Source organism: Chelonia mydas, chromosome 3 (assembly GCF_015237465.2).
Source record: "Chelonia mydas isolate rCheMyd1 chromosome 3, rCheMyd1.pri.v2, whole genome shotgun sequence".
Taxonomy (NCBI): Eukaryota; Metazoa; Chordata; order Testudines; family Cheloniidae; genus Chelonia; species Chelonia mydas.
Genome location: NC_057851.1, coordinates 201,913,560 through 202,053,175, shown reverse-complemented (window position 1 = coordinate 202,053,175; position 139,616 = coordinate 201,913,560). Strand labels below are relative to the sequence as shown.

Genomic DNA, 139,616 nt, shown 5'->3' with positions numbered 1-139,616 from the left:
GCCAACAGATCTCCCAATACAGAAAGTTGAATTGTGCATTTATCCACAAGAGGGTAGCAAACAACAGATTTTCAAAGCACCTCTGTGCCTGCTACTGTTCTTTTTGTGTTTAGAAGAAAGGTCATGCAGGGTGTTGTCAGTTTTGTCAGCTATGGAAATGTTTGTGTCTAGTTTAGATACAGATTGTACAGCAGAGGTGTATGGAGCTTTTGTGTTGTGCTTGATGGAGGAGCATGTATTATTCTCTGGACTTTCCGGCTAGCCTAGTATATTTATCATGTACAACCCTCAGTCTCATGTGCTAATATTTGTACAGGTGCTTGGGAGCCTAGCTATAGCTACGCGTTTTTGAAAATCTTAGCCGGAAGCATTTATCTTCAGACACCCAACACCACCCCTACGGCGAATGATAGGATGAGCAATGTGGCAGTGGCAAAAATCTTATTCCTCAAAAGGGAAGAAAAGGAGGAGTGTGTAAGTTGGGCCCCCTCGCTCTCAGTCTATCTAACAGCAAATAAAATGATCAAGACTGGTCTCTTCATCACCCTGACATTCAGGTTCCCAGAACCATTTCTCAGATCAATATGTCCTTATCTTGAAAACTTCACTATATAATTGTTGTTAAGAAGCCAAATAAACCTTCACTTTGAAATCCACAGGATTCTAAAATAATATGAAGGATGTAGCTTTAACACCTTAAAAGCAACAGAGTTAAGATTTGAGGTAAACTTCATCCTTAAACCACTTGTTTGTGCCTATGTCACTTTCAGAGTTATTTTATTCAAATAATGCTTTATAGGTAAGATTTTGGAGGCAGAGGAAAAATGCTTGGAATCTAAATGGGAATGGCAAGTTGTTAGCATTTGGCTTGGCACTTTGCTTCTCGGATCGAAGTGAAATACCGTTACTTTACTATCAGTTGCTATGATCCCATGAAATTAAAACTAAGACTCTGCCACTTCCAAGATGTTTGCTCTCTCCACTTATGTCCACTCGCTTCTTGATAGCAAACCTTGACAAAGATGAATCTCCTCCAATAGGAAGCGGTGCGATATGTTTTGGCTTTGCATTTGAATGTAGGCCTGGCTGATAGTGCAGGAAATCCAGCCAACACGTTCTCAGCCTACGATAAACAAAGTAGCAGTGTATTACTATTGCCTTACTTTTAGGATAACTTAAGGCAGTATTTTTTTTAAAGAACCATGAAGCCTATGCTGTGATTTGTAGGAAGCATCTATCTGCAGCTGGGGCTCTTCTGGATGTTTTTATGACAAATTACTCTCAGATTACCCTTTAATGCAGTCAGGTTTGCCTGTTGTCTAAGCTTTCTGTGTCATATGGAAAGCCTTCAGACTTGATGTAAAACATCTGGTTAACAAGTCAGCTGCACCAAGTTGCACTGTGAGGTAGATCAGCCGGAGAAACCTTTTTGTAGCTGGTGGAAATGCAAACATTAACTTCAGTGTTTTTCTCTTTCTTAGTTCAGTTTTCTCATATGAATTGAGCTAAAGCCAGCTGTGCCTCATCCAGCCAAAAATGTCTGCCAGGCAGAGTATATTTGCCATACTGGTTACTCAGCACATACTGTCTCAATCATAACACAACTTCATATACCCACTGAGTAAGAAAAAGTAAAAATACTGAGAAAGACCCCAGTCCTGCCAAGACTTACAAACATGCTTAACTTGACGCACTGCGAATAGTCGTCTTGTTGTAAGTGTTGATGTCAATGGGACTGCTCACGTTGCATGATGTTAAGCACACACAGGATCCAGGTCTAAGTCTTTTAGCTGGTGCCAACTTGAGAACCCCAAATGCTGATCCTGTATTTGTTATACACAGATCATGTAGAGCAGATAGTGGCAGGACAAGCTTCCACACACTGCTGCACCATCCTCACCTGGTAGGGACTGCCTCTGGGGGTATGTCTTCACTGACAATTAACCTGGGCTTTTCCCCAGCTTTTAGCCCAATCCTTTCTGGCTCACGCCTACCCGCCCTTCTGTCCTTACAGAAAAACCTTTGACGTGAGTTTGGAGGTGCTTTAACTCTGGGCTAGCTTACCCAGCTGGGGATGTGGGTTAGAGCCCCGGCTCCATTTAAAATTAGACGGGAACCCAACTGCTTTGCAGTAAGGACACAGACTAAATCACTGAAGTGCTGATAGTCCTCCAGTGCCTTCCCACAGTTCCCCCCAAGGATAGACAAGTTCTCCTGCAATTGACTGGGAAATAATCCTAGGGTGTCTCAGCCTAAGGAACCATTGGCTATGCCCCCAAACACACATGGGCCAGGGCAGAAATGGTGAGGACAGAGTAACACCAGTTGGGCTTTGTAGTGGAGATGTTCACACCCCCTCTAGGCTAACCTTGGTGCTCAGACCTGAGTGCCAGTCACCAGGGTTAACTGTGAAGTGAAAGCATAGCCTAGGAGTGAGAGGGGAATTCAGGCTTTCATGCCACTTTAATAATCATACTAATAATAAATCATACTTTGCCTTTATATCTTAAAGCATTTTTCAAAGGTGCACAGGTAGCAGATAGGTTTCAAAATGGTTTTGTTAGTGGGGAGTCACCATCAAGTGGGGCTGTTTAAAGTGGGTCCCACAGGCATTGGTTATTGGTGACCTAGTAGAAAATACACATGCATTGCTAATGAACTTTACAGCCTTGCAGGTCACAAAGATTGAATACAATGGTAAATAATGATGAGAACAGGCCTGTTTTGTGCCTGTGATGCAAAGTTAGGGGGATCAGATATCCCGATTTTATAGGGACAGTCCCGATTTGGGGGGCTTTTTCTTATATAGGCACCTATTACCCCTCACCCCAGTCCTGATTTTTAACACTTGCTGTCTGGTCACCCTATGCAAAGTTCATTGGAAAAATTGGGCAATTTTATATGCTACAATATTTGGACAAAACAGCATGTTAAAGTCAGCCCATCTTTTAGGTGTAACTTCTTGTTTTGAGCACTAGTGTTTTATGAGCAACTGTGCTTGTCTTGTTGGTTTCCAAGGAGAATCCAAGGTGATGTTTTGAAGCCCTGAGGGCTTGATCCAAAGCCTAATCATATCAATGGAAAAACTCTCATTGACTTCCGTAGGCTTTGAATCAGGTCCTAAAAGGACTGGGTCCAGGTCAGTTGAGAGATTGACCCACACCTCATTCCTTACTCCTTGGGTTAAAGTGAGCAGAGAAGCCCAAGCTTGAGCTCTGGTGAGTTGTGCAGGCAGGGCCTTTTCCATGAGGCCCTGACCATGGGATGGGCCAGAGCCTGGAGAGGTTAACCTTCCACACGCATCCAGAGGCTAACACTTTCCTCAGGCATGGGTGCAGGGATGGGAGATAGTTGGATGGGGAAGTTCTTAATGGCAATATAATGGAGTGAAAGGGTAGAAGAAAATTCTAATTGGTGGTCAGCAGTGAATTGTAGCAGTTTAGAGTAACTGTGCATTATTGTGGCCTATTATTCACTGTGGAGGCGGGGGGCAATTTTAGCATCTATGTTTTAAAACTTTGGCCCAGTGTGTGGATTATGTATTTGCTAATTATCTGGTTTGCCTAGAGTGGAGTTAAATTTAACTAATTGGTTTTGTGTATTTGGCTGTAACCTAATGCTGTGGTGTGTGTGTGTGTGTGTTTGTGTTTGTGTTTGTGTGTGTGATGACTGCACTGAAGGACCCAATCAGGGGTCAGGGCCCTGTTGTGCTAAGCCCTGTACAAATACAGAACACAAAGACAGCCCCTGCCACAGATACAGTCTAGGTATGAAAGAGAGACAACAGGTGGGTTGGGGGAGCACACGGTAATAGTCAGGTGATCGTGAACAGTTAAGTGGTAAGCAGGGGTCATGTGAGTTTGTTGTTCTTTAAAAACAATAAATATGGTTCTTGGGGAAGCAAGAGTGACTTGTGGGTAAAATCAACTGCATACTGCATGTCCCAGTATGTGTGGGGCTTGATAGAATTGCTACTTTTTGGGAACAGAACAACAGAGAGGCCATTCTTTTTGTCTCATATTTATGTCTTTTTGTTAAATCATTTTAAAATAAATTGGCAGAGAATAAAATTTCCATCTCTCTGTGTGAGCTGAATCCACATTGGTGAAGATATCTAGGTATCCCCAGAGTCGCCCTTTAGAGATAACTTATCTCGGGGCCTCCACCACCTACACAGTGAGGAGAGATTTCCTGGTGCGTAGGTGTCTCTTTTTTTCACAAAGCCAAAGTTTACACATTTTTTAGTAGTTTGCTGTAACACTGTGTCTGTATAGTGGTACACTGTGATAAGTAGGGTATAGTTGAACTCATTTGTATTATCATGTATAACTCATTTGTAGCTTTGCCACTAGTGAAAAATTTACACATCCCAAAGTCTTGCTAGCCAATCAACTCTTTCTTCCTCACCCTAATGGATTCCATATGTATGAATTATTTAGAGATCAGCAATAATACAAAATGCCCATTCTAAAAGCTGTATGCACCCTAACAATTTATTAGACTCACAACAACATAGCAATGCGCACTTATCAGCACTGAATTCTTCTATACAGGTAACACATTAACACAGACAACAGCAGCATTACATAATCATATAGAGATAACAAATAAATTCACCCAGCCTGCAGCCTGAAACCAGTGACAAATTAATTGAACCCCTCAGTAAATCAAAGCAACAGAGAAACTCTTATCACGCTCCACCCCATGCGGAACATATAGTCCCTTCCCCTAAAACCATATCAAATAGATAGTGCCGTGCCTGGAAATTCATCAAATTCAGGCTATTTCAGACCAAAGGTGGCAGCAAGCCCCAGAGTCCTGGAGCCCTCACAGAGACCTTCTATCCCTTCTCTTTGATAAGAAAGGGGATCTAGCCCACATCCCTCTGCTGACCATAGCTCTGGCCCAGAGAAACAGGTGATCCTGCAGGTACGCCCATCCCAGGCCATTTAGGGATTTCTAGGTCATAACCAACACCGTAAACGCCACCTGGAGACCAATAAGCCAGCGCAGATCCTAGAGTCTAACAGTGGCTCTGTGTGTGTGTGTGTGTGTGTGTGTGTTTGTGTTTTAAAATCACCCCTAAGTTGTGGCACGCTGATACCAAAGACAGACACCCACCTCAATCAGAGAGGCTGGGGGCATGGATCAGCATTCATATCACACTCCCCATCAGTACCGGCCTGGGCCGGGGAAGCTAGTGATCCAACCAGCGGACCAAATTCAGTGAAGAATCCTGGTCCCGTGCCACCTGAGGCACGTTGTGCGTATGCTAAGAAGAATCAGAAAGGCAGATACTACCTCCGTCTTTACCTCTGCTGTACACCTATGGGTCTGGTTCCCATTTACACAGTTCTGGCAATGTAAAGGGAGCCTCAGAATGGGTGTAAATGGAATTTACTTCCAGAGCAGTGGGTAAGACTCAGGCCCACCTGTGTAAATACATGTACATATAAATTTGCACACACATTTTACATAGAAATAACCCCCAGAGGGCTCAGTAAGGAGATTTTCTAAATTTTTTGCTAATATAATAGTGACAGTTAAAATTCTATCAGGGAGACAGTGGTCTGCAGAATCAATATCAACTGTCTAAATCATTTTATTAAGGAGAGGTAGCGTACGCTTTCTAAGAGTTTTGGGGTTTGTGGCACCTGTTCCAGCATGTTAATCAACCTCTGGTGTCAGCTAGATAATGGGTGATGTCATCTGCAGGTGTCTGTGCTTTGTGGTGGAGGCCTGCAGCTGAACATGTATTTCACAAGGTGCTGTTAGCCACATCTGTACTCAACTGTGAAGAGGATATTAACCAGAAAGTTTAGGTGGAGGGTGTTTTTAACGAGAACATCCAAAAGCAGCAAGTAGACATTTTAAACATGTGTGCTTTTCCTATGATTTCAGCTGACTTTGTTTGGTTATGGAGTATAGTAAAAGCACTGTTGCATCAGACTGCTGCTGTGGGAAGTGTGTACATACACACACACACACACACACACACATGTTTAGTTTTCTCAGTTTCTAAAGCACTCCCATCTTTAAACTTGTCAGAAAAATGCCCTCCTTTCAGATAACAATCTCCTTTCTTTTTTTTACACTCGTATTTGCTCCTGCGATATCCTTAAGGCATTTCAGATGATTCATGAAGATTTGTATATTTCTTTATACCCTTGCATGTTAAAAGGTACAGTATTTGTCTTAAACTGTGTTGCTCTGCTGCACTACAATAAAGGTCAAGTTTCAAAAGTGAATCAGTTAAAACCTCCTGTTTAAGACGTGTGGCTTAAACTGATTTTATCTGCTCAGATAGACTCAAGTGAAATGTTGGTGTTGTCAGAATGGGTTTGAGAAGCTGAACCCTTTTTCCAGACCTGAATTTAGGTAGCTAAGAATGAGATCTACATAAGGGTGATTTTTAAGGGGGGTGTTTTTCAAGTGTTGTGAGTTTATAAAACTTTGTGTCTGGGGCTGGATCTGTGCCAGCACTCTGACAGGCGGGATGAGGACCAGTCACCATCCAGGATTTTCCCACTTTGCAGTGCTTCTCTAGTTCAATACTGCCTTGGTCAGAGTAACACACAAGGCCCCTGGCCACGACAGGCTAATGGGGGGCAATTGCTCAGCAGTGCTTCCCTAAGAGGCTGTAAGTGTTGCTGCTTCCCTGAGAGACGGCTTCACTGCTTCAGTGGAGCAAGACAGTAGGTGAGGCGATTTCTAGAGCCATGGCCAGCAAAGCCAGCCGGTCCCTTCAGCTCCCCTGCTGGGGAGAGCAGCTCACCCTCAGTGGCAGAGGCTCTTCCCAAAGCAGCAGCAGCAGAGCAAGGCAGGGTCTGTAGCAGCCTCTGGGGTTGAGAGGCAAAACCAGCCAGCCCAGCTGGTGTGAAGGGGAGAGAAGCGCATGGGTGGGGATCAGGCTCTTCCCAAGTCTGGCTGCGAGGAATAGGTCCCTCCATGCTCCCAGGAGCCAAGGCATTGAATGAGCCCCTCTGTGGCTTAAGAAGGGGATCACTGGGTCTGTCCCAGCTGCTAAATCTAAGCAGGAGTCACCTCCCAGAAGTCATCTAAACGGCCTTGCAGGGGCTTCCATGCTTTTTCTGCTGCTTGGGGTGAATGCAAATGCTTTTCTTCACACAGAGCATTGTTCTTCTGTGCAGTCTCACTGTGAGTGTGGAACACTCTGTTGGGCTGGTCATGCCCAGCTGGGCTCACAGAGGTGAAGAGTTTTGGGGGACCCTACCTCTCCCTAGCTAAGTCCAGTGACAGTATTCTCTGCCTGTGTGCCTAGCGTTATACTGTCAGAGCCTCTGGGAGGCATACGGCTTTCCAGTCCTGGCAGGCAGATGGTCTTTATGTCTTGTTTCTCTAGCTGTTCTTCCCCTCCATGGCAGATCCAGCCGGAGGAGTGATTTGGAGAGGACGCTGCTGCAGCCCCACTGCATGGCAGTCTCCTTTGATGGTTAAGGACTGTGGTCAGCAGCGCCAGAGAGGCTGCCGTATACTAGCAAGTGGACTGGGTGGGCCAGCTCCTCTGCAGAGGCTGTGCCTTGGCTGGGCGGAGGAGAGGTATCTATGGTCACCAAAGAAAGACAGGACAGCACTGGAGCCATGGATCAAGCTAAGGAATGCTCCTTGCACCCGTGAGCTGGCCAATGCAGTTAAGCATCCCTGACCTCTCTGCTAGTCTGCCAGATGGGGGGCGAAGGGGGACGTGTATGTCTCAAACACCTATTTGTCCACAACCCTAGGATTCTAGAGGGCAGCACTGTGCCTTCAGCTCCATCTGCTTTCTTGGCAGCACTGTGATGAGGCTTGCTGGAGAGAGCATCCCTTGTCATTACATTGAAAGTCTATGACTGCTGTGTGCTCTCCATCAAGGGAATCCAGTGGCCACTCTGTGATGAGCTAGAACTTTCAACTCCAGAGTCATCAGCTCGAATCATCCAAGCAGCATCTCCTGGCTCTCCAATAGCAGAGACTGGGGTCCTGTAAAATCTGGAAGTGTCGAGCGGTTGAACCTTTTGGCAAAATGGGTAAATCGTGCAGCCAGTTTCACAGAGGCATAATTGCATTATATGGTAGCTCCTGTGTATTGTATGGGACTTGGGTTTGATTTTCAAGTTTATGTATTTCCAAACTGAGTGCATTCCAAAAAACAAAGCAAAGGATTCCAGTATTTAAAAGCAGAATCTGGGCCAGACAGATAGACATACATTAATTTCCTGACACACCCTTGATTTCTGGTAAAAATTTAACTGGCTGTCAGACCTTTCAGTTGTTATCTTTAATATAAAAGGTCACATATATATTTCCCCTAATATTCTATTGCAATGATAATATTATATTTCATTTGGGGAGAATTATTGGCAATAGACGTTGAGCCTGGAGTTTTTGAAATGCCTTATGTATGCATGTTGGTAGAAATCTTGCCAAATTTGAAGGCAGACACACACTTTAGAACATATGCAATGTCTTTGATATTTATCAAATGTTATATCTTGTGACAGATAACAGAGCTGAAGCCAAGACTTTGAGGTTTTAAAAGGAGGGAAACACTTGCTTTTTGTTAGTCAAAGTACAGATAGTATGGCTTTTTGTGGGTTGATTTAGCATAAAGGAAGTGTTGGTTGTGAGAATGTGTAGGTTGGTGCAATGAATTGTATATTACAATTAATTTTTAATAGTTTAATGGAACGTCAGTTTTGGGGTTACATGGGGGAAATCCTGGCCCCGTTGATTTAAATGGCAAACCTGCTATTGACTATAGTGGGATCAAGATTTCTCCCCGCATGTTTAGAATGGAACACCTCTGCAAGTGAGAGCTTGAGGGGAAGAATCACAAACACACTGTATGAGTTAGCCATGTAGAAGTTATTCTTTCCTGTAAAGGAAATGAACTTCTGTGGAGGCTCCTGCATATAGGTCCCCTCCATAACCAGGTGCTTTGTCTATGGAAATGAAGGAGATCGCATGCCAGATGATCCCACTGGAAGGGAAACTTGCAGATATGCAGAACTGGCATATGCCCTGGTGGAGAAGGTGCTGCTTCAGGGGCAAGTTGTGCCATACAGGCAAACCACCCAGTTCTTTAGGGCAATTGAATATTTAGTGGCTGTCAGTGAGATTCAGTGGCCACGGTCTGAGATACGATAGTATGTTGTCACAGGGTTTATTCGGGGGGTGGGGGGGACAATAGGTTGTGGAAGGTAATGGTTAAGTAGCTTTGTAAACTATATTCATCTGTTTCTTATCTAACTACTGATTGGATAATGATATAGATGGTTGTAATGAAATTTCCTCATATTGTACTCCCTTGGCAGACAGCTGACTTCTTGCCTGAAAAGTTTTGGTAAAGGAAGATAAATTTTCCCTGCATGCTATCCAGGTCATCTGACTTTAGTAACAGGCATAGTTATGCTAGACCAAGTTGCCAGTAGAAACTCAGCTTAAACAATGAACCATGCCTCAGTGAGGATGGCAAGAGATGACAAAAGGTTAGTGCTTCTACCACTGAGCTGCTTTCTTCATCCTCAGAAGCTAACTTAATATTCTGGGGGGTTTAGTGGGTCATAAATGAAGTATGAGTCAACGGTGTAACACTGTTGCAAAAAAAAGCAAACCTCATTCTGGGATGTATTAGCAGGAACGTTGTAAACAAAACAGGAGGAGTAATTCTTCCAGTTACTCAGCACTATGACCTCAACTGGAGTATTGTGTCCAGTTTCTGGGCACCATGCTTTGGGAAAGATGTGGACAAATTGGAGAAAGTCCAGAAGAGAGCAACAAAAATTATTAAAGGTCTAGAAAACCTGACATGTAAGGAAAGATTGGAAAAAAATGGTTTTGTTCAGTCTGGAGAAGAGAAGAGTGAGGGGGAACATGACAACAGTCTTCAAGTATGTAAGAGGTTGTTATAAAGAGGAGGGTGATAAATGGTTCTCCTTGACCACTGAGGACAGAACAAGAAGCAATAGGCTTCAATTGCAGCAAAGACAGCTTAGGTTGGACATTAAGAAAAATTTCCTAACTGTCAGGGTGGTTAAGCACTGGAACAAATTACCTCAGGAGGTTGTGGAATCTCCATTATTGGAGATTTTTTAAGAGCAGGTTAGACAAACACCTGTCAAGGATGGTCTAGATAATAGTCCTGCCTCAGTGCAGGGGACTGGACTCGGTGACCTCTCGAGGTCCCTTCCAGTCCTATTGGTCTGACTCTATGGTTCCTCCAAGGTAGACTGATACAGTCATGTCCTCAGACAGGAAGCATGCTACGTGCTCATCTTTTCAGGAGTTTATCTCCTTGGGAGAGAAACCCAGAAGAGGGTGGAGTGAGGGGAGAGAAGCATTCTGTGTTGTGCGTACATATGAGCCTTATTAGTGACTGGAGTTTGAGGGCCTTGTCACAGTCAGCGAACGTGACTTGTAGGTGGGGATTTTTGGTTTGAGCAGCAGTGCTCAGAATTGTTTTCTGTCCTCTGGTCCCTGTGGCAGGAGTTCTCAAACATTTTCACAGCATGGAAACTGAAGAGGGAAATCACAGAACATCCCTGCGGCAACAACAGGGTAGAGGAGTGGCTGCGTAATGGGCGCCCTGGTATGCAGCCCCTCACCTCTGTTTCCCACCTAAATTCCACACAGGGTTTTTCCAGTCCAATCACAACAGCTTTCATTGGTTAACTTAACGTTCAGAACTAAACACAAACATCTTCCCTCCAGCCTTCCACTGCTCACAGCCTCCACTCCCCGAATCTGGTCAGGCTACTCCCAGCCCTTCCTAGCTGGAACACCTACCCTGCTTGCAGGGTCTTCCCTGCAGGACCCTCTCTCACTCTCTGCAGTCTCACTACAGCCCCCTGCCTTTCCCCTTTCCTGAAGCCATCTTCTGCTCTTTATAGGATATTGTCCGATTCCCCTCAGGTGGGGCTCATTCTCTCATCAGGGTTGTAAACAGGAATTGCTTATATAGAAAGTAATATTGAGAAAGTAGTTAATGAATCTTCAGCTTCTTCTAGGTCTTGTCTACACTAAACTACACAGAGCCTGAAGACAAAGTATGGACCAGGCTGTGAATGCATACCAGGCCCTGCGCTCTTCTTCCAGAGAGAGGCTCAGGACACCTGCAGAGACCCAGTGCTTCCCTGGCCAGAAGAACTCCAGGACCTTCCTCTGGAGCTTGGCCAGGGTGCCTGGGGGTGAGTTTAAGGGTGTTGAACAGGTGCCTGGATATGGACAGAACCAGCTGGTTAACAACCAGCACCCTCCCCTGAAGGGAAAGGCACCGTGAAAGCCCCATCCTCCCCTTTTTTGGCAGCAGAGCAAGCACAGCCTGCCTGCATGGCAAGGGAACACCCTGCTCCCGGGGACTTGCGAGCCCAGAGAAATGGCGAGGTCTGGGCCGAGGGTGCCCCAGGACTTGCAGTAGAAATCCATGGTCAGCCTGTCGATGCTTGGAGATTTGTTAGTGGGCATCAGATGGAGGGCTTCCAAGCACTCAGCCAGAGTGAGAGGAACTCCAGCTGGTCCTGGTTGCTAGCACTGACCATCAGGAGTCCATCCCACAGGGCCTCACAAGCATTGGCATCAGTGGGATCTGGAGAGAAAAGGTCAGTGTAGAAAGCCCTCACCCTTTCTCACATGTGCTCCGGATCCGCAAGGGGGGTGCCATCCTCCACCAGGAAATAGGTGATATTTCTTTTGGCATTCCTCCTCTTCTCCACAGCCTATGAGAAGCAGGAGCCAGAATCCATCCCCTGAAGGAGTTGGATATGTGACCTAAGAAATGTGCCCCAGGCCAGATGGTTGTAAAGGGCCCAGAGCTCATCCCGCTTTTCCCGACACTTTCTGCAGAGGGATGGATTCTTGACACCTCTCCACCTCCATAACCTCCCACTCCAGCTGCTCCATAGCTGTGTCTTTCTGTCACAATCAGGACATGGGCAATTGGACCTAGTGATTGGAGCAGGAGTTGGGTGTCAGGCCCAGGGAGGTACCAGGAGAAGGGAGTCCAAGACAGGATAGGGCAACTGAGAGCCGGGTGTGAGGAGGCAGGCAGGGTCAGGTTACAAGGAGATTGGGGTTGGGTGCCAGGTTGCAGACAGCAATCGAATAGTGAAGATAAGGACAAACCAGCTGGGTCTGGAGCACAGACAAGCAGGCAGTCCGTGGTATGGCTCAGACAGCTCCCCATCATGGCTTCCTGGTTTATATACTGGTACTGACAGTAGGTCTGGGGATAACAGGGTCGCACCCCACCCAATGACGTCATGAGATGACTGAAATACACTGTCACCCCATGCTAGCCGCCAGCTGGCTTTAGCGTCAGGTCCATGTGAGTATCCTGCAGGAAAATCACAGAACAATTCCCCGTCCAAAGGTAGGAGAGGATCTGGCACCTGCAGTGACTCACTTTACAGCTGTGGATGTTCAATGAGGCAAAGAGGGTTCCCTTCGTTAGAGAGGAGGTTGAGGATCCTCACAGACGGTGGCATCCCCCGCATCAGCAATGCCATGCAACAGCCCCCCTCCACCCTGTATTTGAGTAGAGCACTAAGGAAGGTGCAAGCCCGCTGGCACTGCTTACGTTGCCCCTTGGCCCTCCCCAAGAAAGGCCTTCACAGAGTTGAGGATAAGATCATAATCCCACCACTGATCGGGAGCAAGCTGCACTTTTCTCCCAGAGCTGCGTACAGCCTCCAGGAACAAGCACAGCTCGGCCCGTGGCAAAGTGGGGCCAAAAAGCTGGCAAGCTCAATAGAGTCCATGGCCTCCCGGTCATGCTCATTCTCCCCCCATATACACGAAATGAAGTTTGGGATATATTTAGTGATTTTTGAGGAAAATAATCCTCTCCTACATCTTAGGGAGAGTCATTGATTAAGGTGGTGATGGGCCAACTCCAGCAACACAGGGTTTGATAAAGTTCTTTAATCCTCATCAACATAGGTTTTTACATTGAGTGTGGAACTGTGACTTTGTTATATAGGCAGGGCTGGTAGCAATGCCTCTGGTTATGGTTGCCTGACACTTCCTATGATTAAGAGCCTGTTTTCAATTGCATATAAAAGGTTTTACAAGATCTAGCTGAGGAGGTCACTGGATCATTGATGCTGATTTTCAGTAAATCTTGGAACACTGGGCATGTTCCAGAAGCCTGGAAGTAAACTGATGTGTCAACATTTAAAAAGGGTAAATGAGATGACCCAGGCAATCATTGATTTCAGGCAGGATCATGGAGCAGCTGAGATGATATGGGACTCCATAAAGAATTAAAGGCGCGTAACACAATTCATGCCAATCAACACGGGATTATGGAAAATAGACCCTGTCCAACTAACTTGATAGCTTTTTTTGGTGAGATTACAGATTTGGCTGATGAAGGTGAGAGTGTTGATGAAATACGTTTAGGGTTCTATCAGGCATTTGACTTGGTGGTACATGACATTTTAATTAAAAAACTAGAACAATTCAAAACTCACAGGGCACACATAAATGGATTAAAAACCGGGTAACTGACAGGCCTCAAAATGTAATTGTAAACAGGAAGTCATCATTGAGCTGGCGTGCTTCCAGTGGGGTCCTGCAGGGATGGGCTCTTGACACTACACTGTTTAAACATTGTTATCAAGGACCTGGAAGAAAACATGAAATCATTATAGATAAAGGTTGCAGATGACACACAACCTGGAGTGGTTGTTATCAAGGACCTGGAAGAAAACATGAAATCATTATAGATAAAGTTTGCAGATGACACACAACCTGGAGTGGTAAATAATGAAGAGAACAGGTCACTGATATCAAGCGATCCAGATTGCTCTGTAAGCTGGGCGCAGGCAAACAATATGCGTTCTAATACAGCTAAAGGTAAACATGTACATCTAGGAACAAAGGGTGTAGGTTGTGGCACTTTCATGGGGTGCCCAGAATGATGAGTCACCTTGTTACCCCCTGCCTCCAGCTAGAGGAAGATTTGCTTGTGCTTACCTGGATGTCAGTTTCCTGACACCACCAGTCTCTCAGTCACCCAAACTGTCTCTTCTGGGCTCTAGCCCTTATTTGCCTTGCAGGTTAACAGTCGGTGAAAGCCAGCCCCTCTGAAAGCATCCCCTGTCGTATCCAGCCCCTGCCCCTGAACACTCACAGAACATACTAGGTTTGCTGTCCCCAAGGGAACAGCATACACACCGCTTGACTCAGGATCAGGTCCTTTATAACATCTCATCACTGAAATATAGTGAAAATAATCCTATGTTTATTATCAAAGGCTGAGGTTTAAGACAGAGTGAATTCAGCTAATGGAAACTGAAATGGTTACATATGAAACAAAACTGTAACACATTTCTTAGGCCTTGTCTACACTACAGGGGGAGATCAATCTAAGTTACACAACTTCAACTACATGAATAACATAGCTGAAGTCAACATACTTATCGCTCGGTCCACACTACACTATGTCAACAAGAGATGCTCTCGCGTCGACTTCCCTTGTGCTTCTCGTTCAGGTGGAGTACAGGAGTCGAGGGGAGAGTGATTGGCGGTCAATTTAGTGGGTCTTCTGTAGACCACTAAACTGGTTAGTAGACCTCTAAATCGATTGCCGCATGTTGAACCCGCGGTAAGTGTAGACAAGGCTTTAGAGTCTAAACCAGTGATTCTCAAACTTTTGTACTGGTGACGCATTTCACTTAGCAATCCTCTAAATGCAACCCCCCCTTATAAATTAAAAACACTTTATTTATTTAACACCATTATAAATGCTGGAGGCAAAGCAGGGTTTGGGGTGGAGGCTGACAGCTCGCAACCCCCCACGTAATAAGCTTGTGACTCCCTGAGGGGTCCCAACCCCCAGTTTGAGAACCCCTGCTCTAAACTTAGCTTTAACTGGCTAACCTTCTGGTCTGAAGTAGTGTTTCACCTAAAGCAAATGCCCAGCGTCACCAACCCTGGCTGGGATCCACCTTCCATGAATGCAAAACGTGTTTTCCTTTTTGCTCCATTGGTGAAGGGTAACAAAATGTCTCCTTGCTTCTCCTTATATTCCCCAAACTCATTGTTTGTGTTCCCAGAGTCAGGGTGACCCCCATGGGTCCCTTCCTGGTGTGCTGGCTCCAGGTTGCTACACATCCTTGTGCTGACTCTGTGTTCAAAATGGGTCTTCCATAGTGTTGGTTTGCAATGCCTAATTTACATATAACCCAAGGCAGACAGGTGAATTGACATCCCTTTGTCTAGCAGAACCTGTTTGTTCACCCTGCCTGGGGCACAGATTTTAAAACATCTTTTCAGTACGTATACACAACTCCTTAAATATCTGTAGATACATCTCACAATGACTGAGGACCAGTATGACATAAGCTTTTATTAGATACCTCACTTGACCCTCTTTGGATAAATACAATGAAAGCATTGTGTTGAGTATAATGAGTTTGCTAGGCCTGTCAGAAAGGAGTTTGTGTTACAGAATAGTGAGCCCTTTACCAGTTGGCACTGAGGGGCTGTTAAGGTCACGTAGGGTGTTTTTACTGGACAGAGGACATGAGCCTGGGAAGCCTGGCTTGTGAAAACGATTTAGGGGTTGTGAACATGAGTTCCCAGAGTGATACTGTGGCCAAAATGTCTAATGCAATCCTAGGTTTCAGAAGCAGGCGAATCTCAAGTAGAAACAGAAGTTATTTTACCTATTTGGCACCTGTACGACCGTTGCTGGAATACTGCGTCCAGTTCTGGTGTCCACATAGTCAAGAAGAATGTTGAAACACTGGAGAGGATTCAGAGAAGAACCACAAGAATGACTAAAGGATTAGAAAACATGCCGTATAGCAATAGACACAAGGAGCTCAATTTAGCTTAACAAAGAGAAGGTTAAGGGGTGACTTGATCACAGTCTATAAGTACCTTCAGGGGAACATATATTTAACAATGGTCTCTCCAGTCTACCAGACAATGATATAAAACGATCCGATGGTTGGAAGTTGAAGCTAGATAAATTCAGACTGGAAATAAGGTGTAATTTTAAACCGTGAATGTAATTAACCGTTGGAACCCTTTGCCAAGAGTTGTGGTAGATTCTCCGTCTCTGGCAATTTTAAAATCAAGATTGGATATTTTTTTAAAAGATCTGTAGTTCAAACAGGAATTGCTCTGGGGCAGTTCTCTGGCCTGTGCTATGCAGGAGGTCAGGCTAGAAGATGACAGTGGTCCCTTCTGGCCTGGGAATCTATGAACCTGCGCCAAACTTGAACTGTTTAGGCTGAAATTTCCCATTTTGGGTGTCTGACGCAGGGTGAATTTTACTGAAAGTTTCAGCAAAAAAAAATGGCTCAGCCGTTTCTGAGAGTGAGGTTAAGGAAAATCCATTGTTTTGCCCACATTAAAAACCTCTGACAACAGTTTCACTGAGAAGCTCAAGCGCCTCCACACTTTGGAGCAGGGACTTGCAATTTGACGCTGGAGTCACTTGGGTGCCAGGGAGATATTTTTTGGCGTCTCATTGAAAATCTGCCCAAACTGAGCCAAATCATAAGCCTCTGAAAAATCTCCGTTGGCACATGCTCAGTTGAGAGATTTTAGTTTGGCAGCTAAATTCTCCAAAGAGTCCATCTGCATGGAGCATGCTCCAGCCCCTCCCAGTTCCTACGGGTGACCAGACCGTGTGCATGCCATCCTGACCGAGCAACTGAGCGTACGGCAGCCCAGGACTGCAGGGCATTAGCGGGACTTCCTCAGCTATTGCTGCTCCTGGCTGCCAGTGGCTGCAGCAGAGCTGGGCGTGGGAACTGAGAAAGGTCTCTGTGTTCTCCTGCTAGCACCAAGGTTGCAGGGAGGAGAGGGAGTGGCCTGACTGCAAAGCAGAGTGATGAGGAGTGGGGGTGCATGAGGGAGACAGGCTGTGGGGAAACGGGAGGGGACTAGGGGCAGAGAGAAGCTGGGGGGGGGGGGCGGGGCAGAAGTGTGCTAGCCACAGGCTGCTGGGGAGGGGATTCAGAGACAGGCTATGGAGATGGAATGAGGCTGGGGCGGATTGGGGGGGATAGGGACAGAACGGAGACCAAAAGGCCACTTGTGCCTGGGTTTTTGTTACCCAGCAAAAGGACTTTGCAACTAGAGTATGAGGCATCATCTACAAAGATGAAAGGCACCCTAAGAATCACAGGAGTTGCACCAATCTAGGAACTGCAACTATGAGAATTAGATACAGTCTGCAAGAACTTAGCTTAATTACAATTCCCTCCCTCCCCTCCCCCCCATGTAGCTCGTCCAATAGTTTTCGATCAGTTTTAACTCCAAGGCAGAGTCTGCAGGGTTAAGAACATGCCATTCCTTTGCTGGGGCGGAGGGGGGGAAGAACAGTGAGGCAGGAAAGGGCCTGTTGCTGTTTTTAGACTCTTAAACTAACAGGTTGATTACTTAGAATTTACTCATGTGGCTCAACAATGTGGAGGCTCCACTGTACGAGAGACTTTTAATCATAGACTCGTCGGACTGGAAGGGCCCTTGAGAGGTCGTCTAGTCCAGTCCCCTGCACTCAAGGCAGGACTAAGTATTATCTAGACCTTCCCTGACAGGTGTTTCTCTAATAATCCTCGCTTTAAGTGCGTAACTCAGCTCCGTCAGTGCCTTCAGAATGAACAAGCCTGACTTGTGTGGACATCGGCATGGGTCGTCTTGAGGCTTGCAGGATTTCTCCGCCACAACACCCATATCTTACTGAGGAGCCGAACAGGATTATCTGTCGTTGACCCTATGATGGGGTTAAAGTAGCCGGAGAGGCCGATTAGCCATAGGCTGCACTGCTGGGCAGTTAAGGGGCGATGATACGAATTGAGAATGACACTCACCCACGCAGGAGCTTCTGTAAAACCAAGGAGTGCGGCTAGAAGAGGTGGCAGTGAGATGAGCCTGCAGTCACACTCCCTGATCCAAGGGACAGCGCAGGAGACTGAAAAACGGCAGGGTCGGAGCAGTAAAGCCTGAGGGAACATAGACCTGGACTGGAACCTGCAGAAGAGGGTGGGCCCAGGTTCCCCGACCAGACACTGTGGGAGTGGTGCAGTCAGTGCAGTGGAGATGGAGACTGCCTAAGACTTTATGGAAAGAGACACTGATGGGGCCCCGGCACGGGAGGATAAATGTGTCTTGGCCGGAGGGCTAAGCCACGAAGGACACGAGCGAAAGAAGGGCTGCAGAGCGTGTGACGAGGCAACAGACAGTGATGAGCTAACTCGCCAGATGTGCCATGAGGAGGTGCTACCGAGTAGCAAGTAACAGACCCCGTTACAGGCCCCAATCTAAGACTTCAGCATTGCATAATGTCAGCATCGCATAATGACACCATCTGTGCCCACACAGTATGTGAGCAATGGCCCACAAATCCTGAGGAAGTTAGATTGATTCGGCCTGGCTATCTAGAACAGTTTTCCTTAGTGGAGGTACGCTTGTAAATACACACACATACACCACAACAGTGCTGGTTGGGACAACTGCCTGCTAGTCTGATGGCCGGGACACTGATCAGTCAATGCCTGTATGCCCTCTGGCACTGCTGGTATCATGATGACACACACATGAAACCCTTTCCTTAGAGCGCTAGGCATCTGCTTCCTTACCCCTGCAACATGGTCTCAAGGCTCCCCACTAATTGACAGTTTCTTATTCTCTCCTGCCACAAAACTTTCTGGAAGGCATATTCCCTGCAGGCCCTCTCCTGCCTCCTACCTGGTTCTGAGATTCTAATGAGAGCCATGTGGACACACAGAGCTGCCTGCCCTTAATGACACCTCCCTTACTGACTTAGAACACAGATCCTTATGCTCAATGTCACGTGCAGTCCCCTGTGACAGACTCAAGCCAGCATTCTTACCCTGGAAGAGAATTCACCCTGGTCAGAGAAACCAAGCTCACAGCTTTAATGGGACAACAGAAGGAAAAACGTTAGAAGTTGCAAGTGTGATGTAACAGTTGATCTAGTTGTTATGTAGTAGGCATGTGGTAAACCAAATAATGGCTGAGTTACATACATAAAATGGGTGTGTGTACGGGAGACGCTCATAAATTCAGACTGACCACAGATTTTAGCAAGCCGTCGCCTTTAACGTGTTTGTGTGTGTGAGACCAAGGACTTCTAGCGACAGCGCCTTCCTTTGCTAGTGTTACAGTGGTGTCCTTTATACACTTCTCTGAAGTTCCCTTCTAAAAGCTGGAGTTCTGTCCTCCCCATTCACTCAGCTCAGCCGTAATTTCCTTCCAGCCTCCCAGCCAAACCTGACTCTACAAACTGAACATGAAAAGGTCCATAAGTCTCTGTTCAGAGGGAAGAAAACCCTTAGAGAACAACCCGAGCTTGTTATATTTCATTTGACAAGAACTCAGGTAAGTCTGTGGCCAAAGGCAACACTTCTAATTGGCTGTTAGCACAAGAAATAGAGACGTAGGCCTCAGAGTATGATGGCCATGTCAAGGCTCACTCAGGCAAAGCTCTGGAGCAGCTGTGGTGGCCAGGCTCAGGTCAGTCCCAGCAGATGATGTGCAGAAAGCTGCAGAATGGAGTTCTTGACAAACTGCCGCCTGTGCATATTTCAGGGCCGTCCCCCAGGTGCCCAGCGCTTCCCTCCTTCCCTAGTCATTTTTAATTGATGACATGGTAGGTCCCAGAACTTCAGCTAACCATGACAGAAATGATCCACTCCCCCTTCTGCTGTCACCAGGGTCATGCTGATGTTATGGCTAACAGGAGAAGGCTGACATCCTAGAAGAGCTGTCTACAGACAGTTTGTGGTCAGTTTTCAGCACTAGGTTTTATTTTTCAGTTGGGTTGGGAACATACAAATTGCCAAACTGGAACAGACCCAAGATCCATCTAGCCCCGTATCCTGCCTCTGATAGTGACCAGAGCCAGGTGCTTCAGAGGAAGGTGTAAGAACCCTGCAGTAGTGGATGTAGATCATTTGCCCCTAGTAAGGTCTCATCCTGATCTCTAATAGCTGGAGATTGGCTTAACCCTGAAGCATGAGGTTTACTATCCCGTCCAGAATTTGTCATCATCCATTATAACTCTGGATATTCTTGTTTTCCATATAATCATCCAATCTCTTTTTGTATCTTGTTAAATTCTTGGCCCCAGTGACTTCCTGTGGCAGTAAGTTCCACAGTCTAATTACACGTTATGTGAAAAAGTGTTTCCTTTTATTGGGTTTGAATTTCTCACCTTGCAACGCCATTGAATGTCCCCTTGTTCTTGTGTAATGAGAAAGGGAAAACAGAAGTTTCTCATCTACCTTTTCTAGAGAATTCATTATGTTATACAGTTTTATCACATCCCCTCTTATTCATCTCTTTTCACAGGTAACAATCTTTTCAATCTCTCTCCATCTGAGAGTTTACTGGACCCCTAATCATTCTTGTCGCTCTTCTCTGAGCTCCCTCTGGTTCTGCAATATCCTTTTTGAGATGAGGTAATCAATGCTGCACACTTTATCCCAGTGAGGCTGCCGCATTGATTTATATAAGGTATTAGAATAATCTCTGTAGTATTCACCATCTCATTTCTTATGCATCCCAACATCTTGTTTGCTTTTTTGATTGTAGCTACACGTTGAACAGAACTCTTAATGGATCTGTCCATAATGACATGCAGGTCCCTTTCTGGAGTTGATACAGTTAACTTAGAACACTGTATGGTGTATGAGCGATTTACATTTTCCGCTGCAGTGCGCATTACTTCACATTTATCAACGTTGGATTTCATTTGCCACTATGTTGCCCATTCTCCTAGCTTCTTTAGGTCTTTTTGAAATTCCTCACAGTTCTCTCTGGTCCTGACTAACCTAAATAACTTTGTCTCATCTGCAAATTTTGATACCTCACTGCTCCCTCCCCTTTCCAGATCATTAATAAAAAAACATATCAAACAACATGGGACCTAGTGTGGTTCCTTGAGGCCCTGCTGTTCACCTTTTGCCATGATGTCAATTGACCATTTAATCCTACTCTTTGCTTTCTGTCTCCGAGCCAGGTTTGGACCCAGGACAATACTTTGCCTCCCACCCTATGTCTGCTTTGCTTCTTCAGTAGCCTCTTGTGCAGGACCTTTTCAAAGGCCTTTAGCAAGTCTAAACAAACTACAACATCACATTCTCCCTTATCCATTACTTCATTGACACATTCAAAGAACTTGGTGATTAGTGAGATGCAGTTTTCCTTTGCAGAATCCATGCTGGTTAGACCCTATCATATCACAATCTTCCAGGTGTGTTGTTCTAATTTTAATGATCATTTCAAGCACTTGCTAGGTATAGATGTAAGACTCACAGGTCTATAATTCCCTGGGTAACCCCTAGAGCCTTTTAAGAACCTAGGTGCAACATCTGTAGCATGCAATCATCCGGAACAGCGGCTGTTTCCAATAATTGTGCGTGTCTTTACTAACAACTGAGCTCCTTCATACTTCAGTTCCTTCAGAACACTTGGATGCGCCTTCTGGACCTGGTGACTTACTGCATTTTAGATAATCAGTTTCTTCCAGCATCTCTTCTCCTGTCACTTCAATCTCTCAGAGCACCTTGTCTGTATTACCAGGAAAGAACAGGTCTGGGTTAGGAAACTCAAACATCCTCTGCAGTGAAGACTGATGCACAGAAATCACTTAGCTTCTCAGCAAAGTCCTTTGCTCCCTTTAACCCCTGGTGATCCAGTGGACACAAGAATTCTTTTTCAGCTGTCCTGCTTCTGACATACCAAAGAATCTATTGTTTGTTTTTATACCCTTTAGCTAGCTAGCTGCACTTCAGACTCCATTTTGGCCCTTCTAAATTCCCACTGACTTGCTGCCTGCTGTTATTTAAACCCCTGTTTATTGGTTTCATTAGGGTCAGATTTCCAAATATTGAAGGATTTCTGTTTGGCTCAGTAGACTCTTGAACTTTGTCATTTAGCTCTATTGGTTTACTCATTGCCTTCCTGGTTCCCGTTTTGTTAAGTGGTACACATGTCTTCTGAGAGTCTATTGTTTTATCAAGAAGCATCCAAGTCACTTCTAATAATACCTAGCTCTGACATAACAGTTTTTATCAGTAGATCTCAAAATGTCTTACAAAGGACATCAGTATCCTTATCCCCATTTCACAGATGGGAGCACTGAGGCACAGGGAGAGTGACTTTCTTACTCTAGGTGTTTAGCTTCCTTTACTTTAACTTTGGGCCTTTTTTATTAAATCTCTTATTTTATTTAACTCTCCTTTTCTAATGTTTAGTGTCACTGTGTCACTTTTTGGTACCCTACCTGATTTTTGGATGTTGAACCTAATTATACTGAGGTCACTATTACTTACTGGCTCAACTACTGTCACTTCTTGAATTAGTGCCTGTGCACTTCCAAAGACTCAAACCTTGTTGACAGTAGAACTTACTTACATCGCCATGGGGTGTGAATATCCCATCCCCCTGAGCGAAGTAAGTTACACTGACCTAAGCGCCGGTGTACACAACAGTATGTTGGCAGGAGCGCTTCTCTCCCTGACATACCTACCACCTCTCATGGGAGGTGGAGTAATTAAGCAGACAGGAAAACTCTCTCCCATCGGCTTCGAGCGACTTCAAAAGAAGCACTACGGTGCTTCGAATGTAGATGTGGCCTACGTCCAGAACAGCTTCTCCTCCTGCGTGTTCTAGAACTAGCGTACCAAGAACCACGCATTGAAAGTGTTGAGCAATTGTTTCTCTCAGCTCTGCCCCATTGGGTAGTCCATTTTCTAGGTGGGTAGCTGAAGTCCCCCATTATTACCCTTTTGTTGACTTTTGCTGCTGCTTTGACCCGTCTCAACATTTTGCATTCAATTTTCTTTTCTTGATCCAGAGGCTGGGAGTGCAATCCTAGAGTCATTGGTTTATAGATTCCAAGGCCAGAAAGAACCACTGTGATCATCTAGACTGACCTCCTGTATAGCACAGGCCAGAGACTTTCTACAAAATAAGTCCTAGAGCAGAGCTTTTAAGAAAACATGTAATCTTCATTTAAAAATGGTCAGGGATAGAGAATCCACCAGGCCTCCTGGTAAATTGTTCCAGTGGTTAATTACCCCTCACGGTAAAAAATTTACACCTTATTTCCAGTCTGAATTTGTCCAGCATCAACTTCCAGCCATTGGATCATGTTAGACCTTTGCCTGCTAGACTGAAGAGCCAATATTAAATATTTGTTCCCCAGGTAGATACATATGGACTATAATCAATTCATTCCTTAACCTTCTCTTTGTTAAGATAAATAGATTGAGGTATTTGAGTCTCACTCTAAAGCAGGTTTTCTAATCCTTTAATCATTCTTGTGACTCTTCTCTGATCCCTCTCCAGTTTATCAACACCCTTGTTGTATTGTGGGCACCAGACCTGGACGTAGTATTCCAGGAGAAGTTGCACCCGTGCCAAATATAAAGGTAAAATAACCTCTCTGCTCCTACTCGAGATTCTTCGGTTTATGTATTCCAAGATCATATTAGTTCTTATGGCCACAGTGTCACACGGGGAGCTCATGTTCAGCTGATTATTCACCATGACCCCCAAATCTTTTTCAGAGTCACTGCTTCCCAGGATAGAGTCCCTCATCCTGTAAGTATGGCCTGCGTTCTTTGCTCCTAGATGTATACATTTACATTTAGCCATATTAAAATGTACATTATTCACTTGCACCCAGTTTACCGTGGGATCTAGTCAATGACCTATCCTCTTTGTTATTTACGACTTCCAATTTTTGTGTCATCTGCAAACTTTATCAGTGATGATTTTATGTTTTCTTCCAGGTCATTGATAAAAATGTTAAATAGCATATGTCCAAGAATTGATCCTTGCAGGACCTCACTGGAAAAAGACCTGCTCAATGACAATTCTCCATTTACGATTACTTTTTGAGACCTATTCGTTAATCAACTTCTAATCCATTTAATGTGTTCCGTGGTAATTTTATATCATTCTAGTTTTTTTAATCAAAATGTTGTGTGATTGTCAAACGCCTTGTGGAAGGCTAAGTATGTTAGAATCACAGAACCATAGGGTTAGGAGGGACTGCCAGGGTCATCTAGTCTAACGCCCTGCCAAGATGCAGGATTTGTTGTGTCTAAACCATCCAAGACAGATGGCGACTCGCCTTCTTTTGAAAACCTCCAGGGAAGGAGCTTCCACAACCTCCCAAGGCGTCTGTTCCACTGTCCTACTGTTCTTACAGTTAGGAAGTGTTTCCTGAGGTTTAATCGAAATCTGCTATGCTAGAGTTTGAACCCACTGCCATTTGTCCTGCCCCCTGTGGTAAAAAAACAACTTTTTTTGCATTTGCACATGGACATTGATCACTTTTATTCTTGACCAAGTGTCTGTTTTTATTTCACTCCTTCATCTGACATCCTTTTTGTTTTGTTTTTTGTTTTTGTTTTTTAACAGAATGTATCTCTGTGCTCTTACCAGGTCCTTGTTCTAGTTCTGTTGTAATTTGCATCGTATACATAGCTGGATCCACAGATTCTGTTGTATCACCAACATCGTTAACAGGTGTCTCTCTGAGTTGTGTGCTCCTCCATTGCTTCTGCTGCCTTTCCCCTAGGGCTTAGGTTAAATATTCCTCCAACATCTTCTTCAAGTTACAAGCCAGCATGCTGGTTCCATTTTGATTAAGGGGAAGCCTGTCACCTCTGTGGGGGCTTCTCTTTCCCCCACATGTTGGCTGATGCCTAATAAACTCTTCTTCATACCATCTTCTCACCCATGCATTGAGACCCTGAAGTTTCTTCTGTCTCGCTGCACATATGTGCAGAACTGGAAGCATTTCAGAGAATGTGACCACTGAGGCCCTGGACCAAAGCCTTCTGCCTCGCCATCTGAATTTAACTTCCAGGACCTCTCTCCTACGTCTCCTTACATCATTGGTATCAACGTGTACCACGACCATGGGCTCCTCTCCAGCACTCCCCAGAAGTCTGTCTAGCAGGCTTGTGATATCTGCCCCCTAGGCACCTGGCAGGCAAGACACCAGGCAGTTCTCTCCAACTCTTCTCACTCCTGATGATCAAATCCGCTGTCACCACAGCCTGTCTCTTCCTCCCTACTGTAATTCCATCTCCCGGAGCCACTGCCTCCTCAGTGGCGGGATGAATTGTCAGTCTCGACCCCCTCAGTTAGAAGGAGAGTCCCATCTGAGACGGTGTTCCCTCCAGGCCCCCTACATCCCCATCTAGCAGGAGACTGGCTTCCTCAATGCAAAGATCAGGGAAGTCTGTTCTAAGGTAGGGCCCGCTCCACAATATCCTTTATGTGCTGTGTTTATAAACAATTCTGCCTCTTTGCTCCTCCAGTTCAGCAGCTCTGGCCTCAAGATGCTGCCCATGGGCTCTGAGGGCCATATGCTGGCACAGGGGGGAGGCGTGTATCATGTGCCCGTGAGGTCTGGTGTCAGACATTCTGCACTGTGTGCAATCAACTGGGTAGCATCCACCCAGGTTGGTCTGCAGCTGGTCTCCAACGTGCATAGACAGACTGGGTTTTAACTCTGAGTCGGGATGGGTTTAACTCTTTCTGTGGTCTGTTAACTGTTCAGGAAAAAGGTTTTATGATTATAGAGGTTATAATTCCTCAGTCTACCACATGCTTCACAGTTAAATTTAGAGCCTAACTCAGTGCCACTCCCATGCAGAACAACCTACCCTGTGCTCTCTCCATCTGCTGCCTTCTCACTTGGTTTGAGGCATCACATTGCTTGGGTTGGTTGGTTAAGGTTGGGCAAGAGTCACATGGTATTGTTCTGGTTCCCTCATTGGCTGAGCCCACCCCATGTGGCAAGGAGGATAAGCAGAAATCCTTGTGACTCATGTTGTCCAAGGGAGCGGCTGGATGCAACGGCTATTGAAGTCAGTGGGAGTCCTTCGTTTACTTCAATGGGCTTTGGATAAGGCACAACCTGTCAGGGGCTGCACCACTCACCACTGGTCTAGTGCCTTCTCCTGGTCATTCTAGGGATTAGCTCTTGAGGCCGATGCCCCCATCTGCAGTTCACACACCATCACTCTGATTCTGGTTTGCAGCACCTCTCACTCTGGGATCCACCATGTCCTCTTCATGACATAGCCCTCCAGCATTCCCCCTTCTGGGGTACAGTCCATCAGCTGTCCTAGGCAGCCTGCCCATTCACTGCCCTAGTGCCACTCCCTCAGTCACTGGTGTGGGAACCCTCTACTCCAGGGACACTCAGCTCAGCAGTTCTGGGCTTCCTCTTTCTGCTTGCCCTGCTCCTTCCCTGGACTGCTTCCTACTCCCTGGTTCCCCTTCTCTCTCTGGGTATACCAGTTCCCAGAACCCTTCTCCCTCTTCCCAGGGAGTGACTGCTGCTTGCCTTCCTGCAGCCCAGTCTGTAGCCCGCTACTTGGCTTTATAGACCCCGCCTGCTCCTGCACAGGTGAGCCTGTTCCTAATCAATCTCCTGCTCCCTGTCTCCTGCTCCCGGTGCAGCCTGTGGAGTTAATTGGCCTACCCAGCCACCTTAACCTTGCTCAGTTCTGTGTGGGGTGGACAGCCTGTCACAATTCCCCCAAACATTCTAATCAAAATATTAGCACTATACAAAGTCAATATAGCGCCACTTAAATGGATTAAAAGCTGGCTACCTGTTAGGCCTCAAAATGTGCTTGCTAATGTTGAATTAGCACCTAGTTGGGGTGTTTCTAATGGGTTCTTATACAGGTTGGTTTCTGGCTCATCACTATTTAATATTATATCAAAGACCTTAAAGAAAATATAAAATCATTGCTGATAAAGTTTGCAGATGACAGAAAGGTTGGTGAGCTGGCAAATAATGATGAAGACAGGTCACTGAGAGATCTGGATCACTTGGTAAGATGGACACAACTATACAACATACATTTAGGATAGCCAAATACAAGGTTATCCATCTAGGATCAAAGAATGTAGCCCATGGTTTCCAGATGGGATTGTGCCCTGGAACGCAGTGACTGAAAAGGACTTGGGGTCATGGTTGATAACTAGCTAAACATAAGCTCCCAATGCCATGTTGTAGCTAACAGAGCTAGTGCGGTCTTTTGACTCATAAACAGGGGAATACCAAGTTCAGAATTATAGTGCTGATAGTGATAAAGACGTGCTGTCATGTGGGATGTGTTCAGCCTTCGATGCACATGAAAGATTAATGTCAATGGAAGTTAAACACACACTGTCTCCAGCCTAATGGGACTGTTCCTTTCACTCAGCCAGCAGAGACTCGTGCTTTCAGATCCACCGCAGAGTCAGTGAGGGCTTCTTTTTTTTTGCTTATTGACAAGCAGTGTGCCGGATTGGTCCAAACTCAATGGTGTAAGTCATATGACCTTTGAAATGCAGCTTCAAAATAAATATAACTTAATAGCTGAAATAGTTTACAACAATGGAGATGAGGAGAAAGTCGAAACAGATTTGTTCCAAGAGAACAGTTACTGTGATTCACCAAGGAAGAATGTGATTTGAGAATGGGAAGTTTAAACAGATGATTATCTGAACTCATTACAAACAGGCTGCAGATGTGAGAAAAATGTCACAGAAACTGTCTGACAGTTTGTGCCTTTTAAACTTCGGCTGGAGTGAAATTCTCCCCTTTACAGGGGGACCGCACAAGCCCTACGTCCCGCTCAGCGCTTAGTGGGACATGGTCATTGTGCTGGCCCTCTGCACAGGAGTGATTTTCACCCTCCAGGCTCCTCTCCAGTACTGCAAACGGCTGGGAGAGGAGGGAAGTGGGAAGATTCGGCTCAGTTACATGTTCCCCTATGTCCCCAAGTCCTGGCCCCACAGAAGCCCTTCCACCAAAGCACTGCAAGAAACCAGATTTGTTGGGTGTGGGAAGGGTTGGGGCCTGGACATGTTCCTTAATATTCTCCCCCACCAAAATCCAAAGGGCCAGTAGGAGCAAACTGCTGTAGGCAGAGTCTTCAGCAATTTGCAGGTGTCCCCTCCACCCTTCCCTTGAGAATACTCCAGGGGCAGCCACGGCTGGGGGGAGCATGATGATTCCAATAGGGGCCAGTGACTGCAGGGAGCTGGGGGCCGGGAGGCAGTGAAGAGGCAGCGGGGGTCTTTCCTCCAGCAGATCCCCGTGAGATGTGCAAATCTTAGGAGGTCCTAATAAGGGAGGGTCTTTGGCATTCACTGTGGGAGAGGGCGGGGCACAGCAAACCAACTGCCCAGGAGAACTTCAGATTGCAGAGTTTTCATTTCCTTGCATGGGAATAACCTCTTTAGTTAAGAACGGGGCCTTAAATATCTCCTCGCTGCTATTTCAAGGCGAAACGTAGTCAGGTACTATCTAGCAATCGTAAGAAACAGACAAGTTTTACCCTTGACAATACATGTAAGATGCAGCCTTAAATTTAGGTTTTTAAAGGACAACCTGCTTTAGTCTCAAAACATTTACCCAATAACCTTTCTGTTCACATGAGCCACCCACACAGAAACCAAAATGAGCTACAAGAAGAAAATAGAAAAAGCATCTGGCTGTTGACAACCAGATCTTATTTCAGTCTTTTTTTTAATAATTCCTTCCTCACAGTTCTGCAAAGATTTGAATATTTAAAAATGTTTAATTGCATGTTTTTATATACATGGCAGTATTTCAAAGTGAACATTAACGGTTGCAAAAAGTTCAAGAAGTTTAGGCAGCTTTTGAGTGTATTGCTCTTGGAATGAAATCATTATAAAAGCGAAATAGTAAAGTGTATGATTTCTATAGAGCATTTTTATATATTTAAACTTCATGCTTGGAAAAGGATGTGAAAGTATAATTTTCAGCACCATCTTTAAGTTCAGTTTTATTCACGTGAATTGTCCCTTTCTGATCACTCCTGTATGTAAAGTTAACAGTATCGCCACCCCAGCTGTACAAAAATCACAAGTCAGGGCCACCAAAATCATGAGATTGCCTTAAAATCATGAGATTTTCAAAAAAATAATACATTTGGAGTGCTTTATAATTTGCCTCCTGGGTTCTCAGCCTTTAGGGTCCACTTGAAAGCCGAACCAGACCCACGTGGTAATGTAAATGTAATTATGACCTTTCCATTATTTTCCTTTGTAGGCCTTTTTTAGGCCTTTGCAGCTCAGATGTACGTACTTCCTGCAGACAAAAATCTGGCCTTCAAACAACCCCTTACTAAGCTCATCATCAGAAGCATGCTCCCCAAAGACCAGGACACAGCAACTTAAAGCAGCACCAGACCCTGCCAGAAAAACAGATGTAAACCCTGCAGACATATTTTCACTGCTACAATGATCAACACCCCACACAACACACCTTTCAAATCCATGGGTCCCACACAAGCCTATCACAACATGCAGTGTTCCTCATCCAGTGTACTAAATGCTCCCAATAACAACGGTGTGAGTGAAACTAGACAATCACTGCGCTCTCCAATGAACTCACACAGGAAAGTGATAAAAGACAAAAACACCCTGTCACTCGTGGACGAACACTTTTCACAAATCGATCACCCTCTATCTGACCTCTCAGGCCTTGTCCTCAAAGGAAACCTGCTCAACACCTTCAAAAGATGAGCCTGGGACCTTAAATTCATAACTTTGCTAGACACTAAAAATCGTGGTTTTAATAAAGACACTGGATTTATGGCTTATTACAGCAATTTGTAACCCACTGACTCCCCTTTTTTGCCCTATAACAGGCCACTTCACCTATAATGGTCCCTCAGAATATGTGCAAACGACTTATGCTAAACAATCTGTTCCATCTTGCATTTAACTGTGACACTCAGAGTCCATTTCCCAGCCCTGAAGGAGAGCTCTGTGTAGCTCTAAAGCTTGTTTCTCTCACCAACAGAAGTTGGTCCGATAAAAGATCTTACTTTCCTCTGCCTTAACTCTCTAGAAATCTCGCACACAGTTCTAAGCTTAAGCTGTGTTGAGGTTTCTTTGGTTTTGCCCAAATATCATTAAAATCACTGTGTGCACCCTAGAATGAGTGGCTTAGAGCATGTGAAATATCACCCGGGAATGCTGTGGCCGCTTGATGGATCAGGCGTTCCCCTCTGTGGTTGTGTGCTGCAGAGAGCACCATGTTCAGCTCTGGGGGGTCGAGAACCATTTCTCTGAGTAATAATAAACCCTGCTGTGGAAAAGCCCCTGAAGATATGCCTGTTCCAGCCATTTCTCTCCCAGGCCTGGGGGAGTGAAGAAAAGCAAGCAAGGAAGAAGGAAAGGGGAAATCACTCTGGAGATGATTTTGCTAGAATTTGGTAAAATATGTCTATGAATTCGATGGGGTTGTGTTTTTGTCTAGTCAGTTCTGTCTAGTCAGAAATTGTTTGAATACCAGCGCTTGCACTGATATGCATACTGATATTAAATATTGTCCAATGGGGATGTTGCCATACTAACATAATGAGAATTCAGATGATGTAACTGTGTCAAAAAGCCTCTTGTTGACTCTGCATCCCAGTGCCACAGGAAGTTGTCCTAATGTCAAATAACCTGGTTACAGTTCCCTGCTCCCATTTTGTATTATTAAAAGGACACTCACAAGGACAACTAGGCCTTTCTTTAAAAGAACACTTTTTTTTTAACCGCCCTTATAGTCTGGGCATGTCTACTGGTTCAACTCAAGGGCTGCAATATTGGAGGGGGGAAATCATCATTCGCATCTTCTACCGCTTTCAGTAACCAGCGTAGGTGCTATATTTCTTCACAAACAAAGGCACATTTCCCCACCCTCCACCCCCACGGCCTGCCTGCTGCATTCTCATGAACAAACAGGATATTGAGATTGACAGTGGTGGTAGCACTGTCTGAGCAGGAATCTCATAGGTTTAAGTACCCTACCTGTTATACAGATGAGCACCCATTGGCAAAGCAGAAGGATGGCGAAAAGTAGGTACTGTCATTGACACTGATTATTATTTAAAGTTCTAGGGCACCTGATGCTGTACAAGACACATTGCAGATAGTTCCATCCCCAAATTCCTTACAATCCAAGAGAGACAGAGAATAGGCAGGAGACACTGGGAAGGCCAGGGCGGGGGGTCGTTGGGTTTTTGTTAATGCCAGCAAGTCGAAATATGCTGTTGATAGAAGCAGGGGTGAGGTTATCCTGGTTATCAGTGGTACACCATCCACTACTTTGCTGGCCCCTGGGAAATGTGAATACTCATTTACAAAAACAAGTGAAGTTTCTCGCCCTGACAGATGCATAGATAACCTCTTGTAAGTGTAACCTGATGCAATGCTCCCTAGTATGCAGATACAAGCAAACCAGAGGGAGAAGGCCCCAATCCAGCAAAACACCAAAGCATATGCCTAATGTTAGGCACATGTGCAATCCCATTGTGCTTTAAGCACTTAGTTGGACCTGGCCTAATACAGGTGTAAAATACCACCATCCATCTCAGCGGGGTCTTACTTCTGATCCCGAATAATATAGAAGCCAGTATGACTATTTCACGGCTGATCATTTTATCAGAAAGGCCTTCAGAACTGTGAGCACAGTTTGACATTGTGGGTGGAGCTTATTCAATAGCCTCAAGCCAAAGCCACATTTTTTCCATTCTGACCACATCAGGGATGTTAAATAGTCAACTAAAACGTGACACAGACTGACAAGTGTTCTTAGATGTTAGGGGCAGATGGGGCCATTATAAACCTCCTGTGTAACACAGGTTAGAGAATTTCACCCAGTGAGGCTTGTATAAAACCCATAACTTGTGGTTGGCTAAAATATCTTTCAGACTTAAATCTTGATTTAAAGTCTCCCAATGACAAAGAATTTACCAAGTCCCTAGGTAAGTAGTTCCAATGATTAATTACCTCAGTGTTAAAAATGGGACAGCTTGAATTTTTCTAGCCCAAACCTCCAGCCATTGCATCTTTTTCTCCTTTGTCACCTAGGCTAAAGAGCCATCTGTTACCAACTGTCTTCTCCCCATGTAGGAACCTGTAGACCATGTTCAAGGTCACCTCTTAAATGTCCCTTCAGTTAGCTATGTAGCTTGAGCTACTTTAGCCTCTCACTATAAAAGGTGCTTTCTAGAGCTTAAATCACTCCTGTAGCTCTTTGCTGAACCTCTCCCAATTCCAACATCCTTTTCAAAGTGTGGACACCGGAAGTGGGCACAGTACTGCAGCCGTGGTCTCATCGCCACTGATGCATTGTGGCACAGCATGAACTGAAAGAAAGCAGAGTGGAATTTCCAGGAGCGATCAGCGCTAGACTAACTGACCCCAATTGAAGTGAATGGTAGCTGTACCGTTGATGTCAATGGAAGCAGAGTTGGGCCAATGCTGAGTGCTTTTGCAAATTCCATCCAGACAGGGTAGAGCTGCTTTTGCCAGGTACAAGAAAAGGCAAAAATCATCAAAAGTGGCTCCTTTCTGTCAACCTAATGGATGTGGAGACCAATATATCCTTTTGCCCATAGGAAGGAGCAGCATAGGGAAGGTTGCACGGCTGCTTTTGGGCTGCCTCTCTTCCTGGAGAGAGGATTCCAGTCCCTGGACAGGTCATGGACATTAACACTCTCACATCATTTAAATAAAAGCTTTGATTGCCTGGAGCCCATCAAGAGTTTATCCATGGACCAACTTTTCTTGCTTAGTGACCTGAGCATTGCTGTCTTAGTACAGGGGAGGCTGGAAATCATTTTCAGGGCACTGCATTTTCAGTGGAGAGCCTTGCAGGGTGAGGAGCCGCTCCGTATGAGTAAGGGCAGCAGAATCTGGCCCCATGTGACCCCACAGCGTGCTAACACTTACACAGGTGATAAACCTTGTTAAATGAGAGCACTGGATTTTAGATTGTAAAGCAAACAAAACATGTTTGGTCTGTTGCACAGCATTCAGTTTGGGTTTCCCCATGAGTGGATTTGAAGAACAAAACTGAAATTATTGTTAGAAGCCAATTGCTTGTCTTCGTTGTGTTGGGGCAGAGTGGGTGGGTGGGGGACTTCACAGACCTGGAGAGGCAGACGCTGCTACAACAGAACAAGAGGGCTACTGGCTGTCAGGATTATTGGATGCAGCTGTTCACAGACACCAGGTGCAAGAGAACACCTGGAGTGACCACTCACAAAGCAGAAGGGCAGAAGCTCTCAGCGACTGTGAGGTGGAGTGATAGGAGGGGGAGCGAGGGGAGGTATTGAGACTCAAGGTGGAGAGCCAGCTTCAGGCTGGAAGGAGGGTCCCAGGGTTCTACTGGCTCTCAGGCCTGTTTGGGGCCCAGTCCCTGGCCTGCTCCCTGTAATACAGACTGCTTGAGAGTCAGGGGCCCAAGGCTCTGGGGCAGCCCAGCCATGCTGGGGCTTCCAGGCTCCCTGCCACATAGCCAGGAGTCACAAAAGCCAGGGAGAGCCAGCTTTAGCTGGCAACCTGCAAACCTGGGAAATCTGGGAAAAAATCGGTTTAGTTCTGAATCAGACTGAAGCCAAATTTTGAAATGTAGACATTTCCCACAAACTGAACATTCTGAGTTTGTCAGCTCTGTTCTCTACAGCAGGTTCTCTCCTCTGTTCTCCGCAGAGTAAACACTACTAGCCAGGAGGAAAGAGTTGATGCTGACATACAGTTGATAAAGTTTATAGCAGAGTGTGGGGTACACAGGATAGCTGCAATCCAATGTGCAGATCATGCAGAGAAGACAGCACAAGGTAAGCAGCAAACACCCACAATAAGTTTATGCAGACAAGGTAGTTCGAACTAAAAACTCCTTGGGGAAGGGGCTGTCTTTTTGTTCTGTGTTTGTACAGCACCTAGCTCGAAACAGGCCTGGTCCATGGTGGGCTGCTAGATGTTACTGCAATACAAATACCGGGTAGGCACACCTGGTGAGGGGTGTAGGTTATCTTACCTTTTTATTTTTAATGGAAAATTTAAATATATTTAAATGTGTAGGTACCCCATTTTGTCGTATTTGAGAAAATGTTGCACGCCATGTTATGTAACCTCACCATTTCTAAATCAATTTAAATGAACGTTTCCAGTTACCACACGCACAACCCCTCCCGCCCCCTCTCCTTCCCCTCCCTCCCACCCCGCAAACAAAGACAAAACTGGTAGCAGGAAATAGGAAGTTGTTCCCTGCATGGAAGCAAATACAAGGAAATTTAAAATAATCTAATGTATAATTTACCGAGGCACTTTGAAGGAATATTCCATAATTTAAAGAAAAGATTGGTAGTTATAAACTGCAGGAAGCTTCAAAATGAAATTGTTTTGAGTACGTGAATGATTTCCCTTCACACTCATTTGTTGCAAGGTTTCAGTGGGTAGTGCTGCTTATTTTAAAGTCATTACAACATTGTTTGCCAGGGCTGGGGGAAAGCAACTAAATAATGGTGCAAATTTTGTAAAGAAACCGATCTGATTTCAGCCCCCTGTGATCCGGGAGCATTTCCCTTTCACATAAGAACAGCCATACTAGGTCAGACCAAAGGTCCATCAAGCCCAGTATCCTTTCCTCTGACAGTGGCCAATGGCAGGTACCAAAAAAGGGAATGAACAGAACAGGTGATCCTCAAGTGATCCATGCCCTGTCACCCAGTCCCAGCTTCTGGCAAACAGAGGCTAGGGACACCATTCCTGCCCATCCTGGCTAGTAGGTCCATCAGTGGCTATCTTCCACAAATCCATGTTCCTGTGATTTCCAGTATGTAGCAATATAGGCCCTGAGCCTGCACACGGTTCGGTGTGGACAGATAGGTCCCTGTGGCGATGTGGAGGGGAGACAGGGACAGACGAAGAGCTGGACCAGCAGTGATTTGGGGGTGCGGCAGGAGCAGTGAGGGTGTGAGCAGTTTCTTCTTCTGTCTCCTGCCCCTGGGGCCAAGTGCCCATCAGGCATGTGGCTGCCTCCTGTGCACCCCTCCATTCCCTACATGTGGGCGGCACCCTGCAGCCTGAGAAATACCCATGTAGTGTGACTGTTCCTGCTTTAAATTTTGGGGCTGTCTCTTCCTCTGGATGTGCACGGCATCTAGCACAATGAGGTCCTGATCTTGGCTGGGACACAAATAAACATCAGAACTTTAAATTCCTCTGTAGACTTTGCTGAAATACTTTTGTTAACTCCTTATGACAATGCTACCCTGCAGTGTCCGCAAATATCCCCCCTGCATCCCACAGTGTCACAGAGAGAACTCCTTTTCCTTTTCTGCCAGCAGTCCATTCTCATCCAGCAGTCAGAGAGCCTCTTCTGCGCTGATACCCTCGGTTCTAACCTCAGCATGACTCTCTGAAACAAACGCATCTCAGGCCTGGCCCAGCTGACCTTCACGCAGTCATTTGAAAACGCTGCCCACAACATACGGAGATCGCAGTTTAGTTATACATGGCCCCAATCCTGCTAGCCGTTCTAGTGCAGTGGGCAGAGCCCCAGGGACTTCCGTGGGCTCCACGCAGCCACAGAAAACCTGTTAATCCATTCGTCCGAGCACTTACCATTTCCACCAGAAAGAAGGTAAAAGCGAATACACAGGAAGGAAATGTAGGACCTTCTCCTGCAGTGCTTACTCTGGCTAAATTCCTACTGGCTTTGATGGGAGTAAAGACAGCAGGATGAGGCCCTGGGCTTTTAATCTGCATCCAGAACATTTTAAATGCACAGGAAATGTCGGTAGAGACTTGGTGATGTTTGCCAGGGGTTCTGAGTGTCTGTCTTACTGTAATAGAGTGGCTAAACCCCATATTGGAGAGATGGCATCCAGGTACAACTCTCAGCCATTTGGTTCCATGTGCCGGTCACCTGGGGAGGGAAACCCCCCTGACGAGACTTACCTTCGGGTTCTGTTGGCCAGGCAGCTATGCAGAGGTGAGGGATTACTGCATCTGCTGCCCAGAGTGTCAGTTGGCAGGACCCAAGAGCACTCCAAGGGCTCCCCTGATACTGAAGCCAGCAGCAGACACGCCTTTGAGAGCATTGGCATGGATTTGATTGGACTGCTCGAAAAGAGCCCGAATGGACACCAGCCCATACTGGTGTGAGCTTTGAGTTCAGTCCAGACTAATAAGGGGTTATGTCACTGCCTGCCCTGCTAGGTGCCTTCAGTGCTATGCTTCTGGATCTCCCAGCCCTGACTCCAACAGCCAGCAGACATGCATGCAGGTCACACCCAGGCTTCCACCACCCACTTACTTTTTGCAAGGTGACCCCAACACCTTCCCGGTCCTGAATTTCCCCCAAACTGTCCCGCGACAGTATCCAACCCTCTCACTGAACACTGACAGAAATTATTACGTTCACTGCTCCTTTAAAGAGACAGTACACTGCAGCTCATTCATTTCACTGGGATTGGACAAACACTCTGATTTCAATAATAACACTGAACAGGTCTGTAGTAAAAGTAAAACAAGTTTATTTAACAAAAGGACAGGATTAAGTGATACCACATGTAAGGAATAAAGATAGAAAGGGTGACAAGCAAAGAAAAGTAAAAATATCCTTCTAAGACTGAAAATTTATGCACATTATAATCTTTGCTTAGGCAGGTTTCTGACCTAAACTAAGTTCCCAGAGACTTCAGCCCTCCATGGCTGAAGGATCCAACATTCTGCAGTTTCAAGAACTCTGGAGCCTTTAATCCCCCAAGTAATGGATACCAAAATCACTTCCGTGTCTGCTTCTACCTCCAAAAGTTCACTGACCCTGTTACAAGAGGCAGAAAGGCTTTTTGCTGTTGTTGACTTCCCATCTCCCTGCTGACTATCTATGTAAATGGGGATTCCTTTCCTCATGTCTGGGAGAAAGCCTGTTTCTTCGGTTTGGAGAAAGTAGCAAAATCATATGGAGCTCCACACAAGATAATTGCAATTGTAAAAATTGAGTATGGAGATTCCTGTAGCGCTGTAAGAATTGGTGGAAAATTAAGCAATTGGTTCCAGTCAAAGTTTGGTGTAAGACAAGGGGGCATGGAATAACCGTCACTTTTCATCGTGTTCTTAAATGAGATATTAAGAATGCTAGATGAGCCTGAGGGTGTGACACTGGACAATCTTGAGTTAAGCTCTTTAGCTTATGCAGATGACATCATACCATTGGCAGGCACGTTTAAATTAATGATCATGCTCTTTGCTACTTTTGAAAATTGGTGTAGTTGACTTGGATTTACAGTAACTGCCAAGAAGATGAAGTGGTTGCATCTTGGAAAAGGGACAATAGATAAAGTGTTGAAATGCCAAGCAGTGAAGTCATGGAACAAGTAGAGTCTCATTTGTACCTAGGAAGCTTGATCAGTGCCGACAGTTTCATCAAGCATGAGCTTAAAATGAGATGTGCCTTAACCCCAAATGTTGCACAGAAATTGACAAAATGATAAAAACATTGTTTGGTACCAGAAAATGTATCAAACACTTGTACTAACTATATTACTCTATGGTCTGGAAGCAGGTGCATTGCATGAAACAGATGTTAGATGACTGGAGGCTGCCGAGACAAGAGTTCTTCAGAAGGTGTGAAGTGGGATGATTTTAAGACAAATGAGGAAGTTAGAAAGAGAGTAGGAAGTGAAATCAGGGTACGCGACTGGCTACAATCAGAAAGATTACAGTGGTGAGGACACTGCAGAAGACAAGTAGATGATAGGATGCCAAACAAAATCAAGGTCAGTCCAACCAAGGGGCCAACCATCTAAGAGATGGGACCTCAGATGCAGACACATGACCAGGCTGGGCTTAATGGAGGAACAAGTCAAATGAATGAGTGCTGTACTGCTCCCCTTGTCTGCAAAGATGAAGGAGAAGAATAAGAATTATTTTTAAGTACAATATTTTACAGCTAGATTGTAAGTTCTTTTGAGGCAGAAACTGTCTTTGTTCCATGTCTGTTCAGTGCCTAGCACCCAGGGGTCCTGATCTGTGACATGGGCTCCCAGGAACTATTGCAATCATCAAAAATAATAATAAGAATTCTCTGTGTGTTACTTTTGAAGAGTTCTTGTTGGCAGTCAGGCTGCCCCGCTTCAGAGAACCAAATGTTGTTAATCAAGGTATGTAACCACATTAAATGACTCCTTTAGGGCCTATATCACTGACATTGCTGTTAGGGTAGAATTACATTTGCAGCAAGAGAGCACATTTATCAGCTGTGAATTTGTACACTCTGCAGCGATAAGCCTGTCATCGATGAGTAGGAGGGTTTTTGGTTAATGAGCACAACAGCTGCCTCTAGAGCTTGAGTATGACAGGAAAGTGGGTGTCAAGTACTAGCAGGGAATTTATTGAATTCTCAAGAGATCACATTGAGTTTTATTTAAACTTCTCTGAGAGTGTCTTGGTTTTCTAGCAGATGTATGGGCTGGCCAAGGTTCCTGGCCCCCAACATGTGTATATTGAAAGCTTCATCTGAATTATAAATCAGTATATATCATTTACATATTTGATTAAGTGGCAATTAAGCATATTACCAGTGAAGCTATGTGAAACACGTCTGTGATCAATGAAAAATTAATGTCCTTACAATCCAGGACTCTTTTCCATTAGCCTCTCATTCCAGCTAAATCATCAGACATAGAATGTAAGCTGTTTGGGGCAGAGACTGTCGCTCTGTTGTGTGTTATACAGCACCTAGCACAATGGGGCAAAGGCCTCTAGACACGACCACAAACCAAACAATAATAATAATAGTAAGAATCCGAGCAGAGTCCAAACATAAATTATACCCCCATGGACACATCTTTGCCTGCAAAATGTGCACAGTTTATTGCTAATTCTCTCGGTTTAAGTTAGTGGCAAGCCCCTTTCTCACACATACTTTTCCTTAAAGGGATGGAGTCAAAAGTTTGTCATTAAGCTGCATGCAACATTTTTCCTTGCAAGTTAAAAATCTTTCTTCTGCACCACTTCATGACTGTTCTACTATATTGCAAAGAAGTCATACTAGCCAAGATTGCACTGCTAAAACCACACAGCACAGTAACTGCCTACCCATGAGGCCAGACATGTTGTTTGATGACATATTTTAGAATTTGTCATGTGTCCTTGCCCTTTGCAATATGACATGTAATGCTTCAGAGGTTTTATTTACAGATGTGCGAACAGCAGATCCATATCTTCCCTCTGCTCACCATGATTTAGCTGCTAATGCCCAGCAATGCTTATGGGTTTTTTCCAAGGGGAAGCTTTGAGACTTCTTGGAATTGCGAATTGTCCCCTTCTTTCCCCTGCATGACAGTGGCACTCCAATCCTGAATGGGGGGTCTGTAACACCCTGACACCCCAATATTCACCACTGTCATGTAATTAGGATATGTTTTGTACAAAGTATGTCTTGTGAGGTATCATTCTAAAAGTCTTGATCTGATAGACATTAATAACTCATTGAATTGTATGTGTTATTGGCGTATGTGAAGTTATGAAGTTTGGCTGTGTGTGTGTGTTACTGAAACATGTGAGGTTGAAAGCACCCACAAGCAGCCTTTCAGGTACAACAGTAAAAAGGCCAAACAATGTTAATGGCTTATTGAGGAGATGCACACAAGCACAAGGATTACCCTAGGAACTGTGTACAAGAGAAACCTTTCTGAGATAGCACTGCACAATGGGAACTGTTTGACCCAGGTCACAGCAAAAGAGCTTTCCAGCAAGTGGGAAGAAGATATAAAAGGGGGGAAATGACATCATGGGGGGGACCTCACTCTCCCTGCAACAACACAATTGAAAACACCTGAGGGGCAAGGGCTGAACTGTGGGAAGTTATGGTCCCAGGCTAGAAGGATCTTTAGCCTGTGTATGAAAAGCTGGGAAAGCCAAGGCAACTTGTGTCTTAAGAATTTGCCAGCCAGTTTATCACTCAGGGTGAGAAATTGCTAATTTATATCCTACCTATCTAATGTATTAAGTTCAGTTTGTGGTTTTTGTTTATTTACTAATAGTCACTTAAAATCTATTCTTTGTAGTTAATAAAGTTGTTTTTGTTTTCTATAAACCAGCTTGTGCAATTCATAACTGGGGGGTGAAAAACTGTGCACATCTTCCTCCACACTGAGGGAGGGGGCGATTTTCATGAGCTTACGCTGTACAGATTTCTGTGCAGCAGAAGACAATTTGGGGTTTACACTCCTGAGGGGGTGTGCACTTGAGTGCTGGGCAATCCCCGAACTGAATCTTCCCACACAGAGCTGATTTCAGTGTCTGTGTCATTTTGTAGCTGGGTGTAGCCCTACCTATGTGTGTGTGATAGAGGAGGCTTGAGGGCCTGGCACAGCAGGACAGGGTGAGGGAGCCCAAGCTGGTGAAACGTGTGGGCCCAGTGAGACCCCAGTATATCAGCTGGCACCCCAGAGGGGGAGCAACTCTTCACAGGATCTTTGGGCTCAAGATAGATAACAAGGAAGAGCAGTGTCTTCCTGAAGCATAAAGGTTTGACAGGACCCAGGCATGGATTTCAGAGGTGTCACAAAGCCAAGTGCTGTCGATCCACCTTTACCCAGGGATTGTAAGCTTCATACATAGTAGGGATGGTCAGAAAATGGGCTTTTTTTTTAACACGCTACATTTCAATGAAAATGGGGGGAAATAGTGTTTAAACAAAGTTTTTCATGGAAAAGTCTGACTTTTGGGCAAAAAAAAAACAAAACTGAAAGATTTCAGTTAAAACCAAAATATTTCAATGTAGAAATGCTGCTGCAATGCCTCATGGGAATTCTACTGTGAAAGCCTCACGCTCCTAGTCTCCTTTGTAGACTGGGGTCCCCAGCTAGACTATATCTGCCATTAGGCAACACGGCCTTCTCTTATAGTAGGGAAGGCAGTTGGCTCATGGGATAGATAGTCTGGTTTGGGAGCCTAGCACCTACAGAACACTGAGGGTGATGAAAATGAACTACAAATCACATGCGGCACTGCAGTGGATATCTGAATAGAAATATTTCAGGTTTTGGCCATTGTTATTTGATGAAAAAAATCAAAATTTTGCTCTGACACAAACCCAAAAAACAGATTTGTGGAACATTTCTGAGCAGCCCTAATGCATAGTTATAAACTGGGCAAAAGTGCACCAAGGGAACGCCAAAAATTCCTCTGAAGGACCTGGAACCATTCCCAACAAGAGATGCAGAGGAAAGTGAGGATACTTTCCACAGGACAGTCTGACCAAATGGTCAAAGCCCAGACTAGAGTTGGGGTCATGGTCAGGACTCACGCCAAAGGTCACAGCCGGAGTTGGAGGCAGAAGCCACACCCAGGGTCAAACTGGAGTCAGAGTCATGCCGGGTCAAAAGCAGAGTTGGAATAGAAACCACACCACACATCAAGGAAGAATTTAATCAGAAAAATGTGAATGATAATTGGGAATCATTTAAGAACAACTCACTAGATGCCCAAATAGAAGCTATTTTACCTCTATATTTGGCACTGGTGCGACCACTTCTGGAATACTGTATACAGTTCTGATGTCCACAATTCAGGAAGGATGTTGATAAATTGGAGAGGAAACAGAGAAGAGCCACAAGAATTATCAGAGAATTAGAAAACCTGCCTTATAGTGATAGACCCAAGGAGCTCAATGTATTTAGCTTAATAAAGAGAAGGTTAAGGGATGACTTGATTAGTCTGTAAGTACCTACTTGGGAAACAAATATTTAATAAGGGTCTCTTTAATCGAACAGAGAAAGGTCTAACATGATCCAATGGCTGGAAGTTGAAGCTAGACAAATTCAGACTGGAAATAAGGCATACATTTAACAGTGAGATTAATTAACCATTGGAATAATTTGCCAATGGTGATGGTGGATTCTCCATCCCCTACCATTTTTAAATCAAGATTGGATGCTTTTTATAAACGCTCTGCTCTCGGCGTTATTTGGGGGCAGGTCTCTGGCCTGTGTTCTACAGGAGATCAGACTGGATGGTCACAATGGTTCATTCTGGGCTTAGAATTTATGAATCTATGAGTGAGATTCACCATCACGGCTGCCACCTCCACCGTCCCCTGGGATCCTGGACCTTCTTCATCCTAATCCTGAGAGATTCCCTGGCCAGGCCAGGCCAGAGAGAGGGAGCCAGATGCCGCCACCACCACCTCCCCCGGCTCTGGCGAAATCTCGAATACTTCTGGTCAGTCAGAAATCATTTTGTAGTTGGAAAATCCACTGTGGGGGCCATTGTCATGCAAGTCTGCAGGGTCATTAACAGCCTCCTGTGGCTCTTGGCAATGCGCTGCACGTACTGGATGGATTTACTGCTACGGGATTCCCAAACTGCGGTAGAGCAATAGATGGCACGCACATCCCTGTTTTGGCCCCAGCCCAGCTTGCCACAGGGTACATCATCAGCAAAGGCTGCTGTCTATGGTGATGAAAGCATTGGTGGATCACCCAGAGACGCTTCACTGACATCAGTGTGGGCTGGTCAGGGAAGCTGCATGATGCTCACGTCTTTAGGAACATAGGGCTGTTCAGAAAGCTGCAAACGGGGACTTTCTTTCCCCACTGGCAGGTTATCATGGGTGATCTTGTATTGCCAAGAGTGATCTTCGGGGACCAAGCCTGCCCCTTGCTCCCCTGGCTTGTGAAGCTATACACCAGTCACCTCCACAGCACCAAGGAAAGATTCAGCTACTGGCTAAGCAGGTGCAGAATGACAGTTGGATGTGCTTTTGGTAGGTTGAAGGGACACTGGCACCGTTTACTCACCAGATTGGATCTCAATGAGAAAAACATCCCAGTGGTTATAGCTGCCTGTTGTGTCCTGCATAATATCTGTGAAGCAAAGGGGAAAACTTGCTGCCAGGGCAGAGCACTGTCTGCTGAGTCTGAACAGCCAGACGTACAGGCTATTGGAAGAGCTCAGCACAGAGCTGTATGGCTCAGAGAGTGCCCTTTAACAGTGAGCCACAGAAATGTGTTGTGGTGGACTGTGCTCTACCTGGCCCTGCTGTTTTGGGGATGTATGTGCCTATTAATATTGCAGTGCTTTCTGTACATTGATGGCTATTACATGGTGTGTGTCACTGGTCCTAGGCATTGTCGCACTGTACAGTAACAAATAAGTGGGTACTTTCAGTAACACTAGGTCTCTGCAGCATATGCTGTGAATTAATAAAGATGAATTATGTTCCAAATAATGACAGGTTTCAGAGCAGCAGCCGTGTTAGTCTGTATCCGCAAAAAGAACAGGACTTGTGGCACCTTAGAGACTAACAAATTTATTTGAGCATAAGCTTTCGTGAGCTACAGCTTACATGCATCCGATGAAGTGGGCTGTAGCTCACGAAAGCTTATGCTCAAATAAATTTGTTAGTCTCTAAGGTGCCACAAGTCCTCCTGTTCTTTTTGTTCCAAATAATAGAATTTTGTTCTGTAACAAAATCAGTGAAAAGAAAATGCTGTGCAATTTAAAAGCAAATACATTAAAAACTTAATACATTTAATAGAACAGAAATTATCAAGTGGAAAGAACATTCATGTCGATTTCAGGTTCATGACTCCAGTTCAAGCCCAAACCCACCTTCTGTTTGACTTGGGTCAGTAAGCCCTCTGGACACGTTCCCTAGGACCCGCCGGGGTGTGTGTCCAAGCTACACATACACTGACCTGTGAAAGTCACGGTTGGTGTATGTGAAGCTGTGATTGTCTTTAAGGCCCCCCGGGGTCGAGTGGCAGGGATAGTGCAGTGACCCCTGATGCCACATGGAATGTTGAGGGAGGTACAGGAAGGTCCAGATACTGAGTTCTCAATGGGCAGCAGAGGGAGGCGAGCCCAGGACGGTTGAACCTGCAGTTCCACCACACTCTGCAGCATCTGTGTTTTCTGCCTGACAAGACCCATTACGTCCTGGTGAATCTCCCTCTCCTTTTCCTGCTGGGACTCCCGGGCCTTTCTCCTCTCCACTCTTTCCTTCTCCAGGCTGCCCTCAATGTTCATCCTCCAGGCTCTGTGCGCACTGTCCGATGCAACATTGGCTTGCTGAACACGTCATTCCGAATCCTCTCTTTCTCCTCCTTATCTGGCTCAGGTGTTCTGCGGGTGTGGAGGGGGAACCCCTCAAAGCCACAACGACAGCAGCTGCAGATAAAACATGCAAAGGTACCATTGTTAGAATAGTCACAACAGAAAGCAAAACTTAAGATTCAGAACTCCCCTTGCTCCCCTAAAGTGTTAAACAAGACATGCTTATTGATACTTCAGCTCTGGAGTGCTTGTGCGTGGCACCAGCCACAGCACCAACCATGGTAAGCATGGCCTAGCAGAGGTGACGGAAATGAGGAGGATATTGGTTGGTTGTATGAAACTATGAGTATAGGGCAACAGCACTGAATTCTGGCACCACTTTCCACAGGCGGTGGTGAGCGTAGCTGATATCTCACTTCTGCAGGTAACAAAGGCAGAGAGAGCACAGCTGTTGCTGGCGTCCCAAAGCCACCTGGACCACTAGCCTATTCACTGCAGTGGTGCCTGCTGAAGCTGTTACTGACCGGAGTGGGAAAACGTCCTATCGTAGAGGAAGAAATAAGGCAGCCATCCTTAGGCAGACCTTGGGGAGAGGATTGCAGGAAAGTTTCATTGAGATCTCTCAGGAGACATTCCTGTGCACGTAAATAACCTTCTCTGCATGGCCCCCTGCCTAGCTACTGGAGAATGAAAATCAGCTACCTTTCTTTGTTGTACGGCTACCTCTTCTCAGACGAGGGAATTAAGGAAAAGTCCTGTGTCCTGTTTGGTTGTGGAAGCCATTAGTACATCCCGATAATGGGAAATACATTTACGCATTTACCCGAGGTTCCTTCTCCTGCAGTGGGCTTGCCTGTGCTTGACTGAGTGGACTGCGGCGGAGTCTCAAACAAATCCAGGCTCACACCATAGCTAGACCCCCCCCGGTCACATCTCCCCTATATTCCTCCTCCACCAGCTCCTCATCCTCACTGTTCACGCCAGGGGCCTGCGACTCAGGCTCCTCACTGGTGTGGGGGGAGCTGGTGGGGTCTCCACCAAGTATGGCACACAGCTCATGGTAAAAGCGGCAGGTCTGTGGCTCGGCACCGGATCTCCTGTTGGCCTCCCTGGACTTCTAATATGCCTGTCACAGCTCCTTGGCTTTCACACGGCACTGCTGCTGGTCCCTGTCGTACCCCTTCTCCTGCATCCCCTGGGCAATCTGCTTGTAGAGGTCGACATCTCAGAGTGGTCAGTTCTGGGCATTGTGAGACAGCTGCTGGAGGACTGTTATGGTCACATTAGGTAACGCAGTGTCTGCACTCACCCTGCGTCAACCTCCGTACAGCAACCACGGCTCAACGCTGTGTGGGGAGGTGGTGTTACAATGTTGGCATAATGGGTGGGAGACAAAATTAAGTGTAGTCACATGCACAATGAGGTCGATGCAAGGCGGCTTATGTTGACCTAGCTTTGTAGTGTAGACGAGGCCTAAGTTATCAGCAATTGTATATAACTGTTATGATTATATAAGCAAGGCCAGGTCAGCAGCCCAGGTCATTCTTAACTGGGGCCATTGTCACCATTCTAGGGCCATCAAAGTTACCTCAACTGATGATCATCCTTCCTGTACAGCTAATTTGCATGCTGCAATTCTATTGGTTGTCATGGGTCAGGGGCATAAGAGTTGTCACTGGTAGGCTGCTTGCTCCAACCATCATTCTCCGTAAAGGCTCTGAGCCCCTGAGCTGGCTTGGGCCCCAGTGTTTGAAAGGCCCCGCACTGGGCTTGGAAGTGCCAGAAAGATAAGCATGTACTTAAGTGCTTTGCTAAATCAGGGACAAGAATGATGATTTTCCAACTTCACTATAAGTGAGCCACTTTTGTCCTCTTTTTTTACTTTTCTAAGCAGCAAATGCAAGTAATCCACACAGGAACTAGCATCCAGCAAAATCACTCTCCAAAAGCAAAGCCTTTGTTGGAGGAGTCACCTTGTATTATTTCGTGGTTTGTTACATGTATAAAATTCCTCGGCTTAGCGAGACCTGTAAGTTAGTGTTTTGACTTTCTAGCTAGGGAGGCCTTTCTGATATACCATATTAGGCTACTGGTATGGACAAAAGTGTTTAACATCTGTGTTTTTATAAGAATGTTTATTTACTTATGTAAGAATTGGATATAATGGCAGACCAAGAAATGGGGAACAGGCCAATGCTGTCCTCAAGTTTCATGCACAAGTCAACATTTGCACAGTAGACCACAGTTAGGTGTTGAAACGCAAGTAGTTAACTGGTGATAAGAATTCAGCATTTGTAGGTTTGTTAAACATTGGACATCTTTCTTTGCATTCCATTTTGTTCAAGTGAAAACTTTCATCTTGATTGTGACTGAGGGGAACAAAAGCTTCAAAGCACACTGATTTATTTCCATTTTTAAGAAAAGCAATAGATAAAAAGAATGGATGAGATTACAACTTGATTTTTACCAAGATATTAACCTTTCTTGTTCTTAACAGTGAATACCAATGCAGTGCTTCCACACTGTGTATCTTTTCTTCCTATTTACATTACTGTGTTTCACTACTACCTGTAATCTATTCAATGTGCTGCGGAGATGGCTTGCAACAGAGGGTTGCATCATATTTTAAAGTCTGACTCAGAATTAAAGCTAAAGGCAGTGTATTATTTAAGTGGAAATTCATACAGATCAGTTGTAGAAATAAACACTGCGTCAAGCGTTGTAAATTCTAAAGATTTACTGTTCACTAAATCCATGTAATGTATAACTCCAGACAAGTGTGATTAATCACTTATATATTCTGGGACCTACTTTTCTTTTCAATTGCTCCTTAAGTTCACTTCCTTTTTATCGTAGCTCCTTTGGCTGGGTGACTGGCTATAGGGTGACTGGCTATAGGGGACTGATTCTCCATTACCTCCTGTCCCATGTGCAGTCGTTCACATCAGTGCAAAGTGGGTGTAGCACAACACCAAATCAGCATGGGAGCATCTGACTCCCACGTTGCAGTGGGGTAAATAACTGCACAAGGTACAGGGCAACAGAGGGTGAGGCCCAGGGTTTCGGAAGGTCTGTCTACATTACAGTGTAAGCCCAGCCTCAGACTCAGGTTCAAGCCCAAACCCACCTTCTCTTTGACTTGAGTCAGTAAGCCCTCTGGACGCATTCCCTAGGACCCACCAGGAGTGTATGTCCAAGCCTGAGACCACTGGGACTTGGCTCCAAACTCTATCATTTTGCAGCGTGGACCCAGCTTAGGCTCAGGTCCCCAGACTCGGGTCCTGAGAGTCCACTAATGCTATCCCACAATTCCCTGGACCATTGTAGCTTTCTATCCCAAGACTAGCCAATCGATTCCAAGGAAACGGAAGTAACCCTCCTGGTTTCAGAACAGCTGTTTGGCGTTTAACTCTTCCATTTTCTTCTGACCACTGAACTGGAAACGAAGTGAACCGTCTCCTCCTTGGTGGTCATAGCTAATGCAGAAGTCCTTCACCGAGCACTGCAACCCGGACACAGGACCACAGTCAGATTCTGGCAGATCTGTGTTGAGGTGAGCAAGAAATGACCATGTCTACCAAGAAATAGGGGAGAAGTTGGCAGCCCTGGGTTTCAACAGACCAGTGCAGGGAGTAGCTCAAGAGGGACTATCAGAAAGCCAGGGATGAGAACCACACCTCTGGAGCCCCCCATCATCCTGAGCTTTTTAAGAGGACTTTGACCAGGTGCTGGGAATTATGCCAACCACAGAGCCCCCAGTGGTTCATGACTGTCTGGTCAGCTGGGATGGCAGCCTTCTCATAGGCACTGACTCTATGTGGGTTCCAGCCCTGGAGCACCCACGGAAAAAAATGGAGAGTGCTTAGCACCCACCGGCAGCCCCCACGATCAGCGCCTCCTCCTCCCCTCAGTGCCTCCTGCCCACCGCGGATCAGCTGTTCCACAGCATGCAGGAGGCTCTGTGGGGCAGGGGGAGGGGGCAGGAGCAAGGCTGGAGCGTGCTCGGGGGAGAGGGCGGCATGGGGTGGGAAGAGGCAGGGCAGGAGCGGGGCCTTGGGGGAAGGGGTGGAGTGGGAGCAGGGTCTGGGGCGGAGCCTGGGGGAGCATCCCGCCCCGGCATGTTAGAAAGGCGGCTCCTCTGGATCTTCTGACCCCCAAATAGAAGATAGCGCTGAAGGGGAGCCAGCAGGCGCCAGGTCAGGCTCGTGAAGAGACTCTGGTGCGCATGCTGGTCCCCGAGGAGACTTTGGTGCCGGAACAGCTAGAACATAGAAATCATAGAATATCAGGGTTGGAAGGGACCTCAGGAGGTCATCCAGAACATGTCCTAGTCCATACTGGGAGGAGCTGTTTGATGACATCCCCCTACCCCCGGAGGAGTAGCTTGCCAGACAACTGCCAGCAGAAGCAGAAGAGGCAGAACTAGCTCCATAGCCTGGTAAGTTTCTGCCTCCATGTATGTTGTTATTAATACAGGAATGGGAGGGAATTCCAGCTCATGACCCAGTGTGATTATTACTACAAGCTGCAGGCAGTGCCGTATATCTGCTAATAGTGGAAATCATGCCAATGCCTCGGCTTCTCCCACCCTCATGTGAAATTCAAAAGGGAGACTGGGAAGCGCAAATAACAGTTAAACAAGAAGTTATCATTAATTTTTTACTAGATACTAACACACTGTTACTTTTAACACCCCTCAACATCTTTGTAAGAGCTTGGCATTGCTTTCCCTGACAGTATGCTGCACCATGCAACTCGGCCCTGCCAGGGCACACGGAACCACCTTTAAAGAGTACACTGTACCAGGGCAGGGCAGGAAATGTAGTGTGTGGGTGATGCATTTATTGTCCAGAATACACCAGGAAGTTATATGCAGTCCAGAATTGTGCCATGGGTGTGGGGGGTGCTTGGCAGTTGTTTGTTACAGCAGGATGCCTTGGCGGGGGAGGGGGACACAAGAGGGTATTTGTTATGTGTGCAGTCCACGTGAGCCATAGTAAGAATCCATATTGTCTGGGGGTTGCCTGTGTAGAGTCCATAAACAGATGTAGTCTATGCAGGCTGGATCGTAAGCCAGAGCTGCATCTGGGTAACTGAATGAATGCAGACAGCTTTCAGCAGCTTACAAGGAGGCAGTAATCCATGTGGAAGCTATCGCAGCATCCTGTTGATTTCCCCATGATTTTTCACGCAGTCTCAAGTGCTGATAGCTACAAACTTTTCCCCTAGTAGGAACTCCAGATGGGTACTCACCTTTCGGGGCAGGGGGTACTTTCTGGGTCCTCCTCTGTAGGTCACCAGCTCACTGCATTTGTACATCAGCTGCTCAGTCACTGAAAACCTTGTTAGCATACCTGGCTGGCTTGCCTCCGGTAGCTTGGAATGGAATATCCTGTTGCCATTCAGGAACCTCCAGAATGCTGAATGCCCACAAGGGTTGCGAACCTATAAGTAATAAACCCCAACAACAGGAACCAGTTTCCTCTCCCCTCCTCCTGCTCCCCCACAAGGCTAAAATGGTCTGCAATTTTTCAAGATACATCATTAAATAAATTTTGTGAATTTCACCTTACCATCATGTGTGAAGGCTTTATGCACCCCTTAACTCTCAGTGGTGGCCAAGCAACGTGTGGGAACTAAAATGTTGGTCTCTGAATACCCAGATGTGCACTTACATAAAGTATCAAAAAAAATTTTTTTTTTTGCCTTAAGATTCCAAAGGCACTTTTGCTGCTGATGTTGTGAAGATTTTCTGAATTACTGAGACAATATTGTCCTGTTTCATTTCTGTTTTCGGACCCATCTACCTCTGCAGACCAGCCACGGGCCAGCAGAAGTCTGGGGAGCCGGGGGTCGCACTGTCACAATGTGGTTAAAAAAGGAAACATGTCCATGATGACCGTATGGTGAACATCATAGACAGGGCCAGCCAGCAGCTGCAGTATCAGAAGGGGAAGGATGAACATCAAGCTGAAAGGCAGAAGGAGGCTGCAAATCGTGAGGAAATCCTGGCAGTGCAGTTCCTGGAGCAGGAATATCACTCCAGGGGAAGGCAGAGCGAATAGAAGGACCTGTTTGAGAGGCTGCTTGCACCTATGGCCATGAGAGTGGAGCTCCTGCTCTGGCCCATGTCCTGCGGACCAAGAGCCTGTTGGACAATTCCCTGGTTTGCTGCAGCTGCAAAAAAGCCACATATCATTCTGGGTGTATTAACAGGAGTGTCATATGTAAGCTGCAGGAGATAACTACCACTCAGCACTGGTGAGACTCAGCTGGAGTACTGAGCACCAGCCTTTAGGAAAGATGCTGACAAATTTGAGAGAGTCTTGAGAAAAAAGTCTGAGGAGTGGACGGGGGGCGATAACCGTTTTAAATGTGGTAAAGTGCTGATGGATACTGATCAGTTGTTTGCATGTGCACTGGAAGGGGGACGAGAAGCAAGGGGCTCAATCCGCAGCAAAAAAGATTTAGGTTGGATATTAGGAAAACTTTCAAACTCTGTTTTGGATAGATCTCCAAGGGAGGCTGTGGAATCCCCATCATTGGAAGTTTTTTAAAAACGGGTTGGACAAACACCTGGTATGGAGGGTCTAGGTTTACATGGTCCGAGGACTGGACTTAATGACTTCTCAAGATCCCTTCCTGCCCTGCATTTCTATGATTCTACTCATTAACGTTTTAAAACACCTTTTTTTGAATGTCAATGTTGTATATTATTGTACTTTCCTCAAACATTCTTAAATTCAAAACCAGAAAAACATATAATGTATATTCTACATGACTCTCTTTTAAATGCCTATTGATCTAACTGACCTAGAAGTCAGCTATTTCCAGGGAGCTTTCATTTTTTCCCACTCCCTATTTTGCATAAGAAGCATCAGTTCCTTTATTCTTACGTTAAATAGTTTGTCTGCTATTGTTGCCTCATTGACAATACCTGACTTTATCCATTGGCTCACTCTCCAAACTTGCTGACCTGAGGGTTGTTTGCTGGAACATAGTGGTACTGTCCCAGGAGACATGAAGAGGAATCTGCAAATTGAACAGAGCTTATGTAGCTGATACCTTGGAGGCTTGTTCTCAGAAATACCCAGCTCTCTTGGGGCTCATGAAAACAAAGCAGCATGCAGAATAGGCATCTGTGCGTGAATTTTCTCAGTGTACCTAGAGTCCATTGCTGTCACATTTCCATTGTTCAATGCCCATTTCTCTTTTCAGTTGTCAATATTAGCACCAGAAAGGACTTCTGACTTCATGGGAACCAAGAAGGGAGGGGATGAGTCACCGGTTAAACCCAAAAGCACTGTCATGGCAGTGCTTTTAGAGGCAACACAGTGGCTCTGATCTTTAAGAGTTCACTCTTGCAAAGTACCAATCACCCTGGATTTCTGTTAAGAGAATTCAGCCTCATTGCTCTGGAGATGCTCCGTACCTTCTAGGATCAGGGCTGGTGGAAAATGTTGCTCAATTTGCAGATGAAAGAAATGTAAATCAGGAGTGAATTTACTCTAATGGCTTTGAGTCTCTTGGAAACTGGCTTGTTTTGATACGTGCTTTTTAATTTCAAGAATATCTAATCTCATTATTAGTATGAATGGAAGGCCAAAATACACTTGTGAAGTCTGCGAACGCGTTAGCGCCTTTGGAGTCAATATAAAGCCAACGTGGGGGCCAGGCCGTCTATTGTTTGTTTCTTCTCCCTCTCGCGTTCTTGTGCACTCGGAGTGTTTACGTGCATCTTTCCTCAAGAAAATTAAGGCAAAAAATAAATAGTTTGAACGTTACATGGTCTTTTCATACTGCCTTCTGTGAATTTATTTTTTGATTTTTTTTCAACAACTACTGCTGTTTTCTTTTTTTTAAATGTTCTTTGGTATGAAGTAAATGTAATCTTCAGATTAATTTGATTGATATTCATAACATTATTTGTTGAAGTAATTTTTAATTCCAGAGGCACTCCATTTTAATAATTACTAGTGTCAAATATTGTAATGAAAAATCATTATGTACCTATTTGTGGTACAATTACCACTGCCGGGTGTATGCTTCCCTTCGTAATAAAATGAAACTTGGAGAAGAACTAAGATCTTCACACATTTTCTTCAAAAAAGAAAAGGATATTAAACAATTGGAGAGGATATGGAGAAGAGCCTCAAAAATGACTCAAGGGCTGGAAAAATGCCCTACTGTGAGATTTATGGAGCTCAGTCTAATTAATTTATAAAAGGATCAAGAGGTGACTTGGTTATGGTGTAAAATACCTTCACTGAGAGGAAGTACCAGGTATTGGAGCACTCTCTAATCTATCAGAGTGTTATGCTCTGATGCACCCCTGAGTAGCAATCCAAAACCACACGGAAAACAAAATAAAACAAAAATGAAGCAAGACATACTGGTCAGTTGTCAATCCAAACATATAAATAGCCCTAAACCATCATCACACAGAGACAGGCAGAACAAGAACCAAGGGCTGGAAGCTGACGCCAGACAAATTCCAATTTCAAATAAGGCTTAATTTTTTTAGGAGTGAAGGTGATTAGCCACTGGCACAAACTACCCAGGGAAGTGGTGGATTCTCCATCTCTTGAATTCTTCAGATCGAGACTGGCTGCCTTTCTGGAAGATCTGCGTGAGGGTCTGTTTGCGCTGCAGCTGAGAGCGTTTCCCAGCGTGGACAGACAGATGTGCGGCTAGCTCTGCGCGAGCTTGCACGCCACAAATAGCAGTGTGGCTGTGGTGGCATAGGCGGTGGCTCGTTCTGGCTGCCTGAGTACGTGCCCAGGGGCTCCGGTGGGATTGGACTCTGGTGACTGGCCTGAACTGCGATGGCCACACGGCTACATTTGGCACACTAGCTAATCAGAGCTAGCACGTGCTGTCTCCCCGCACTGGGAAACACACTTCCAGCTGCTGGGTGGATGTGCCTTCGTCAAACACACATTCTTTGCTCACTACAGAGGAACTGGATGAAATTCTCTGACGTGTGGTATACAGGGGTCAGGCTAGATGAACCTGATGTCCCCTCTGGCTTTTAAATTTATGGGAAAAATCATCCTGCAGAAGGATTTCTCACCCGTGGCTGAAATGCAACCACCTTGCGGGTGGGACAGCTGATTAACAGCCACATGGCGGCATTGCACAGGGATTGCTCACCCAGCCCTGAAACACAGCTGCCTCTGTGTTGCATTAGTACTCCTTGCTCAAGGCAATTCCCCATTTACTTCAGTGGAAGAGTTTCTTGGCCAAGGAAATTGGGCCTTATGAATCAAATTTTGCACTTTGTGACAGTGGTGTAAATCCAGATTAACGTATTTCCAGCAGTGTAACTGGGAGCAGAATTTGGCCCTGGCTGACTACACATTGCAATCAGTCATGAGACAAGAATGTTTGCAGAGATTGGCAGAGTGGGCATGAGGCACAGTAGCAGCATCCGCTTGGTGGTAAATGGTTTCCAGCACTGAGGGAGAACCAGTGACGTGGTGGTTCCCAGCCTGCGATGGGGTTATGGGTGTGGTGTGGCACTTTCTAATAATGGCATACGGCCTGTAGGACAATACAGGCAGCAGCAATTCTAGGCCAGGGATAGTGGGGATGGGCAAACTGCCAGCCTCCTGCCCCCACTCATGACATGCTCCCTTGGGCTGATGCCGGAGGGCAGAAAGTGGCGAGGCCCCAGGCTCCTTTTAAGCTGCCAGTTTCTCTTCATGCAGAGGGCCTGCCCTTTGCACACATGCAGCACAGTGGATCCGGTGAGGTGTCCCCACCAAATGTGAGTCCACCTAGGGGACAGAGAAGGGAAAGCACCCGGGAGGGACAGAAGGGAAAATGGGAGAGGAAAAGTGGGGGAACAGGAAGGAAGGAGCAAGACAGAAGGGACAGCCACTTGGGGTAAGGGAGAGCAAGAAGGTGGAAGAAATTGGGGAGGGAAGCGAAGAGGGATGATGTGGAGAGGAGGAGAGGACAGGGTAGCACAGATTAAAAAACAGGATTAAGAACAAAACCAATGAAAAATGTCTATCAAAGCTCTACCGAAACGACACAGGAAATAAGGAAAAGAGAAGAGAGGGAACAAATCCGTAACTCCCAGGGAAAAGGGGCAGGTAAAGGAAGAAACGAATCACCGGACACCATCTCTTCAGTGATACAGGCATGCAGGCAAGGGATTTCCCCGTTCCTGAAGAATCCTCCTGGGCTGCCTGCCCCCTCCCGGAGGGTAAGTAGTTAGAGGGAAGTCCCAGCTAGAAGCAGCAGTCCGTGCTGAGAAGACCAGAATGATCACACAGACAGGGCTCTGTACCACCAAGCCATACTGCAAACCTGGGACATCCCAAAGAAAAACAATACTCACGGGGTGGAGGAAGCATTTGGCTTCCCGATCATTGCCCTGTGAAAAACTAGAGCAGGCTTGTTCAGCAAAGCCCAGCCAGAGGTGGGCATGCTAAGCAGATACCATGTACTGCTCATATGATGTGGGCCCTTCACTCTGTTTGCAGGGTAACAGGGGAACAGACTGTAATCACATAGGCTGATGCTCTAGGGGCAACATTGGCGGAGGTGCCAGTGTCATAGTGGCCCCCAGGGCTAGGAGTACGGCTGAAGAGCAGCTCAGCTCAGAAACTTTCCGAGGGCTCACATGATTCAGCACGCCTGGAGGGAGTTTCAGTACGGCTATGTGTGAGGGAGAAACCCTAGTGTTGTGGATGTAAGGGGAACATTTGTGTTTGAGAGCACGGGTATAGCAAATATTGAAGAGTATTAATTAGGTTACACTGCATTGTAGCTGTGTCGTTACTAAAATGGGAAGCCGCTCATAAACACTCAATAGTTAATAACACAAAACTTTTGTGAAGAAACACACAGGAACTTTCAGACTGGATCAGACCCAGGGTCCACCTAGTCCACTACCATGTCTCTGACAGTGGCCAGCACCAGATATTTTTCAGGAAGGTGCAAGAAACCCAGGGGTAGGAAGAAGCTGGGTAGTCTGCTTCCCATGAAGATCTCATCCCTTATAAAATATGTTAGCATTAACTATAACTCTGGATAGTCTTTTGGTCCATATAAAGTTGCTTTGAATCTTGCTAAATTATTGGCCTCAACAACATCCTGTGACAGTGAGTTCCGCAGTCCAATTACACGTTATGTAAAAAAGTAATTTCTTTTTATCAATTAGACACCTTTTAATTTCATTGAATGTCTCCTAGTTCCTGTATTACAACACAGGGAAAACAGAAGCTCCTGATCTGCCTTCTCTAGACCAACCACTATTTTATATACTTTTATCAAGTCCCCTCTTATTGTTGCCTTTCTCAGATAAAAGTTATTGTGTTTTTCTGAACTTCTTTAATTCTGCAACATCCTGTTTGATATGGGGTGATCTCTATTGCACATAATATTCCAGACGAGGGCATGCCATTGATTTATATAAGGACATTATAAAAATGTCCATATTATTTTGCATCCTGTTCCTTATACATCCTAACACCATGTTTTCATTATCTATATTGAATGTAATCTGCTATCATGTTGTCCCTTCGTCTAGGTTGGCTAGGTCCTTCTGAACTCCCTTATTGACTCCTTTGGACTTGACTAACCTAAATAACTTGTTTCAGAGTAGCAGCCGTGTTAGTCTGTATTCACAAAAAGAAAAGGAGGACTTGTGGCACCTTGGAGACTAACAAATTTATTTGAGCATAAGCTTTCGTGAGCTACAGCTCACTTCATCGGATGAGTCACATGCAAATTTTGCTGCTTCACTGATCCCCCTCCCCTTCCAAATTGTTAATAAAAGTACAAATCAACACTGTATCTAATACAAAGCCTTGAGACCCCCCTCTATTAACCTTTGGTTATGATGAACATTGGAGATTTATTCCTACTCTTTGTTTCCTGTCTCTTAGCCACCACTAACTTTGAGAGTGATGGTCCTTGCACTGAAATCTGCGGGATTAGGTTGTGGTTTAATTAGTCTATGGCTAGTTTAAGGTACCCCCACCCTACACCTTTTTATGGGGCAACGGACAGCTGTACCGGAACTCTTCTCATTTGTACTGTAGATGCCCCTGCAATCTACCCCGCGTGTCATGAGCCAGCAGTTCTGATTCAGTTATTTATAATAACAAAAGTCATAATACCAGGTTTGTGTAAGACAGGAGTAAATTAGGGTGTAAAATGAGGCACCGCTCAGGGAGGCAGGGAGGATGAAGAGAGATGTATATAAGTGAGAGGGGAGGGGTTATACTCTTGCAGCCGAGAACAAGGCTCAGCATCGACTATGTGCTTGGAAGGCTGAATTGCTCTCTTTACCCCCTTGTAGCCCCACTAAAGTGGCACTAAGTGCAGATGAGCTATGTGATCTCAAGTATACAATTGGTTTGATTATAAATCCCTTTCACTCAAGCAAAACTTCTCCTTACTTGAAGTAAGTGGTTGATTGCATAAGGAATGTTGAATATGTCACAGTACACTTGAAAGAGGGGAGAAAAAGTGTCAGTTTAGCATTTTCTAACAAGGAGCTGACGAATATTAATAAATTAAGCTTCACAGCCCCTAAATAAAGTGTAACTCTTTATTAACAGGGACGTAGTACGTATCATCTCTGTTCTGCACACTGTGCTATGGAAACATGATGACTTACTAAAGGTCACACAGGAAGTATGTGCCAGAGCCTAGAACAAAATTTGGGGGTGAAATACTTGGAAGTCAATGGGAATTTTGCCACTGACTTTTATGGGGCAGGATTTCATCCAATTGTCCTGACCATCATTCTTGTGGCTCTAACCAAAGTACCATCCTTCCCTTCTTTTTCTCCCCTCTTCCCCAACAATTTATTGTGATTATGAATAGCATAATCATGGGAAAATAGAAAAAGCAATGAAAATATTTTTTTCTAAAATGTACATAATCACATGTAGGAGTCAACATCTGTAACTTCTACATATTGTATCCCTCTGCCTGGCAGATTAATGTTAGCAATAATACTGAACACTTAATACATTTGATTTATTAAGTGATTGGCATTTTAAAAGTTGAATGCAATAAATCTAGAGATAATAAGCAAAGAGATTTTAATAATGATTTGAGCGTTCACCACTCTGCATGCCTTAGCTTTACAATGAGCAATATATACAGCATCAAAAATAAGACATATTCATATTCTTTTTGATTAGACATTTATTTTTTTCTAGTTAAATGTTTTGATTTATCTTTACCTGCATGCTAGTAGTGCATGAAACACGTTTGGCTGGACTATGTTGTAAAGGAAGCTGTGGTCTTCAGTCCTCAACTGCAAAAGTGCACTTCTGAGATGCTTACCACAAAATAACATTATGATTGTACATGCAAATCGTATTGTAAATTAAGATTTTCCTTGTTAAATAAAAACTGCATCAATATGAACCTTTTTTCAGCTTATTAATATTAGAGCTGTTACATAAAACACTAACTCCAAAATTAAGTCTCATTCAAGTCCACGGTGAGACCATTATTGTGGGAAAATAACTACAAAAAAGATGCATACATTTTTCATTGTTTTCAAATATATAATATGCATTTGTTAAGGTTTGTATAGGGGAAGTTGAGAATCCCTGGTAAGTGAAATAGGGAATTTCTGCAGAAATTGTCAAGGTAGAAAGCAGCGTTAATAGGAGTCCCTGGATTCCTGACGACAAGGACCTTAAAACTAGTACTGAAATGTGTGTTCTGACCACCAACCCGTTCTCTCCATTCTCTCTGACTAGTTAGAAAGTGAAGCGTTTGAGTGAATTGTGACTTACTCCAAACTTAACTCACAAAGGGATTGTGGTAACGACTGAAAGCTGATAGAAGTCTGTATTCAAGCTTTCGATTTGATCTTCCTTTGCCTTTAAACTGAAATATCTTTGGAGCTTGTTTATAAAAGCGTTTGAAGTTTTTTTAATGTATATTTTTAGAACTGCGTTATGCAAAATATTCAAGGAAAGTAAAATTAGGCAGTTTACCATCCTTTCCCCCGTCCCAGATAAGTTTCCTCAAATAAATATAGATTGCTGAATGTTTTAGTTTAAAACAGTGACGTTATTTAAGAAGCGAATTTCATGGGCAAAGCGAAAATGTACATGAACACGCGTCTCCACAGCATCTCGTGCCGGCTTGGGAGCCTCCAGAACTCCGTGTTTGGTTTAGTAAGGCACCAGATCCGCGGAAGGAAGGATACTGACTTGGAGGTAGCTCGGCTTGAAGAAACGAGCCGCACCTCGCACGCAATGGCGGGGCTCCTGGGACTCGCAGCAGAGAGCGCTTTGAGCGTGAGTTCAGCTGTTTACAGGTCGCACCGCTTTTCCCCGGCTGCCAGAGCCGGGAGGCACGTGGGCATCTCCGCCTTGATGCAGAAGGAGCGTGGAGAAGACAGCCCGCAATCGTCCGACCCTTTGCTCTCGTCTTGCCCATGAAGGATTCATCGTCGAGTGCGGTGCACATGAGGCTTCTGCAAGGGGATCCTGGCCCGGCAGAGGAGGATCGTCGCTCGGTCTGTTGCATCTGATGGGTGCCTGAGATGAGTCAACCCCGTGGGGTCAGCTCCTAGCCCTTTTCGGGAAGCGCCGTGAAGACGAAAGGCAGCTGGAGTTTAACTCGAGAGCAGACACGAAGTCAGCTCAGGAAACCTAGACAGATCACGCGAGCCAATAACTAGGAGTGGCTGCAGCGCGGCTGTGCTACAGAAATCACACGCGAGTCTCCTGTCCAGAAGGCGAGCTCCTGTCGCAGACGGGTTGATACCGAAATACGGGCTCGAACGGCCCGCGGACTCTCTTCTCCTGGCTCCCCCTTGGCCCCCTGCCTCTTACGAGCCCGTGCGGGAGGAGGCAGGAGAGCCCTCAGTTCCACGGAGGTGAGAAAACTCGGTTTCGGAGCCTGCCAGGTACCCACGTTAGAAGCCCGGCTGCGATCGCGACGGGGCAGGGCCGTTTGTTGTGTCTGTCGAGCGCACAAAGCCTAGTGGATGAACGAGACGCGTTGCGAGGGTTTGGCCAGGGGCGGGAGCTCGGCTTGGTTGCTGCGTCGGGTCGCTTCTCTCCACAGTGCCCGGACGAAGAGCCCGGCGCCCCGGCTGCGGCGAGACTCTCCCCTCGCCGCGGGGATTTCACAGGCACCTGGCGCTGGTCCGCGAGCAGGTGAGTGGCAGATGGCTCCGGCGGACCGCGGCCGCGCTCGGGGGAGGCGGACGGGGGCGCCCAGCGGGCTCAGGCCGGTTCGCCGCGGAGGTCGCGTCCAGCCCAGCTGCACCCTCCAGAGCGCACGGCGGGGCCCCTCCGTTCGTTCTCTGGCAGACTTCGGGGAGCGGGTGGAGGATCCCTTCCCACGCCCCCTCTCCCGGCTCCGGTGTCTCGCACCCGCTGGGCGCGCCGCGCTTTCTGGCAGGTTGTCTGACACCCACTCCGGAGTCACGGAGGGCGCGCCGCGTTCATGGCCCAGCTCGGCGCAGTCTGGGTTTTCCCGTGTCAAAAGCTCGTCCGCGGGGCTCGCTGCTCCCCGGCGGCTTCGTGCAGCCTTCGCACCGCGGTACGCCGGCGATGGTTTCCTGCGGGAAACTCCAGCGCAGGCGAGCTCGGCGCAGGACGGAGAGCCGGCAGGGCACGGCTGCCTCGGGGCTGGAGCGGGCTCATCCCGGTACGTTTGTTTCGAGCTCGCCACCAGCGCCTGGCTGGCCCCGCGCCGGAGCGGAGATGCGCCGCCGCCGGCCGAGTCTCAGCGCCGAGCTCTCTGTCCCGCGCAGGATTTCTCCTCCCCTTGCTCAGACCGGTTCGAGCCCGGTGCATCCCCGGCTGCCGCTGCTCTTCGGGGCGCGCATTCTCCGCGTCGTGTGCGCGGGCCCTGTGGCGTCTAGAGGGCGAAGGGATTGTCTCGGCGCAAGGAAGCAGAGAGCCCGCAGGGAGCGAGGGGTGCATGGCCCTCTCCGGGCGCTGCGGCGAGCGTCTGTGATCGCTGCGTCCCCCCGCCACTGCTCTGGTCCCGCCACGCGCGCCGTCTGGACAGTCTGACCTGGCCACACAGCCGGCACAGAGCCCTCCCCAGGCAGCGATCTGACCCGTCCACACGGCGGGGTCTGGATTGCCAGACAGCCGGCACAGAGCCCTCCCCAGGCAGCGATCTGGCCCGTCCACACGGCCGGGTCTGGATTGCCAGACAGCCCACAGAGCCCTCCCCAGGCAGCGATCTGGCCCGTCCACACGGCGGGGTCTGGATTGCCAGACAGCGGGCACAGAGCCCTCCCCAGGCAGCGATCTGGCCCGTCCACACGGCGGGGTCTGGATTGCCAAACAGCCGGCACAGAGCCCTCCCCAGGCAGCGATCTGGCCCGTCCACACGGCCGGGTCTGGATTGCCCAGACAGCGGGCACAGAGCCCTCCCCAGGCAGCGATCTGGCCCGTCCACACGGCCGGGGCTGGATTGCCACACAGCGGGCACAGAGCCCTCCCCAGGCAGCGATCTGGCCCGTCCACACGGCCGGGGCTGGATTGCCACACAGCGGGCACAGAGCCCTCCCCAGGCAGCGATCTGACCCGTCCACACGACGGGGTCTGGATTGCCAGACAGCCCACAGAGCCCTCCCCAGGCAGCGATCTGGCCCGTCCACACGGCCGGGGCTGGATTGCCACACAGCGGGCACAGAGCCCTCCCCAGCAGCGATCTGGCCCGTCCACACGGCGGGGTCTGGATTGCCAGACAGCCGGCACAGAGCCCTCCCCAGGCAGCGATCTGGCCGGTCCACACGGCCGGGTCTGGATTGCCAGACAGCCGGCACAGAGCCCTCCCCAGGCAGCGATCTGACCCGTCCACACGGCCGGGTCTGGATTGCCAGACAGCCGGCACAGAGCCCTCCCCAGGTACCGATCTGACCCGTCCACACGGCTGGCACCAGGCGGTCTAACGCCTCCACAGGGCCGGGTCTGGCTCTGGCCTGTCCACACAGCAGGCACAGACCCGTCCACGCAGACGGTCTAACCTGTCCACACAGCGGTGTCCGGCCTGTCCACAGGGCCGGCACAGATTCCTGCACAGGGACCAGTCTAACCCGCCCACGCAGGGTCTGGCCTGTCCACACAGAGGGCTTCGACCTGTCCACAGGGCCGGGTCTGGCCCCTGGCCCGGGCAGTCCAGCGCCCAGGCCTCCCTGCGCCAGCGGGTCCCGCTGGCCTGTAGGGGGCTCGCGGCCCAGGAGCCGGGCTCCTGGCTGCGGGGCGGGCGGGCTCTCGGGGCTCACCTCCCCAGGAGCTGTGAGCGATCCCCGCCTCGTGTGGACACTGTCATCTCCCAGCCGCCGGCGGGGGGCGCTGGGCAGTGGCGGGCAGGGAGGTCTGTGTGTGGCGGGGCGCCGGGCAGTTGTGGTGCTGGAGCTGGGGGGGGACGGGGGGGGGACTGTGCACATAGGGTTTGTGGAGGTGTCTCTGGGCGGGGGGGGCTGCTCACAGGGGCTTTGTGGGGGGATCTGGGCAGGGGGGCTGCACACAGGGGCTCGGTGGGGGGTGTCTCTGGGCGGGGAGGCTGCACACAGGCTCGGTGGGGGGTTTCTGGGTGGGCTGCACATAGCGGGTTAGCGGGGGGGTGTCTCTGGGCGGGGGGGGGGCTGCACACAGGCTCGGTGGGAGGTGTCCCCGGGCAGGGGGGGCTGCACACAGCGGGTTAGGCGCGGGGGGGCTGCACACAGGGGCTCGGTGCGGGGGTGTGTCTCTGGGCGGGGGGGGGCTTCTCACAGGGGCTCGATGGGGGGGTCTCTGCGGGGGCTGCACATAGCGGGTTAGCCGCGGGCGGGGGGTGTCCCCGGGCGGGGGGGGGGCTGCACACAGCGGGTTACCGCGGGGGGGTGTCTCTGGGCGGGGGGGGGGGCTGCTCACAGGGCTCGGTGGGGGGTGTCCCCGGGCAGGGGGGGGGCTGCACACAGCGGGTTAGCCGCGGGGGGGGTGTCCCTAGGCGGGGGGGGGGCTGCACACAGCGGGCTAGCTCCGGGGGGGTGTCTCTGGGCTGGGGGGGCTGCACACAGCGGATTAGCCGCGGGGGGTGTCCCCGGGCGGGGGGGGCTGCACACAGCGGGTTAGCCGCGGGGGGGCGTCTCCGGGCAGGGGGGGCTGCACACAGCGGGTTAGCCGCGGGGGGTGTCCCCGGGCGGGGGGGGCTGCACACAGTCTCGGTGGGGGATGTCCCCGGGCGGGGGGGGCTGCACACAGCAGGTTAGGCGCGGGGGGGTGTCCCGGGGCGGGGGGGGGGCTGCACACACCGGGTTAGCCGCGGGGGGGGTGTCTCTAGGCGGGGGGGGGGGGCTGCACACAGTCTCGGTGGGGGGTGTCCCGGGGCGGGGGGGGCTGCACACAGCGGGTTAGCCGCGGGCGGGGGGTGTCCCCGGGCAGGGGGGGCTGCACACACCGGGTTAGCCCCGGGGGGGTGTCTCTAGGCGGGGGGGGGGGCTGCACACAGCGGGTTAGCCGCGGGCGGGGGGCGTCTCCGGGCGCGGGCGCGGCGGGGCCCGCCCCTGAGGGAAGAGGCGCGCGGGCAGCAGGGCCCGTGCGCGCCCGGCTGCCGTTTGTCAACAGTGGCCTCGCGCGGGGCGGGGCGGGGCCGCCCCCGGCGCGCGGGGATTGGCGGCCCGGCGCGCGGGGCCCTGCGTGCGGGGCGGGGGCGCCCTGCCCGGCGGGCGGCAGAGGCAGTCTGCGAGCGCAGCCGAGCGGGCGCGGGGCCGGGGTCCCGCGGGGCAGGGCGCGTGCGGCGGCGGCGGGCGCGGGGCGCGGCCCCCCGGCGCGGCGAGGGGGGGTCCGGTTTTGTTTCTCGGGCGAGGAGGCGGGCGCCGAAACGGTGAGTGGGCCGGGGCCGGGGTCTCGGGGCTGCCCCCGCGGCTCCTTTGTGTGGCCGCGGTCCCCCGCCGGCTCGCCCGCCTCCCTTTGTTGGGCCCCGCCTCGGTGCCCCCGCGAGGGCCGGCCTGGGGGGGGCAGGTCAGAGCCGGCGGGGGGGGCTGCGGCTGCCCCGGCTCGGCTCGGCTCGGGGTCGGCGCCGGCCCGCGCTTGTCGGCGCCGGCGCGGCAGCAGGAAGTGGTGCGGGGCCGGAGCCTTGTCCCCGGGCGAGTCTGCAGCCGTGTGTACGGGCCCCCCCGCCCCCCCCACAACAACAAACCCGCCGGCTGGGTCGGGAGTGCGGCGGTGTAGGAAGTGCGGCGCTGGGTCCGCGCAGACCTTGTGTCCTGGGGCTCTCGTTGCGGGTTTGGGCTGGGGGGGCCGGGAGGGAGTGGGGGCTGTCGTTGCGGGTTTGGGCTGGGGGGGCCGGCAGGGAGTGGGGGCTCTGGTTGCGGGTTTGGGCTGGGGGGGCCGGCAGGGAGTGGGGGCTGTCGTTGCGGGTTTGGGCTGGGGGGGCCGGGAGGGAGTGGGGGCTGTCGTTGCGGGTTTGGGCTGGGGGGGCCGGCAGGGAGTGGGGGCTGTCGTTGCGGGTTTGGGCTGGGGGGGCCGGCAGGGAGTGGGGGCTGTCGTTGCGGGTTTGGGCGGGGGGGGCCGGGAGGGAGTGGGGGCTCTGGTTGCGGGTTTGGGCTGGGGGGGCCGGCAGGGAGTGGGGGCTGTCGTTGCGGGTTTGGGCTGGGGGGGCCGGCAGGGAGTGGGGGCTGTCGTTGCGGGTTTGGGCTGTGGGGGGCCGGCAGGGAGTGGGGGCTGTCGTTGCGGGTTTGGGCTGGGGGGGCCGACAGGGAGTGGGGGCTGTCGTTGCGGGTTTGGGCTGGGGGGGCCGGCAGGGAGTGGGGGCTGTCGTTGCGGGTTTGGGCTGGGGGGGCCGACAGGGAGTGGGGGCTCTGGTTGCGGGTTTGGGCTGGGGGGGCCGGCAGGGAGTGGGGGCTGTCGTTGCGGGTTTGGGCTGGGGGGGCCGGCAGGGAGTGGGGGCTGTCGTTGCGGGTTTGGGCTGGGGGGGCCGGCAGGGAGTGGGGGCTGTCGTTGCGGGTTTGGGCTGGGGGGGCCGGCAGGGAGTGGGGGCTGTCGTTGCGGGTTTGGGCTGGGGGGGCCGGCAGGGAGTGGGGGCTCTGGTTGCGGGTTTGGGCTGGGGGGGGGCCGGCAGGGAGTGGGGGCTGTCGTTGCGGGTTTGGGCTGGGGGGGGCCGGCAGGGAGTGGGGGCTGTCGTTGCGGGTTTGGGCTGGGGGGGGGCCGGGAGGGAGTGGGGGCTGTCGTTGCGGGTTTGGGCTGGGGGGGCCGGCAGGGAGTGGGGGCTCTGGTTGCGGGTTTGGGCTGGGGGGGCCGGCAGGGAGTGGGGGCTCTGGTTGCGGGTTTGGGCTGGGGGGGCCGGCAGGGAGTGGGGGCTGTCGTTGCGGGTTTGGGCTGGGGGGGCCGGCAGGGAGTGGGGGCTCTCGTTGCGGGTTTGGGCTGGGGGGGCCGGCAGGGAGTGGGGGCTGTCGTTGCGGGTTTGGGCTGGGGGGGCCGGCAGGGAGTGGGGGCTCTGGTTGCGGGTTTGGGCTGGGGGGGCCGGCAGGGAGTGGGGGCTGTCGTTGCGGGTTTGGGCTGGGGGGGCCGGCAGGGAGTGGGGGCTCTGGTTGCGGGTTTGGGCTGGGGGGGCCGGCAGGGAGTGGGGGCTGTCTCTCTGGGGGTATTTGTCACTACCCGCTATTGCTTTGTTTGGGTGGGGAAGTGGCCGTGTTGTTCGAGCTGACGTTTTACTACTCCCCTCTCCCTCGCAGTTGGGAGTCGGAAGGCGGATTTGTTGAGTTAGCATTAAAAGGGTGAGGAGGGGGGTGAACGAGAGCCAGCCCTGTGCAATCTACAAACTCTATTGTGACGCACTTACTACAACTGATTGCTGCTGCCAAACCTCCTCCAGACTTGCTGTGATCAGCACATTAGATAGAACAATGGGGCTGGAACAGGGAACATGGCCAGGAGGCTCTGCACAATCACTGCAAATACTCCTCACTCTTGCATTTCAGCACAGTATCCGATTCTTTTATTTAACCACTTGGGGAAATCAGAGCTTATTGCTCTTTTTTTAAAATTAACAGACTCAAAACTTCATATAGATTTGGAGCATAACTGGAGCACAATGGCCGGGCTGATAAATTTCACTTTAAAACCCAATTCCTTTTGTTTGGACAAAGGCTTCTCACAAGTTATACTTTTGATGCAGGTATCCTAGGAGGGGCGGAAACAGTGGACAGGAAACTACCCATAGATCTGATAGCAGTTGATTGTATGGGGGGGGGAAGTGAGTACTTAAAAAGCTAGAAGAATGTATGCTGAAAAGCATATGCCATACTACTAGAATTCTAACAATATAAATAAGGACATTGAGAATGTATTGCAAAACTTATTAGATATTACAGTATTATAATAAAGCCTAGAGAGCTTTCTCATAATGTCTTCCTCTTTCTTTGCAGGAAAAAAAGACCAAATGGCAAAGCAACCTTCTGATCTAAATTCAGAGTGCAACAGAGAAGGTGGACAGTTTCAGTCAACTGAAAGGCCAAGTCAGCCTCAGCATCTTAGACCTGGGGCCCCTACCTCTATACAAACACAGTACCAAGGTAATCATTCAGGTGAGGGGGACTTCGCCCAGCAGCCCTCAGGGAGCTCTTCGCCCAGCAGCCCTCAGGGACCATTTGCACCACCCAGTAGCCCCAGTCCATTTGCTACCAGATCCCCACTTTTCATCTTTGTAAGAAGATCCTCACTGCTGTCTAGATCCTCCAGTGGGTATTTCTCTTTCGACACAGACAGGAGTCCTGCGCCTATGAGTTGCGACAAGTCCACGCAGACTCCAAGTCCCCCTTGTCAAGCCTTTAATCATTATCTAAGTGCAATGGGTAAGCAAGATCATGGTAAGAAACCTTTTAGCTCATGGTTTATGTTTTTCAATAGGTTCTGAATACCCCTGTGGACATTGTATTGCTTTCAACAACTCAATGTTAATATTGAGGCAGCCAGCAAATTTTTCAATAAGAACAAAATACTGTATATTATACAGTGATATTGGGCTGAGCTATTAAACAACAAAAATAAAATTGAAAACTGCCTTATATTTTACAAACTGATTGGGTCAGATTTAAATCCAGTGAACATTTCCTAATGAATTGGAAAGTGGTCCAAGTATCCCTCCTGCCTTTGATTTTTCACAGCACATGGAATGTGTTAAGGTAAAATAAATAATTTGGATTGTTTGTCTGATACAAAGTCTATAAGGGGCTAGTTCTTTTTGTTTGAAATAACTTGTGGCCTTACCATGGAGATTTGTCTGTCCAACTAAGCAAGTTGCAATGGAGAGAGGGGATAAAATATAGAGGCCACATTGCTTAGTATAATAAACATAATCTTGGTAGCAAACACTGGAATATAGCACTAAGATTGGAGAGATGTTTCCATTACTACAAATTCTTAGCTGTTTCCTGAAGATCTGGCTAATCAGAATACTGGGAGGAAAAGATGTTTACAAACCAACTCTCTTCAGTTTCTGTTGTCTCTTGTTTTCTGGAGTTTTAAAATTGTGTGTAGATATCCATCTTGGGCTGAAATTTGCTGGACTGAACTGGCATTATTTTTACACACGTTATGCAGGGAATCTGTACAGATTTAAAAAATAATAGGAAGAAAATATATTTTAAATTTTCTGATTTCAAACATGTTTATGAAATGTTATTTTGATATACTTTGCAGCTTCATGCTTAGGTAATACTTTACTACATCAATTCTTTCCAAAAACACATGTAAGGTGAACCACAGTATTTGACTAACGTACTTAGTATACTTGCATAGTAATTATGAAATACTTGACTAAAATTTAAGATTTTTAGTTGTAACGTACATGGATGAGATGGGAGGCTTAAAGGGTCTTTGTATGCCTGTCTGGAAAGTGCCCATCAATATGATGTCTGAACATGGTCCCATTTGGCTGAGTCTTCTGAGACACTCTGCAACATTTCCCTGGCAGATAGATAATTTGATGTTTGCCACAGGAGTCTGTAAAAGGCAGGTGGGTAGGGTGTGAGACTCTGAGTTATCTACGTTAGGAGTGGAGAGAAGACTACTAGATGTGTATTTTCCCAAGTGAGGAGCTTTCCATCCCTTTGTAGGAGTCCAGAGGACCATCTCTCTTCCCCCTCATCTTTCAAAGTTTCTTTCTAGAGTCCACCTTCTGGTTAGGAAAGAGTGGCTAGGACTACTTTTGGAGTGGTAGCTGTTTCATGTACTGTGTGTATGCGCGCTACTGTATTTTCCACTCCATGCCTCTGATGAAGTGGGTTTTAGCCCACGAAAGGTTATGCCCAAATAAATTCCTTAGTCTCTAAGGTGTCCCAAGGACTCCTCATTGTTAGGACTACTTTGGATCCTGTGGTACTCCTCCTTAATCCACTGCAGGGATTGGTCTTGACTGCCTGTTACTTATGACAAGGCATGTGGGGGTGAGACTTTTTCCCCAAAGCCAACTAGAGGACTCAGCTGCTTGCTTCCCATCAAAATTAATGGGGGTTTTGTAACTAAGTGTCTTGGACAGCTTTGAAAATCTTACCTGTAGAGTGTTGGGTTTGGGTTTTTGTTTTGTTTTTTTAAAATGTGTCTTAAGGACTAGTTTGAGATTACGAAACAATTCTTGTGACTTTAGGTAACGTCTGAATCCACACCTCCCAAGGTGAAAAAAAGACAATTGTAGTAAGCAACTTGCAACATCTGTCCCACTTTTCTTATATTACAGATGAAGGTAGAGAGGTTAAAGTAAGCTAAAAAGAGTCAGTTTCCTAAGGAACCAATCCTAAAGTCTGTATGCCCAAATCTCAGTGGAAATGGGGAACATCTAGTCCTGAGAATGGTTTAATTATTCCTATTGATAATGGTTTTTGGTGAATAACAAACACCAACTTAAGCTTTCCGTGATCAAAACATTTTGGTAGTTGTGGTTACAGCTGCAAAGTACTTACTATACTATTCCCTTAGGAAAGATTTTCTGGCGTTATTGCAGTAATTGCAGCTTAATGCAAGTTTCACAATCTTACTGAGAGAGCATACATGGTATTACTAGACAAAAGGAACTAGAGTTCTTGAAATAAACATTGCTTATGGCGCATGTAAAGCTATAGTTTAGCAGTGAACAACATTCTTTTTGTGTTCAAGAGCGAAACTCAAGTCCTGTCTTTAATTTCAGAAGAGTAATTTTTTTTCACCCATGTAAAACGTGCTTTAAAAACTTTGTAAATAATTATTGTACTGAAATCTTTCTTATACTATTGTTACTATGGGCGCCATCCTAAACATTAAATTGTCAGAAATTGAGTAGAAACTGCTGAGGGAATTTGAATAGGAACCCTGGACATTTTCAAACACGACTAGAATAAAAATGTGAAGTTGTAAAGACATTTTATTCTACCCCAGGGACTGTGCTTTCCATGGAAGGACTTACTGATTGGTTTTACAATTTGTATTGAGACTTCTTGTAGAGAGAAGAGATCATAATCTCTGAAATGTGGCCACGAGGGCTTGAACCTGCAGTCCTTGTAAAGACAAAAATCCCACTGGACTCGATAGGAATTTTACTCATATAGGGACTGTAGAATTGAGCCCATAACATTTTGAATGCCTGACTTTTATGAAACTTTGAAAATGAGATGAACTTAATACAGCGGAATCCAGGTGAAAGCGGGGTGGATTGATTTAAATCAGAGCAATTTCAGTCTGATATTGAAATCATGATTTAAATTGTCAAGTAGAAAGCCTCACTTTAATTCATCAATTTAATCAACTTTTCCATTTGTACTTCAGTTATCTTTTAAAGAAAGGTGCACTTTCACTGGTTGATACAGCCATTAAAACATGTTGATTTACAACTGAATAGAGCCTTTACACTAGATTTGGCACATTGTTTTGTTTCCTAGGCGCGTACTCTATAACTATATATATTTTAAGCAATTACATAGTTTAATATTTTCAGATTCTTATTAATTGTAAATTTTTAGTACGTAGGAGAATAGTGAATGATATATTGCTTATTTACTATTACTTTGTGCCATATTTATAAAGCTTGACCTCAAAAGTTGGAAGTTTTTGACATGATTTTTTTTATATAGAAAAGCAGCCTTTAACTCAACGTTTTTGGAAGAGGCTCATGTTCAGTATATTTTTTATTTAATTTTTAAAGACATTATAATCAGTTTAGGCCTTAACACATTTTGTATTAAGTTCAGATTTCATTTTAAACAAGCTTACATTTAAAAGGAAAAGCTCAAAATAATTTATATAACATTTTTTTAAAAAACCTGGTTTTTTTATTCACCCCCCAAATCATTGATTTTTATCCACCAGGGGAAAATAGTTTCATAGATTCCAAGACCAGAAGGGACCGTTTTGATTATCTGTCCTGTATAATACAGGCCATTGAATTTCCCCGAAATAATTCCTGGAGCAAATCTTTTAGAAACCCATCCAGTCTTGATTTAAAAAAAAAAAAAATCAGTTGTGGAGAATCCACTGTGAACCTTGCTAAATTGTTCTAATGGTTAATTACTCAGTGTTAAAAATCGAACACCTTATTTCTAGTCTAAATCTGTGTAACCTGAACGTCCAACCATTGGATCATGTTGTTTCTTTCTCTGCTAGACTGAAGAGCCCACTATTAAATATTTTTGTTGCCTATGTAGATACTTATGGACTATGATTAAGTCACCTCTTAACCTTCTCTTTGTTAAGCTACATAGATTAAGCTCCTTGAGTCTTTAGCCTGTAAGGCACATTTTCTAATTCTTTAATCATTCTGAGTGCTCTTCTCGGAATTCTCTCCAAATCATCAACATCCTTCTTGAATTTAATTGAATATATTCTTGACTATCAGGCCAGTGGTCAGAATCAGCTATACTTTATAAATGTAAAATTTTATGAACTGTTTCTTTTATAAAGTAACTTCATATCTCTATAATATTTATAAAATTGATTTTATGATAGAGGAAATGAAATACAGGTTAAGGGTCCAATGAATGGCCATAACAGTATGGGTCACCCCTTGGGTAGTTTGTGATAGGTATATATTCACAAGCAAAAAAAAATTAAGCTTGAAAGTGGAGTCCCAGCTAGCGCCTGAAAATACTACTACTTTCTTTATAGCACTTCCCCTCCTTTTAAAAACAAACTCAAGCCCCCCACAATGTTCGAATGACTGAGCAGTAAAAGGAAGCTAATCCTTCATTGCTTACCATCCCCGAATACCTACCTACCTAACTTTAGCTTTGCTCTGTTGCTTTGGCAATATGCTGTTGGATGTATGGTGTTGGTTTTATATATTGTATGTAGTAAGGGTTTTGAAAGGAGTACCCAGGGTCCTTTAGGGTACACTAAATTGTATCAGTATTCTTGGTGAAAAATGTTTGTGTGAATTATCTTTTTGGTGTTATAAAATGTCCTGATTGTATAGTGCAGGTTTATGTAAGTGTTCGTAGACTTTGTAAGGCACAAATCCTGCAAAGACATAAGTATGTGTTTTTAATGTTGAATACACAAATAGTCCCATTGAAGTGGGATTACGCACTGTGAGTAAAATTAAGCATGTGCATAACTCTTGGAGGACTCTGACCCCAAATTATATTTTTCACTGCAGTGTATAGCACCAACATTATTGTCCTTAAGTGAGTTATAGTGTATGTGTTGGTGTCAGTGGCATTTTGGAAGTTGATCCCTGGAATAGGAAAGAGAAGGTTATAATTCCTAGCAGTTTATTTGGAAGTTTCTGTATATTTTTCAGGGGCACTTTTAAGGGTAGATGTGCCTTTTTCCTGTATATTTCAATGTGGGATTTATGTTATAAAGCTGTTTGTCATGTAATTCTTCCACCAAGACAAAAGTACTCGGAACAACAACAACAGAAATCACACTAGAACGTACTACTCCTCAGCAAGGCCAATAAAACAAATTAGGAATTTTTAGGCCAACCCAGTTTGTAGATGAGTTGAGGGAAAGTAAGCTTTTCCTGCCATTGGCTTACTTCAAATATTTTTAAGGGTGAGGTTCTGTCATGTGTCTCTTAGAGCCACCATGATGCAGAACTTGCAGCTCGGGCAGAGTGTGAGGCTAAGGTGGGTTTAAGGCCAACTTTACACTTCCTAGACTCTGGGCTGCTGCAGAGGCTGGAGTGACTTTCAGAGGGACAGATCTGAGAGTCGCTCTAATTTTCAGTGTACCCACCACAGGCTAGTAATGTTCTGCTCCACAGCATGTCACTTGAAAATCCCCATACTTGATGCAGGCTCTTCTCCCACCCCTAATATGTCCCCTTCTGTCCCCAACACCCCTCCTATGCCAGAGCTTGCTGGTGGTCCTCAGAAAGCAATTTATAGCTTCTGTCTTCCTCAGTTCATGCACCTGGGAAATTCTCCACCAGCCAGTTCTGGAGTACCTGCAGAGTCCCTTTACCTGGTATACAGGGACCAGAGCAGGGGTGAGGTTCACATCCCATTGTTTCAATTATTTTTTTCTGTTGATTTCTTCCCCTCCTCCCCTCTCCCCCTGCGATGTTCTTACGGGTAGCTAACAGAGCATCATATAAGTGAGTGACACACAGTGAATGGTTTTGCTAGATACCTACATTTCCCAGGTGGTTTTAGGCACTTCATTAAGTCCAGTGTGTCAATAATTTTATAAGAAAGAGACATGTCTGACAGTAATAGATACCGTCTCATACTTTTTATATTTTATGTTCATATCTTTGTGGGGGGGGGGTAACTTACAAGCAAGGGTGTGATGTACAAAGCAAACTAATTCAGAAGATAACTCAAAGTAATATTGCTTTACATTTTCTTCATTGTTGAACATTCTGAGTATTGGCAAACACTGAGTACGAGTCTAATACAGACTGACAGTGTTCCAGTGATAGACTGAGTCTGCTCCACCAGTTACAGCCAGAACGGGCTCAACATTTTGACAGTCCAACACCTAGCCAACTGCCCAAGCAATGAAACAAAATTTTATGATGCACGGTCAAAAATTGCAGTTACATCTAATAGCAGCAAGGTCAGGCCCCTTAGTTTGTGTTAAACAGATTTTTTTTTTTCATATCTGCCAAGAGTGCAGTTTGGTATAACACATGCCTGTATCCAGGCTGAAGTTTATTAATACAGCAGTCATCCCTGTTTTCTGCCACATTACTCTATTGTTATGATTGAAGAAATGTTTGGAAGTATTGTAGGGCAATCTAAAATGTTCCACACCTTGATTTGCTGTGAATGGTGAAAGAAGATTAGGCAGCCTGTTATCCCAAATGGACAGACCTTCAAGTTCTTTAACTGGTGGTCTCAGTATTGCTTTATTCATTTTTAGTGACTCAGGTACAACTGAGATTATGGGACCTAAAGGGTATGTGTGTAAAGGAGAAGCTTGGCAAGGAATGCAAAGGGGACCTCAAACTCCCTGCCCCTCACAGGGAAGAAATTATTATGAGGGTTATATCTGCAACCTTAAATTTAAGATGATTAGCATTGCCATTATGTCCTGTGTGAAGGGGAATATGAACCCTTAAAATTGTAAGACAAAGACCAAGACAAAATTTTTCATTTAAAACTTTCAAAAGTATTCCTGAAACGAGAGATCTATAATGGTCTTTAGGCAGCAAAAGACTCTGAGGTTACAAGCTTTAACCAAGTCATGGCACAAGGACAGTTAATAAGGGTTTTATGCAAAAAGGTTGTGTATTCCAGAGAGTGAATAATGAAGATACAGCCATGACTTTATCTAGCTGTGTCAGGACAATGAAAGAATTCTGTGAAGATGATAAAAGATTGGAGTGGATGGGGAAAGGAATACTTGGATTATATAACTTAATAAAGTGTTTAGGTAATGGGGGAACAGGAGGGAAATCAGGGTTTATTTGGACTTCACAGATGTGAAATTAAATCTTTTTTTTGTAAATGACACATTCAGATGAAAGGAGTCACCAGCTGTTCAGTTCATTCCCTCTGAAGCATCAGGCACTAGCCACTGTCGGCAGACAGGCTAGTGGGCTAGATGGACCATTAGTCTGACCCAATATGGTTGTTCTCCATGTTCACTGTTTTGGGGCTATATTCTCTATGGTTCCATGCACTTTCTTTGAAGAAATGGCATTCCTTAAGGATACTACGGTCTTGACATGCTGTCAGAGACCAGATTACTCTCAACAGGGCTGTGGTACAGGTAATCCTGTCTGTCTGTACTTTAAACCTTAGAGCCAGCTTTTGCTGTCTGAGTTTTCATGTCCTGTTAAAGCATATGCTTTAAGCTACTTGTTTTTCCTCTTATTGTGAATGCAGCTTCCTCTTTGCTGCTTGGGTACCAGCAAGGGGAGCGTTACGAGCACTTCAAAGAGGGTGTACTTGCTCTTAGTTCTAGTGCCACTGTGGCTCCCAGCAGCCAGGAAAGTCCTGGTCAGCCCTTACATCCTTGGCATGGAGCTTGCTTTGTGAGGATGGCACTTGGGCTGTCCATTTGGCATGTAGGAGCTGGGAGGGGTTGGAGCATGTTCAGTGCAGGTGGAATCTTTGAAGAATTTAGCTGCCAACTAAGAAGTCTACTGGGCAGGTAAACATGAGATTTTTCAGAGGCTTATAACTTTGGCCAAATTTGGATTATATTTCATGGGGATGGCCTAAGGCATGTCCCTGACACCAGGCAGCCTCTCCCCGTACCAAATTTAAATTCCCTCCTACAGAGTGTGAAAATGCTAGAGCTTCTCAGCAAAACAATTGTAAGAATTATGAACATGAGCAAAACAACAGATATTTCCCTAATCTCATTCTGGGAAACAGTAGATCCAATTAGCTGAAACTTTATTTTAAAAAAAGAAATCTGCCTGAGCACATGCAGGGTGAAATACTTCAACCTGAGCAGTTAAAGATGGGCAAAACTGTAAGCAACTGAAAACAGGGTCCCATAATGGAATGTGCGAGGCAGCCTTACCTAACAGCCCTGTTACCTGTGCTGCCAGTAATATATTATGGATGTGCTGTTTACAGATCCGTTATTGTTCCCTTCATAGTTTTGCTGCACAGAATCTAATGTTTCGTAGGAATGAGTTATTGCTGTGAAGCTTTTTCTGTCTGTAGATATGTTTAGATTTTTCAGAAGTATAGGATAAAACTGCTTGCCTGGCAAGCCATTCAAAATGCCCTATTAAAAATTAGAAAAATTTAAATTTTTTATTCACTGCAAATTTCAAAGTGGAATACTCTGTAAACTCAAAATTCAGTCACACAGTAGGTTGCTTTTCGCATTTAAAATTCATACTTTGGTTTTGAAATAAAAATTAACAATCTTTATCTGATTGGATTTCCTCCAGCTTCATAGCAATTAAATGTTAAATTATTAAGCAGTTAGCACTTTAAATTTAGAGTGCGGCGTGCTTCACTGAGTTCCAGAACTATAGGCTCTGTGGGGTAGATTTGTGTATCTGTCCCCTGATACGGTCTGTATTGCCGTATCTGCTCCCGGACTGATCAGAGGTATATTGAGCAATGCAAGGGGTCCCCTAGTGCCACAGGCACCAGCTTTTGTCGGTGCTCTGAGCACCTCCCAACTACTTAAAATTAGGAACAAGATTTTTTTCCTTCCCAGCTGTAGGAGCAGAAGCTTGATTAGTTTTATAGGGTGTCTGTGTCTGTGAGTGGGTGGGAGAGTGGGTGTGTTTGGGTGTCTGAAGAACTTACTGAGGGAAAGCAAGTTAGAAGTGAATTTTTCTCATATGTGGTCAGTTCACTTGTCAAGAACTGGAATGGGCTGTTGGGCTGACTGGCTATTCAGGACCACAGAGGCAGCCAGTTGGTCATAATCCTTGGTGCCAGATGAAGCTCTCCATATACAAGTCTGGTGACTGATTCACAGCTCCACCAAGGTGATCTGTTTCCATAGTAGCAGCCTCTTGTGAGCTCCATATTCTTCAGCAGATCCTTGGACAGCTCCCCACCCTTAGTCTTCATGGAAGGTCTCTCCAAAGACTCAGCACCAGTCCTTAGAACTGAGCCTGCAGTACTCTCCTGTGAGTTCCAGAAGTAGAATTGTCATGGGCTGTTCTGTAGTATTTACTTTAATATCTGTACATATAGAGCCACAGTGATGTTCACTTTAAAGGCCAATTGTTTCAATATGTGCTATTTTTTTAAACCAAGAAAATAGTGCCCGGTACCCTGTGAAGTGTTGCAGGTATGAATTATTAAATATGTAATACTTAGATCAGCACCTTCTTGTTGCAGTAGTTGTTTGTCACACTTCCTCCCAGTGAGCTCCTTCTCCAAAGTGGATAGTGTCACATGCCATCCCTTTGAGAGAACAGCCTGTGTTTTTGCTTGTTCGTCCAGCTGCAGTTCAGTGTATCCCGTGGTTTACTGCATTCCCAAAGACAGGAGAGAGAGAAATCCAAGAGATGCCCCACTGGAATGCCTAGGTATCCTTGGCTGTCTCAGATTCATAGCCAAAGACCTAGGAAGGTCTTTCTCATTTTAGAGACATTCCTGTTTGTGTAACTCTAGTCTCTCATTGGGAGATAGAACCATGGACCTGCCCTTTGAGATCAGAATTTCAGAGTTGCAGACAGTAATGGTTAACTCATCTTATACCCCCTTTTCCACCCTTCTGAAGACAAGGTGCTTTTGGGCAACATCGCATTTTTTTGACCGGTATTAATTTGGCCTTTCATCTCAAATGGCCCCCTGCTCTGTTTCTTTGTCCATAGCTACCCTGGGAAACTCAAGTTGTGTGCCTTGTATGTGAAAAGAGCTCTTAGTTACTAGTTATGGTAAAGTAGACCATTTTGCTTACTATTTATTTAGCAGGGTTCTTCACCAAGGACCTCATTGTTAACTAGTCTTCTACAGTGGAGACTTCAGGAATCAGATTATGGGTTTACTTATCCCTCAGCCACACTGACACTTCCGACTCCCTACTACGTTGGAGCCTAGTTGCATATTGGGCTTCTGAAGATAATGATCTGAAGGATAGTTAAATGCAGGGTGAATTATTTATACCTTCAGTCTGTGAAATGTATGTCTCTGAGCACACTTGGGTGAGCCCGAACTGCCAACTGTTGCTTCAAAAAAATTTCCAATGCTGCATGGCTAAGAACGCAACTCCAACACTGCTGTTATGTGGAGGGACTGTGTTTGGGAAGCAGGACTTACTTAGGATAGGTAACTCCTTATTAGCAGATTAAAAAGCCTTTTAGATTCTGCTTTCATGAGCCACAGGCCAGGCTAACTCTGAATTCACTGCATATGCACAAGTAGGGGGAGGACTGATAGGAGGATGGGAAGAGTTTTTTATATAGGTGTTTTTGAATGCCTTTAATAGGGACGTGATTTCTGTTTTTGGTTTATGTATTTGTACATGCACCTCACTATTCAGATTGACTCATTTATTAAATTTGAAATAAATACACTTTGGTTAAAAAGTAAGGGCACATATCTTTACAGGTTCAACAGAACTTCCTCGTCTGTACATTGCATGTATAACACACGCTAGTTTCGTATTGATATTCGTTGTTTGCAAACACAGCTACAAGACCAAAAACAAACAAACAAAAGGTAAGAGCAGGAACACTGATGTCTCCAAGACTGAAGATGTGTTTTTAAAGTATTCATGTATCTGGCTGAGAGATTCCAGAGGGTTAAGTTAGCAAGTTGATGGAAGTACTTTTATAGCTTTGTTGCCTGGGATCTGATAAATGCGAATGGACAGCAAACTCTGAGAGCTTAAGCATTCAGGCACTGGCTGTGTTTCATAAGATTTATTGTTTGTAGTGTTACATTCTACCAGTTGTTTTTAAACACTGTCCTAAATTAAGGTGACTGCTTGGGATTGTAATGCACATGTTTCATCAAGCAAAGGGAATCTTAATAGATTTTCCAAAATGTTAATGGCAAAACTTTTCTCTCCTTTCCTCGGTAACTTTCATTTAATTTCCCAGACACTAGAGCAGTGGTGTCAAACCTCTTCAGCCTGAGGGCCAAACACATTATTTCAGAAAGGTCAGGGAGCCACAGTCAATACTTTGTGGCATGTTTTCTTCCCTGTTCTGCTCCGACTTCACTATTCATGCCCCTCCAAGTTCCCCTGCTGGGATGATCTCCATATGTGGGAAGTTTCCAGTGAATGTAAAGCTGGCATAGTCACTTGCTACATCTCCCTTGGTTGGAGCACATTACAGTCTAGCTACCTGTACATAGCTGGTGTACATCCCTTAGTAGACCACTGAGTTGGCATTACTTAAAGCAGCCCTACTTTGGGCTGGAGAAGAAAATTGGGAACCAGTAACTGGCCATTGGGTCTTAGTTTCTCCTCTTCTGGGCTGCCCTGGGTGGCTGTGTGGGGTAAGGGAGCCATCCTTTGCTAGGTGCACTCCCTTTAGATGGGACTCAGGCAGAGGCAGCTGAGCTGTTAGCAGGATTCTCAGAGCTTAACGGAAGGAAAAGAGCAGCCAGAGCTACTTTCTTCTTCCCCTTGTGATGTAGAAGTCAGCCAGCAGGTGAGCTGTTGAGTAGCTGTGGCAAAGAAGGGAAACCAGCTGCTCAGTGTGCTCCTGGTGAAGTGATGGGAGGCATTTGGGGTGATACCCTTAACTGCATCTCCATAGTGTTTCAAATCAGCGCTCTTGCTCAAACTTAAAAATGGCATGACTTGGGACACGTTTCCAATTATAGTCAAATGGAAACTTTCTTTTTAACACAGTCCCCCTCCAAGAGCACAGCTGTCCCAGATCCACAAGATCTGGGCTGTGCCTGGGAACCAGTCCCTTGGGAGTGGCCCCTTTATTGTGCTGAACCTCAAGGAACCACACAATTCCACAAGGGCAGGCTCGTGGCCTCCCTGACTCCAAAACTGGGCGTTTGGGCAAAAGCTGTCCCTGTTTCTCTCCTTGTAGCCTGTCCAGCCGATCCAGACTCCTGCATGGGACTTGTTCTGCCCCTTCAGGGCACAATGCTCACAGTAAGTGTTTGCAGCAGCATCACAGCCTTGTCAAAACAAGATAATTTATTAGTCACCTGGCATACAGAACCTGACCATGCTGAGGCTAGCCTAGAGAAGCTGAGGCTAGCCTAGAGAAGCAAAGGCGAAGCCAGAGGTTAGACTGGCTATGAGCCATGCTGCTCTAGCAACCATCTTTGATTCCTCTCGGTCTCCCTTTCGTTGTGTTAGTCCCATGTGAGAGCTCCCCTGTTCCTCTGAGTTCCATTCTTAACACAGCCACAGCATGTAACACCTTTCCCCTTTGTTCTCCAGCTCAGGACTTGCTCTGGTTCTCTACAGAGAGGTGGAGGGAAATCATCCTTTTGGCTGTTGTTTGCTAAGAGTGAATGTCTTGGTCATTGGGGTTTCTATTGTCTCTTCCGGATCCTCCAATCAGATATGTCAACTTTATTCAGCTTGGTTGGAAACGAGTTATTAACAGTCTGCTATGTGAGTCAAACACCTTATCTCTTCCTGATACACACCAGGTATGTCTACACGCTGCTATAGTATGTTAAGTGTAGACGCTTCCTGCGCCGACAGGGAGTTCTCCCATAGAATCCTAGAATACCAGGGTTGGAAGGGACCTCAGGAGATCATCTAGCCCAAGCCCCCGCTCAAAGCAGGACAAATCCCCAATTTTTGCCCCAGATCCCAAATGGCCCCCCTCAAGGATTGAACTCACAACCCTGGGTTTAGCAGGCCAATGCTCAAACCACTGAGCTATCCCTCTCCCCCCACCAGTGAAGGTAATCCATCGTCCTGAGAGGCAATTGCTAGGTCAGTTGAAGAATTCTTCTGTCGACCTAGCACCATCTACACTGCGGTTAGGTCAGTAGTGTAGCTACGTCTCTCGGGGGTGTTAATTTTTCAAGCTATACGGATATAATTTCCTTGTGGAGAGCAGCCCTCAGTACATAGTAATGCAAAGCCCCGAGGGAAACAGAGGCATGCATAGGAATCCTAAACATACCAATATTCCCACATTCATCACGACAGCTTAAAGCTGTGAGGGCCACATATTGGACATCACTGGACGAGTGGCCTGTATTAATGGGGGTGAAGAAGGGGCTGTTAGAAGAAAACCCTACTATGTGGTTTCTTCACTCAGCTAAGGTTCTTTCTTAACCTCAGTGCTTATTTAAAAACAGCAAAAATAAATATCTATAAAATGTTAGTTTGTTACCTAATAGGTCCCCCTGAGTTGAAAATAGCTTGTATCTGTTGCAGTGAAACTGAGTGTTACGTAAAAACAAAACAAAAAGACCAAGATTGAGGAAGAAGAGCCTGAATGTGGTATGTGTAGATTGTGGGGAGAACGTAAGGTAAACTGTAAACAGATGTGACGTTGATATTTGTTCTGTGCTTTCTAACAGAAGCTGGTGCCTTATGGAAAACAGACATACTGTGTATGTATTTTTTGTCTCCTTTTGCATAGGGACACTTTGTAATAAACAAGATTTCTGCTTCTCTAAATGGTGTGCTCCTGTTGCTTATTCCTCACCTGAAGTCATAGGCATTTTCTGATCTGATCCTTTCTCATCACAGCAATGATTTTTCATGTCAGGAATCAATTATATGCAGAATAAGCAGGAGCATATGAGTTCTTAAATGATTGTCTTGTTTGCATTTGTGTACATGAGGTTTGATTTGTTTTTTTTTTTTAAAGGGGCACTAAAAAGATCAGACATACAGGTGTGAACAGTGTTCCTCCAAGTGTCTCCATAAGTTGTCTGTTGGCCTTAGATCTGTTGGAAAACAAGAATTGTTATCCAAATCCTGGGCCAGTGCTTACATGGCAGTAAGGGACCCAATAGCTTTGCAGGTGTGGGCCCTAGGGCTTATCCAAGCAGATAAGCTAAGCAGCATGAGTTAGGGTGTGAATTAAAATGATGTAAATTTACACTGGCAATTAAAATTACACTGGTTAATTCCCCTGCGGGCACTGTTATTCCGGCATGATGATGTCTGCCTTTGGGGTTTTTTTATGTTGCTTTGGAAGTGGTTTCTGCTAAGTCAAAAAAGCCACTCTTATCCTGGAGTAAGAGTGCCCACACGATTGAGTTATATCAGCATAACTGGAAAAACCCCCTGTGTACATGAGCTCTTAGAGGAGAAGTGCTCAGTGCCAGCTTCAGAAAGTTGCATGGGTAAACATTTATTTTGCAGAAAACGGAATATCTTGTTACCTGTTGGTGGGTGATCCGATGAATGTCCAATTTCTGAATATTGTAAGTGGGGACAATATTTTCATGAGTCTGGGTTTTTTGGTTTTTGTTTTTTGATGATCGGATGCCAGTTTCTTGGGGAATAGGTTACTTTTTCTCCCCTCCCCCCCCCACCAACAATGGATGCACTCTGTGATTTAGAGTACTGAAGTGTGTCATGATATGACTAGTACTGCTCCTGTGTGATGATGGTGAAAGTTATTCGGTGGCTAGCAAGTGTTAAATTAATGTTGAGAGTTTATTTCTGCCTGCTTGCGTGGCTAATTATGACTTGACACTTCTGATTTTGTGATTTGGCAGCACCACAGAAAGTCCTTTCTGAAAACCTCAGATTGATTTCACTCTCAGCCACCTAACCATGATACTAATTTCTTGAATTGCTGAGCTTTTATCATTTGAAGCCTATATAAAGGCTCATAACACATCCTCTTACGGGAGAACGTTGGAACAGAGGGACGTATGTTCTTTCTCCCATTAACTTTTTATTGTTCCATTAATGCCCCTTTTTAAAGTGGTTTTAGACTAAAACAGTGTGTTTGGTTTTTGTTTCCCTTACCTCCCAACCCCCTTTCTCCCACTCCAGTTTCTTTTAATGTGGTTATTATGTAGTTGATTAAAAACGTCGTAACATGAGGCTATCTGAACTACATGTTTTAATGCTGGGCTGAAAAGTTGATTTTCTGTATGTAGCATTGAGAAACTTTACATTAGTTTAGTTGTAACTTCTTCTGGGGAAGACAATTGCCTAGGTCAGTTGGGCTCATTTAGGTTGGTTTTTGTTCTCCTCCACATCCTCCTTTGCGTTGTTTTCCCAGTTCCAAAATGTTCCCATCAAATATCATGAGGACTTTATTCATTTTGTTAGCTGCTGAATTTCACTCAGTAAATTTGTGCCTGATAAAACCTTCACAATGAAGGTTGATTGGTACTAGTCTATCACTACTGCGGCTTGAAAACAAAATATATATCTGAGCAAGCAAATAATAGTTTGGCTCAAAAATCAATTTTCCAGCAAGACCGGAGCCAGACACTTACTTAGGTGATTGTCCCTCCTCCTCCCACTTTTTTACTGCCTTACTAATCCTTTGAATATTTTTAGATTGAAAGCTATGTGTATTCCCTTGTGATTCCTTTTAGGTTTTTTTTAGCCAAGTTTGTGAAGTACTCTGTTAAAAAAGTGTTGTCATGCTTCTTAGAGTCTGAGTGTATACTTCCAGTTAATATATCTTATGTCAGTGTGATGCTCTACCCGAGGCACTCAGAACTCTCTCTGCCTCAGCACGGGAGAGCTGTGCTGGAGGTTAGACAGTGTCAGGGCCCTGCTACACCAGTCTGTCTGCCTGCCTCACCAGCAACCTCCAGTTCCAGAGTTCCCCAGAGACTTCTCTGTGCAGCATCCAGTCCCTCTCACTGGACACTCTCAGAAATTAAGTTTGCTGCCTGCAAAGAGGCAGTGTACACACTAGCCTGGCTCCGTGAGGCTACACACTCTACATTAAAACACAGCACTGAGATGATTTATAGTAAAACTAAGAGTAAGTTTATTAATAAAGAACATAGGTTTAAGTTATACTAAGCAGAGATAACAGAAAATAGTTGAAAGCAAAACAAAACATGCTTTCTAAAACTTAATTCTAGCAAGTTATCTTTGCCTAAAATAGTTTCTTACTTACATCAAGCTACCAGCATCTCCAGCCCTCTAGGAGGCAAGAGGATCCAATGTTCACAGACTCAAAGGTTGCTGTTCCCTTTGTCCCCTATGTGATGGATAACCAGAATTTCTTTTTGCTCCCCTTATATTTCCCAGAGTCCATTGTCTTTGTCTTAGGAGCCAAGAAAACCACCTGGGGGTTCAGACTCTGGTGAGCTCACCAAGCTGTTTCTTCCACTGCTTGATTGCTTTGGTTACCTCATATGTAAATGTACTTTCATTGTGTATGGCTTACAAAACTTGCCCCAGATATGTAAATTCAGTCCTGTGTCTAAGGCAGGCTTGTCTAGCCTCTGCCTCCAAAACATATTTTAAGAACATATTTCCAGCACACACAACTTTTTATCCACATCCCTTATTGCATCACTCAGTGATATTCATGACCAGTGTCTCACCAGTTTTTGTACTGTCTTACTCAATGCACTTTTATAGTACAATAATATTGTATACAATGAGTTAATTCAGTTGCTTATTCTTTGGGGTTCAGATCACCCATTCTCTGTCCCGGGGTGCCTAGACCCAGATTGTAACAATCAGCATAGATCTGCTTTCCAACGTGGCATGCACCAAACTGTCTGTTAAAAGATGATCATTTCTCTCACTGTGTTTCAGAATTGCGATTTTATGTTCACTTTAAAATCTGTTTCTTAAAATGAGTAACGAAGCTGTCAACTATATATTTTTTTTAAAATGTGAAAGTAATGTATTGGCACGCTTTTAGCAGCCAATGCTCCCCCCCCCCCCCCATCTAGTTTTTCTATTATAATGCTTGATAAAAGGAAGAAGTTAAAATTCTGTAACTAAGGGGAATTGTTCTTTAGTTTGTGCAGTAATAATATATTCCCAGATATAAATAAACATCCCTCCCCCAAAACCTCACAATGTACTTTAACTTCTAGGTTGACAAAAATGAGATTTTTCTTCATTTTTGGACATTTTGGTATTATTTGACCTAAAAGCCTAAAACTGTTGTCTTGATGGATTAAAAGAGAAAGTTGTAGAGGTGTCCTCCAACAGGCAAAGAAACCAATTAAATGTGGTTCTACTCAGCAAAGTGACTGGGGAAAATGGCACAGTAATCAGTAGATCTTCACTCTGTATGCATTGAGTTCCTTGTGATCACTTTAGTGATGCTATATGTTTTTGCTGCTTCATACTAATGATAGGCTTGTAGAAACAAGCTATGGGAAAGCGAGTTAGTTTTTGTTCTGTTTCACACACCACTCAGAGAACAGCTAACAAACTGCAGAGCCAATTCTGCCCTGATACACCTTGATTCTGCTCCCAGAAAACAGGGTTGCACAGGTGTGTCAGAAAACAAAATTTGGCCTGTGCCATCTTTTACTAGTATCTAATGGCTGAGCCAGAAAGAAGCCAGCTTGATTTTGAGATTCCATTTCAGTTTGCAGGACTTATCAGTAAGTAAAATGTTTGTTTTTCCTTGTAAGCAAAGCACATTTGAATTGGGAATCATTAAAATACTAAAAATACTAAAATACTACAAATTACAATAATTAAAATACTAAAAATTACAATCCCGGGATGCTGTTTTCACAGTATCCCTTTGTCAGATTTGAACCACACTTTCAGAGTTTAGGAGGAGAGTGCACTTTCTTCATTTTTCTTCATTGCTTACACATTTGGGCTGTTCAAAATAATAGGATTTTTTAAATATATTTTGAGTTTTAAAACAAAAGGCTGTTGCTAACCATGTTTTTAGGAAACCAGTTTCTCTTTTAAAACAGTGCCATTGTCATATGGTGTAATGCATGATTTACAGGAAGGGAGAACCTCTGATTATTGCTCACAACTAGGGCACCTCTCTCCCAAACTGGCAGCTGCACTTCTGACAGGGTAGAGCTCTGGTAGGCATTGATATCTAGGCAAGTGGCTCAGGTCCTTCTGGTGTCTTGGAAGCCATCTGTCAGAAGGCCCTGAAATTTGAAACGCAGGAAGTTTGTGGTGCATTCAGGCCCAAGTCAGCTCCTGATTTTTATTCTTCCCCTTCCACACACATGGAGAGACTGCTTACCTGCCTCCTGATGTAAAGGCCAGCTCCATCCACGTACATTTGGCAGCTATTTTAGCCTGTCGTGAACCGATTCAAAGGAGACCAGTGCCCAGTGATGTGGGAGATGAGGCTCTCAAAATAAGCCAGTTAGAGGCTTAGAAGATCCTTGTTGTCAGGTTGAGGCAGTGTTTGACATTTGAAACCTCATGTTAAACAGCTCCCAGCGTTAGGGGAGAATGACGTCACTCTGACAAAGCTGATGGAAGTTTCTTTCGAGCCATTCAGTTCCCGTGAGCTCAATTATCTCGCATGGAAGGTTGCTTTCTTGCTGGGAGTCCTTTCAGCTCACAGGCGGAAGTGAGCTTCAGGCTGTTGTGACCGATCCAGTTTACACCAGGTTTAAGGTGGTGCTGTGGAATCATTGAAGAATCCTCCCCACAGTGGTCTGAGAGTTCCACTCCATTAAGTTTGTCGTCCTGCCAACATTTCTGTCGTGCCTTCTTTTCCCTTCCCCATGAGGCCCTTCTCCATGTGCTCAGTGTCAAAAGGTCTATGGGGCGCAGAGTTTCATTTGGGGCAGACTAAAGCCCTTAGGAAGCCCACTCAACTGCTTGCTGTTTTTCACACCAATCAGTGTGGGCAGTGTGGTAATAGTGTCTGACTTCTTTTTATAGCTTGGCCGGCCAGAAGCTAGAAGACTGTAAGAACATAAAAATGGCCATACTGGGTCAGATCAATGGCCTTTGTAGCCTAATAGCCTGTTTTCTGACAGTGTTCGGTGCCAGATGCTTCGGAGGGAACAAACAGAACGTGCCAGTTATTCAGTGAGCCATCCCCAGTCGTCCAGTCCCAGCTTCTGGCAGTCCGAAGTTTAAGGAGCCTCAGAACATCGAGTTGATCCCTGATCATCTTGGCTACTAGCCATTGATGGACCTATCATCCATGAAGTTACCTAATTCTTTGTTGAACCCAGTTATACTTTTGGCCTTCACAACATCCCCTGGCAGTGAGTTCCACTGGTTAACTGCATTTCTTTAAGAAGTGCTTCCTTATGTTTGTTTTAAACCTGCTGCTTGTTTCATTGGGTGACTCCTGGTTCTTGTGTTCTGGGAAGGGGGTAAATATACTTCCTTATTCGCTTTCTCTAAACCATTCATGATTTTATAGACCTTTATCATCTCCCCCCCCCAGCAGTCGTCTCTTTTCCAAGCTCATCAGTCCCAGACTTTTTAATCTCTCCTTGGATGGTAGCTGTTTCTTAACCCCAAACATTTTCATTGACCACCTCTGTACTTTTCTCATTTCTAATGCATCTTTTTTGAGATGGGTTGACCAGAACTGCATGCAGTATTCAAGGTGTGGGGGCACCATGGATTTATACCAGTGATACTCAGACCCTTAGTGGTTCAGAAGCCATATTTGTGATCAGCATTACCCAAAAGAGCCACAGCACTGTGAATTCATTGTTTCATTTACTATAGTACTATATAGTTGTATTTAAACAGTATGAGGGGAAATATTTAGTGTGTGTATATATTTTTTTCTCACAGCAAAATGACTGACCAAGTATTTTATCAACTACAATTGGTTAATAACATAGTAAAAGCATCCTGATTAGTTAATAACTTAGGTTAATAATTAAATCACACGGTGTTTTATCTGTTGTGCTGCAAAGAGCAGCAGGAGACACATTAAAGAATATCTTGTGGCTTGGCTTGTGAGCCTCAGTCTCAATATCACCTATATATATGATATTATGATATCTTCCATCTTAGTATCTGTCCCTTTCCTAATGGTTCCTCACATTCTGTTAGCATTTTTGACTGCCACTGCATACAGAGCAGATGTTTTCAGAGAACTATCCATAATGACCCCCATCATTTGTATGTATAATTGGAATTATGCAGTACTCTGCCTTTATCAACATTGAATTTCATCTGCCATTTTGTTGCCCAGTCACCCAATTTTGTGAGATCCCTTGTAACTCTTATTTTGTGAGCTTCACCTTCTGTTCAAGGAAAGGAACTGACTTTAGAGGGCAGTAGTTACGCCTCTGTGGGTGGCATGCAAAGGTTAGTATGAGTCTGGCTCATGCTTTACCTTACTCCTGCTGCCCTCAGATCAAAATTATAAGAGCTGTGGCAGATCCACCTGTGTCATACTAGAAAGCTAAGACCCAAGAGTGAGAACTCTGATTACCTGGTATTTTCAGAGAAGCAGAATTGCAGGTAAATAATTTTCTCTTGCTGTCTTATGCAGCTTCCAGTGATTGTACTCTTAGGTTTTTCGTTGTTAAAAAAACTGCATTCACAAAAATTGAGTCCACAAATTTTGGACAGAATAAGTTCAATAGATTTTTTTTCCCATTGTACGTTAATTTCAACAAGTAACTTTTGGAAATTTCAAAGTACTCTTCATTTTTGTTCTGATGCAGCTTCCAGGTGGGAGTCTCCCTCAATACGTGAAGACATGCAGCCAGAAATATGGATTGCACAGGAACTGCGGCGTATTGGAGATGAGTTTAATGCTTCCTATTGCCCAAGAAGGGTAACTTTATTTTTTTTATTTATTTTTTTTTTAATTTTCTGTTTCCTTACATGCAGACTTTGAAAGGGAAAGGTTTATAACTTCTGGAAATATGTCTTTGTTGCAAATGTTTCATGTTCCTAAATGTACAGAGATGTGCATAACATACACGTTTGTGTATATGTGGGTAATACTTACCTTATGGTAAGTCATGACTCCATAGTGAAGGTTATTTTGAATTTTTCACTTCTCTGTGAAGTATACAGTGTATCTTCCCCTAATTTAAAGTACCCAGAGCCATCAAAATGCTTTCAAACATGTCTAAGTGCTTTGCTGGATCAAGACTATAATCTGTGAGTTAAAATTGTGTGTGGGGAGGGGGGCGTTTAGACTTTTCAGGTGAATCTGCAAATTTAGTTTGAGTTAAAACTCGTTAAAACTGGGCATTTTAAGAAACTTGCTCTGGTGACTCTTGCTTTACTTTTACTCATTTATCTAAAACATCACTGCTCCCACAAACCCCGAACTATGCACATACCCACAGGCTGAGAATCTCTCAGACAGAGATTGCTTTTCATATTTTTAAAATAATGCAACAGTTTTTGTTTCTGTGTTGTGATGTGGCTGGAGAAATATTTTAGATGCTGAATGGATGATCCAGCAGCATCATATTTAATTTAAAGATATCTCTTGTTACTTCTCCTGCATGTCCCCCCTCACAGCCAGTTGCCCCCAAGGTCGCCCCAAATGCTGCTCCTCATTCCCCAGGCACATTCTTGCTCCTCCTCTGCTCTTATGAGGGGTGGGCAGCCATATGTGGGATGCCTGTGGGGCAAACAGCAAGGGTGTGGGGACATGGGCGGTGAGTGGAGATGTAGGGACTGAGATGGAACAGTTCTGAGTCAGTCGGTTACCTCAGTGCTGAGGTGGCAGTCCTTGGACTTTCGTCACTGCTCCCTTGGCACTCCAGCACAGCCCTGCTCTGACCTAGGCACCCTCTACAGACATGTGCTTCCCTGCACACAACTCTGCTCCCCTTCTGCAGTGTGTTTTGAAACTTTTTTTATCTTATTTTTCAGTCTTAAAATATACTGGTACTATTTTTAAAATAGCATATAAAATTGTAATGCTGTAAAATTCTGCCTTTATGTATATGAGGCAAAGTGGATAGAATTGAAATTACAAATTAATCCTAAAACTAAGCTAACAATTGTTTTTTAGAAGGAATTAAGTCAAAAAGTGATTGACTCGGCTTTACAATATTTATTCTACACTGCTTGCATGTTTATACATGCAATTTCTAGCCATTAACTTGTCCTTCCTCTCTTTTGAGAGGAGAACGACACTAAGCACAAGTGTCGCTAGGTCATAATCATAAAGTTTAAGGCCAGCAGGGACCACCAGATCATTACGCTGACCTGTATATCACAGGTCAGTAACCCCCATGCTAAACCCAACAAGCATAATTAGACCAAAGTGTTACAGTCCTCAGCAGACTAACCTGCTGTGTGCCACAGGCTGAGAACAGCGGAGACAGGTGCACCAGTACCCATGGTCCCTATCGATTAAGTGAGAGATGAGACGTTAACTGCTTGGATTTTTAACTGACTTCCATGAATGGTAAGTCAGTGACACAAGATTATTCTATTTTTTTTTTTGATAAAGAGAATCCATACAGTACTTGTCCTTGACTTTCATTTTGGGGGCTTTCAACTGTCTCAATCTCAGTGCAACCTGTTCTTCTCCCAAGCTGCTTCTTGACTCCATCGGCCCTGTTCACTGTTATCTCTTCTGTGTCGTCTAGTTCTCTGTACGCTATTATTTCTCTCCTGATGTTGCTAATACTTTGTGTGAGTACTGAGTTTAGCAGCATATACTACAGCTGCATTAACATAGTCTGAAGAAAAATCTTTTCCTAAGTATTTTAATTGTTTTTTCTTTCTTTTTGTTAATGGAACAAGCTGACAGAAAAGGCTTGCTTGCTTATTTCCTGGATGATCCTATCCCTGTTGGGGAAGGGAGATTCCCTTTCCCTAAGTCAATTTTACATAAAAGAGCTAATGGAGTCCTAGATCCACCCACTGGAGAATTCTGCCTGGCACAAGGGATGTTACATGTGATATTCTGTGACGTGTTGTCTGATGCTCTCATTTTTCTTTGAGATTTATGCACTGGTGGAATGTGTTTTGAAGTCGTTGCTGTTGACTTCTTTTCACTATAGGTTTCCTACGTCTCACTGGATATAGTGCTACATTATATAATACCTCTCCTTTGATTGTTGTTAGAATCAGATCTTGAACAAGAACATTCACAGGATGCATTCATGCTACACTGTTTGTCATCCTATCTTCTGGCTTCCCATAAAACTTATTGTGTGGTCCCCACAGTATGAATTCAACACTGTTTTGAAAATTTAGCCAAAACAATTAAATAGAAATATTGTTCAAAGGTAGCTGACTCAAGGCTGATGTCCTAATTGTGCGTGGTAAATATTTTATATTCATTTTTATGGTATGACCTAAGCTGTACTGTACAATGAGCTAGAATCGGACTTCCAAGTTTAACTCATGGTTAAAAACACATAGTAGAGAGTTTTTTAACTTGCAAACTAGAAAAGCTGTGTTTCCTGTACATGCCAAACTTTTCACAGACAGTGAAGGCATTAATATAAATGAACATAAAAATGATTCTTCTAGTGGTCCAGTTGTATGGATTCAAATGCAACAGGTTCTTAGCGCTGGAGCTAAAAGTTCATATTTGGGAAAACAATATCTGAAATAGATATTTTGACATTGAAGGATTCATGGGTAATGATTCAATGCCATGAAAATGTAAAACTCCTTTTTATATGCAGTCTTGTTTTAGCCATGTTGGTTCTGGGATATTAGACCAGATGGGTGAGGGAATATCGTTTATTGGACCAATTTCTGTTGATGAAAGACAAGCGTTTGAGCTTAGAGGACCTGAAGAGCTCTCTGTAAGCTTGAAAGCCTGTGTCTCTCACCCACAGAAGTTGGTCCAATAAAATGTATTACCTCACCCACCTGGTCTCTCAAAAACTCCATTTTGACAGTTGTGACCATTAGAAACTGGTTTATATATATAATTCACTAAGATATTGAAATTAAAAATGATGCTGACATGCTGTGCAAATGTCTGTCTTAGGGCAGGTCTACACTACGGGGCTCAGTCGACCTAAGTTACACAACTCCAGCTACGTCAATAACATAACTGGAATCAACGTACCTTAGGCCGACTTATTGCGGTGTCTACACTGCGCTGGTTTGACGGGAGGAACTCTCCTGTCGACTTACCTTATGCTTCTCGTGGTGGTGGAGGACCAGAGTCAGCAGGAGAGCGATCGGTGATCAATTTAGCGGGATCGACCCCCTGGTGGATTGATCGCCGCGCGCCTATCCCCCAGTAAGTGGAGACAAGCGCTTAGTCTAAGCAAACTTCCTGGGGCAGCGTGATCTAGTGGAGTGGTCCCTATACTAGGAAACAGAACGCATGGGTTTCATTCTCTGCTACTGCTCTTGAAAACCCTTCATGGCTGTTCCTGTTTCCCCGTCAGTAGAATGGGGACTATAACACTTAGCTTCGTTTGTAAACCACTTTGAGAAATATGTATGAAAAAAGTTATATTAAACTCTTGCTCTGATTAATCCAGATGGATTGATTTTAAATCACCAGTTTTAATCAGGATTTCAGTTGGCAAACGGGAAACATTAAAATTAATATTTTTCATCTGTGCTTTTTATTAGTTTTCCTTTAGAAAGGCTGATTCATGCTCGTTGGTAACCATTAAAACATGCTGATTTGCAACTAAATATATCCTTTACACTAAATCTGGTACTTATTTTTGCTAACCAGGAGATATACTCCAGCTATATGCATTTATTTAAGCAATTGTATAGTTTAACATATATTTATTGTGGTTATTAATTTTTACATTTCTGTTCAAAAATTTACTAGATTTTTACACATAATCTGTGTCAAATTGCAGTTGGATGGAAATTAGAATTAAATTAACACTGGTCAGACCCCTGCATTCTAAAATTGCTAACGTAGTTACAACTAATACAAATGTGCCGCATAGGTAAGCGGGGGAAGTGAGTTCATCAAACCCTGTTTTGCATTTGAAACGAGCTGATTAAACTACGCATTATCTGTGGGGAGTGAATGGAACTGATAGTTTCTGGTTACTGTGCCCTTCGAGGTTTCAGAACTAGTAGATCTTATCCTCACGAACCTTGGTTTTTATTCAGAGATTTGAAGAGGAAAATAAGCTTTCCTGCTTTTTCAACCCCCAGTTGGTTTCTCAACTTTGAACTAGTCCTTGAACTGAACTAGGAGAGTAGAATGAAATGACGAAAATAGTCTGACAAACACTGGTTTAGCATCAACCCGCTCACTGGTTTCTTTAAAACGTGAGTGGCAAATATGTAGTGTTTGAATGTTCTAATTTATTGTTAATTATTTTAAGATATAGGTTGTCATAATTGCTAATTTAATTTGAAATAGGTTTGCAAACAAAGAAAAATATACTAAAATTTGATTTTAAAAATGGGGGTTTTTATTTAATTTTTTTTATCCACCCTGGCTGAATCTCTTTTTGTGTAATAAGTTGAACATGGTAACAGTTTGACAAGTCACCTGACACCAAAGATAAAACACTACTTAATCCATAGGGCTTCTAGAGGGTAATGGATGTTGTTGGTCTGTGTAAAGATAGTATAATTATCCTGTGGTATTTCAACTAGACCCATTCTCAATCATGTGCTAACTGCATTTTGAAGGAACAGAATAGTACATTGTGTGGGTTATTGCAAAAGGTTTTCTTCTATAGGGGCTTGTGTTCAAATCTCTGTAAAGTCACAAGATTTTAATAGACTTGAGCACATTTTAATACCCATGGGCAGTCTGTTCAAGAGAAAATCAGAATTGAAATAAAAAGGTTGTGGCAGGTACTGGAAATTTATATAATCTAATTTATATAATTTTCAATCCCACTTTTTATACATCCTAACAGTCGGTTTGCTCTTTTGACTGTTGCTGTACCATGGGCATGTCTTTTTCTTAAGCTGACCACGGTAATGCTCTGGCCTCTTTCCTGAATGGTTAGTTAAATTGGTTAGTTAAATTCTAAATTAACAGTTAGTACTTGTAGTTCAAATTATTCCTTCTATTTGTTAACACTGAAATTAATTTGCTGCTGTTTTCCTCATTCACCTGCAAGTGATAACTGAGATGGCTGTGATGACTCTGCTTTTAGAGATTGAGATGTTTGGTCATATCACAAGTTTTAAGATGTGCTTTTATCCAAGGTTTGAAAAAATTACCAATCCTAAGGTAAAGGAGTGAAAAATCGATAAAGCATTCCCTCCCAAAATCTATTAAATGGCAGTATTCAGGTTGTGAGCGCACCATGGATTTCTAGATAGGCAATATATTTTCTGTCTTATCTATCTGTCCCTTTCTTAAGGACTCCCAACGTTGTGTTTGCTTTTTTGACTGCCGCTGCACATTGAGTGGATGTTTTCAGAGAACTATCCACAATGACTCCAGCATCTTTCTTGAGTGGTAACAGCTAATTTAGACCTCCTCATTTTATATGTATAGTTGAGATTGTTTTCCAATGTGCATTACTTTGCATTTATCAACACTGAATTTCATCTGCCATTTTGATGCCCAGTCACCCAGTTTTCAGAGATCGTTTTGTAGCTCTTCGCAGTCTGCCTGGGACTTAACTGTCTTGAGTAGTTTTGTATCATCTGCAGATTTTGCCACCTCACTGTTTACTCCTTTTTCCAGATCATTTGTGAATACGTTGAATAGGACTGGTCCCAGTACAGACCCCTGGGGGACACCACTATTCACCTCTCTACATTCTTAAAACTGACCATTTATTCCAAGAGCAAGTAGTAAATTTCCTGCCTTTTCGTTTCTTTTTTTATGTGGGAGCCTTTACTACAGAGGATAAAATAGGTGTTGCCAGTCATCTGCAAGGTACTCTGTGGAGTTCTCTTCCTTCCCCATTGATTAGTAGATTTGTACCTTCTCTTTCCAACAGGATGAAAGCCATGACCAGGGCTTTGCAGCACTTGCTGGAGATCCAAACAATCCAGCTCATTCCAAAATGCCAGCTACATTTTTAGGAATTTACTCCTTTCTATTGTGTATAGGCTCTACATGGTCAGTAGGGGCACAATTAGTGTTAGATCGCAAGCGGCACAATTCATCTACATTCACTCAAAGCAGAAGGCACTTAGTCCATCACAGTTGCTGTTTGACCGTAGGAGACTTCTTCAGTGCTCATCAAGGATTCCTGCAATTTGCAACAGATCCTCAGCATTTTCAGTGTTCCATTTTTCTCTTTGGCCTAACACTAGCACTGAGAGGTTGTTCAAAGATCATGATGGTGGTGCCTGCAGCTATCCATTACACCATCTCCCCATTCTTCTTTACCTGGATAATTGGCAGCTTGGGGCTTTTAAGGAATGAGTCAGCTTTGTTAGCAGTTCTAGCAGTAGTGTTTCCTCTGTCTCAACAAGACAGACTTGATAAACCAAAACAAAAGCTGGCTCATCTGGGGGCTCTTTTGGATATCATCATCAGGCTCAGGGAGATGCAGACCCAGTTAACAGAAGTCATGACCTGGCTCACAGAACTGTTGCCATAAGCCAGGAGATTCTCCTGTCCCCTCCTGTGAACTTCCCTGACTCAGTTCTCCCCCACTCAGCAGAACTTCATGTGTCTGTTCTTCTCAGAAGTCCTCCTGGTGGTGGCAGCTCTCCAGGGAATTTATTGGAAGGTATGCCCTTGCAAGAGTCACATCACCACCGATGTCAGTCTCAAGGTGGGGAGCAGGTCTCCTATGCAGAAATGCGGTCCAGACAGGACCACATCAAGGTCCTTGGCTTCTGAGCAGCAAGCTTAGCCTTGTTCCAGTTCAAGGACATGGTCTCTGACTGACTCTGCTGTGGTGGCTTCTGATCTGTAACTAAAGGGGAGAACTTCAGCCAGAGAGGAGAGGGTTCTCTTAGAAGGGGTGGAGAAGGATGTTAGAACTTGGCAGCCATGCAGGTAGCAGGCCGTACAGGAGATGTACGGGTGGACTGGTGGGTCATCAAGGCATCTGTTATAGTGAGCAGTCCCTGAACAGGACAGCCATCCTCTCACGTTGCTCAATCTGGGGGAGGATTGAAGTGCATCTCCTTTGCCTGTCAACAGAATCGCAAGCTGAAAAGTCCCAGCATGCAGAGAAGGCATATTTCAGCAATCTGTGATACTAGGGCTCATGTTGCAGGATTCTGCCCCTTAGGGTATCTCTACACTGCAGTTAAACAGCCGCAGCTGGCCTTTCTCAGCTAACTTGGGCTTGGGCTGCAAAACTGCAGTGCAGATGTCTGGGGTCCCAGAGTCCAGGCTAGAGCCCAGCAGTGGACATCTACACTGCAGTTTTATAGCCCAAGCCCGAGTCAGCTGACACGGGCCAGCCACAGGTATTTTACTGCAGTGTAGAGAGACCCTTAGTGACTAGAATTTTCAGGTTAGCAGAACTGATTTGGTAAAGTCTGCGTAGGTTGTCCCTCCTTGGAACCTCAGTGCTGTATTTTTCACTAGGAACCTCTGGCCTCTGTTTTCATTTTGGTTCTCAGCCAAGTGGCTTTTCTAGGGGCCGTTACCTGTGCATGGAGAGCAGGTGAGTTGGCAGCCCTCTCCTGCCACTACCTCTTTCTGGTTTCCACAGTGATAAAGTATCTGACGGGTTCTCAGTTTTTGATTCCCCATTATTAATCAGTGTCCTTTCCTTTAGTCCTTAGCTGGCATCAGATAAGGAAAGGGTTTGATGTTCCCCTAGTGATTTAGGCTATACCTACATGGAATCAAGGAGTTTGGGGTCACAGAAAAAGGCAGTTTGCCACCATCGTAGGTAGATTTCCATATGTATTAAGGAATCATATGCAGGGGAGTCTCCCATGCCCATAGGCATTAGAGTTCACTCCTTGTATCGAGAACACCAACTGAGCACAGAGAAAATCTGCCTCATAGAGAATGATCTTTTGGTAATGCATACAGATCTTCATACGCCATTCTTGTGTGGATGTCAGAACTTCCTCACATCCAACTTTCAAGCACAGGGTCTTGAGTGCTGTTGTGCAGGGATGCTCTGTCCAGGCCTCCAGTTAGCCAGGCCTTGGCATTGGGTATTGCTAGATGGTGTCTAGTTTGAGGCTTCCAGTCATAAAGGACAATCTGATCTTATCTGTAAGCAGCCTGAAATCCTATTTTCTGCATTGTTCTCATTTTAGATTGTGATTAGAAGATTGCGTCCTGCAAGGGAAGTTGACTGTTTAGCAAAGATGGGTTGCTAACGGAAGAGATATAGACATCAGCTATAGCGATGGAGGAGGAGCAACCCAGAATCCAAAGTGTTGTAGCCCTTTCTAGAAGTAAAATTTATAGGCAAGGCCAAAATTCCCATTTTAACAACCCTCACCACTGAACAGGAGTCTTCAGAGCATAGAAGAGACCAGTCTAGTTATTTGAACTCTGCAGCTGTTGATTCCCATGCACTTTTTTGTTTCAAGGCCTAGATACTGCTTCTGTCTTAAGATACTTCTTTTAAAACTTCTGTTTTGTTTTCCTCCTTTTCAGTTCCTTACGTAGCCAACTTTAATGCTTTATACAAATTAAAGGAAATTTAAGACACTTGTTGTAAACTTTTATGTGATGTGTGGGTATATGCAGCATTGTATCCATGCTGGTCCTCGGATTTTAGAGATAAGGTGGGTGAGGTAATATCTCTCATTGGACCAGCTTTTGTTGATGAAAGAGACAAGCTTGCAAACTACACAGAGCTCTTCAGGTTTGTGAGAGTGTAGTCACTAGTAATTTTTCTTGGTCCATTTTAAAATGGAGATGAGTAAAATTGGTTCATGTTTTCATTTCTGTAATGCTTTATTTAAAGTGTGGTCTGTAGGGGCCTTGGAGGTGGTGTGTGGGGCACTCGGCATAAACATTAGTGCTGTGTCTCATCAAATTGAGGGCTTTAGGAGCACATGAATGTGTCTGCTCATGGCTCTCTAAACTTATTGGCACTGACATCAGTGGATTATCTCCTCCTAAATATTGCCACAGTTGTTGTTTTGCATGCTGCAACCTTTTTTGTTACTGTAGGAAGAAATGTAATTGTTTTTCAGTGGTTGAGTCATTAAGCCCTTTGTTTTCTTTGAGGAGGAGTGTCTGGGAAATTACAACTTAAACATGCAGTTTTATGCATAGAGTGCTCAACTCAGTCTCTGACATCTGAAAGCCAGCGTAGTATGTTTTATAGATTTAAAAGTTTTATATATATGTTCTAATAACCTAGCAAATGGGTCTGAAATTGACAATAACCATTGAACAGGGCTGATGGCAATATTGCTCTCAAATAAAAAAAAGTTTGTTTTTTGTTGTTGTTGCTTTGGGGGGGGGATAAAACGCCACCACCGGACATGGCAATACCACAGATTTTGACTGCAGTTTAATTTGTCATTGAATGGTTTTGGAGGGATGATCGAATGTTTTTATTTTGTATAAAACTGAGAAGCAAATTGAGGGATATTAAACATTCTTAAGGGTGAAAAAAGTATCAAGCTATGTAGTGAGGTTAGAAAGAGGGGACTGAGTGAATTATTAGTGCAAAAATAGCCCTCAGACAAGTGTAAATGGTCAGACAGGTGAGTGCAGCAATGCACAGTGGCTCAGAACTTTATTCCTTGCATTTTCTGTTAGGCAAAATGCTGTTCACATTGCCCGTTCATGTACAGTGGACAGAAGGGACTGACTCTGTGATTGCCATCTGCCAGTATGCTGCAGAGCATGGAGAAGCAAAGTGCAGGACACTCCCCCCCCCGCCCCCCCACCACACACACACTGTTGCGTGCTGGGTGGGTGGGTGAGATCACTGTCTTACTGCCGTTCCCCAACCAAGCAAGGCAAGAGTGAATGCCCCTTTCTGTGAGGAGAGAGAGTTGAGGGGAGGAAGAGAAGCGAGGAGTTCCTTCTCAGTAGATAGGCATGTAGGGGAAAGGAAAGAGCAGCTCTTCATGCCATGCCAGTTATCCTTGGCTGGAGCTTCAAATGTACCATGTCATCCATTTGTTTCCTCCTTACCCTCTGTCCATAGCTTCATTTCAAGCTATTCTTTTATACTTCGTAGCTGGCGGGGTGGGGGGACAACCAGAGAACCGCTACCCAAGATCATATGGAAGACTGAACCCTGCTGGGAAACCATGGACTTCTCTGGGTGGGGTCAAGTGGGATGTGTTTGGCATTTGCTCCTAGCTAATAGTTTTAGTCCTCTGGTGAGTGTTCAGAGTCCTAGTCCATGTTTCTTTGAGTTTGATGTGCTGCAGTGAAAAGCAAGCAGATTTTGTGTTCTCATTGGAACTTGCTCTCCCCAAACCTCATCCCCCATCCCTGTCTGAGAATAGTCTGGATGTGCTGACCTTCAGGGCATGTCTACATTTGCCATTTAAAGTGCAAAAAGTCCCTTTTTTGCACAAAAACCATGGGAGCATCTAAACTTGCCAATGACTTTTTGCGGTGAAATTCAGAAGTTTCACCGCAAACAGAAAACCACCTCCACAAGAGGCGTACAGTTCTTAACGCTGATCCTTTTGCGGTGATGTGCAAGTGAAGACCCGTTCTTCCTGTGTACAGAACTTTTAGCCTCTGGAGTATATCCCACAGTGCCTCGTTGACCACTCTGGCCAGCAGCTCTACTGCTCTGAGGCCAGGTAAACAGACATCCGCTCCTTCCCTGTAAAGCCCCAGGAACTTTGAAACTCCCCTTCCTGTTTTCTTGGCAAGTGCTCACGTATCGTCCGGCTCGGTGACGATGCCTGCTCCATGGAACAAATGATCCACTGCTTGGAGCAAGCTGAGCTCCTTGAGCTGATCAGTGTTTGGGGAGAGGGGGCTGTGCAGGGACCCAGGATACCCTGCGATCACCACCCCCCGACCCGCCTTCACGCAAGACCTGTCCTCAAAAGGGAGAGAGCTGCACTGTGATATAGCTGCCCCCAGGGCTCAGCGATGGAAGTGCTGTGAATGTGATCACAATCTGAGGCCTGTGGAAGTGAGTGAGCAAACAAACCAGCACTTTTCTTTTACCGGTTCCCTATCACTGGTGTAACTGACAGCACAAAAACTCTGCAAGCGTAGACATAGCCTCAGTGTGCTATGGGAAGCTTCTCCATCGACTGAGGCTTGAATGGGACTGAGGTGGGGAGCGGGGGTAGGGAGTTCTCTCATAAGTTTTTTGGGGGGCGGGTGCTGTTGGTTAGGTTCTGTTAGTTTCAGCTGAAATGTGGTTGTGTGTGTGTGTTTGTGATTGCTGTCAGGTACTCTGTGCTAAAGAGGCACCTTCTTTTATACTGCTGTAAATTAATACAAATTGTTGTTCTTTTACTCTGTTGCCTGGGGCCCTAGGCACAGACTGGAGCCCCACGGGGCTAAAATATATGAAGGGATCTTGTGTGATATTTTTTTTCTTGTGTACTGATTCCAGGAGAGAGAGAGAGAATGCATGTTCTATAAGGCAATGGTTCTCAACCAGGGGTATGCATACCTCTGAGGTTAGTCATACGTCTTCCAGGGGGTACATCAACTCATCTAGAGATTTGCCTGTTTTACAACAAGCTACATAAAAAGCATTATCTAAGTCAGTACAAACTAAAATTCCATACAGACACTGCTTTGTTTATACTGCTTGACAGACTGTGCACTGAAATGTAAGTACGATATTTATATTCCAATTGATTGATTTTTATAATTACATGGTAAAATATGAGAGAGACAGCAATTTTTCAGTAATAGTGTGCAGTGACACTTGTATTTTTATGTCTGATTTTATAAGCAAGTAGATCTTAAGTGAGGTGTAACTTGGGGATTGGGAAGACAAATCAGATTCCTGAAAGGGGTACAATAATCTGGAAAGGTTGAGAGCCACTGATATAAGGCAACTGGGAGTTGCACCCAGGGCTGCCCCTAGGGGGGTGCAGGTTCTGGGACAAACCCCCCCGCCCCGCCTCTTCCCCCAAGCCCTTGCCCTGTTCCCTTCACATTACTATAGCTGCGATGAGATCTGGCGAATACAGTCATGTATGTTGCTCACTCTTTTCTATATCATGGCTTGCGATAGAAGCAATTCAGAATTCCGTGGAAAGAGGATAGTACTAAACCCTAGTTGCTTCAAAAGAGATAGTTATGACTCACATTTTTTGTTCATCTTTGTTAGGTCCTGTACAGCTCATGATATAAAGACATAAGGGTTCCCACAATCTGAGTCACATGAGCTTAGGGTGCCACTAGAAAGTCAGTGACAGTAAAAAGCAGATGTGAGCATCCAGTGTAGAATAGGATCAGAATAGAGCATAGCTGTGTCAAGTCTATGCATTTCCTACAAATCTCTTAACGATGTCCTGGACTGGACTTTTAAAAAGTAGTCTTGTGCCCCCTCCCCCTGCCCTTTCTTACTGTATTTAGCCTGATTATTTTAACCTTAGAAATATGCTAATAGTTTATGACAGTGACGTCAACAGTTTCTGTAAAAGATCAACCCAACAGACTCAAGCCGTAAGGGTAGTCCAACAGAAGGATATAAAAGGTAATTGGGCCCTCAGGCGTAAATACCATTCCTCAGCCAGAGTTCTGTCCTCCTGTCCATATCTCACTGGGGCCCAGCCATGCTGTCCACTCCACATGAGCATTTGTCCCATGCCTCTACTTGCAACTTGCTGCTCTGTGTCCTCAGTCAGCAACGTGGTGCTTCCCTGTCTGCGTCTCAGCTTTTCATTCCCAGCTCTCAGGCTGTCTGGCCTTGCCACTGCTTCCAGCCTGCTGTTCCTGCTCTTGCGTAAGTTGGGGCTTCCCACCCAAGTCTGATTGCTTCTGACATCAGGATTGTACTTCCTTTTTCCTGGTCTGTAGGGATTTTGGAGCTCTGCAGTAGCTGATGTTAGACTGGATAACACAGTGGCCTCTGCTGGTTAGTTCCATTTCCACCATCTCATTTGAGGTGGAAGGAAGTATCCAGTGATGAGCCAGCAGGTTCACTTCAGTATGACTTGTTCATTGCTGTTAATATTGCTCGACCCAGTAGGAAGGAAACCCCTCCCAATGCCTCCTCTTGGCTACAGGCCTCTGCTTAAATTTCTGACTATCCATTCTCCTGATGTTTTTCCTTCTGTATCGTTAACTTTTCTCCCCCAGCCCCTCCCACAGTAGTTGGATATCTGCCACCCTAAATGTTCTATTGCATGAGCTCATGAACAAAAGTTGGGAATCCTGCAATGATGTCGGCTTCAGCATGATGTCCTGTTTGCCAGCATGTTACTTTGCTTAGCCTAGGAGAGCAATAGATTGTGATTTGACCAGCTGTAAATGACTGCATGTTAAAGAACAGAACGAGGAATGAAAGGCAGTGGCATAATAACTTTAAAAAAATGACAGGTCACTTCTCTCTTTAGGAATCCTCTTACAGCAGCCACTGTTCCTGTGCCTAGGTATTGCTGCTCATGTGGTCTGTAAGGTCAGACATTGCTTGTAGACCATCTGAGAGAGCGCCATAGTTTAGCAGTGACTGCGAATGCCGTTACCAGTGGTGGATGTGGAGATGGTTCACTTCATCATTCATACCTGGAAACTGAGCAGAATGCATAGCTAAACGTTGTAACAATGGGCACTCACAACAAGTCTTTGAAGGAGCAGCTTGCTGTCAAGGTCTGTGTTTGTTTCCTACACACCTGCTTCCCTGGATTGAACTCCTGTGGATTGTTTTCATTTGGGTATTTTGGCATAAGTGGAATGAAATTCCAGACTCTTGCCTGGCTAATTATTTCATGTCAGTTATATTAAGGTAGATTGACTCCTTGGAAAACTGCATTTTCTAAGGATTATTATTATTCTGGCTAGTTACGCTGATAGGGTGCATACGCATGTAAGTGGGATTGAACCCTTTTACTGCTGGGTTACTGCCTCTGACCTCCTCCCCATCCATCACAGTCCCTTTGCTACCAGTCTCTCTTCTCCATCATTCTTGTTCCCTTGAACATGCCAACCCCCTATGGGTCCCTTCCTTCTCCAGGCCCTGCTACCTTCTTTGGGATTAAGATTCAGAAACACCCCTCTCCCCTTCCTTTGCACCCAACTAACTTTTAAGTCTGTGGAACTCCCTCCCCCAGTGTCATTTCAAGTTAGAACTGCATTGGGTGATCTCCCCACCCTGATAAAGATTTTCGGTAAAATGTCTGCATTTTGGCCATTCCTACTTGGGTTTAATGTTAGAAACCTTACCCCATAACAACATCAGCCAACTGAGAGAGCCATTGGAGCGAGTTCTGTCCTAAAACAGTTCACTGGTAGTGGCTTCGGTAGTTGACATCTGTCCAAAGTAAACTGGTTAAAGAGAAGAGGGTCACCTGTTTCTCCTCTCTGTGGGATGTGGTCATAGCTAGCAGGTGTTTCTTCTTTGTTTACACACATTTCCCTTGGCTGAATTATAACTTTCTTTACTCACAATATTTCCGTCTTACTCAGCCTTATTACTTGATACACTTCAATTATTTTGCAGTCCACTACAATTTACTTATATTCTGGGTGTGTCTCATGTTTCTGCTGTTGGTGTTGGAACTTTCTAACACTGGGATTGGCAGAAGAGGCCAACAGTACAGTTATCCCTGGTGACAAAACCCTGTAGTAAAGAGCAAGTTGCCTGTCAGACACCCAGTCCTATTTCCTCCTGTGTGCCTGCTTCCCACTTCCTGATGCTTTTATTTTCCTCCTTAAGTCTTCCCACACCCTAGCTTTTAAAACCAGTAATTCCTCTGGCAGGGAGTGCTGGTGATCCCTACATCTAAAACTTTTCCTCCACCACTAACAAAATGAACCTGAATGTGTCACCTCAGCCTGTCTACAGAGAGGCCTACGGTCTCTCCCATAGCTGAGACACCACTGTTGCAGCACAACCCGGGGCTGAATGATCCCGATGGCTTTATGTAATCTTGTCCTTATGGGTGGGCCTGATGAGAAGGAAATAAAATAGGTTTGTGCCTGTTTAAAAATTTTATTTCATGCAGATGTTTTGTTTTGCCTTTGAAATACTTCAAAAATTGGGTTTTGTCTTCTCTGTCTTGCTCATGTCTTGAGGACCCAGAGATAGATTGAAAGCTTATTCAGCCCTTACTTTAAGAGGCATGGTATTGGGGTGGGATAGTTAGATTAAACTTTTGGTTAAGTTTTGATACCTGTTTCACTCAAATAAAGAACAAAACTGGACAGTTTGAACAAAACTAATTTCCTCTCCAAATTAAGCAGGTTTCACCAACAGCCTTCTTTATAAATCATAAGAAGGTAGGACACAGATCTAAGAATTTTTCCTTTACAGATAAACTTCAAACATATCCTCTGTTAATAACAGACGAACACAAGCCCTGTTTGGCATTTGCCAGTTCTAGTTAACAGTCCAGATATTCAACTTCCTGTTCCATGGGGGTCAATTCACTAGGCTGTATTCTAGGAAACTTACTCTTTCTTTTGAGCAGATGTTAAGAAACTGACTTGTATTTATTGTCCCAATTGAAAATAAAACCTTAAGTTTATTTCAGTAAACTTATGACAAGTCAGTATTGAAACTGGAGCAAAATCAATTCTGTGTGTAAAAGATAAAAAAAATGCATGCTGTGGTTAAGTGTCTCTGCAGGCATTGCATACAGAAAACTGCTTTCCTCCCATCTTGTTACGGAGATACAGAGAGGAAATGCCCTGGCCTTATCGCAATTCCATTATGTCAGGCAAGTTCTCGAGAGCCAGGGTAACAGCTTGGAGAAAATTGCACCAGCTGCTGCAGAGTTTCTTCTCTGTCTGGGGAGATGCTGACTGCTTTGTGTGAATAATTACCATTAACCTATCTCAAACCAGTGCTGATCATAACTGGCCAGAGGCTTCCAGCCAAACAGTTACTTACCCTGCCTGTCAGGCAGAGAGAGGGGGAAGTTTTCATTTTAAAAGGCCATGCCTGTGTCCTTTCACAGCATTTTTGACTTCGTGTGCAGATATTATGATTGTTGTTGTTAATAAGGCAATCACTAGCACAGTTTTCAGTTCCTAACAATGAAGCAATTAATCTGATTTTATTGAGAGAGTTGGTTTGTGTGTTGTATTTTTCTATATGTTTAGTCACCCTGGAACAATATCTTCCAAATTGTGGTCATACGTAACAGAAGTGAGAAAACCAATCTGGCAGTGTGTGTGTTTTTGTGTTCGTGTTCCATGCCAGCTATTTCATTCGTATCACATCAGCTGCTTGCTTTCCCGATTTGCCACGTGTAAAACTTGCCAATAGTTCAATGTCGTCAAAACGTAACCCAGTAGAACCTCAGAATTACAAACTGGCCAGTCAACCACGCAGCTCATTTGGAACCAGAAGTACGCAGTCAGGTGGCAGCAGCAGAGATGCAAAAAAATCAGCACAGTACTGTGTTAAACAGAAACTACTGAAACAAAGGGAAAGTTTAAAAAAAAAATTGACAAGGTAAGAAAACAGTTTCTGTGCTTTTTTTGTTTAAATCGAGATGGTGAAAAGGAACATTTTTCTTCTGCATAGTTAAGTTTCAAAGCTGCCTTAAGTCAATGTTCAGCTGTATTAAGTCAATGTAAACTTTTGAAAGAACAACCAGAATGTTTTGTTCAGAATTAAACATTTCAGAGTTACAAACAACCTCCATTCCCGAGGTGTTCCTCAAACTCTGAGCCTCTACTGTATAACAAACGTGCAGTTTATAATTTTTTCCCCCTATTTTACATTTTCCCCTTTCAGCTGAAAAGACCAAAGTTGTTTTTAGATGTCTCTACATGTTACATAGACCTGAGTGTTGACCAAACAGTGTTTACACAGGTGGAGTCACTTGAGAACAATTGGAGGTTCACTAGTTCATTAGTTCTGGCACAGATTGCCCTTAGCTTTATTTAGCTTCTTCGGTGAATTACACCAAATCACTGGTTTTCTTAAATTACAGCTACTAGATTTTACCCGTTGGGAATCTGAAACATTTTTCAGAGTCAACTATTTGGACTGTGGCACAATTATACTCTGAGAATACCTTGTTGTTGGTTTTTCCCAATTTTTTTGTTTCATCTGTACCAAGTCGCGTAAATTACGTGCTATTTTTTTATATGTAGCCAGTCTTAGAATCAACTCAGTGTCACTGTATTAAACATGTAACAAGTTTAAATATAATGATTGTTGCTGTGGTTCTAGAGTCAGTGGTCCCCAAACTTTTTATGTCGCGTTCCCCTTACCCTTAATGAAAATTGTCTGCACCCCACCAGGAACAGGGCTGGGAGCGAGGTCGGGGGCGGAGAGCCAGGGCTGGGTTGCTCTCCCTCTGGGGGCTGACCCAGACCCTGCTGCACCCCACCCTCCCAAATGTTCCTCTGTGCTCCCCAGTATGGGGACCACTGTTCTAAATTAATGTATGCATTCTTACTGTGTTCCTGAAATAGTGAGGAGGAGGAGTCCCTTTCATCTGGTATGGGTACTGCAGGTGCAAAGTTAATGTTCCACTGTATCCCACTTAGCACAATGGAAGCTATATCTGACCACAGTTTTAAAACAAAAATACCCAGTTACCTTGTTAATATCCTCTTTGAGTTCTCTATTAAACCATGATTAACTTGCTTTTGAAATCCCTACAATGATTTGGGAAGAATTTATTGAATTACCAAAGGAAACAGTGACCTATCAAATGACTAGCTTGCTCTCTTTAAAAAAAAAAAAAAAAAAAAAAAAAAAAAATTCTGTTCTCTTTGCTGTTGGTATTATCCAGCATCATTCTATTAATTTCAAAATGGTACTTCTGGAAAGGATACTTCAGGAATGATAAAATAAACATCTTTTCTGTTACAGGGTTTCTTGGATAATCCAGCAGTAAACCACCAAATTGTTTTGCGCCTGTTACGTTATATCATCCGCCTCATTTGGAGACTGCAGTAATGGAGACATACAGAGAGAGACATTCTGAGATTGTCCAGTTGTCACCAGAATCCAGCAAAACCAAGCAGCAGTAGTATCCTTTCCATACCTTGTATATGCAACTAACAAATCCTCCTTTTCCTAAAGGACACCAGATACATTGGGAGGAGCAGTAGGACTCCGTGTTTGTGAAAAATATGCACATACTGTCTCATTTTGTCTGCTATCAGAAGACAGAGGATTTTTAAATGGGAATTCACTGTGAACACGTCATGATGGATTTTGGAAATGGATATATAAAAGCTTTGTGAAGCAGGACTTTATGTGAGAGTGGTGTTTACGCTGGTTTTTCTTGAACTTTTAAAAGACTGATTTGGAAAGAAGATGATCTAACATTATTGAATGATTTTCATACTCCGTTTTCTGGAAACCTGTAGACTAATCTCTGATATATTCTGCAATGGAGTTAACTGAGCCAGCTAACTTGCAGAGCTGCCTTAGTTTGTTATAACTGTGTACAGATGTCCCCCCCCCTGCACCTCCCACCCCGCAAGGAGGGGTCAGATTCATGCTCTCCCTCCATTCTTAGCCCCTTTCATGGAAAAACGGCAAAATCATGAATTGAAGCTGGTTGAAGAAGGGTGGAAGGATTTGCATCAGAACTTCAATTAGCCTGCAAATCTCTGCAATCTCCCTAAATTCAACTGTGTGTGTGTCACACAAACAGCATACTTCCTGCTGACTGATTTTAAACTGCAGCTACGTGCAAATGGTGCACTCCCCCTGAAACTTCCACCTCTTCCACCCTACCAGCAGGAATCTCAAAGTTGACCTGAAATTTGCAGCTTAACTGTGAAAGTGTTATGCTTCAAAAACCATACCAAGTTGCCTTTCTAAAAGTTTATATCTAATGAGTCTGGATACATTTGTGTATTATATAATATAGAATGTTGAAGGTTGGGGATAATAGAACAATAAAATATTTGTGGGGTAAAACAGTTCCTGAGACACTGCAATCTTACCCAAAGTTGGAGGGTTGCATAACTTTAGAAACTATTTTAAACTTCACTTAATATTTTACTGTGACTGTTGATAAACCCAATTGGTATTGCTGTTTTTTTAATGTGTTGGATTTTTGCTAGAGCTGGCTTTGTACTTAAGACCTATTCTGAGAGATGCAAGGAACTAACAAATGTTAACAGTTGAGTTACATCCATCTTGAGAGCAATAGTACAATATTTGAATTGGTTGTGGTGGTTCAAAAAATCCCACAAGTGAATGAATAAATATCCATTGGAAGCAAAAGTTGGGCCATTTTGAAAGTTCTAGCAAAACTTCCATATAATTTAAAATAATAAAATTATAAGGGCACTAACTGTATTCATAAATCAGACATTTTGTGACTTGTTTAAAGATTAACCAAAAACAGAATGAAGTTAAATCAAGATTCCTATACAGGAGTGACTCACTAACTCGGTTGTGGGAGGCATCCAAAGTTTTTAACTTACCTTTTTCTTTAATTAGATCTTCCTTCTACAGAACTCCCTTTACCACTTCTTGGGTCACTGAAGTTATTCCAGAAGGCATCATTCTGTGAAACCACAAATACCATGGATTGCATGACTTCTAAACTTCTGGTATTTAGAACATAACAAAGTGATGCATTCTGTAACAACTTCATTGACCCAAGAAGTGCCAAGAGGACTTCACAGAAAGAAAAACTTTATTTTTAATTTTTAAGTGTGTATATTGAATGCTGCCCCGAGCCTGTTGCGTGGGCACTGTAACCACAGATCTAGGTTTAAACTGAATTTTAATATTGGTTTTATAGTACCTTTACACCATGGGAAACTGCATGACAGGTGCTTTGGGGAGCGCACAGTTCCTTCAGATGGTGCGGTGTATTAATGCAGAATTTACCCCAATCTGGCTTTAGAATTGTCTTCAGAATGTGGCTTCCTTTTGTATGTGATGCAGAGAGCTTGCTTGATTCAGTTTGTTTCTGTTTGCTACAATCTACTTCAAAATGCCGTATTTTATTTCTGGTTTCACCAGCACCATAGAAAAATATGGTAGCTCTACTTTCAAAACGTTGCAATATGTTCATCAGCATATCCTGAGTGCCACTGTATTTTTTTTTTTTTTAGTTTTGACAAGTAAATTTGTATAATATGTACTCTATGCACTGACCACTGGTGCCTCTGGGGCAGGTGGAAGGGCTCCTCTAAACATGGCTCTGTTCCCCAGTTGCATTAATCCACCCCCGTGAGCAGTGAATCCGGAGGATAAAAGCACATGTTGGCTCTGTAGGCTAAACCTTTGTCCTAGGAGTTGGCCTCAATTATCAAAGCAGTGGTTTGTTTATTTGTTTTTTTTAACTTTTTAAGAGAAATATTGGTGACTGAAATTGTATCTGGAGTTTCAAGCAGAAATTTAGTGCTGATGGCAGATAATCACTTCCATAACAGCGTGGCTTTGGCTCATACCAAAGTACTAGGTGTAAAGGGGAGTGGGGATTTCATAAGGTCCTACATGTAATGAATGGAGCGGGTATAAATGTAAGTTCAGTAACGAGTTCTCACTGCTACCAGGTGCTAGAAGTGAGAATAAGATGGAAGGGGGCTATGAGACCATTACTTTTGTTCCATTCTGAACATTCCTCACCCATCAGAGTTACACAGCCATTAAATAGATTAGACAAAAATCATCAGATTTTCCAACACTAGAGGTTGCAGTCCTCTTTTGCACAGAATTGGACCCTAGCCACTTATTGGAACGATGTTAGAGTTGATCAGGTGCTTTCAGGTATAAGAGTCTTGAAACCTCCTCATAAGGCCACATTGTCCACTAGTTGTCATGATGAACAGAGTAGAGCTGGTTCTGAAATTTGGAATTATATGTACCTTTCTGAACACACCAAAGACATTTCTGTTTACAATACCCCCCCCCTGCCCCCACACACACACACTCACACACATGCTTCTACAATTGGCGTATGTGCCCGCACACACACGCTTCTACAATTGGCGTATGTGCCCGCACACGCGCGCTTCTACAAGTGGAGCACTTTATTTCAGTTCTTTTCGATAGTGCCCTTGGGAGAGTTGGCATCAGTACTACATATTTTCTCCCTCTCCATCCCACCTCTTACTAAGGGTCTGCTGGCCCAGTGCCTGGAGACTTGGGTGCTTTCTTTGTACATTTACCTCTAGCATGGTAGTGCAACAGGTTTGCCACCACGGCTTCAGACTAGCTTACTATAAGCGTAATAAATGATTTAAAAAACAATTCTGTGAATTATATGAACATTAAAGAACAAGATATTGGCACCATGTGACTTGGACTTCTCTGCACTCTTGTTTATCAAGAAGTTTCCTGCAGATGTTTTTACAGTATGTATTTTAAAAAAATAACTAAAACTAATCCCATAGTTTTTGACAATTTAAAACTGGTTTTGTGCCTTGGCAACCTCTCTGCCCAGGTTAGATTTGTTGGTGGTTATTGAGTTTTTCTTCAATCTCAACATGACATTAAAAACAGTTAATACTTTTGCTACGTTGTTAGTGGAGGAATTTCTTAATTCCATATAATCCATACTCTACCCTACCAAAACTACTTTATGAAGAATTTTCTTTGGTTGTGGAGAAACCAGATTCAAATTTTTCTTACCAAACTTGTATGATATGGTATTATGCTTTTTCTCCTTCAATAATTGTAAATATTTGAGTATTTATTAGATTAGGGCATCATATTATTCTTATAATCTGAGCCAAATGTCTGTGTGCAATGTTTTGTTTCTTTTCTTACTATGTCATGTAAAGTTTTGTACAGCATATAAAGTAAATTACTGTTTTTCTAAGTCTTTTTTAGAATTGAACTTGGTAAATACTGTAGATTCTTTTTTCTGTGTAATTAATGCACTCTACTGTTCCATAATGCTGTAACTTGTAGAAATGTTGTATATTTATTTTCTGCTTATTTAAGTTTCTGTAAAGTTTTTAATGAATTTTTACTGGTATATATGGAATTAGTGATTGATCAGTTTAGAGCACTGTCTTCTAATTCAGTGCAATCAATGTTTAGTTACTGAGTAAAATGTTCAAAAGTGCCTAAGTGACTTAGGCTCCTAAGTCCCAGTTTCAAAAGAGGGTGTGAAGTACCTAAGTCAGAGTGTCACAAAGTCCAGGGGACTTGGGTTTCTGTGTGCCTGAAGTCTTTTGAAAATTGTATCCACAATTTAAACCCCCCATTTTGGCCACTTTTCTTAACTTTCTGGACTCAATGATTCAGCACAGTACATCAAGGCAGAGATTTGAAGTAAAATGGTGCAAAGTAGGCCAAACACCAAAGCCACATCCAGAATTTCTGTGTAGTTCAAAGCATTAATTTGTTACAAATAACTTCATCAGTCTAAGCAAAACATTATTATCCCAAGGGGCCAAGGGCAGTTTATTCAAACATATTATTAAACTGAAGTGCAGTAGTCTCAGTTAATCACTTTTTTCAAGACCTATACAACGTGCCAATTCCCCACCTTCTCATTCTCCACTGCCTTCAGATTTCACCATGCCTGTGCTCCTACTGAATCTGGCTGCATTGCTTCATCCAGCTGCCAGAATTAAAAATTGTGCTGTAGATTTCAGTTCGATAACTTGATCGTGCTTCCTGGTAACTTAATAACCCTATTTTGGGATATTAAACACCTTATCCTCAGTTTACATAGTGCAGGACGTGGCTGTTACCTCGTAAACAAGAAGCCCCTGCAAGTTATTTATAGAACTACTTTCTACTTTGATTTGTAGAGTAAACTTTTGCATCCTGGTTTCAAGACCACTCATTACTGTAGTAAAGCTCCTGATCAGGTACAAACAAACACAGCACTGATCATGTACTGATTAATCACTAACTTGTTTCATACGACCCAGCATATGTAGCATTTTTATTGCAATTTCCCTGGCTTACTTGTGGTTTGCACTGATGAATTTTTGACAGGGTAATTGCCACTTTACTTGTGCAATACTGCTGTACATAGCTACAGATCTTTTTTTAAGATGCAATCTTTTATGTTCTTAATGAATTTTATATAAATAAAACTTCCATCTATTTGTGATGAGTATTATTTTTCTCAAATTCAAAATTTTATGCTCTTCTGAAATAAGATGTAGGGAATTGTAGATCAGCTTTAATTATCTGTCTCTGATGCTTGCATGTACATGGACCTGTGCAAGTACCACTCGCTTTTCCAGGCATTTTAACCTTGCTTAAGTTAAGCACCTTCCATGTCCTTATTCAGGATGGAGTTTGGAAGAGCACACTTTTTTCATACCACATTTCAACCATACCCTTGGAATGTCTTTGTTAAACGTTTCCATGGTGTGCGTTGAATTGCCCAACGCTTCTCTGTACACAGACTGTCACTGTGGACGAGCACCTCACCTGAGGAATGAATGGCGCTGTCTCTCTCCAAGTCAGGTTCGGGGTTGCTTTTCTACCCATGCACACGGAGTATCAAACACCCTTGTTATGTCACGTGGACTGGCATGGAATTAAAGAGCTGGTTGGGAGGGGGATAGTTCCGTGGGGTTTGGATCAGGCCCATAAGGAGCTAGTGGCAGGACTAGAGTGCATCCAAAACATTTTTTACATGACGCTCATTTTACAGGCATTGTAAATGCCATAGAGGACAAAATTAAAACAAATGGGCTCTTGTGAGGAGCAGAAAATGAGAATAAGATTCAACTTGGAAATCTGCAAGTTAATACATTGGGGGAAATAATCAAATGCAGCCTAGGTAGGCATGGCCTGTACAGCAAAGCTAGACACAGCCCAGATCCCTGCTGAGAACTGCGAGGGCTCAGAGCTCCACCCAGGGGAGTCTCCTGACCAAGCCAAAGCCTGAATTTAGCTCCAGGAGTAACACTAGATCCTAGCTACTGGATGAAGGTGAATAAAGGATGGGGATGGAACACTGTGGGCCCCAGCATGCTGCAGAGAGGCAGTACTAGAGTCTCTTGAATTTATATTGCAAGTGACCATGACAAGGATTTTATATAACAAAGGAAGAGTCAGTGTTCGGCTTTCAACAGGGGACTGTAGGGAGGAATGGGAATGTCAGAAGGTGCCCTGAGGGGTTTCAGGTGTGAAAGTGGGGGAGGGAAACAGTGGTTACATGGGAGCCTTTGAAGGGCATAAGCGTCCTGCGAGTCTCCTGAGCCATCCGTGCGAGGGAAGATCTTGACAGGATGATGCTGAGCTTGGCCTTGCTGGGGCATGTGAAGTGGTCAGTGACAGGTGTCAGAGAGTGGCAGGCTGGAGGTAGGTAACAGGCAGGAGAGGAGTAAAGTGAGGAAGCCCTGGTGCAGAGAGGATGCAGGTGCGGCAAAGGGTTCCAGCAACAGGACTCGGGGTGTGGAGTAGACGTGGAAGAAGGTGGACAGGAAGAACTGAGGATTTGGCAACAGCTAGCATGTGGGTGACAGGAAGGGCTGGGGTGGAGTATGGCAGAAAAATGAGAATTTAGTAGGGGGTCATCCAGGATGAGAGGACAGAGCAGCAAGCATGCCCTGATGGGCTGAGGGCAGGAGTGAGCTGCTAGGTTTGGAAGTCAATTGTACAGAGGCAATCAGCCAGCGCTAATGTGTCAAGGAGGTATGGAGGGTGGGCCTGAGCATAGACTGCACAGGGACACCGATGAGGGGAGGAGATGGACAGTGAAGTCATGGGAGAAACAGCTGAACGAGGAGAGCAAAAAACCATGAAAAGGGAACTTTGATCTGAACTAAATTGGTTCTGCGAGGGGCTCTGGTTTTTGGCTAGCGGTGCCCTGCCAGTGGGTGGGTCAGAACCAAGAGCACTAGGTGGGTGATTTTTGGACTGCAGTACTCAAGCCCCACCTAGCCAGCTTTCAGGCAGGAAGCTCCACCTGCCAATGGTGCATGGGGCCTCAGAGGATCTGGGCCTTAGTGTTTAACTATGTAGGAACAAAGAAAGTCGGCGACACCCCCAGGGTGGGGGACACACTAGCCTGGGAAGCAGGGATTCGGAACAGGACTTCGGGGTCTTAGTGGAGAATCAGCTGAACGTGAGCTCCCAGTGCAAGGCTGGGGCCAAACAGGGTAATGGGATCCTGGGAGGCATAAACAGGGGACTCTGGAGTAGGAGGCGAGAGATGATTTTACCTCTGTGTTTGGCACGGATGCAACCGCTGCTGCAATTCTGTGCCCAGGTCTGGTGTCCGCAATTTAAGAGGGATTTTGATAAATGGGAGGGGAGCCACAAGGATGACTGAAGGGTTAGAAAACCTGCCTTATCACAACTATTCAGCTCATCAAAGAGAAGGTTCAGGGGTGACTTGACCGGTCTCTAAGCGTCTACACAAGGATAATAGAGGGCTCTTCAGTCTAGCAGACAAAGGTACAACACGATCCCCAGGCTGGAAGTGGAAGCTAGACAAATTCAACCTGGAAACAAAGCACACGCTTTTAACCCCGGATAAATTCTTCCACTGGTGGCGGTGAATTCTCAATCACTGGCAATTTTAAAACCAAACTGGGAGGCTTTTCTAAAAGATCAATTAGGTTGAAGCACAGTACTTGGCACTGAAGCAGAAATTAATCCAGGGATGGTCTGCGACCTGTGTTATGCGGTCAAGTTGGGTTATTACAATGGTCCCTTCTGGACTCTATGAATCTGTGAAATCCCACCAGCGGCTGAGCCCGATTACTGCAGGGGTAGCTTTGACATTGGAGACTACTGTGCTAACCGAGGGCATGGCAAAGAGAAACACACCACGCGGACTCCGGTGCTGTGGAATGCTACGTCTCAGATCAGAGCACTCTGCTGTGTGACCTCCTGCAGTGTCCAGTGTGAAACACACCCTCTTGCCAGCGCCAGCCCACAAGAAAGGAACCACAAGGCTTACATAAAAGGAAGCACAGGCTGCCAGAAAGCAAAGAGCAGAGACCAGTGCTGTTTGTCACAGATCTGATGAGGTGCTCCCTGGAGTGCTGGGAGGAGAAGCCAAGCCTCTGGAGTCTGAGCAGCATCCAGCCACTGTCCCCATCTTGGGGTGCAGACCTGCAGTCAAACGCTCCTTCCTGAGAGCGGATCCTGCTGCTCAGCCCCTGGGCCTAGTCCTGGCCGTTCAGACTGCCCTGTCCTCTCACACACCCTCCCCTGGAACGCCACCTCAGGGTGACCAGAGGAACATAGCAGTTGTGGAGCATTTAAATAGAGACACTTTGCCCAGAATCTAACAATTCTTCTCTCACCTCGTCATACAAAACATAAGAGGACGGATCATTTAAAAACCAAACCTCCGACCTGCACTGCACTTCTCTAGGTCTCCCTTCCCTTGGGATTCCTTGCCACACGCAGGCTGTTACATCGCTGGATGTCTTCTTCCTCCCTTCTTCTCTCCTGCCCCACAGTTCCTCTCCCTGTGGGGCTCTCTTTATATGTTCCCCTTGCAACACTTGGCTTCCTTTGTTCTGTCTCTTTGGTAACTTTCCACTGCTCCAAAAAAACCCTCCCCTCAACGAGGATGGATAAAACTGCTTTCCCCCTAGAATTCCGTCACTTTTTCACATAACTTTTGTATGGTCAAAGCACTGTCATTACCATTAACCTTCCCTGGTGTACGCCTGCTGCAGTCCTGTCAGTCAGCATTGGGGCATCTACTATACATATATCGACAGGCTTTCCAAGGCCCGGTAATTTCACGATACATTTGTCACCCTTTCAGGGTAACTGCACCCCTAGTTGCCCTCCATGGTCCCTTGAGGGCACCCACTTAAGGTTTCTGACACCCAGCCATCACCTCTCTTGGGCAGGGACCCACATCTGTCCCCCTTCTGACTGGGGGTTTTCATGCCGCACAGCATTGTCTTCCACTGTGATACACCCAGCAAGCCAGGCTGCCTGCAGGCCAGTGCCTGCGCGTTGCTTTTTCTCCGAGCGTGAGGGTCCGTGTATTGCCAGAAGTTACCAGCCAGGTTTTGCTAAGCAAGCACACTTCTTCTTCTTCTTCAGGGGAAAGCATTACAGAGAAAACAAACACCAGTAAGAGTTCCCGTACACATGCTAAATGCTCACCTTACCTTATGGGGCCCTAGTTGGTCAAAGTCTTTCCAACCCTTCTACAAGGGTTGGACCTCCACCCGCGGACAGACAGTCCTGTCCATTTGCTGGATCAGAAGGCTCTGTGTCAATTCAGGTTCATCCTTTCATACCAAAAGTCCTTTCTTCTCCTAGTCTCAGGGAAACCCAGCTTGGGAGCAGGATCTGCAAACCACGCCAGGAGGTGATGCCTCGCTAGCCTATCACCCCTCGCCCTGTGTTTAGTTCCTGGAGGAGCTGTGGTAATTCTCCCCCATGAAGTTGCAACAATCCCTGTCCCATAGTGATATGTAAACGTAATACAATATAGTCCCCCGTGCTATTGCATGCCATTGCAGGATCTGTCACAACAAATTTCATATCACCCAGAATTCCTAAGCTGCACTGACAGGGCCCCATCTCCTCCCCTTATTTCACCATGCTCAGAACCTAGCTACTTCAGCAACTGGTTCCCTCGACGTACCACAGAGAGAGAAAATACACTGGACTGAATTAACATTCTAAGATGGCAGCACGGTGCTTATCTAGCTACCTGTCCGAGTTAGTGGGCCCCATCACTGCAGAATTTGAACACCTCACGGTCTTAAATATATTTATCCTCACAACACCCCTGTGAGGCAGGGCAGGGCTGGTATCCTCACGTCACACATGGGGAGCAGAGGCACCAAGAAACTAAGTAACTTGCCCAGGGTCACACGGAAAGTCTGTGGCAGAGCAGGAATTGAACCCAGGTGACATCTACACTTCAATCTAGTTGTGCTGCTGTCGTGCTTCGGGGCAGCTGCTTGCTACAGCGATGGGAGGGGTGCTCTTGTCACCGCAGGGAATCCACCTCCTGAGAGCCGTAACTAGGTAAATGGAAAAAGAACAGGAGGACTTGTGGCACCTTGGAGACTAACAAATGTATTAGAGTGTAAGCTTTCCTGAGCTACAGCTCACTTCCTTGGATGCAGACTAGCACGGCTGCTACTCTGAAACCTGTCATTAGTAAATGGAAGAATTCTTCCATCCACCTAGCGCTGTCTACAGTGGGCGTGAGGCCGGCTTACCTCTGCCACATGGGGGGGGTGGATTTTTCACACCCCTGAGTGATGTAGCTCGGTCAACCTAAGGTTGTGAGTGTAGACCTGGCTCAGGCCAGTGCCTGAACCTCGGGACCCTCTTCCTCTCTCCACTGTCCCCAGGCTGCCCCAAAAAATGATTCTGTGATTTTTTTCCCCACCTTGTGGGAATGGCTCATCTCAGAACTGCTGCAAAATTGTACTATTGTACCCACAGTAGAATTTAACTCACAAGGGGGAAAAAGCCATTTTATCCCATTCTGCTTGAGATTTAAGCTCCGGTTACAAGCTGCTTCAGGCATGTGTCATTGGTTAAGGTCTGGTCAGAGCTGCTTTGAAGTTCCTTGACTGTTAAAATGTGTCTATTAAATGGAGCTAATTGACAAGATGTTTTCCAGCACTTCCTGGAGCCTTCTAACACAAAAACTGCCCCTCCTAGCAGGGAGAATCCAACAGCCAACTCAAATCCAGCAGCCGTAGGCTCCTTTCTTATAATTGTGAAATAAAATCCAGCGGTTCCTCGTATTCATAACACACAATTACCTTGTCTGTACCCCAGGCTCCCAAGTGGACTTGCAGGGCAAGTCAACCAACGCTCCAGCTGCAGGCCGCGGATTCTGAAGTTGGAAGTCCGTAAAAACTAAGGGCCCATGTTACACAACCGGGTGGAAAGCTTCTGAAGTGGCAGCCTGGGGAAGACTTTAACCTTCCAGTTTGTTTTATTATTGCCCTGTTCAAAACCATCCTGAGCCGCTGCCCCTCCTGACCGCACCGACATCCGCGCGAACATGAGCATTCCCGTGGGCGCGCTGGCGGAAAGCCGAGGAGTGGGCCAGCCCTGCGGTGCCGAGAGAAATGCCCAGCGATCTGGACGCGGGGCAATGCTTTGAGGAACTTTGCTGTTCTAAGTAGCCATGCCCGGGGCGTGGGCTCCGTTCAGTCGCTGGCCGGGGTCTGTACAGCACAGTCACCGCTGTAGTTCCTTTGGTCACCACGGAGGTGTGTATGGAACGGACGCTTCACTTGTCAAGGCAGGTCACCCCATTGCAGAAGCCGCCCAGGCGTGTGCTGCGGTGCTGAGAGGGAGCAGCCCCTGGGGGCAGGCGAGGGCGGGTGTCCTCACCCCCGGCTCTGGGGGTCTCTCACCCCACCCCCAGAGGGCTCAGCTCCAGGACACCTCAAAGCAAGCCCCGGTGTCAGTGCGTGTTTGCGCTCCCCTTCCTGACCCCTTCTCCCTGCTTGCAGCGTTAGGGACGACGCTGATCGGCGCGTCCCGATGCTGCGGGGCTGCATGGCGGTAATCTGAACCGTGCGGCTGCATTCAGCACATGGGTACGACCACCCGGGACCAGGACAGAGGAGTTACAACGCTGGCGAAGTCCCGCGGCCTTCCCTACACGCCTCACCTTCTCCTCGCCGCTGCCTGATGGCTCCCTGCTCGGAGATCCCACGGCCCCGAGCCGTTCCCACCAGGCTCCTCTCCAGCCTGCTGCTGTGGGCCCCCTCTTCCAGCCGGCCCCTCCAGTGGCATGGGCTCCTCTAGTAACTGTATGACAGTCCCGCTGCCCGACCGCACCACCCTTTGCCTCTGTCCCGGTGAGCGTTGCCAACTTTGCCCACTGCTCCTCCAGTGCCTCATCCCGGGAGGGCCACCCTAGCTGCAGCCCCATGTGCTGAAACCTGCCTGCTGCTGGCTTCCCACGTGCTACGCTCGCGGTCTCCAGCCCGCATTTCTTCATCGCCTCGTCCCCCACTCTCGCCAGAGCCCGGGTCAATGTTGGAGCCTCCCCCGTCTCCTAAGAGTTGCTGTCCCCCTCGGCCCAAATCCCTCTCCATTCTCCCAGCTACTGCAGCTGCCTGGCACGAACCTCGCCCCTTTCCATCAGTTCAAAATGCTGCCACCAAAAATACCTGCCTTGTTCCCGGCTCTGAGCACCTGCAGTCTGTGCTCCCACCCCCAGCTCCTCCTTGCCTTTGAATCCTTCACAGCCCTTCTGCCTACCCAAGAGTTTCTGTAACCGTCATTCACTGGAGTCTTCTCTCAAGGGAAACTCCAGCCTCAGATCAAAAAGATTCTGCTCCACCGTGGGAGGGACTTGGACCTCCTCCGCAAGTGAGGTTTCCGATGCGTCTGACCTGAGCCTCCCTTTACATTTGGTTGCCAATAAAAGTGCCGATGCTTCTCTGACCTCAGGGACTTTCCTTTGCCTGCCTCAATGAGCAGAGATTCTGTTTGCTTATACAGACCATCAACACAGTATAAAGAAGACAGCCATTTATGAACATAAGAACGGCCATACTGGGTCAGGCCAATGGTCCATCTAGCCCAGTGTCCTGTCTTCCAACAGTGGCCAGTGCCAGGTGCCCCAGAGGGAATGAACAGAACAAGGCAATTATCGAGTGATCCATCCCCTGTTGTCCAGTCCCAGCATCTGTCAGTTAGAGACTTAGGACACCCGGAGCATGGGGTTGAATCCCTGGCCATCTTGGCGAATAGCCATTGTTGGATTTATCCTCCATGAACTTACCTCGTTCTTTTTTGAACCCAGTTACAGTTTTGGCCCTGACAATGAGTGCCCAGGTTGGCTGTGCGTTGTGTGAAGAAATACTTCTTTATATTTGTTTTAAACCTGCTGCCTGTTAATTTCATTGGGTGATCCCTGGTTCTTGTGTTATGTGAAGGGGTAAATAACACTTCCCTATTCGCTTTCTCCACCCCAGTCATGATTTTATAGACCTCGATCATATCCCCCCGTAGTCCTCTCTTCTCCAAGCTGAACAGTCCCCGTTATCATAATCGGTCCTCATACGGAAGCTGTTCCATCCCCTAATCATTTTTGTTGTCCTTCTCTGTACCTTTTCCAGTTCTAATATATATTTACTGAGATGGGGTGAGCAGATCTGCACGCAGTATTCAAGGGGTGAGCAGACCATGGATTTATACAGTGGTATTAGGATATTTTCTGTTTTATCTGTCCCTGTCCTAATGGTTCCTAACATTGTTTGCTTTTTTGACTGCTGCTGCACACTGACCAGATGTTTTCAGAGAACTACCCACAATGACTCCAAGATCTCTTTCTTGAGCAGTAACAGCTAATTTAGACCCATCATTTTGTTTGTATAGTTGGGATTACATTTTCCAATGTGCATTATTTTGCATCTATCAACACTGGGCAACAACATGACAGCTGCAAGTCAACCACCCAGGTTAGTGAGATCCCTTTGTAACTCTGCGCAGTCAGCTTTGGACTTAACTATCTGGAATAATTTTATATCATCTGCAAATTTTGCCATCTCACTGTTTACCCCTTTCCCCAGATCATTTATGAATATGTTGAATAGGACTGGTCCCAGAACAGACCCCTGGGGGACACCAGTATTCACCTCTCTCCAGTCTGAAAACTGACCATTTATTCCTGCCCTTTGTTTCCTGTCTTTCAACCACTCACTGTTCCATGAGGGGACCTTCCCTCTTCTTTTGAGGAAAAAATGCTGCTTCCCGTCTGGAATTTCCCCTTTCTCTGTTTGCACAGTTTTGAGGGTAAATCACGTCTTTCCCTTTCTGAGCTGCTGCCCCTCTGCCGCATGTTACCTCCAGCCCTGTACCTTCTGTCAAGCACACCGTTCTGTCCAAGAATCGGTACGGTGCTCGCCCTGGCCTACAGAACTATCTTGTAAAGTCCACGCCACTTTTTCAATAACTCTGTTCCTTATTTTCATGGTATTAAAATACTGGTATAGATCGGGTAACATCTTCAAAAGCGCCGGAGTGTCTTGGGAGCCTCAGTATCATTACAGTGATTTAGCCTCCCAAGGGCAGGTTCTCAGTAGTATTTAGGCACCTAAAGCTGTGGATAGACACCTAGTGGGAGCAACAGAAGCACCTAAGCAGGGCGGGTGTTTAATTCAGTGGGACCCAGGTGCCTCTCCTGCTTAGTGTCTTTTGAAAACTCCACTAGGTGCCTAAATACCTTTGAAAATCTGCCCCTAAGTGCCTAAGCCACTTTAGAAAATAGAACTTAGGTGCTTTTGAAAATGTTACTCCAAAACAATACTCTCCCAGTAAAGTTTTATACAATGGTTCTGTGGTACATACCGTAACTACCCCCAATTTAGTAACAAGGATGTTGATGATTTAAGAATTCAATCTTGTTAATATGACTAACAGTCACCTGATCTGTTGGCAAGAATGACTGTGTAGGATGCTGTATCCCTGAGACAGTAAAATGTTAATGACAAGCTATTTTCTCAACACTGGCGTGATGGGACCTATCGGGATTGGACTGTCAGAGGCTCCCAACTTTGCCTTGACTCTGCCCTCACTGAAATCAATGGCAGTTTTACAATCGATTTCGTGGGGAGCACAAACAGTCAGTGCGTAGCATGTCCGGAAATCCCATCGCTAGAGTTCAATCCAAAGCACCCCAGGGCATCTTCCTATTGACTTCAGTGGGCACTGAATGGAGGAGCATTGTACAATGTGCGTGGGGCTCAAATCTCTCTCTCTCTCGGACACAGACTCAGTTTAGCCATGTTGTTATTTCCATGGGCAGGACCAAACGCCCGAGACGCTGTAAAGAAAAGCAGCCTTGCATCTGCATTTAAAATGTTTTCTGTGCGAACTGGTACAAAATGCTCTCCAGTTCCAAGACTATTTACTTTGCCTCTGTGTTTGGCCTCTACCTGTTGAAAATTAATGAGTGAGGCTGGGTTCAAATGACCAGATAAATGGGCTGTTTTCGAGATGTAACATTTTCAATGTGTAAAAGAACTTGCCCACTCCTTGGAAACATACGCACCCTTACTGGAAGGGACCGGCAGCCCCACAAACCTGGGCATAGCCCTTGCCAGGTGTGGGGTACTGCTGGGACACCAGGCAGTTATGGAAAGAAGTACTTTGCTAATATTTCCCACCCTGCCCCCCTGTGTTTTCTCCTGTCTCCTCAGAGTTTACTGCCCAGTTCCCTAGCTTTAGAGCACAGGGAATGGGCCACTGTTCCCGAAGACAGCCTGGCCCAATTTCCACCGCAAAAAATGGAAGACCGCCATCATTTATGGGCCATCTTACTTCCACTTTCAAAAGCTGTAACAAAAGGGCAGCCATCTTAAGTGAGGGCAGCCTGTGGCTTCAATTCCTTTGGAAACATTAGGAGACAGTGGACGTCTTTGTTAGCAGCCATCTCATTTCCACAGGAAATGGCTCATGAGGGATAGTCTCTCTGAGGTAAATGGGATGACCTCTCACTGTGACACATCAGCTAATCTTATGATACAACACATTCATTTGAAATGTGCCTTCCTCAAACATTCCAGTCTGTGTTTTCTTCATACACTAAAAAAAGAGGAAACTCAAACACTAAAATCCCCACTTCTTTGTGAAAACCAGTTACTGTCAGATGATGCTGCCAAACTCAAAACTCTGTGTGAAGTCACCTAACTACTCACACATCATCTTCTCACACGTCCACCACCACAGAAACCTACAAACAGCTCCCCTCCATTCCTCTAGCAAATCAACTCTACTCCAGCATGGGCGCTGAAGTCCCAGACAGACAACCTCAACTGCTCCCTCTGCAGAATGCCGTAAAAAATGTACACAGCTTGGGTAAGAAACAAGACAGAGGGATCTGTGTAACAGAAATCAATACATTCACGCGGCTAGCGACGTGCAGCCCATGACGCCTCAATGCTGGAAAAAGCCGCAAATAACAAGATACTGTCGTTCAGCAAACGCACACATTAGTCATAGCTGGTTACTGGTTGGAAGGGGAAGTAACATCACACTCAACATCACAAACAGTAGGAATTAAAATTAACCCCACAAGAACACTGGTGTCCCTGGCCCATTTCTAGAGGCAGAACAAGACTCCAGACACCTCCGGCTGCTTCTGACCTGGTGAGTGTCTGTTTATATACAATATTATAAATGCCCAGAACTGTTTTGTAGATCTCCACGCTCACCTGCCTTCTCTCAACAAGGCTATGTTGCCAAACCCATGGCGACCACCATGCTCCTACAGGAAATGGCACACATGAGAAAGGTTAAGCTAGAAATAGACTGATGCGTGAAGTGAACTGGTGCATAATTTCAAATGAATATGTGAACGTTTTCTTACCAATTTCACCCAGACCCAACCGTGATGGCATAAGAAGAAAAGTAAGGGAGTTTCCTTACAGCCATATTTAGCATCAACAGAAAAATGAACCAAGCTCCAAAGTTAGGAGCCGCCCTGCCACTGTGCTGTTTAAAGGGACTGGAAGAATGCAGGGCAGAGAACAGTAGCTGCGCACCTCCACAATACCCGAATGGAGTGTCTAGGTTCTGGTGAGTCAGAGACACTGAGGAGTCATTTTAGGACCACAAAGGCACTGAGAATTGCAGGGCTCTGAATGGCTTGGAATTAGTATTGTAATTAACAGAGTGAACTGAAAGTGTTAACCAGATCAGGCGAAACCCATTATTCTTGGTATATATAAAAATGAAAAGACAAATATCTTACTTCCCTTGGCAAAACCCACAAAACAAACCAAGCACACATTACAGCCCAGACCTGAAACTACCAGTGTGACCTCATCAATTCTGCAGTGACTTGACAGTTCTGCTCACTTGACTCCTACCCAGCAGATAGCAACTAGAAAGAGTTACCACCACCAGGCCAACTTTCTTCCTCCGCAGCGCCACGGCACTGGTCCCCAACCCGCTCGTTAATTGCTGTTAGGAATGCTGTATGTGAGGAAATTGCTAGGGATTATGACTCAGGACATCAACAACAGGTGAATCTAAGTGTATGTGGCTTTCGTAATTTGTCTGTTATGTCTTCTCACAGTTAATGCTTTTCCAGAGTCACTTAGGGTTCCCAGCTGAGGGGTGAGGTAGCAGTAGATGTATTGGAAAAAATAAGAAGAAAAAAATAAAATAAATAATCTACAGGTAAATTATACCAGCCCTATCAGTAATCAAAACAGTTTCCATTGAACATCTGAGAGTGGGATTAGACTCTGTTCACCCTGAAGAGGAAAAAACCCTCCACGTGCTGCCATGGAGTTTCCAGATGTGGACGGGCTGATAAATGGTTTGCTCTTCTGAGCAGCTGCGTTTTGGTGGAGAAAACAGGGTGATAGAATTTCACTTGCCCTGCTTGGGCTTTGCTGAATCAGCACCTCCCAGCTCTGGCAGCATTCCTCCCCCGAGAAGCCTGAAGCAGCTGCATCATCATCACGTCCGTAACCAGGCCAGCTGCGATTATAAAAATGTGTACGCACGCGTTTAGAGGCGCAGCAAACTGCTCAGCTGGTTGGGGTTGAACCGAGGCTTCTGTAAAGAATGACTCCCTCCGAAATGGGACAAACCCATGGCCCAGTTCTATCCTTTTGCCCTGGTAGAACACTGTCCCGTTCTGAGCACCGATTCCAGCCCCGCTTTGCTCGCCATCTGGGGCAGTCATTCGGCGTATTACAGAGCACGTGACTGGGTCTGTATCCACGCCCAGAGCCAAGTTAAACTACACAGAGATGGTCTGTCATATATTTGTACTTTATTAGCTACTATGTTGTCTCACAGTAACATGTACCTGATCTTAAAAAAATCTCTCCCCTGATGGCTTGGCTGTGAAATGTGGGAGCCCTGCCTGTCTCATGCCCTGATCCTGAAGCCACTTGCTCAGAGACTTCACTGTAAGGCTGCATGGACTTCCCTTGACGTAAATGAGATGGATCATGTGAGTCAAATTAAGCAGGCATGTGCAGGATCAGAGCCTTTGGGAATGTCTGCCCCACAATGTAATCCCAGTGTCAGTGGGACTTGAGCCCACCAGCGTAGTGTTTGTAAACCCGGGCTTGTGCGTCCACACTGAAGAGTGACCCTAGTTTAGAATTTCTGGATCTGGTCTGTCAAAGGGTGTTTTCGTAGAATCATAGAATATCAGGGTTGGAAGAGACCTCAGGAGGTCATCTAGTCCGACCCCCTGCTCAAAGCAGGACCAATCCCCAATCAAATCATCCCAGCCAAGGCTTTGTCAAGCCTGACCTTAAAATCTTCTAAGGAAGGAGATTCCACCACCTCCCTAGGTAACACATTCCAGGGCTTCACCACCCTCCTAGCGAAAAAGTTTTTGAGTCCAAGGCCGGCAGTACTGCCTACTGATGATACTCCAGGCTATGTCGCCCAATGGCGAGTGTCAGTGGCCATGTTGCCTAGCAGCTACAGTCCATGGTAATGTCACCCAATATGAAGCACTGTCAGGCAGGCCAGCTGCCTCCCCAACACCAAAACACCAGTAATCAGCCAACACCCAAACCAGTAATGACAGAAATTGCATTATACAAACGATAAACAGTGCAAACAGATAAATTGCCTACCTTTGCATGTCCCCGAGCTCCCTTTCTCCTCCTTTCTACCACCTACGTGGAGCTGCTGAAGGCACGTGGAGGGCTGCGAGGGGGTGAGGACTGCCGGGAGCACATTTGCCCTGTCCAAGCTGCATGGGCCACCCAACCATGATATTGTCCAATGCATTCCTGGCCTGCAAGACATGGCACCACGGAGGGAGCTCAGGGCGTGGGGCAGAAGCCCTGTGGCCATTAGTGCAAGCAGCCACTCAAACAGGTCTTTTTGCTGCACGCTCTCTTTGTCCCTTAAGTGACCGTCCTGCTCCAGAAACCGTTCTGCAAAGTCTCTCCTCCCACGCTGCAGCCCTGCCACCTTTCCACGGGCTGAGACCCTTTCCTCTGCTGGTTGGCCGTTTCCAGGATGTCCACCCTCAGTTCCTCACAGAAACGCTTCCTCTTTGACCAGTCCATGACGGTGCGAAATCCCAGGCTCCTGCTGGAGTGCGGAAGGGCCTGAAAGCAGACATGAACCGGTGCATTATTGTCTTAGTACTTCACAAAGTGCATGGTCAGAGAAAAGTGCCTGTGGAATCTCAAGGCCAAAAAATGATACTTTGTTCAGCTCAGCTCCCGTAGAGTCTTCAGGGAGAGGAACGCTTCAGTTCCCAGCAGCTCCGTGGACACAACTGACTGATGCAGAGTGAAAAGGGTGCACTCCCAAGGGGAAGCTGCAATCTACAAATGCTATCTGCTTACAATTTAAATGTGTGTACGTGTGGGGAGGGGGCGTGCCGTGCTTTGCTGCCTAAGGTTTATCGGTCCCTCCCGGCAGTGCACGTTCTGGAGGAGACAACAATCCCGGAGATTGCTGAACGGCGAACGGACATTCTAGTCCAAGCTACTGTTGGCAGGTTGGGCGTGTATGCCACAGAGGTTTCCAAGCTGACAAACACATCTGCGAGTGGAGTGGGCTGGTGTCCTGTACAGAGGGCTCAGAAAACAGACCCTTCCCAGAGACGTGACTACCTCTCTGGAGTTCCTACTGTGGGGAAAGTTTGCAGATAGCAGCACCTGGGAGTGGGTCAGGATGCATGGTGGAACCAGCAGGATGCTGCATGAGCATCCACACGGATTATGGTCTCCCTACAGTTTACGATACAACCTGCTTTGACTACATCTGCCCACGGGCTACATGCAAACGCACACGGCAATACGGCCTCTCAAAGAACTGCACAGCCAGCCCCCTTTGCCCCCAGCACATTTCTGGGCTACATACAACCCCCTGGCCATATTCTGGATATTGATTTGGTCTCCCAAGGCATGGATTTTGATTTTGTCTCCCAATGCTGCGGCATGTGAAAAGAGAAGGTAACATACGGTTCTTACTTTTAACGCCCCCCCCCCCACCCGCACACATCTTTGTAAGAGTGTGTGAGTAACTAGGAAAATATGAATGTTAAATGCTCATTTACTTGTTGCTTGCGCTTCCCAGTCTCCATGTGGAATGCCATGTGGCAGTGGTGGTGGCCAAGGCATTGGCCTGCATCCCACAATCAGCAGATACCCGCTGCTACCCGCGGCTTGTAATAAAATTCCTCCCAGTCGTATATTAACAACAACAAACATGGAGGCCTGAAGCCGAGTGTCTTGCCCGCCTCACACCACACATTTACCAGAATCTGGCTGTGGTCCCAGGACCAAGGGGCAGTGCACTCGGTGAAGGGCTTCTTCTTGTTGCTGGTCCTAACTAACGCAGGCGATGGTTCACTCCGTTTGCAGCTCAGTGGTCAGAACACAGTGGAAGGGTTAGATGCCAAGCAGCTGTATTTTAACGAGGAGGTTGCTTCCATTTTTGGGGGTCAGTGGGCTAATCTTGGGATAGAAAGGATAAGAACACTTGTCCATGGGATTGTGGTGAGCTCTCAGGACACGAATCTGGGGAAGCCAGGCCTGAGCTGCATCCACACTGAAAAATGGTATCCTTTGGACCCAAGTCCCATTGGGACTCAGGCACAGACCTGCTCCCTTTGCCATGTCCTATGGCCCGGGTCCAGAGGGTTTACTGACCCAAGTCAGATAGATGTGTGTGTAGACAGAATCGGGGCTTGAGCCTGAACCAATCACTGAGATTTTTCAATCCGGATCAGCTAGTTTTCTAAAAGCTCTGCTCTAGGAATTATTGGGGGGCAGGTCTCTGGCCTAGGCTATGCAAGAGGCCGGACTAGATGATCACAATGGGCCGTTCTGGCCTTGGGATCAATGAAAAAAATAAGCAAACCAAGTTGTCTCCTCCCTCCTGAGCTGCTTGGAGGGCCACAGAACTGTTCTGGGAGCGCCTCCCTCCACCGTGACCGGAAAGGCTCGGGGTGTCAAATCCTTAGCAAATAGAATTTCACACCAAGAGAGGAGTATGTTTCACAATGGAGCCTTGGCTGTCTCTCTCTCAGGCTTTGCAATCATTTCAGGCCTTGGTGAGGTCAGGCCAGCCCGCCGCGGGCCCGCAGAGGTTTCTGGAACAACATCGGACGGGGAGGGGGGAGCCCGTGACATTGAGAAGCGGGGAGAGTGGGGCCTAGACTGCACAGCTTCCTATAAAAGTGCGGCCGGGCATCTGGCTGAGCCTGGGGCTGTCCAGAGAGCTGCTCCCCAAAGAACAGGCCCTGCCGACATGCTGCTGAGAGGATCCCCTCGTTCAGGTCTCCGCAAAGCGCTCACCGATGTTCGGTGCTTTCTCTCTCAAGTTGCGGCCTTGAAAATTGAGGCCACTTTTGTACGTTTTGGCCTGAGAATGAATAAGCTGTTGGTTGTCGAATTCTCAATCACCAAGTGCAGCTAGTGAAAGAGGAACTCAGGGAAAATATCAGTATCGATCAAATTACTATCCGGAAGGCTGCCTTGTCTCATAAGGCATCTCTGTCCTGGAGGCGCAGGGAAGTCTGGTACAAGCTGTTTGGAGCAGCAGCGTGTCATCCCCGAGCGCTCAGTCAGCATGGGTCAGGCTTCGGAAATCACCAGACGGGCTTAAAAATCATGAGATTTTAAAAAGAACCGTTTCTTTGACAGCTGGTTCCGAGTCTTTCGGGCGCACGTTTTCCAGCCTCTCTTTGAACCCAGGAGGGCCAGAAAGGCCATTATTTTTTTAAAGGAAAGCTGAGATTCTCACGTATTCACATGAGTCCAGAGGCTGGGGACCCAAGAAAAACACCCTCCATTGGGAGGCTCACGATGCAACGGAGAGACGTGGCCAGACTGGGACAAGAAACGTGTCTCCCCTTGTGTCTGTGGTGTGTCCAACCATAGGCACCGACTCTGTGGGTCAGCTCCTCCCCTCCCCCCAGCACCTCCCACCCACTGGCGGCCCCCCCGGTCAGCGCCTCTCCCTTCCTCCCAGCACCTCCCGCCCGCCACGATCAGCTGTTCCGTGGCATGCAGGAGGCCCTGGGGGGGTGGGGAGGAGCAAGGGCGAGATGCGCTTGGGGGAGGTGGTGGAACGCGGCAGGAAGAGGCGAGTTGGGCAGGAAGAGGTGGGGTCTGGGGCAGAGCGGGGGTTGAGCACCCCCCGGCACACTGGAAAGTCGGCACCTTTGTATCCAGCACAATGGGGCCCCAATCTTGATCAGGGCTTCTGGGCACAACTGTAATGGCCAGCGAAACAACTGAATAACTAATGGGGGAATTAATTATACCGGACCTCTCTCTGCTGCCGTCAGTCAGCATCTCCCGCATGTCCAATTCATACGGGCAGTATCACCCTCCTAGCATTTCCAGGAGTCAGGCCCTACAGATAATGAGATTAGCTTTAAAATGAGGAGCAGATTTAAAATAGAAAACATTCGGGCTTCTATGTATTTGCCTTCTGATTTTTAAGTCTCCAGGGGGTCATGTTTTCCAGCTTTTCTCCCCAACCATAAGGGCTGGAAGCTTTCTTAAAGACCATGAAAGCTGAGATTCGGATGCAATCCTCTGATTCCAGGAGCTGGGGCTTGAAAAAACACACCAAACATTGTGACTCTCATGCTAACATCACAAGAGTTGGCAACATGGTGTTGACCTGACCGTTGAGATCTTCGGCTTTTGTCAGGTAAAGGCCGGGCTCACTCCATGACTCTGAATGGCAACAGGGCGGCATGGTTAGCAATGACAGCATCTATCGTCCAGCTCACATGCTGCAGAGCAAAACAGACATTTAGGGCCGGATTCTGCCCATCCAGACTCCAGCTGGGGAGCGAAGTTCAGTGGGACTAGTTGTGGTGCAAGGCAGGTACTGTTCAACATGGGTAAGGGCCCTTCCTGAGAAGACACTGGGCAACATCTTCAGATCACAGGAAGACCTGAAGAGCTCATCTCGTCTCCAGCGCTGCGGCAGGACCAAGGAAACCCAGACCAGCCCTGCCCCGGGTTTGTCCAGCCAGTTCTTAAAACCTTCCAGTGATGGAGATGCCGCAGCCTCCCTCGGTAGCCTGTTCCAGAGCTTAACTGCCCCGAGAGTTAGGAAGTTTCTCCTAACAGCTAACTTAAATCTCCCATGCTGCAGATTAAACAGGCCTTTGTTCGATGTAAACTCTGTCAGCTGATGTCACCCTTCTCCTATCTTCTACTATGGCAAATGCATTACATACAGGACATGGGCAAGCAACTAAACAGGGCAGTCTAGAACTGTGCAGTCCATCGAGAATCACTGCAGCTGCTCCCGCCCCTGCTCTGGTGTCTGTTTTTAATATCAGTGGCATTTTCCAAAGGAAAAATCACGTGAGCAACAGGGGAGGGTGAGCTCTCTGGAAGAACGCCACTGCTGCCTGCTGCCATTTGATTACAAAACTGGTCCTGTGAAATATTTAAATGACGATTAAAACCAAAAAACCAAAACAAACCCTCCTCTGACCGTGGATTTCCCTAACCCAGCACGGAGTGTTGAACTGTGACCTACCCAAGGGGTCCCCAGAGGATGGCAAACTGGAGGGCTTCCCCGTGCAGTGTCATTCAGCCACACAGGTGAGACCACAGAGGTGTACATTTCCAGCACCCTGCATGAGTTGCATGGAAGAAAAAAGGGGAAATTATTTACTATACCCTTGGTTCTTAATTAATCCCTTAGCACATGTCAGTGTTGTCAACCCCATGCATTCACTGGGCCCTCAAAAGCGTGAGGTTTTTTTTTTAAAACTCTCAGGGTTTAAAGCCAAACAAAAACACATTTTGGGGTATTTTTTTCTTTGCCTTCTGGATCTGAGCTTTTAAGGTGCCCCGGGCCATGTGTTCAGGCTTTTCTCCATAACCACTGGCTAGGATCATCCTCTTTTAAATAAAAGCTTAGATCCTCACATCATCACCTGACTCCAGGAGCTGGGGCTTTAAGAAAAATATCAAATATTGCAAAAACTAAGGATCAGATACTGAGAATTGCTGAGCAACAACACGCCCCTGACATCAGTAAGCTCCTTCAACTGCGGGGGAAGCATAGCTCCCACAGGCAAAAGCCAATTCAGGGCGATCAACACAAGATTAGCAACACAAGATTAGCGCACACCCTGGAGACAGGCACAAAGCAGAAACAGTCACAAAAAGGAACTCTTCGGATTCTGAGCAGAGGCAGGATGGTGGGCAGGCAAAAATCCTGCAAGATGATGGATGAAGCCCTGTCCCGAGGCGAGGCAATGGGGATTTTGCGGTTGATTTCAATGCGGCCAGGATTTCACCTGTTATCTCCAGAGAAGCAGAATTCCAGGGTAAGTAATTTCCTCTTCGCTAAGGATTCTCTCTCTGCAGGACTCTCCTTCTTGAAGAGCAAGAATCTCGAAGGAGGTCTCTTGAAAGCAGAATGGGAGGGAAACGGCATTGAGTAGCTATGCCAAGGCCAGTGAAAACAGCGTGAACAGGGAGAAAGCACTGTTACGTAGAGCACAACAGGTCAGTCGGCAGCCAGACATGGTCTGGGGCTCGCTCTCCGACTGCTAAAATGGGCCAGTTGAAAATCAGGGCATCCCGCAATGAAGCCAAACTTCTCTGGGGCAAGAGGACGAGGAACAAGTTCTGGAGTGCAAGTCCCAGACCAGACAGAACCCAACAACAGCCCTTTGTGAACGTGGGGAGACCAGACAGAGCATGCAGATGCTGTGCAGATGTGGGTAATGGAAGCGTCTCTGAGGCAGGCAGTGGTGGCAGCCTTGCCTCGAATCCGTCAGCTGTCAAAAACTGAAAAGATTTAATCTTTCCGTTGCCAAAAGCTGTGAAAAAAAGGCAGCAAAATGTTGGCAAAAATGAATTATTTTTGTTTTTGTCAAAAATTTTCACAGGGAAAAAAATCCCTGCATTTCCCAACCAGCTCTGACGCAGGGCCTGGGCATGCTGCTCCTCACTGCCAGGCTGTCGGCACACTGCTGCTGTTCCCAGGCACACCCAGTCCCTGGGCTGCTCTCTCACGGGCTCGGCCATGGAGAGGATGGACTGCCCAGCGGGTAGGACCTGTTCACCATAAGTGTACTCTGAGCCCTTGGGCCCATCACTCCCAGTCTCCCAGCGCCTCAGTTCCCCGTCGGTACAATTGGGAGGTGCTCAGTACCATGGTAACCGGGAGCGGATAAGTACAATGGACAGCTGGCACCTGCCCTTTTCTTGTCCTTCATTGTACTTCTCTCTTCTAGCTCCCCTGGCCTTCGCTCGCCCCATCTCAGTCCTTGCAGCCTCCACTCCAGGTCTCGGTCCGCTGGGATTTTAACCTGCCTCACATCCTTCCTGGCTCCTGGACAGACAGGGAGGTTTGGAACCTGCCTCTCGCATTCCCCGTCCCTGGAGATCTGAGTCCCACACGCTGCCTGGCGGGAGGCAGCAGAGACAGCCAGTCACCGCCCCCAGGAAATGCCCACAAGGGAGTAACACACAAACAGGGGGGGGAGCCTGGGCACATGGGTTGCAGTGACTGCCGAGAACCAGCCCAAGGTTTGGCCATTCACCAGCCCAGCTTGGATCATGCTCCCAGAAACCTCCTTGTACTCTGCCGGACTTTCCTCATCGTCCCTCCTCCTCCTCCTCACATGCTTCCTCCTTCTCCTCGCACATTCCTTCATGGTCCCTTTTGTCCCTGGAGTTCATTGCTCCTTCTCTTGCCTTCCCCTCTCCCTATCCCGGTCCCTGCGCATTCCAGCGGGGCTCCTGAGCGAACGTATCCCGCTTCCCCAGCCTCGACGGGCATTGTCGTCTCCGCTCTTTTGATGAGGGATGTCAGGGACAGGAGGCCGGCCTGCTCGTCCGCCTCCCACTGGAAGCCCCCGCTGATTTCAGAACAGAACATCATGGGAGACGTGGCTGACTGGCTGAGCCGGGGGGAGGGGGGGCTGCTGTCTCTCATTGGGCCCATGGCGGATGTTAGACCCTCACGTGGTGCTGCCTCCCTTACATACGCTAGGCTGGCCCATCCACGGTCCCTACGCCTCAGACGGGATGCGTCTGGAAGCCCACTCCCCACTGGCCATCAGGCCCTGGCTGTGATGTGCGTCCCCATGTTGCTTGCTCCCCGAGGGCCCATGAGCTGGTCTCGGGGGACACGGCCGAGGGTCAGCGCAGACGCAGATGCAGCCATCAGACCCAGTGTTGGCAGGAAGAGCCTTGCTGCCTACTGCTGGCTCTCACCTGGCTGACCCTGGACCCTTTGCCAGCTGGGCTCCTGTGTGCCCAAGGCAAGATGGGACTTGGGGCAGCTTATCACCAACACCCCTGACTGGCCTCTGCCACCCTGCAGCGTGGTGATGCTGAGCAGCCCCCCAGGGAAGCTGTGGGCCCCCAGCCTGTGCGCTGGGGCCACAACCACCGCCAAGCTATTTGTGGCAACATTGGCAAGGGGAGGCGAGGCTGGGGAAAGGGAACGACCAGGATGCTAACGCCTGTGAGCAGCACAAGTTCCCTCTCTCGTATGGCGAGAACCCCACGGGGAAGATGGGGAAGGGGGAAGAGTATCTTCACACACCAGCCCTGCAAAACAAACAAGATCTTTCTACCACAGTCCTCTCCCCAGGCCCAGACCCCAGGGCCCAACGGTTGAGGCCCGGTGGAATTATAGCTGCTAAGCGAACAGTGAATAGCTCCTCGGACCCCAGGAGTACGGCAGACGCAGGGGAGGGGTCTCTGAGTCACAGCAATTCCCAGGGCTACCCACTCTCATGTACACTTCTTGTAGCCTCACAGACTAGCCCCCCAGCATGCAAAGCAGGCGGCTGGAAATGCAGCTGACAATAACAAAAGACCATGCCAGTATCCGATCAATGGCTGAGCTGTCCCAAGGCAGATGGGTGAATGGGATAAACCGATTTAAAGTCACTGATGTCCCTCTCACATTAACACGTATCCTTCCGGGAACTCAGACGCTATGCTGTCCATGCTGCGCCGGCGTCCCTGGTATTGTGTTCATCACGCTCTCGTTTAATACTTGTGCCAGGAGATAATTGGGACGCTCAATATTTCTGTGCCTTTAGTCGTATGTTAACAATGACCAGCCAGTTTGAGAATGGCAGGAATTTGTTGCAAACGTGCAAGAGAATGAGGTTGCCTTGTTAGTTTCACCACAGAAACCTAGAAGCCAAACAGTGTCCTTATCTGCAGCTGGGACTATAGGAAGCAAACAAACAAAACAAAAAAATAGACAAAAAAAAAATCTGGGATTTGTTTTCCTCAAAAACAAAGGGGGAAAACCCCTCCTCTTCCTGCTTCTTAACTCCCAAGGGTGCCCGGATAAACAGCCGTGAGCTGATGACCTGTGTCACATTTCTGCCTGCCCATTGTGTCTGCCGCGGAGTGCCTGAGTTACCATTGTGTTGCATTTCCCTCCCTGCAGGTTCGCTGCCTTCTGGCGAAACCCTTCCAAATCACTCCAGAAGAGTGAAAACAACCCGGCCTTTCAAAACAACAGAAGGCGAATGTTATTGTTTGAAAAGACGCGAGGGATCCTCCTGTTGTCAGTCAGGGAGCCCTGTAGCATAGAGACAAGTCAGTCCTGGCACAAGGGACTCACAACTTGCCCACTTCCTTCCTGGTACAGTACAAACGCCCCCCCGCCCCCAGGAAGAGAGCAGCAGAGACAAGGAGGAAAAATTAATGTTCCTTTTTCACAGGCACTCATGACTTCTTCAGTCACTCTAGCCTCCGCTCACAGAGCAACACCTCCAGATGGGTCAGACGCAGGGGGGCCTGACCGTAGGACCTGTCCAGCTCAAAGCAGAAGTCTGTTCTAGTGGAACAAAAGGAACCCCTCTGTGAGCTTGAAGGCAATAGCAGACTCATACGCCGCCATATATGCTCGAACCACTAGAGGGGGACAACGATTCAAATGGCGATAGCATGGGGGTGCACCGGCACGGGGACTGTAACGAAGACGTTAGTCTCGTCTCTCACCACAGTGGACTGGACCGTGCGAGGAAGGCTGGAACACAACATGCAGCTTGTATTTTTCAGGGGATAAACCGAAAGCAGCTAATGACTAGGAATGGGCAGGGATCGGGCTGTCAGTATATTCCTCTGTTGGCAGGGCCGTGTCAGCCAATGAGCCCATGTGGCCTGAGCCCAGAATGCAGGGCCGTGGGGCAGCCGCGTCAGTGAGCAGAGCAGGGGGGTGCAGCCGACTGGGTTGGGGTGCACTCCCTGCTGCAGCGATGCTGGCTGGCCTCGGGGAGAGGCTGGCTCAGTACTGCTCACTGAACCGACAGGACTACAGTGCCCAGGCCTTGCGGTCTCTGGGCACAAAGGGGATGTCTACACTGCCATAAAACCCCACAGCACCAAATCTCAGGGCCTGAATATCTGCACTGTGGTGTTACAGCCTGAGCCCTGTGTGAGCTCGAGTCAGTTCCTGTGGGGCAGCCGCAGCCATGCCACGGGTCTTTTATCGCAGTGTAGACACACCCGAAGAGTTAGCGACTGGGATTGAAGGCACGGGGTGAAATCCTGGCCCCAATGACGTCAATGGGCAAAGGATTGGAGGGGCAGCCGTGTTCGTCTGTATCCACAAAAACAATGAGAGTCTTTAAGGTGCCACTGGACTCAACAGATTTATTTGGGCATAAGCTTTTGTGGGTAAAACACCCCACTTCTTCAGATGCATGGAGTGAAAATTACAGATACAGGCATAAATGTGGAAAGGATTTCACACACAGTATTTTAGAGCCTCTGGCCGGATCTGAAGTTCATTCTAGTCGATGGGAAATTTCCACTGACTGGTATGGGTGTTGGATAGGGCCCAGTGAGCGCTCATCTTGAGCTGCCTTGTCTGGCTGGGCGCGAAGGGTTTTTTTTTTTAAGGCTGGTTCCCCAGTAGAGTGAATCGGAGCAGGATCTGTGTTGTACATGGAGAGAGAGTTAGGCATCCCTTCATGGGCGGGGGAGTCAGCTGCTTGGAAAGTCTGGTGTGGCAAACTGGAGGATTATTAGCATCAAGATAATTTATGCATTTCTTTGCTCTTCTCCCCACAGCCTTAGCTAGTGTTCTGGAGTAACGTTCCCGTGAGGTCTGAGGGGTCATTGTGTTATTCTGCACTAAGCTAATAAACAGAAAGCCAGCACAGAAAAAAGGGATTTGTGAAAAATGGATCCTAGGACTGTTAAATTGTTGGGGGCCACTGCTTTGTTTGGAATGTGAAGGATTTACTGCTACGAATATTTCCATTGCAGCTTTTCTGGTACTTTCACTTTCCTGATCAGCTTTAACCCCAATAATCTATTCTCCTCTCAGCACAGAAATTCATTGTGGTCAGCTTGTCTGACCTCCTGCATAACCTAGCCATAGAAACTCAGCTGGTGATTCCTGCATCTGGTCCCTAAATTCTGGTTTATCATGGCATAGTGGGGTCTTATGGCTCCATACTAGGTCCTGTGTTGTTTAATATGATTATTAATGATCTGGAAAGTGTGGGGGGGGGCCGGGAGAATGAGCAGTCAGGTAGCAAAATTTGCAGATGATACAAAAAGAAAAGGAGTACTTGTGGCACCTTAGAGACTAACCAATTTATTTGAGCATGAGCTTTCGTGAGCTACAGCTTATGCTCAAATAAATTGGTTAGTCTCTAAGGTGCCACAAGTACTCCTTTTCTTTTTGCGAATACAGACTAACACGGCTGTTACAGATGATACAAAGTTATTTAGAGATGGAGTGAAGGTTTTCACTGCAGTGGGAGAAGGGCCTGGTGATTTTTCTCCAGAGGGTGAAGGAGAGTGGTTGCTGAGGGATTTTCCTAAAGATATTTACCGACATGTTCTCTCTTGGCTGTGATCTATAGGTTCCTCTCTGCAGCAGCTGAGTTTGAGCCCTGGCTCTGAAACCCAGACTTTGATATAATACTCAAAGCAAGGGATTCAGAACAAATCTGGAGGGGTGGGAGTGTTTCTAGGTGCCTTTGCGAGACAGGCTTTATTAAACATGGCCAGAACATTACAACATAACCTGACAGCTTAGCACCATCGCAAGCAATAGGCCGAGGCAATCCTGCAAACCCCATGACTGCGCAGGAAAAGCCCTGGCATTTGATCGCATTATGACTGTCCTTGGAGAAAACCCAGAAGGATTCAGCGCTTGTCTATACAAGGAAATTGACTGGCTTTGTGTCAATAACAAAGTCACTTTCATCCAGAATCAAGTGCCCACTGGGGTGTTATTCCAGAACAGGTGGAGGGGCACAATTATTCTGCTATAGTTATGCCAGTCAATTTCCCCACGTGGACAAAGCCTGAGGAGAATATGGTCACCAAGCATGTGTGAGAGACAGGGACTTTACACAGAGTTCATACAGCACAGTGAGAGCCACATAACGAAGACAAGATTTCCAGAGGAGTCACGGAAAAATATATTCTCAGAACTCGCTCAGTGCTGGCATTGTGAGCTTGTTCTGAACTGAAGAGGTCTTGTCACAATTGAAACAAGCATCCGAACAGGTGAGGGTGAGCTGGAGATGTACAGAAAAATGACCTGCTTCAAACCTGACCCACCAATAACTACCCACAACACTTCACTTCTCAGTGAAAATGGATTATGCTGAGGCTTGGGAATGAAACGAGATGGAAAAGGGGTACAGAACTCTCTCCTAAAATCCACAAGTACAGCCATTTTAATGGCCTCCGTCTATCCAGGCCCAGCAGATGATTTGCTGAGCTCACCCCCAGCAGCTAGTTGTGGGCTCTCTCCCTTGGAGCAAGGCGATGGGCGCTCAGTGATGTTTCCAAACATGCTCTTTCGGGAAAGGGCTCTGAGTAAGAGTTTCCCGTTTCTGTTGCAGAACTCAGCATGGGCTCAGGGCTGGGGTGGCTTGAACATTTTCCATCTAGACTTTATTGGGGCAGAAAATTGGAATTTTCAACTAAAGAAAAGTGTTAGTGGAAAATGTTTCTTGAATATTTGCAGCATTTCACTGGAAAACCAGAAAACGCAGAAGCCAGTTCCCCTCCCCCTCCCCCGTTTTCTGAAGTTTTTGGCCTTCTTAAAATTTTTCAACAAAAAGTCAAAATTTTCTACTGAAAATGTCCATGAAAATCCAACAGTTTTTGTTTGTTTTCAGAAACATTTCCCATTAAAGGAATGCACACCGCCCCCCTTCCGGCCACCGGCAGTCAGCATAAATCCTGTCCAGTGATGAGCAGCGCTCAATACCCTGAAGAGCCAGCGAATAGAATTGCCCCTCACTCGACACCTGCCTTGATTGAGCCAGGCTGGCCCAGGAACGTGCACCGGTGGCTGCTTGCACGGATGAACGGGGCAGTGAAAGGGGAGGAGAAGAACACGTGCTTCCATCCCATTGTATTGATCCTTCCCCCCAGCCCCATCTCTTAGTGGCAGGCAAAGGCTCTGCAGCAGAACCAGACAGCCCACGGAGACTCAACTCCAATGCCAACAGAGCAATGGCTCTGTGTGTGCCTGGGGGCACTGAGGCACGCAATGGGGAATGACACTGGCCAAAGTTAGTAAGCAAGGCTGATAACATGAGGCCCAGCAGAGTTCCCTGCTCAGCCTGTTGCATGGCCTGGACAGTCCTTGTCTCGGGGAAGGCTGGCTGGTTGGGGCTTATCCTTATTTTCTTTGGACTTGCCCTCTGCCTTTCTAGCACTGCCTCTCAATCCCCACTGCGCCTACCTTTCATTATACTGCCCAAATAGGCAACTTTGCTGCTATTGGGCCCGATCTAACGCCCACTGAAGCCAGGCTTTTCACTAGACCAGCCCCCTACAGAGCGTTTTCATCACGGGTGGAGCCTTTGTTCTCAACTTCCTCTATTGTGCCTGGTCTGCCTCGGACTGAAATCCGGTGCTCGGAGCTGCAGGGGGGCGTACAGGCCTGTTCTTCAGCGCGTTGCCGCGCTTGGCACCCAACTCTGTCCCTGCAGCAGAACTGGTGCTTTGCTATGGAGGAAGTTTGCCATGAAACGGCTGCGTGTGCCCGGCTGCTAGCGCTGGCCTGCAGGACCAGGAGGAGCAGAGAAGCAAAGGGAAATGCGTTCAGTTTCTTTGTAAAATGCAGTTTTGAACAGATTACTTTTGCAAAGTTGATCTCTCTAGGTTTTCTGTTTGTTTGTCTGGTTTTTAAATCTGCTACTAGTGAAAGAAAGCAGCAACAGAAACCATTCAACAGCAGCAAAGGGACCCACAGGAAAACAAAACACAAGCGCCAAGCTTTTCCCAAAGAGTTTTAAAAAAATGGAAACATGGCTCAAAATAAAAATTGGAATTAAGAAAAACAAACATGAAACTTGGAATTCCTCACGACATAAGAGAGAGGCCAGGGCCTCGTCTGCACCTGGAGCTTCTAGCGTGCGTCTCAGGCCAGCAACGTTGCGTGTCAGCACTTATTTCATCCCGGTATAAGGGCAGTTGGGCCAGCATAAGTACGTCTACATTGAGGGCTTCATCAGCGCCGCTCTGCATCTTCATCACTGTCGCGTAGACATGGCCTAGCGCTGCAGCAAGGTCACGGCTGGTGAGACGGCTACATTTCTAATTACCTTATTGTAAACGCGTCAGCTGCAACAGCTCGCGCAGAAGGAAACCCGCATGATGAATGGACGCCCAGAACGGAGCTGCTAAAGAAAGTGTGGGTGTGTCCTTCAGGAAAGAGGAGGCCACAGGGGCTCTCACTAAGGTGCTCAGACAAGATGCTTCAGAGGTAGTGGAGTTTATGCAGCTGGAAGATTCAGGGGACCGAGCTGGAGCTAAGGGAGCAGAGCACCGAGAGGTTATTTCAGTGTCTGGCCTAAGGCCAGCATTGCCCTGGGCCAGAGCAGGGGGGCTGTATCTGGACCGGGCTCCTGCGGGGTTCCACGGGGGCGGGGGGTGCAGCTGTGGTTTGGGCCTTGCGGAAGCACCGCACCCCTCACACAACACAGGAGGGCGGGACAGAGACCCTGCAGCAGCCTTGGCTACAGTCGCCTGCCGCTGCAGGATGAGGCGGTGGCAGAACAGTCCCCGCCAGGCTGGCCCAGCTCCGTGATACAGGTGAGCATTAGGGTGCCGTCCACCCCGGCGCCACCGAGCCAGGGGGACACGGTCTGTTAAACCCGCGCCAGCAGACCAACTCCCACCACCTTCGCTGGGGGCTGGAGCAGGCCCCATGCTGAGAAGTCGTCTCCCGCTGCCTCTGAAACATCAGAAAAGTGTGGGGGGTCTACATAGAAAAACCAACCCCCCCCATTAACCCAGGTTTAGAGCCCAGCAAAAGAACACCTTGCTCCCATAAGCACTTCCAAGACTTGAAGGTGATTTTAGTAAAATGGGAATTGCTCTGCTGTTCTCTTGATACATTGCCCAGAAAGTAAGAGCGGTGAAGCAATTTACATCTAATTAATGACTGAAGTTCAGGGAGAGTTTCACCCAGCAGTCTCCCGGCCACTAACTTGTACAGAACGTGCTGACATGTATTCCCAGCTGAGCACAGCAATTCCCTAATCACTTGGGCCATCCAGTCTGACCCTCTGTATTGGGTTAGACGTCCCTGTATTAATCCCACTAGATTTATCAGCTATGTTCTTGAATCTCTCCAATGACTATGCCTCAGCTCCTTCCCTTAGGAAGTCTACTCCAAAGCCTCCTGCTTGCATTGTGAATATTTTTGCTAATATCTAGTATGAATTGTTCCAGTTTTAAGCCATCACTCTTTGTATTACTATTCTTACACCCCCGAGAATAAATTCCTTCCTCCTTTGATGTTACTTCCTTGAAGGGACGTAGGCTCGGTTATGTCTCTCCTGTAATCCCCATTAGTCTAGACTGGAGGCCAGACCCTAACTTCTGGGGAAGATCCATTCCTGGGCCGGGTCAGGGGCCAGTCTCGCCCACAGTGCAACTTAAAGTAGTCTCAGAGCTGCTCCAAAGTGCACCAGCTACAACAGTTCTGACAGCCAGCAACTGCTGGAGTATAGAGGCTCCCTGGTCGAGACACCATTTCCATATGGGACCTCGGGGCTCCTTAGGTAGATGTAATGACACATTCCAGCTGCTCTGCACGGTGCAAAGTTTGGCCTTTGGAGAAATCCCCGTTACAACAGTCAGGCGGGAGAACGGAAGGGCAGATGGACTGATCAGTGGTACCTCAAGCCAGTGCTCTCTTCCCCCTACACTCTGGTGGGCACTACACTGGTCCTATGCCACTTCCTGGCTAGGCAAAAGAGGGCATGGTGGGGGTGTCCCTGTGCCTGGCTCATCCCCGCTGGTCAGAACAGCCCTGGGGGGCTCTAGGAAGTTGAAGGTAAGTTTGATCAGCCCTCAGACTGCTCTAAATGTAGGTCTCACAATGCAAGTGTAAATGGGGAATCATCACTGAACGGGTGTGTTCCAGTGGGGTCTCACAGGGATCGGCTCTTGGCCCAGTGCCATTGATAACATTTTTATCAATGACCTGGAAGAAAACATAAAATCCTCACTGATAAATTCTCCAGACGACCCACCAATTGGGGGAGAGGTGAATAACCACGCGGACAGGTCACTGATACAGAGCTCTCTGAATCGCTTGTGGAGCTGGGTGCAGGCAAACAATGTGTGTTTAATACAAGTGAATGTAAATGCAAACAAAGAACACAGGCTGACACAATAGGGGGCTCTATCCTGGGAAGCTTTAACTCTGGAAAGATTTGGGGGTCATGGTGGATAATCAGCTAAACATGCGCTCCCAGTGCGAATCTGCACCCAAAGGGGCTACTGCAATCCTGGGATGTGTAAACAGGGGAATCTCGAGGAGTAGCAGAGAGGTTATTTCACCTCTGTATTTGGCACTGGTGCAGCCGCTGGTGGAATCCCGTGTCCAGTTCTGGTGCCCACAATTCAAGAAGGATGTTGATAAACTGGAGAGAGGTCAGAGAAGAGCCACAAGAATGATTAAAGGATTAGAAAACCTGCCTTAGGCCTGGTATACACTAGACCCAACACGGGTAGAATGGCATCTCTCAGTGGTGTGAAAATTCCACAGCCCGGAGAGATGTAGCTATACCAATGTAACCCGCTGTGTAGACAGCGCTAGGTCGACAGAAGAATTCTTCCATTGACCTAGCTACCTCCTCTCAGGGAAGTGGATTACCTACACAGATGGGAGGACCCCTCCTGTCAGCAGATGTAGTGTCTACACTGAAGAGCTACGGCTGTGCCGACATACCCTTATTATGATAAAACGAAGGCGCACAATCTAATCTAGTTAGCTTAACAAAGATGTTTAAGGGGTGACTTGATCACAATCTCTAGGTATCTACCTGGGGAACAAATATTTAATAATGGGCTCTTCAGTCTAGCAGAGAAAGATCTAACACCATCCAGTGGCTGGAAGTTGAAATTAGGCCAATTCAGCC

General features: G+C 46.3%; 1 protein-coding gene across 16 annotated transcripts; it reads left to right on the top strand.

Moving 5' to 3' along the window:
* The first annotated feature begins 57,060 nt into the window (after positions 1-57,060).
* On the top strand, positions 57,061-109,419 carry BCL2L11 (BCL2 like 11). 16 transcript variants are annotated; one of them, XM_043544206.1, is made up of 5 exons: positions 57,061-59,039; positions 65,255-65,401; positions 86,201-86,313; positions 87,810-87,912; positions 104,249-109,419. In XM_043544206.1, exons 1-4 carry the CDS (start codon positions 58,868-58,870, stop codon positions 87,870-87,872), a joined length of 495 nt encoding a protein of 164 aa, XP_043400141.1. In that variant the 5' UTR covers positions 57,061-58,867; the 3' UTR covers positions 87,873-87,912; positions 104,249-109,419. The 16 variants fall into 16 exon arrangements, with proteins under 16 accessions (XP_043400141.1, XP_043400137.1, XP_043400133.1 ...); XM_043544202.1 differs by lacking the exon at positions 87,810-87,912 and adding an exon at positions 65,591-65,680; XM_043544198.1 differs by lacking the exon at positions 87,810-87,912 and adding an exon at positions 65,591-65,695.
* Positions 109,420-139,616: the final 30,197 nt, after the last annotated feature.

What these genes read in the sequence shown, in the direction of transcription:
- BCL2L11 (XM_027821438.3), top strand. Translation starts at nt 58,868, where the DNA reads ATGAACGAGACGCGTTGCGAGGGTTTGGCCAGGGGCGGGAGCTCGGCT. An exon ending in TGGCGCTGGTCCGCGAGCAG is followed by an intron (nt 59,040 to 65,254) that starts GTGAGTGGCAGA and finishes CTTTCTTTGCAG; the next exon opens with GAAAAAAAGACCAAATGGCA. An exon ending in AATGGGTAAGCAAGATCATG is followed by an intron (nt 65,696 to 86,200) that starts GTAAGAAACCTT and finishes GTTCTGATGCAG; the next exon opens with CTTCCAGGTGGGAGTCTCCC.